The sequence below is a fragment of the Diplotaxodon limnothrissa genome, linkage group LG19, assembly GCF_057381915.1.
Source record: "Diplotaxodon limnothrissa isolate DT_005_m linkage group LG19, D_limnothrissa_male_GT1.1, whole genome shotgun sequence".
Classification (NCBI taxonomy): Eukaryota; Metazoa; Chordata; class Actinopteri; order Cichliformes; family Cichlidae; genus Diplotaxodon; species Diplotaxodon limnothrissa.
This window is the reverse complement of record NC_140614.1, coordinates 15,686,064-15,830,242: the sequence shown is the minus strand read 5'-3', so window position 1 is coordinate 15,830,242 and position 144,179 is coordinate 15,686,064.

The window sequence follows — 144,179 nt, the reverse complement described above, 5'->3', positions numbered from 1 at the left end:
TTAGACGGCTAATCTAATAGTTTTGATTATATTCAATAATTCCGCATGCAGTATTTTACAAACACAATAACCAGGAAAGGAGTAAAAACAAATGTATCAAGCTTCTTCCAACACTCAAAGTCACAATCTCAGTGAAATGCTGCACACTGTCAATGTTATAATACCGTATCATCGACTTATAAACACACTAAGGACAGCCATCACTCTACTTGACTTTGTCCCCATGTGAGGATTTATTGCTGTCTTTACCTAGGGACTGTCAGTGCCTTTATTTATGCACCTTCCCTCATTGCATACCTTATATAACCACATAGTGTGAAAGTCGAGTTTGTTTATCATCAAGAAAAGGTCAAGTTTAAAAGCCCCAGCCCTCCAATTCTTTCCTTTTTTCTGTGCCACCTTCCTTTCTTTTCTTTCTTTTCATCCCCTCTTCTATCAATCTTTGCTGTCAGCAGGAAAAGGGTGTGCCACCTACATCTGCCATAACAGCATTCATGCCTGCAGCAAGAAAAGCGGTAGGGCAGGAATGAGAGGGCAATGTAATGAGAGAGATGGAGGTGATCATGGGAGAAAGAAAGGTGGTTGAAGAGTGAAGCAAGACTTGCATCACACAGGCTCTTGGAAAGCATTGTTTTGGAGACCCTTTTGAAATTACAGTTAATAATCATCAGAACATACACAAAAAAACCATGAAGAGTTTAATGAAAAATGTGTTTATTTTGTTGTGTTGTGTTAAATCAGAACCTGAAAAGGAGATTAATCTGACTAATATAGCCAGATGTATGTGCACCTATCCAGGTGGCTATTCAGAACTTACAGATGGGTATTTAAGGTGGTCAGTATTTATAACAGTGTTTATTTTTTTCTTTCTAATTTTGCCTCTGTACACCACTACAGTAGTAGACAATTTCAAGGTGTGAAATTTGGCGATGTCCATGGCATCTAGACTTCAGCCAGTCATTAGCTCCAAATTCTTTATACTAAGAATTAAAAATGTTCCTTACATTTAAAATTCTGGCAAAATAGCCCCACAAAAATGGGGACTATGCATAAAAATAGCTGCAATTTCTGAATAGTTAATGCAATGATTTTGTAAACCCTTTTATTAAAGATGAAAGTTAGCACAGTCAGATTGTCATCTGGTGGTGGTGGTGTACATAAACCTCTTTGGATTCTATAAGATTCAGGCATAAATATGCTTGTCTGAGTCTTCTTTCAATAGTTACAGCTATCTTTATGAAGCTTTCTTTACAAAAACTCGAAAGTGACTTTAAATGTTTTGATGTGTGGCCCTTTAATACACACTTTCTCAGGCCTTTAGTCTGGTTGGTATCGTTAATATCTTGACACAGTATAATACCCATAAGTACAAAGGTGTCAGTTTGGCTTACGGGCTGAGCCCATGTGTCTTATGGCTGAAATGCACTGGCCCAGGTTCGATTCTAACTTCTCCAGGAAACAGCTAGTTGTACTTTTGAACAGTTCTTGCTATGCATGTAGTGTAATGCTTTATTTTATTAAAGTGTTTGTATATGACAACAAAATCAAGGATATACTGTTACAGACGTCCATTCCTATGAATAGACCTGCATGTTAAAACTAGTGTATGCACCAGTCAGAAGTAGATGTGAAACTGATTCATGGATGTGTCACCAACTTCCACTACCCTCGCCTCCTTTCCATCATTCCCAGCTGTCAACAATGCAATCCTATTGGCTGCAGCTATAATGGCTATAATAAACAATGTATTTTTTCTTAAACACGTACACACGATTAATGAGTTCAGTAATTAGGTGGCTGATAAATGGACACATCACTAGTCTGCTCTGTGTTTGTTTGTTCTTACTGTATGCATGCGTTAATATGGCACTTATAATAGGTAAAGTGATGTGTCCATTCATCATCGCTATCATTATGAAACACTCACTGAGTCCTGCGGGTGTATATGCATTACCTATCAAATACTTTTTTCTTTTTTTTTTTTTTTGGGGGGGGGGGGGGGGGGTGTTTATCAGGGTTTATGCACTTTGTGATTCTTTAGATTTTAGAGGACTACTTCCAAAAAATGATGACTCATCTACCCAAACTTATAAAAGTGACAGTCAAAATAAACCAGGTGTTTTGGTATTAAGCACAACATGACAGAGTTCTATTAAAGTACATTGTGGTTTGTAATGGCTGAATAGATATTTAATTTCCTTAATAACGAATACAAATGAAAATAATCTTTTAGAGTGCGGTTTTATCCCAGCTTGTTATACACAGAGATGCTTTTTGATGTTGCAGTACTAACCTACATGCTAGGGTAAGATGTCCTCATCAAGTTTGAAAGTTAATTGACAAATTGTATAGGTCTACCAAGAATATTTGTTCTCACCAATAAGACAGTTTTACACAAAATATAAGAAAACTGTTATTCTGCTAGAAATGTTTTTATTATTTCTGTTATTTAACAGAAATCATTTCGAATTTGGTGCTATTAAAATAATGTAATGTTACATTTTCCAGTTATGTTTCCCAAAGACAGACACAGGCTTTACTGGACACACAGTTGAAATAATAATCAGTGGTGCAATGTCATTTGTGGTTTCTGTGCACTAAACCTGACAACCACTACATGATGAATATGCAATATGCAGCAAGGAGGTACAGTCAGAATAGCTGCAATGTGTCCACCAACACACCAATCTGTGTTTATGAGTTTCCCTGCACACACCTCTTTCATGTCGTCCCTGCACTCTGTGTTAGTGCTCTTTTTCTCTCAACTGTATTATCTGTTAACCAGATAATTTAGTGTTTACAGATGGTCTGCACTGCTGTTGGTGTCTGTGTCATTGTCTGTGTGCATGAGAAGCTCAAAGTTATTACAGTTGCTTTAAAGTAAAATGCAAGTCATCCTATTTTCTTAAGCTGCTTTCCCCCAGCAGTTACTTCTAGCAGAGATAATAGATTTCTCACCTTTTTGTGTAAAATTGTCTTATTGCTGAGAAATTTTTTTTATAACTAGTCAAACTTAAACCTGTAATAGACTAGTTAAATTGTTCATCAAATGAACCTGCTAGCGGGGCAAAACACTTCCAGTAGGGTGAGGTCACTCATCCTCCTCCTCTGTATTCTGCTTCTTGCTGTTACAATCAAACTGACAGAAATGGCACGGTGAAAAAAAATGCAAAGGGTCAGAAAATCCCATGTGACAGGTAATCTGTGTGCATGCATGCATGCATGCATAGGAAACTCTGTAGAGAGTTAGACTGGAAAAAGGCAAAAATGTAGAGAATGACTGGATTAAAGACACAGATGAGCATAAATAATTATATACAGAGAGCACGAAGAGTCAAACAGGAAACTTCCTGTTTCTGTTCTCATCTCAAGCAGATATTCTATTTTTCCATATGGCAAAAGACTAAATGTAAAAGAATTATTATACCTAGCAAACAGCTTCCCTATGGATGGATTATGCTAGACCTGCAGTACTTTCTCAAATTCTTCATTCAGTATTTTGGAGGGAGTAAAACAAAATTACTATCAGGTTTACTAGCATTAATTTCTTTCCATTAATGTTCAAATATACAGTAACAATTATGCAACAGTGTAACAAAAGAATCGTTGCTATTCACTTCACCTGTCAGAGATTTTGTGGTTGTGGTTGATCAATGCTGCACTGTTTTCATAAGAAGACTAAATGATGTAAACACATCTTCTGTGATCCCTTCAAATTTTGCAGTTTGTACTGGGTCCAAAGCAGCAGGTGGGAGTTTTTTCTCCCATCCATGAGCTTGTAATGAATAGTATTTTGTTTTTCCCTTGCTTGTTACTACAGTGTTAAAAAATGAAAGTGAAATACATTTCATTTACTGGTTTTCCATTTCAGGCAGAGAGGGGGAAAAAAATTCAAAGGGAATGTAGACACATCATATTGCTTTACATACAATACTATACTTTACACAGATGTTTTTTTCCCCAAAATTAAAGAAGTCCAATTTAACCCACTGTGTTTGCTCCCCAAATAATTTTCAGTCTCACATCCTCTTGCATTTTCACATATAAAAACACTTGTAATCATTGTACACCTTCAGATAACAAATACTCAGATGTTGGCTGATGCAACCATCCATGGGCATTTACCTACAATTAAAAACAAAACAGCCAATTTAAAATTAAAGGACAGAACTTGTTCAACTTTGCTCACAAAGAGTAATAGGCAGCTGTGATAGGATTGGTATTGTCTGACCTCACCCACCATCTATAGGGTGGGCTTGACCTATAGACACAGACATGTTGCTTTAAAATATAAGGTATCCTTTTTGCTACACAGAGATCTGTCTTTCATCTTACAACACACTGTCCTTTTGAAATGTGTGACATTTTATGGGAACAAAATCTCATTATGTAGCACAGCAGGGTACTATCATCACCTGCTTTCACTGTGGTAAAAAGAGGGTGATAATTTAAAGATTTTAAAGACCGTAATATATAAATACATTCTAATGATTTTGATTATAGTATTGTGTTATGCATCATTCATATTCTATTATGTATTAAGCATCCTCCGATTTTATAATATTTTTTCAGTATATTCAAGCTCTATTTGAACTTTTAAAAATGTTTAGAGTAATGGATTATTGATTTTCAAGCTAAGTTAGCTGTAACCCATACATTGCATATGGGGAATCGTTAACTATTAGCATTTTCTAATTTATAGCCTGACGATATGCTAAATCTCAAAATCCAATTGAAAGGTGTAAGAAAACTGTCCACTCTTAGTTTTAGTTTTAGTGTGGATAGACAGAATAAACATTGGCATTTCAAATTGAAATAATTCTCATTCTGAAAAACCTAGATTACCCATCAGGCATGGCAAGTCTTTTGTTGGCTTTGCACACAACAGTGGATTTGTTTTACTTTGTATTTTTTTTTCCCATTAAAATGTGTTTTTGAGATGTCTAAGCATTTAATCTGTGATAGGTTTGGTATTTTCTGATCTGTTTGGATGCTTTTCAACAAATTTTCCTAGTAAAATATTAGAAAAAATGTAAGAAATGGGAGGTGGCTCAACACTTTTTCACAACCCTCTAATTACTTGGAAATTGATGTCTTTCTGTCTCTCATACTTTATATTCAAGAGAACTCAAACTGAAAAAGGGTTTTTAACTTTAGAATTAAGCCTTGTTTGTTCTTTGAGGCAAGAAAGAGGCTTACTGCTTTTATTCTTTTTTTTCCCTTTCTTTATTCAAATCAGGCAACAAAGTATATATCTCATTTACATTGACATAGTTTTTTTTTCTTCCCCTTTTCCCTTCCCCTCCCCTCTTTTTCCCCTTCCCTTCCTTCCTCTCCCCATCCTTTTTAGATAAAATATAATTACCATTATATAAACAATCATATCTATGTCTATACATACACATTTATTATCCTAAATAAGTATATTCAAAGGAGGGAGAGAGGGGAAAAAAACAAAAAACAAAAAACAAACGACCCCCCCCCCCCCCCCCCAAAAAAAACCCAAAAAAAACAAAAAAAACCAAAAAAAAAACCAACACCTGCGTAGACCCATATATATAATCTTGGGGCAGATATGGGAGGAGGCCATACCTCCCAGTTTTACTTATTAAAGTCATCTATAAAGGGTTGCCAAATTAGGTAAAACTGTTTAACATTATCTCTTAATGAAAATTAAATTTTCTCCAACTGTAAATGATACATTGTGTCTCTTAATAAAGCAGAATGAGTTGGGGGGGCTTTATTTTTCCAATTTAGAAGTATAAGGCGTCTTGCAAGCAATGTTATAAAACTCAGAGCACGAATTTGTTTATTATTTAAGTTTTTAACTGTAGCTACACCAAATAGTGCCATTACTGGGTCTGGGGGGAGCTGTTTTTTAAAAAAAATATCAGACAAAGTTTTAAATATTTTAGACCAGTAGGTAGCGATATTAGGACATGTCCAAAACATATGTGACAATGAGGCAGAATTCTGGCCACATCGATCACATCTTGAATCAGCCCCTGGAAACATCCTTGAAACCTTCAATTTAGACAGATGGAGCCTATGCAAGACCTTAAATTGTAGTAGTCTGTGCCTGCAGCAGACAGAAGTGGAGTGAACCAGTTCTTGTGCCTTAGACCATTGATCTTTAGTGATGTTAGTAGCCAGTTCTTCACTCCAAGCATTTCTCAAGTGGTCCAATGTACTGTCTATTTGCAAAAGTTGGTTGTAGATCCTAGAAATAGCTCCTTTCTTTAGTGGGTTCATTAAGAATAGATCATCTGAAACTAGCTTTTGTGGTTCATTGGGAAAGGATGGAAATGTTTCTTTAATAAAATGACGTATTTGTAAATACTTAAAAAAAATCTCTGTTTTCTATGGAAAATTTTTGCTGAAGTTATTGAAACGGAGGAAAAAGATTATCAATAAACAGATCCTTGATTGTGTGTATCCCATTGGAAGTCCATAGCTGGAATGTTGATCCTGAGAGCAATGTGTATGCCTAATTATGAATTAATGGTGTAAAGATTGAACATTGACGCCAATGAAAATGCTTTCTAATTTGAGACCAAATTTTTAGTGACCGGATTTTTACATTTATGCTTACCCAGATCTGAGTTTGAATGAACCAACGATTTAAGAGTATTGGAGAAAAAAGTCATACTTTCCATCCGTTCCCAATCAGGTCTATGTTCCCCGCCCCAGAATGACATACAACGTATATTACAGGCCCAATAATAAAACTGAAAACAAGGCAACCCCATTCCTCCTGTAATCTTGGCTCTTTGGAGAAATATATTTTTTATTCTGGGTGTCTTCTTGTTCCAGATAAACTGAGAGATTAACTGGTCTATTTTCTTAAAAAAAGTTTTTGTGATCAATATTTGGATACATTGAAACAAAAATAAAAATTTGGGTAAAGTGCTCATCCTAATGATATTTACTCGGCCAGCAAGCGAGATGGGCAGTTTAGACAGTCTTTCCAAGTTCTGTTCAGTTTGATGGTATAAATTAATAAAATTATGTTTAAAAAGGCCAGAGAATTCACGGGTTACAGTTATTCCAAGATATTTGAAGGTATTTGAGATTGTAAAAGGAAACGAGATCAATGTAGCACCATCTAATTTTTCTAAAGAACTAATCGGAAACAATATGCTTTTTGTTAAGTTGATTTTGTATCCAGAAATTTTCCCAAATTCAGTTAAAACTGTCATAATTTTTGGCAATGATTTAGTAGGGTCAGTGATATATAGCAACAAATCATCTGCATAGAGAGACACCTTATGTTCTACACTAAATCTCCTTATTCCTTTATAATCTTTTGTAGAGCGTAATTGAATGGCAAGAGGTTCTATGACAAGTGCAAATAGCAATGGGGACAAAGGGCACCCTTGTCTTGTAGAGCGGTGGAGGAGGAAAGGACTAGAAGTTATATTATTTGTATTTCTGGGCGTGCAGATATCTGATGACCTCTCCTGGACTGCAAATACTACAGCGGTGGTTAAAAAGGCCCAGCAGCGTCTCCACTTTCTGAGAGTGCTCAGGAGGAACAACCTGGAGGAGAGGCTGCTGGTGACATTTTACAGAGCCACCATAGAGAGCATCCTAACGTACGGCATAACAACATGGTATGCAGGGTGCTCAGCTGCAGACAGGAAAGTACTGCAGAGGGTCATCAACACAGCCCAGAAGATCACTGGCTGCTCTCTGCCCAGCCTGGAGGTCACTGCAAACTCTCGGTACCTCAGCAGAGCTGGCAATATCATCAAGGACCACTCTCACCCCAGCAACCAACTGTTCGAACTATTACCGTCAGGCCAACGGTACAGGTCACATAAAACCAGGACAAACAGATTCAGGGATAGCTTCTTTCCCAGGGGCCTGTTCTTCGTACCGCGCTAAGTGAGTTAGCTGGATTAGATTGTTGACGATTTCGCGTGATCCTGGATCGTTCGGTTCCCCGAAGCCCATCCGGGACTTGCTGTCATAGCAACAGAGCCGTAAGCGTAAACCTGCTGGGGAGCAGGTTTACTTTATGTAAACAGGATTAGATCGCGGCCACGCAGGTATGTCCGCGTCATTCATACGAAAGCAACAGCGATATTCCACCACTGTTTCACCATAAATAAATAACATCAATGTAACTAAAGATAATGCAGCACTTGATCCTTTTATTGATGTCACACAGATACATACAGGTCATTTCCTAAAAAAGGGAAATGTACTATTAACATTCTATTACATGTATGTGATTATTACAGATGTAATTCATATTTTAGAGTAGTAATTGTAAATTACTTCGTGTAATCAAGATGAGAGACCACGGCTATAAAAGCGAAGGTGGATTTGGGAAGTCTGTCGCAGTCATATCCTGTCCGTTTACGCGAGCAACCCATTGCGGAAGGTGCAAGATTGATAAGGAGAGTCCTCAGAATTCAGCGTATATTGCGGGACAGACAGGATCCTTTAGCTCAGCGCGACAGTGTGCTCATAGAGAGATATCGATTTTCCCGTGAGGGTATTATTCACTTAACCAACTTGTTGACGAGGGGGTGCAGGACCACCACCTGTCTTTTTTTTTGCTCTGCCCTTTTCTTGGTTGCTGTTATGAACAAACAAACAGAGTATTCCAGGGTCTCTTTCCAAGAGACGACAAGCAATATAAGTGATAAATATTACCATTCTGTAGAATATTCTTATATTTCACTTTTACTTGTTCCCATGTTCTAGTGGGTCCTGTTGTGGCTCTAATGTGAAAGGGGATATAATATAACATATTATAATATAATATAATGTAATATAATATTGGATAATATGGTGTGATATGATAAATCTACCCTACCGCCTACTGGTGTTGGCCAGAGGGGCCGATGGCGCAATATGGCAGCCTGGCTTCAGTCAGTCTGCCCCAGGGCAGCTGTGGCTACAACCGTAGCTGCCTCCACCAGTGTGTGAATGTGAGAGTGAATGAATAGTGGCATTGTAAAGCGCTTTGGGTGCCTTGAAAAGCGCTATATAAATCCACTCCATTATTATTGTTATTATTGAATTACTTACGAGTTTGATTTGTCAGCAACTTTCTGCCAGCCCTCTCTCCTTGCTTTTGCAGCCTTTGCAGTGTTCCCTTGCGTTTTAATTAAACTCTGAAACTCCTGAAATCCCTCACTCAAGAGTTCTTGCTCTGCTGCTGAAAAATACCGAGCGCGCTCCTTCGACATTTTCGCCGACCAATCAAAGGGTTGCCGATCAATGTTTCTACTATCGATGCGTAGCCCCTGTTGGGCCACCCAGTGATCTCACATTACTTCATCCAGCTATACTAATCGTCAACAACAGGTGTGTTCGGGGAACCGGAATAGCGAGCTCAGAGTTAGCGCGATGATTTGGTCTTGGATGTTTCATTTAATCTTGGATGTAGTAAGCGACGTACGAAGCACAGGGCCCTGAGCTATCACCGTAGTAAACAAGCACAAAAACAATTGAACCTATTCCATACCGTCACTGTCATTATATTATGCTGCTATTCATACTGTCATTATATTAATGCTGCTATCCTGTATATATTGTACATACTATTGTTTGAGTACTTACGATTGTTGTTTTTTTTTGTACTTTTTATATTTTACATTTATATTTATTATTGAAACTTGCACCAAGGGAGTGGCACTCCAATTTCGTTGTACTCTGTACAATGACAATAAAGGCTATTCTATTCTATTCTATTCTATTCTAACCGAGGCCTTAGTTTTTGTGTAAAGCAGCTTAACAAAGGAGATATAATTTGGGCCTATGCCATACTTTGTCAGGGTCAAGAAGAGGAAATCCCACTCAACCCTGTCAAAGGCCTTCTCTGCATCTAATGAGAGTAGTATTTCAGATTGATCAGAAGTATTATGCTTTTATTCTTTTATTCTTAGTATGCTAGATTATGGTGGTTTTATTCATATGGATACGTTTGCACAATGCTTACCTATGCTTAGTGCTGTTGATCATGGAGCTCTAAGATTTATTGCAAAAGTTCTTATGTGCCTTTGTACATTGTAAATGTTAGTTGGAGAATGCAAAATACAATAGTCTGGCATATCTGTGGGATTAAATACAGCTATTCATACCACTGAATTCTACCAAAACAAATGGATTTTTTGAGTCAGTGCTTGGTCTGCATTGTTAAGTATCTGTCATTGGTAATGTTACATTATGGTTCTTGTAACTGGGGATCTTGCCATTGTCTTTGTTATCAACTGCACATGGTGTACGTAGTAAATACTGATGAATATTTATATTAAAATAATGGAAAAATGTTCATAATTAGCAGCCTAAATAGCATTTGCAAGAGTTGTGTGGGATTTTAACAAAGTGATTATATGCATTGGGGCACCACAGCTATGACTGCACACTGAATTTACTTCACTGAATTGAAGAGGGTGCCAAGGTTTAATTGCAGCCTGTGGCAATACATTTGTGTCAGTGTGTGCAACCAGGTGATTTTCTCTCTTCTTTTCTTATCTGTCTCTCTTTCACGCACAAGCACACATAATTACTACAGAGGTCGCCTGTAGTACTGATAGTGTTGTCATAGCAACACAAAGGGAAAGAGTGACTGGACCGATGATGGTTAACTGTACTGGAGGGCACAGTCCATTGGGTACAGATTTTCAGGATGTGGTTTGCCTGAATGAATTTGCAAAAACGACATTTTCAAAGTCACTAAATGTAGCAAATAACATTTGAAAACGAAAGTCACACTGTAACGGATTCATTAAAAGCACAAATCTTCAGTCTTTGGAAGTTACACGGCTACATGTAGAGACTTAATGCACTTGCTGAATATGTTTATCTTTAATTAAACTCACAGTCTACCTCTTGTTTCAGACCTGAGATGCTCTTCAGTAAAGACAAGATTCAAGTATTCTGAAAGGAAATAAAATTAAGAGATTACCCTTGGTGAGGAGTGAAGTCATCTTCAAGTGCTTGGTTACCAGCAGGATATGCATGTTCAAGATTATCAAGATATTAATCCTTAAAAAATCCTTTTTGCAAATCCTTTCAAGGAAAAAAAGCAGCACCCTGCTTTTGGGCCACAAGATCTAAATGACATCACAGACAATGTTCTCACTGGTCAAGCAGCAGGGGAAGTATTGCCTGGCAAGACAAATCCACCCCTGATATGCTTCAGTAGTTGTATCACCGCATGCTTCCTTTGTTGTCTATTGGAGGGGTATGTGGTCTTGGGGCTTTATATATCCTCAAACAACAAGCTGGACAAAACAGCTCAGTAGGGTTGATAAATGGAGTATATGCTCGCAGACAAAGAAGCCTACGATGTGGTCGGTTGAGTTGGTAGACCCCCATATGGAAAAGATATATATAAATCTTATAAAGTTTGTATTTGTCTTGTGTGAAATTTGTATGAAAAGCATACGAGAGTGAAAACAGATATAAGATCCCTTGAAAAATTATATAATGAAACTTGTATGTTTTGGATACTTACTAAAACAATGTATGAAAGTAATGAGAAAGTGGCCACTTTCATGAGTAATCACATATAAGTTTTTACGATTTCTTTTCCATATGGGCCAAGCCGATGAAAAGTTACATTGTCTCAAATGACGGCATACCTGGGCTGGTGGCCATCGATCTGCTCAGCTGGAATGAGGATACCAAGTAGAGTGGCCAGGAAAGTGTTGATATGGACAGCACTGAAGTGACTATGTAGTGATTTAGGATGTCTTGTTGATTTTATAGCTGTGCACATGATGTTCCCCACAGGCAGCTACAAACAATGGCATTGTAGCCAGTGATGTTGCTCCCCTTTGTTGTCTAATTGGAAGGTACAACTTGGAAAGAAGTTTTAAGGAAGATGTTTTAAGGTGTCATAAGGTTTCCTTGAACTTAAAGATTTCACATTGACAGTCTTTAAGTTCTGCTCCAGGTTAATTCATACATTAATCTGTTTTATGTATATTCTCATTGATAAAGCCTTTGGACAACTGGCTAAATTTTGATTAGGCTATTAGCTCCTCATTATCAAATCATGGTTAATCAATTGGGAAACCAAAGTCACAAAATCATCATCAGAGGCAACTGCAGTCACATTCAAAGTCTTGATACTTGCCTTTCTCGTCCTTTTCATTCTGATTCTCATTTGATTTCTATCTTGTGATGGAGGCTAGAAAACATCAGATTGGAATAGATTTGGGCTTTAAAACCAAAACAGGAAGCTAAAAGAATGTAAAAAGAAAAACCCCTGGAACTGCACACTAATGGTTCTACAAGGACTTTATCACTACAATCCTTCCATGACACTTATTGTAGTATGCAGAATATTTCTCTGTTCTGATGTTTGCTTGTATTGATCACTTTTTATTTATGCTGAAAGTAAAACATTTGTTTAATTTGAGATTTGATTGCTGGCCAGAAAAGTACCATATTAAAAAAATCAAACAGACAATAATAAGCACACACAAACTAGCTTTGGTGAATTGCCAAAAATATTAAGCTAGTCAGAACACCATTTAATTTTTGACATAAAGATCCACAGGAGCAAGTCAAGAGACACGAGTCAAGGACATTTATAGAATGCAGCAGCTGAAATGACTTAATGAATTAAAGAAACTCATTAGGTTTGGTTTGTGAGCAACAACAAATGTGGACACTGATGCCACACAAATTTCTCTTTGGGTTAAGCTGTTGTTAAAGCTTGAGAGGGTTTGTGAAATAAGTGAAGAAAAAGAAGACTTGCGGTGCATCACGATATACAATCCAAGAGATAAACAGTGTCTGGGACAGATAGCACTTCATTCATTATTTATGAAGTTCGATAAGTCATGGCTTCAGATCCCATTGACTTTCGACTGACTTTAATGTCTGAATGTTACAATAATCACAGCAGTTTTATTATATTTGAATATTAAGGATGTGAATTACACTTCTAATTTTACCAATGAAAATGTCACACACATGGAAACTATCACATTTTTACCATTTTCCCATAACCCATCAGTATCACCAGATACGTTCAAAATTTTTTTTAATCATTGCTGTCACAGAACTACATCTACAATACCCACTTACATATTTAATTCACTACTCAAACAATTTTTTTAGTGTTATTAATTCTATGACTTTTGGCTGAGTTTCATTTTTTTTTGTTTGTTTGTTTGTTTTTTGTATGTGTTCTTGTCAATAATGTGCATTAGCTATATTACTACAGTATTGAGGAAAACAAGTATTGCTAATATAATCATATTATATTGCTGTTTCTGGACTAATTCTAGTCTTACTATTAAGCAAATAGTTGTTTTCCTGTGAATGTTTCTGTAATTTGGTATCTTGACTAAAATTCTGTGTATTTCTGTTTTGTTTTGTTTTTTTGTTGTTTGTTTGTTTTTTATTTCTTTTGCCACATGATAGTGCCAAGTAGTTTGCGCTATTCTGCTCCACTACACCAACAACTTGAGCTTAGAACAGAGCTGGCTGTGGCCACAAAGCTTGCTGTTTCTCTGTACCCTCTCTCAGTAAACGCATTATTATGCAGCACGTTACAAAATGCGTGGCATCATTATTTCACTGACATTACACCACTGACACACACTACAAGAGCACACATCTTTTTGTATGTGAGCCATAAAGACCCTTTCATCTGCAGCAGTTATAGCAGATGAGGAGTGTTACCATAGTAACTTCCTCCCCCTATATCTTCTGTTCAATGGCAGTGTCGGCTTGCCTGAAATGACACCATTAATTTTACGTTTGTTTTGTGTTTTTTTTTTAAACTTGCAAGGCAAGTGTAACTGATGTCATTGCACTTTTAAATTCATATCAAAGTATCAATAAGAACAGAATAAAAACAGAGAGGATCATGATTCCTGACCTTATATTAGTTTGGGAGGCATATTCCTCAACTCAAGGCTATATATCAGATACAGTTCAGATGCACCTGAGTTGGGATTTAGGTAACAGCATCTAATTTTTTTTTTTTTTAGCTAGTTTATGAGTGAGTGCTATATTAGAGAAGCTGTTGTTACAAGAAAAACTCTCAAAACAAAACAAGACGGGCACATTTCATATTTATTTTTTATGCATCATTCACCTTTTTTGAATAATTTTTTTTTTTTTAACCTGGATAAATAAAGGATTAATAATAAAAAATATTATTTGCTTTTTGTTTTATTTCTGTTTAAGCGTACCAGTAAGATATCTGATTGAATGTGGGGATGCATCACTAATGGAGACATAAACAACATTGCTGCTGTTTTCTTTGTTTGGCTTTATTGGAATAAGTTGTTGATTGCAGATGAGCTTTATGCTTATTGATACAGATCAATAAACAATTACTGGCCTCTTTGCCTGGTGAAGTTTCATCAAGCTTCCCTCTGTGCCCACAGGGAGATAGAGCCATGAAAAGAGAGAGAGAGAGATGTCTTTATAGTTCGTTTGTTTGTTTTTTTCAAGCATGAAAGAATAATGGATGATCCTCTTGTCTAAAATCTCCTTCTATATAGTACATGGGTCGATTTGGTTATTTGAATAGTGCATGATAGTTAGTGAGAACACATGACTTGATAAAGCTTCTATGTTTACCATTGAAATCAAATTAGAGGACCAGGGCCTCTCTTTTGTTAAAATACTACCTTTTTAGACACATGTTTTACTTTCATGTGTCACATTTTCAACAAATGCAGTTGAGAATGTTTAGAACCGGTTAAATGACATTAGTTAATAATAGAGTTATTGTTATAAGTCAGTTATTTGCTCTCCAGACTTAAGTAGGCAGAAAAAATTTTATGTACTTTCTACATTTCACAATTGAATGAAATTTATTCATAAACTGGCGTTCATTTGAAATCATTTTAGGTTAAAATTACCTAAAATGGTCTCATTCATTAACAGTGAAAGGGTGGTATTTGGTTGGATTTTTTAGATACATTCAAACTACCCTCAAAGACATTTTTCTTGCACTTGTTGTACACAATATGAAATATTTCCAGTGTCTCTTGCAATAGTCACTTTTTTCACTTCAGCAAAAATGTCTGACCTAATCTGTAGCAATTCACTACAGAGGCGTGTAGGGGGTCTTTGAGACATTCAGGCAAGCTAATAAGTACTGTTCTTTCTAGAGATGGACCGATCCGATATTACGTATCGGTATCGGTCCGATACTGACCTAAATTACTGGATCGGATATCGGAGAAAAATAAAAAATGTAATCCGATCCATTAAATATCACGAAAGCACCTCACAAAACTTGCAACACGCCTAACTCACCTCAGAACGTTAGCACGTCGGAGCAGTATGCATCACGTGATATAGAGTGGCTGTGGCATGCGGGACCTGTCGGTGGTCTGGATAGCATGTGGAGCTTTGCTAGCAACCCGGCATTTCATCTCCGACAAAGTTATCCCCGAGAGAAGTAAAAAAAGTGTGTAAGTCCATCTCTGAATGTTTGTAAAGCATTCCTGCGTTAAGCTTAACAAGCGACTGCCTCTTCTTGCTGCTACTTCAATCATGAAACTGGTTAATGATCAGCTGATCGGCTTTTCTGTAGCCAGTCCGTCTCTTTTGTTTGTTTTTGGCCCACTTTGCACCAGAAAGAGGAAACCAGCGGCTGAACAACAGCAGCACGTTTAAGCTTGATAAGCTGTTGTTAGAATTTATTTAATATTACTTTCTACTCGAGGATCTTTTTCTACGTAGCTGACGGCTGGTAACTGTGCAGGGGCGGATCTAGCAAAGTTTAGCCAGGGGGCCGATAGGGCATGAACAGGGAAAAGGGGGCACAAAGACATACTTTTCTTTCTTATTCTCATTTAAAATGTCTAGCTTTTAATAATTAATTATCTGACACCCAAAGTTTTAATTTGATGTAAAATGAATAGAAGTCAATTACTGTATATAGTGACTATTAAGTCTAATATATATACCCTAGTAAGCTATAGTACTTTTTCCTTTGGGAAGGTACCATCTGTGCAGTCTGCAATTTTGTTGAAGAAAGATGTTGAATCTATTTAATATTTCTTGAAAAAGAATTGATTTCTGTGCATTTTTTTCACACTGCATCAAATTAAGGTTGATTACGTCGATTAAGCATCATGAGGTGGAGCGTGAGGGGTGGTTCCCTATTTTTTATTTATTTATTTTTGTTGCTGGGAGTTGGAACCCTATTAGTTAGGTTGCTTAATATTTATGCTAAGTACTCTTTAAAATACCAGGATAGGGAGGATGGTGTAGGTTTAAGTTTATTAGATTGATCAGTATTGCTGAACTATGAAATATTTTTTTTTGCATACAGGTATAACAGAATAGCTTTAGTGTAGTTGTTGTTTTAAACTTGAGTATGAACTTATACAAAATGCAGCAAGATATTTAAAAAAACAGTTGTTGATTAAAAAACACTATATCGGCTTCATATCGGTATCGGCAGATATCCAAATTTATGATATCGGTATCGGTATCGGACATAAAGTGGTATCGTGCCATCTCTAGTTCTTTCTAAGAGAGTAAAAATTTGAAATAACTGGAAACTGTTTGAGTGGATGTATCGCAGTGCTTCTGGGAGACTGAGGTAGTGCACAGGAGATGCACTAAAACATATCAAAAGCACAACAGCTACACAAAAAAACATGTGTGAAATTTTAGTGTAGTAATTACCCCTCCTCAACACTGCATCAAAAAAATCCAATGAAAAGTTTGAGTCTCAAAAGTGCAAGCAGATGAATCCATTGCAGGAAAATGAGTATCACATCTGATTTTACTCAGCGTTTGTCAAAGTACATACATTTTTAAAGTGCATAGCAGTGATTTACATTTGTGGATGACACCTAGGTCAAGATCAAGGTCCAGGAACAGCACATCCGCACAGAAAACATGAGTTGATTTGACAGCAGCATAACGTTTATATGAGAAAACTGACAAGGCTGTGCTGCATTCATCAAACAGAATAGGAACCTGTATATTGAAAATGACAGAAAAAGCATTTGCTTTTTCTTTTTTTTTTTAACTCTCAAAACCCACAATAAACTATCATAATATGTTAAGAATAAGTAAAAATTGTGCTGATTTTTTTTCCCCCCCAGATTTTGCATATTGTGTCTGCTCGTTGGTAGGGTTACAATGAAGTATAAGAAGGTAGATTGATGTGAATATAGTCATGATTTTAAGCACTTGAAAATCTAATGTTATGTATAGGAGACACATGTAATTGTAGGATTGGGGGGGGGGAAAGAGAAAAGGAAAGAAATTCCCAAGGACAAATCAACAATAAACTGTAGTTTATATTAGATATATAAGATATAACCATTTTCTTTCTTGGCAACAATGCTAGTCTTTTACAAAAAAAATACACATACAGGGAGTGCAGAATTATTAGGCAAATGAGTATTTTGTCCACATCATCCTCTTCATGCATGTTGTCTTACTCCAAGCTGTATAGGCTCGAAAGCCTACTACCAATTAAGCATATTAGGTGATGTGCATCTCTGTAATGAGAAGGGGTGTGGTCTAATGACATCAACACCCTATATCAGGTGTGCATAATTATTAGGCAACGTCCTTTCCTTTGGCAAAATGGGTCAAAAGAAGGACTTGACAGGCTCAGAAAAGTCAAAAATAGTGAGATATCTTGCAGAGGGATGCAGCAGTCTCAAAATTGCAAAGCTTCTGAAGCGTGATCATCGAACAATCAAAAGAGTCAACATGGTCGCAAGAAGCAAGGCGCCAAATAACTGCCCATGAACTGAGAAAAGTCAAGCGTGCAGCTGCCAAGATGCCACTTGCCACCAGTTTGGCCATATTTCAGAGCTGCAACATCACTGGAGTGCCCAAAAGCACAAGGTGTGCAATACTCAGAGACATGGCCAAGGTAAGAAAGGCTGAAAGACGACCACCACTGAACAAGACACACAAGCTGAAACGTCAAGACTGGGCCAAGAAATATCTCAAGACTGATTTTTCTAAGGTTTTATGGACTGATGAAATGAGAGTGAGTCTTGATGGGCCAGATGGATGGGCCCGTGGCTGGATTGGTAAAGGGCAGAGAGCTCCAGTCCGACTCAGACGCCAGCAAGGTGGAGGTGGAGTACCGGTTTGGGCTGGTATCATCAAAGATGAGCTTGTGGGGCCTTTTCGGGTTGAGGATGGAGTCAAGCTCAACTCCCAGTCCTACTGCCAGTTTCTGGAAGACACCTTCTTCAAGCAGTGGTACAGGAAGAAGTCTGCATCCTTCAAGAAAAACATGATTTCCATGCAGGACAATGCTCCATCACACGCGTCCAAGTACTCCACAGCGTGGCTGGCAAGAAAGGGTATAAAAGAAGAAAAACTAATGACATGGCCTCCTTGTTCACCTGATCTGAACCCCATTGAGAACCTGTGGTCCATCATCAAATGTGAGATTTACAAGGAGGGAAAACAGTACACCTCTCTGAACAGTGTCTGGGAGGCTGTGGTTGCTGCTGCACGCAATGTTGATGGTGAACAGATCAAAACACTGACAGAATCCATGGATGGCAGGCTTTTGAGTGTCCTTGCAAAGAAAGGTGGCTATATTGGTCGCTGATTTGTTTTTGTTTTGTTTTTGAATGTCAGAAATGTATATTTGTGAATGTGGAGATGTTATATTGGTTTCACTGGTAAAAATAAATGATTGAAATGGGTATATATTTGTTTTTTGTTAAGTTGCCTAATAATTATGCACAGTAATAGTCACCTGCACACACAGATATCCCCCTAAAATAGCTAAAACTAAAAACTACTTCCAAAAACATTCAGCTTTGATATTAATGAGTTTTTTGGGTTCATTGAGAACATGGTTGTTGTTCAATAATAAAATTATTCCTCAAAAATACAACTTGCCTAATAATTCTGCACTCCCTGTATGATGTTAAACATACCCTTTTCTTATTAGTGTGCAACTGTTGTGCAGCTGGAAGACCTTTCAGAGAGAGACAGGACATTTAGCTGGGAAGACCCCTCAAAAAACATGTATATGACCTGCTCTGACACTATCAGCAGTATAACCTTACTTTAGTAGAAACACAGAGACAAAATGATGCTTGCAATAGGATCAAGCCTGTACTGTATGTAAAGGGGATTGTAGAAAGTTTCCAGCAACATCACAGATAAAGCATTATTTACTATGACATAGATCTGTAAGCAGAGCATAAAAAAACTGTAGTGTTGTTGCTGCGGATGCCAAATACTGTCCACAATTTACACTTTTAATAGCAGTCTGCCAGGCAAGTTAAACTACAAGCCTAAAGTGATACTGGTGAGTGACATACAACAGCAAGAGCAAAAGGTCCCATTTATATTGAAGGCAGTGCATTTTACAGCAGCAATGAGAAAGCGTAATAACATACACCTGCTGAGAGGGACCATGTGTAAGCTGTAAGGACAGCCAGCTGCTGTGTTAAGTGGGCCTGAGAGAATTAATGTAATAGTGATGTTAGCTACCTGCAATTTTAGGCTGCATTAGTGACAGTACTATTAGCATCCTCTCGCTGCCATTGGTGCTACTTTTAGCTTGGACCTGATTCGGCAGAGTCCAAGTTTATGTCTGCACACAGACGTACTTGAAAAGTCAAAACAAGTCTCTAAATCCAATATCAGACTTTAGGAACATGAGTTGTTTGTCCCATCTTGGTAGATGAGCTGATATATTATGCATAAAAGCTCCCTGTTAGAAGACATTTAGGTGACTGCTAGTCAATATATCATTTCATCTTTATTCTCCTTGGTAGTAAGAAGAATGTAGTTGTAAAAATGAAAATAAAAGTGATATATTCAAAATATACAGTTCTTAACATATGAACACTGAATGACTCATCTTGCTACTGAAATTAGATAGCATGTTAGCATTTATAACTTGAACATGAACTGTTAGGATGCCTGGGTCGTTGACCCAGGGTTGGTGAGTTTATTACATTATTTATAATTTCTAGTCTTTGGTTTCTTTGAGTTCTGTCTTATGGTTTATGTCTCTGTCTTCTCTAGTTGCTCTGCCTCCCCTGTCAGCTGTATCCCCTTGTCTAGTTCGCGTCTCTGTGTATCCTTAGTTGCTATATCCCCGTGTCCAGTCAATGTCTGTGTCTGCGCTGGTCCCACGTCTCTGTTCCCTCTGTTGCAGTGCGTGCGAGTCTGTGTCTTTAGTTCAGTCTGTGTCATGTTTCCTGTTTTATTTTGAAGGTCCTTGTCTGAGGTTAATGTATCTGGTTTCGCTTCCCCTTGTCTCGTTAGGCCTGATTTGCCCCAGCTGTGTTTCCCTCCTGTTACCCATTCCCTGATTGCTCCCTCTGTGTATTTAAGCCCTGTGTTTCTCTGTGTCTGTGTTGTAATCTACTGTTTAGTTTGCTGTGTGTTTTGGCTGCCTGTGTAAGTTATTTGGATTCTTACGTTTGTTCTGTTTGAGTTCACCATTAAAGCTGTTTCAGTTTACGTTTGTCTCTGGAGTCTGCACCTTGGGTCCTTTTCCTGCCTGCACACAGCCGTCCATAACATGAACAGGTCTTTAAAAATGACATTTGACATGTAGTAAAAACATTTATTTATTATTCAATATAACCTGTAACTCCCAGTCTTTAATCAGCTTCTTTTGCAATGACATATTATGCCATTAAAATTAATAGTGTGTCTAAAATTTGTTTTTAATGCAAGTGGGAATATCAGAATAGGAATCACAGTGGGACATGAGAGCCTTAAGTTAATCATGAAAGAGCTTATAAAGTATGAGTGGATGGGATGATTGAATTGGAAGCCTGGGGAGCTGAAGTCATAGAATTCACAGTGTGAAATAGACCGCAGAAATACGGCTCTCAGTCAGTCTTTTAATCTAAGAATCAGTCTCATGAAAAATTAACAAAAATATACATTTTTGTTTTCACTTCATGTTTACAGTAAACAATTAAGAGAGAATATAGTAAAACAGTGACCTTTATATGCTATGACATTTTGAGGTGTTGAAAGTTTCCATCTGATCTGTAGAAAACTGTGTGCTGTCTGAGGTCTGATTGTGTAGCTATCATCAAGAAAATCTGCCTATTTTGGAAAAGTCTATATACTATAAATAAACATTGCTTATATATGAATGTATGTTGCTTGCCTGCTTGGTAAAGTTTTCTTTAAACGGTGGCTTTTAATACACTCTATAATCTCCTGATAGAGCTGCTGACCTCATCGCACTGCACTTTCTAGTACAGCGTGTAGGTGAATCAGTCTTTCTACCAGTTTCTCTTCTTTTTTTAGATTTTCACTCAGTAAATTATAGTATTTGTTTAAGCCTGACAAACTGCAGCTTGCCAGAACATCCCTAACAGGAAACGGCTTGTTCACACATGACATTAATCAAGGGCAAGTGGATTTCATTTCTGGTGTGATTTATTCAAAAGATTTGTGGAATATATTTAGTAGATCAGATCAGGCTGCTAAAGTTTGCTGAAGAAATTAGATTAAAATGGTGTCACCCTGACTGTACCTTGATATCTCTTTTCAACGTACCCAGTTGAACAACAAGCAGAAATCCAATTATAAGGCTGTGATCCATCAAATGGTCTAAGTAAATTAATCAAAGGTTTGAGCCATCTTAACTATTCTTGCATTTGAGCATCATATATCTCAGATGTAATGTTATCTTTTTGAACTGTCTGAACTAGTCAGGATATTTGAATCCCAATCCCACTAGTGTAATTCCTACTGTAGACGATGCTATTCAATTATACCTGACAGCAAATGTCAACTCAGCAGAGTAATGATACACTATCACAGAGGATGGATTGTATTCAAACCGCAATCATAGCCACGTTTCCATTGCTGTACTAATATGTTAGCAAATTTAGAGTGAACCAGAAGAACCAGCCATCCAACAATTGCTTGACTGGAACCCACAAATGAAAGCAAGGAAGAGGATGCCCTGAGCAGACATGGAGCTGTAGTCTCATGGATAAACTGAAAGTGCCAAAATAACCACTAGACCACAGAAAGTGGACAAATTGTCGAAGGCCTATGATCCTCAAGGGGTAAACAGGCTTAAGCTAAGTAGTTGTGCTAGATTTTTCAAATAATACTACAGATTATTTTTAAAAAAAGAAACCAAAAGAAATGAAATGGAAATACACAAAGACAAATTCATATATAGATACCATTCAGGGATAGAGGGAAGTTGCTTTGAATAGTCTCATTAACAGAGTGGCATCTTAATCTACAAATACTATATAGAAGCACACGCACACATAAAAATATGTAAGCATGTCTACATATAGAATCCATTTACAGATTTTGTTTTTAAGAAGTGGAGATTTTCTGGAGCATTTAGGAGGATTTAAAAACCTTCACCATTACCTTCAGGAACTGAGGTGTATGCATGCGTGTGTATGTGTGGGTTTGTGCATGTGTGTGAATGAATCAGAAAGTTTAGGTGTGACAGTATTTTTAGAGGTCTCTGAAGATGCCTTGAGGATATTTCATGGCTTAACTGATGAATTATTTTCTTCAAGCTTATGTTTGCGTACAGTGCAGAGAAAGCAGAAATCTGCGCGAGAGGGAGTGTTCGCCCGGGGCGCCAAACAGTCTAAGACCGCCACTGCATGAACGGCTGCATTTCCAAAGTTGCAGGTGCATTCAATGCACTCCACACATGACAATCTTTAACTTACTTTAATTTACTTTAGTGCCTTTAATGTAAATATAATTCAAAAGCATTCGAATATTTTTTTATAGTTTCTTATGAGTTACCTAATGCCTCTGAGTGCTCTACCCTGTTACGTCTTCTCTATTAGTGCCTTTGAACTTCATATCTAATCCACTTACATAATACTCCAAGTTCTCCATTTTTAGTTGGGTGTGGTAAGCTCATCTTATAAAAATGGTTTAGCCATTAGAGCCCCATCTGCCACCCTGTCTACATGCTACAGAGTCACATTTGAGGACATACTGCCTTACTGCATCATTGTCAGAAGTGCGACCTGCAGCACCTCGTGGGACAAAGGGAAAACAATTTAGAAAGCTCTGCTGGATCTGCAAATCTTTGTCAAAGAGTAATATCATCCCAAATCCATCTATGTTCACATATTTTCCACCAATCCACAATCCCCAAACCTGGCTGCTGGCTTGGAAAATAACAAATGGTCATCCCAAAAACACCACCATAAACCCCCTAGATGTTAAAGGAAATGTGTCTAGTTGTGTTACAGCACAGACAGAACGTTTGGAAAGGGAAAATGATTTGTGTATTTTTTTTTCCTAAAGAAAGTCACAATGAATATAATTTGAACATAAAAGCTGTGCTGCGATTTGCACAGTTATCACTTGAAGAGAAAGCTAAAAGCAGCAGAATGACTTTGTTAGTTTTTCTACTCTGCAGACTCTAACCCTATTCAACATAAAATAGTCCAAAATACGCTTCACCTCAAGTAACTATCACACTTTCACCCTATTGAATGACTAATAGCAAGTAATGATACAATATGTAATAGTTAACAGTCACAGAGGGTAATTTTTTTGTACCCAGTTCTTTTACTTGATACTTTGAGTACATTTCCTTGAGAATAAGAATACTGACATTCATTTACCCAGTATTTCAGAGCAGGGCTACAAATGAATACAAATTAAAAGTTTTAATTGGTAAGTATTTCAACCTAAAGAAACTCCATAAAGAAGTGGAGCTATAAACTACAGTAGGCTGTAGGCTTTACTTACCCTTGTATTGAAAATAAAAAACAGCATGAGCAATTTGAAACCTTTCTGCTGTTGTTGGTAGATGTAGTCACTGGGACATCATCGTGATCGTTTCTCATCTTTTATCTTGATGTGTGTGTCAGTTTTGTGAATCCATTCATCAAACGCAGCTTTCTTAACCCAGTGTAGATAAAGAAAGTTGAAATGAAGTGTAGAAATGATAGAAATTCAGTTTCTATCATTATTAAAACGTCAGCTTTTACCTGTAGTCTCCAATCAACCACCTCCTTGAGAAATGATCCCAGTAGAGGAGCTGCTTAATGCAAGTCACAATGCAGCAATTTTGGCTCGGACTGAAGAAGCTGGTCTGTGAATATGAATCAGCAGGAGACTTTAGCTCTTTAAAACCAAATTTACTGTTGATAGTACTCATTCATTTGTTATCCATCAATAGCCATATAACTCCATCATTAAACCCAAACAGATTTCCCATTAAAAGTTCATTATTAATCTTTGCAATTCTGTTTATATTTTTCGCCAGATCTGTTCTTTTGGTACAGAGAGGAATGATTACTGACTTGTTAAAGCTGCCCATTTTAAATTAAAAGCGCGGCAACTGCTACCAATAAAAATAATGTTCAGAAATATTTTAGCAACTTCTGTTGCTTTACTCTTTGGAATTGATATTAATTCTTTGGAGAAGGATAACAATAACATGAACAAATGTGATTCCAAAATATCAGCGAAACTGTATGCAGTCACATTCACCCTTGGCAAAAGGAACCACACTGTACGATAGTATGTAATTAACCGCTTTCATCTGACTATCCCTGCCTGGACCCCTGCTGAACTTTACTGGCAGAAAAAGGAAAGTCTTTGAGATTGTGTTTTGGCTGAACCCTGCCTACTCCTTTCTTGGCTTTGTCTGCTATTGATTTGCACTGCGGCGGCTTTTTATGAGCTCTGCCAACCTGACAAACCATTTCACATTTTGGAATGCGGTAAATGATTGAAATGTTATACAGTCACTGAGAAAATGCTCTTTCCTATTGTTTCCTGTTGCAAACTAAGTTTTAGGAATCTGTGACTGCAGCTTTACAGAGAAAAAAATTCATCTGAGAATGACGTCTTGTCGTATTTGATCAGGAAATTTACGGCGTGCTGCATATCTGACACAACGTACACTGGCCCATGTTTTCTCTTTTTCACTGCCAAGGTATGTTTTGTTCAGTTAAACGTGGTATAGGTAATCCTTTCTGGGTTATCTTTCCAGGACAGACACTCCATAAATGTGTGTCTGTGTGCGTTTGCAATTACACGTTGGAGTTTGGACTGTTTTCTGCTCCCTTTTTTTTTTTTTTTTTTTTTTTTCTTTGTGTAATTTTTTTTCTGCACAGCCAACATGTTTATGTGTGGCCATATGGGCTCAGATGGTTTGGGTGTGTGTATTCATGAATCCACCCAAGTGTAGGAAAAAAAGTACGTAGGCCAAAAAAAAATGACAGCAGCCAAAGAAAAGCAGAACTAAATAATTTTTAGCTTTCATCAAGCAGCCATTTGCACTCTGCAGCTTGCAAGAATTCTGGTTACACTTCAAGTGGGATGTCATGGATTTTTGTTTGCCATTGGAGCTCAGTATTTCTGAAAAACAGGGATTTTATATGAAGATTTCTTTCAATTTTAAAGCTACCCTTTGGAACATCTCAGTATTTCTCTCTCGCACTCTCACAGCCACAGTCAAATCTACACACACATGCTCACACAAACATTTACAGGCCCAGGATGGAGTATGAAGAACTGATGTGACAGTAGGATTTATTGCATGTTAATTATTTAAAAGTGTGAGCTCAACATAATGAGAAAAAGACAATGAGACTTAGTGTTACAGTAAAGAAGATGATAAAAATATACCATATAGGAAAAGGGCCTATGGCAGGCAAAAAAGGAGAGAAAAGAGACATATGAAATAAAGTTGAGAACTTTATTGGAATTTCTTCTTGTGACAGTTTAAAAAAAAGAAAATACGCCTGTTATTTCTCTAAAAAAAGAATACATCATAACTTGGATCTTGCATTTTTTTGGAAATGGTAAACAATAACACTGGGCTTGAATTTAAGGGGGATGCAAATGTGCTTTGTGTACAAAGTGCATTAGCATTTATTTAAATCCTGAAATGATTTAGAAAAAAAAAACCCTTAAGTTTCTAGATATTATATATTAACCCTATTTGATATGAAGGCATTCAACAATACCCTCAGTGACTTCACCTGTGAAGACTACAATACAATAATTCTACCATTCAATTATAGCCCTAATTTTTAACGTTGCTGTGAAAGTGGCAGTTGGTTACCATGTAGTTATTCATTCTCCGCTGAACATAAACAGAAGCCTGTTGACTGTTGGCAGCTTGATTGGCAGCACAGTCAAAGCTGAAACCAGAATAAAGAAGTCTGGATCAATCACGGTTGAGCACGTTTGGCCTGGACTACCACAGTGACTGATGTCGAGCGTGAAACTTGCATGATTCCCAGTCTGAACTAACTTGTCAGAAGAGAAAATGTTTCGTCTGATGTTTCCTTCCAAAGGTAATAATAGAACAAAGGCATTAAATTCCTCCACCTGGAATTGGCTCAATGTGATTGTCTGTGAAGAATAGATAGGCTTTCCACAGATCTGTGACAACCTGATATTCATGCCTATGGGGTTCTAGTATGTCATCAAAACTTACGTCGGATATACTGTGTGTGTGTGTGTGTGTGTGTGTGTGTGTGTGTGTGTGTGTGTTTTGGCTGGTGGAAGTACGTTCCCTAATAACTCTATAAATCTATATTTGGCTAAAGTTTTCTGAATAAAACGTAAATCTTTTTTTCTCTGAAAAGAAGCAGTACATTATTAATATTGATTTCCAGCTCACAATATTCAATACAGCAGACTGCAGAATGAAGTGAGTTCATGAGAACGAGAATGGTTTGGGCACGCTATGGGTTCATGTGCTGACTGTGATGATAACAGAAAGTGATTTGGAGGTGTGGTGTTGTACTGCTGAGAAGGTTTGATAGAGAGAAGGCTAAAGAACGGGAAGCACGAAACCAACAACTCTGTAGGTCTCGTGGGTAATTCAAAATAGATTATAATTATGAGAAATGTCTTCAGACAAACACGCTCTCGTCTTCCTCGTAGATACACTTACCACAAATGCTTCCTTATAATGTGCTTCTGAAAGCTCAAGTGGTGTAACTGAACTACATGAGGAGAAGAAGCCTTACTTATTCATGGCAGCCAAATATAGAGTTATTGGGGAACATACTTCCACCAGCCAAAACATTGAAACCACATAGCTCCTCTACAAGCAACCAACACAGCTCTGAAGTGCACAGACACAGCTAATCTGTACAAAGCAGCTTCTTTGACATTTTAGGTTAATTGCTTATTCAAGATGGACCATAAGTACATCATACATATTAAGTTGAACCACGTGACATCTTTTAACCTTCTGGCATTTCTAAAGTTGTTATAAAGACAGCATTTCAGCAGTTATGCTGAGATGAGGGGAGTTCATCCTCCTTTTACTTCTCTTTGTTTCTTAGTCATGGTGCAATCAAAATTCAATTTCTTCTTGCTTGTGTCAAGTATGTATGCATGTTTTTTTGGATAATAGTTATTCCAGTGTATTTGCCCATCTGTGTGTGGTTGTGTCTGTGTGTTTACTACTGAACAAAATTCCCTTGCTTACATTGAGGCAACCTGATTAAACAGTGGTGTATGTGAATGCGTGCTCTTGTGTGTCGCTTCAGCAGTGGACTGCACTGGACATTCATCAACATGGGCTCTGAGCCAATAGGGAATAATTTACCATTACTTCTTCCTTGTGTATAAACAAAACAAAAATTAAAAACAAAAAAGCAAACAGTACTGATAATCACAAACAAACAATTATACAACAAAAAGGAAAATGAGGGAAAAACAACAAAAATAATATTTAAAATATATAAATAGTGTAAGATAAATGTGAAATAAACTAGAGGAAGTGGTATAGTGTCTTTTTACACTAAAAGAATTAGTGCTTGAACTCAAAGTAAAGTACTCATTTAATATAATGGGGTGCTGGCAGCGTTAGGGGTGATGCTTGCAATTAGGGACAGGAAGTAGGGGGAACTGGTGTCACCACTTAGGAAGGGTGCGATTGTCCACGGAGTAGATATTTTGCTTTGTTTGCACATTACACAGAATGGCAGGTGATATTAACAAGATACAGTACAAACACAAGATATAGTATTTAATAATATTATAATTATTAATATTTTTAATTGCGAAAACACAATTTCTGATATAGAAAAAATTATACTCAAAGTTAAACTTTTTTTCGTTTATCCTTTTTTTTATTTTATGGCTGTCCCTCCCAATGGTTGTTTGGTGTGTGCAGTCAGATGTCACCACATGTCATGTAGTTGACCAATCATGCACAACGAGAGAGAGAGAGAGAGAGAGAGAGATAGAGATATATCGATCGATCTTTGGCTCCCATCGTTCACTTCAAAGAGCCGGTTCTAAGAGCCATTTTGTTCCAGACTGATACACCACTGTCACGTGCCAGTGACACTCGACTGAGCCATTTGTCTACGTTTGGGTTGAACATCACAAGTATCTTCTTCTTCATAGCCCAGTTGTACACAATGGTGTCTTTTTGCCTCAAGTGTTGAGATTCATTTGTCGTTTCCACCTTTGCTAAACATATATGGAAATTCTTCCAGGTAAAGTACTGTGCTTTGTTGGAGGTTGTTGAGTAGCTCCATTTTTAGGTACGTAATTGCCACTGGAATCTCATGCCTATTGCTCTCAGAAATGCCTAGTTTTCTCATTGATGTGCACACTATGGAGCTTAAAGGCATTGCATTGCTATAGCAGCGATATTGCAATATGAATTTACATCACATAACATTTACACTGGTATTCTTGCATATATGATAGTAGTTCACACAGTTAATCTTTGCTTACTTCTCTTGGTCTTCAGTTTTCGGTGAAAACGTTCAAGTTGGGTAACGATAGTCGGGATTCATTGCACACTCAGAGTAGATGCACACAGTGGAAAGTCATGAAAAGTCTGACCTGTAGATTGGTGGTATGTTGATGTACGTCAGTATGATGATTCCTTTTTTCTTGCTTTTGGCAGCATGAATTCTTCTAACGGACACAGGGTGCTTCTCTTTTTTTTTTCTTTAACTATACCGTTTGGTGTATAAAAATAGTTGTTACACCTAAATAGTTAATGTGATATTTATTATTTAACCCTTTCACCAAAGCTAAAATTCAGCATTACAGTCACTTGAATAAACATCCACTGTGGTGGCACACAGAGAAAATAATGAACAGAAATAAATAAGTAAATAAATAAATGAATAAATACATTTGCAAAAACAAACGTCATTATCCAAAAAACTGAACTGTATATCCGGGTGGAGGAACGATTAGCAGCAGCATCAAAATTAGAGTGCATTTTTGCTTTAAAGCCACATAATAATGTTTTAAAAAGCTGAAGTTTTTGTGAAGATTAATCTGTTCAGAGTGTGAATTTCAGTGTGGTATTTCAAGATTTTCTACTTTGTTCGATTTATTCCGCTGCAGTTTAGTTGTTTTTCTTTATATGACTTTCCTTCAAGTTTATTCATTTGCTTTTTACACAGACAATCCTTTATCAAACTGCTTGCAGTTAAAGGTATGGCCAAGTTTGTGCATGTGCAGTATAAATGCATACACTTAGCCTCATGAAACGATCGCCTTGGCAAACACACTACAGTTTAAGAGGTGTCTCTTTCACCTCATGACGCTACATATTCATAACATGTAGGGCTCAGAAATGTAGCCCTCTTTAAAGTCTGTTTCATTTTTTTTTCCAAGTGCTTGAGTCAGTGAACTAAATCCTATGGCTCAAATAAAGTGTTGGTTTTTAAAAGGAAAAAATCACAGACAAACGACTCTTACTCTAAGTATACCATGCAGTTTCAACAGCCTGTCTGACAATTACAGGGCACCAAAATACAAATTAGCTTCCACTAATATCTGTTATTAACCTCTGTCTCTCTTCCACTGCAGGTCTTTTATCCTGTCTTCCTTCTCTCACCCCAACCGGTCGCAGCAGATGGCCCCGCCCCTCCCTGAGCCTGGTTGTGCCGGAGGTTTCTTCCTGTTAAAAGGGAGTTTTTCCTTCCCACTGTCGCCAAAGTGCTTGCTCATAGGGGGTCATATGATTGTTGGGTTTTTGTCTGTATCTATGAAGCGCCTTGAGGCGACTATTGTTGTGATTTGGCGCTATATAAAAAAAATTGAATTGAATTAAGTTGAAAATTGCTTAAATGTCTGTCTTTCTGGAAACACACTTCTGTCAGCCTCATAACTGAGTGTTAAGTGTGGAGATGGAGCATGTAGGAAATTACCTCAGCTTATCATAAAAAGTTAGTAAAAGAAAACCAGCAGCATTCAATTGCCATGACAGTTTTTTAAAAATTGTATTTAAAGGACCTTGAACCAACAGAAAATACACACAAGGATTTTAGTACCAAACGTCCAGGAAGCCTGATGGCCATCCTGTGCTTTAAATCATAGATTGTAGTGAAACGCTCCCCAGTTCTCTGTCCAGTTATTTCCTCAAGGATGGATTTCTTTAAAAATGTATTAAATCACTTTGAGCTTCATATGCAAATATCTGGCTTTCCAGTTAAATGCAGGCTACAGTAAAGTGCGAGGCATATGGGAGAGAAATTAAGTAGACCAGATGGGAAATGTCTAAGGGCACACATTCCCCTATTCTGCTTTTATAGTAGTAAAAGTGCTGTTTCAACCTCATTTTGTGCTGATAATGAAAAGCTGCTGTGTTTCAGTTTATCTTAGTCAGCAAACAGTAGGCTACTTATGGACTATTCTCAAACCACCAAAACATCACTTTTGCACTACTTCTTTCTCTATTTTCTTTTTGTGGCCTGAACATGATATATCTTTAAAGTTGGTGAATGCCCACCTTCAAGCTGCCCCCTTTTGATTTTAATGCACAAAACGTGGCGCTGGCAATTTCAACCAAATGAAATGGTATTTATTTAGCTATGAGCACACCCCTAAAGCTTGAGTCTGGCAGCATTCGTGGTGAGAAAGCGTTTGATTTGACAGCTTTTGTGGAGTGCAGATCTGCAGGACCAGCATTTAGCTACAGCATGAGCGTCACAACAACAGCTGGTTGTCTAGAAATATTCCACATTTCTTGGAAGCCTGGCTGGGACAGGAATCCCTGTTGTTTAGTCAGTGGTGCTAGAGAAATCATGCAGAAAGAGATTCCCGTCATCTAAGAGAACCTGCTCAGAGTAATCACTGCTGACCCGACTGGGAGTGGGTCAGTGAACAAATAACTGGAGATTTTAGGTATGGAAGTGCCACACACAGCTCTGAAAGTGCAGTCTGATACCAAGAATGGCCAGGCAGAGCATTAACCATAAAATCAGCTGAAGAGAAAGTCACGAGTAGGTTAGTGATAAATTAAAAATGCTTGTTGTGTTCTGTAAGAGACAAAGGAAATCCCTTCTCCCCTCGCTACCAGTGGAATCATCACACAGCCACTCTAAATGTGAAACAGCGCTCTGACACAGCTCCAGTGTTCAATCTCCATCACATGTATCATATTAGGGCCAACATAGTGTTGCAGTTGGTGGATAGTGCAACATAGTAAATTGCCCTCTCCTGCTTCTCCTGCTGATTGAAGCTGCCAGACAGGCCGCCTTTTTCGGGTGATACCCTGCCTTTTTAACGCCACTGTCATCATGAAATCCACGACACAAACAAACTCCCAGTTCTGATTATGACATCCTCCATCTTGTCACAGTGAGTGTGGCTGTCGCTATAGAAACCCCTAACTGGCTATTACATGATGTTATTGTTTCTGTTCTGTGAATGAAAAATGAGAAACGCATTAATGGCGTGCAGTTCTTACAAGATCGCCTCACTGAGCAATTACCTTCACAAAGTCCCTAAAAGTCTTCTTGTCTCAGAGCTGCTCATACTGTGGAAATGTAGCCTAATGGCATTGTATGAGAGTTATTTAATTATGTTGGAAAATATTTAATACATTTTGAGACCGTTCAGATGATCAAATTCAATATTCACAAAGCTGTAATTTACTCTTTCATCTACAGTTTATATTAGATAAAGTGAAAATGTGACATCTTGCACTTTGAAATTTAAGGCAAATTTTTCATTTAAGTACAGTGCAATGGTTCACTAAAGTCAGAGAAACAACTTCTGTGAAAACTCTGTCACTGTCACAAATCACTGTCAAATTTTTTAAAAGTGTGACATAGACAGATAAGACCACCTGTCTGCCTCTCTTTCTGTCTGTCTGTCTAGTCATGAAAGCAAGAATAAGAGTTTGTCAAAAGGCTTAATCGCACAAATAAGACTTTGGAATATAATTTATTGGATGGAAACTTTGATCTTGCAGCTGAAATGAACTCATTTGAGTTTTGCTTTTGTACATCTACTGTCTGTTGTCTGGTGAGCCTCCCTCTGTTGAAATCCTCAGAACTATTTTTTCTTCCATGTACCTTCACCCTTAAAAACTTTATTTTAAAAAGGTTATGCCAGGCTGCATTACAATAACTGAGACAGCACGGCATGGAGACCTCAAGGTTGGATGAGGTTAAAATACAAAACTGAAATCAGGAAAAAAAAGAATGATTCGCTGGGACATGGAGGGTAAAATTTTACTCAACGTGTGTGTGTGTCTGTGTGTGTTTGCACAACTAGTCAAATCAGTAATAATTTTAGCATTGTGGTACTTATTGCACAAAAAGTAAAAATATATCGTTAGCTTCATAGCATAATTGCCTAAGTCATTTGACTAAGTCAATGACTTAGGCAATTATGCTATGAAGCTAACGATATGCAGTTCCTGGCTCACAGGATCATAAGTGACAGCTGCATATCACGTATACTGTATTTCTCTTTAAAGTCTCTTAATTTGTGTGTATTTGTGTAATAAATGTTAATTACCATTCTTATGCTATGCCCATATGACAACTGTGCTAAAAATACATGAGAATACCTTGGTCTCCTGAGAACAAAACACAGATCTGATCACATCTGAATAATTACAGCAATGCTTCGGGTGTATTACCACCAAAGAAGTATACACAAACCTACAATAACACCACTAACAGCTATTTGCTTATTCTTAACAAATCACATTGTTAAGCAGTATTTTTGGCTGAAAGTGCAAAATAGTTCAAAAAACTTTAAGTAAAGTAAACTTGGCGGGTGTGAACAAAACAAAAAGAACAGAATTTGCCGCTTGAAGGTGATTTTCTCTTCATGCTGTTTAGTCACTGTCTGACACAACAGCTCTGGGTGGCAGTGCTGGAGAAGTGTTGTGTCAAAATAGCTTCCAGTTAGATAGACTGGGGACTGTTTTGCAATAACACTGGTCTGATATTTGAACATGAGTTTAGGGTTAAGAGGTTTTGTTGCACTGACTGAAAACACATCGGAGAGGCAAAGAATTTCCTCACATCTTAGTCATTGAATTGAGACTGCATTTGAGGTTTGCTGGAGGTTCACTGTAAATTTAACAAAAACATAAATCTCACATTGGTTTCAAATGTGTAAAATACCCGCTGATTTTTTTTATATCTTAGACTTCAGTTTAGACTTACAGTGTTGGATATGCCTAAGGAGAATATTATACATAATGTGCTGAAAAACAGAAACTAAAGAAAATAGCAGAAAAATCCATTAATATCAGCCAGTTTTGGAAAGCAGAGTTGACAGATAATTTATAATCATGTCTAGTAAGTTATACTCAAAGTTTTGTTGTGTTTTCTTTGTGGGAAATTACTTCTTCTAGTTTGTTTTGCCTACCCTGGAGTTCCCTGCAATGGGACTAGCTTACCATGAATTGCACATCTATGGAAGAGGATACCTCGCACTCACAATGACCTAGAACTAAAGCATAACAGCATTTTAATGCAGTACATTTACATTCACATGAGGTTCAGTGAGACTAATTGTTACCAAGATATGTACTCTATATTTACTGAAAGTGATCAAAATGATGTAAATAGGGTGTTATTTGTACAAAAACCTAGCAAGACTATCTAACAGCAGTCCCAGTGCATAGCTGAAAGTTAAAACGGTGAAAGGAGAAGCTGCAATGTTAACGTCTGTAGGGAATTGTAATGTCAATGATCGGGCATGTGGCTGACATATAGTGGGTAATTTTCCAGGATTTCTTTTTTTTTTTTTTTTTAAGTTTCTTGACTCTGAATCCAGTTCATTTCTCTTTTTATTTAGGTTATTAATGGTAGATTTCTCAATCAAATAGCAGTTTTTGTTTGTTTGAATGGATGATTTTTATTGTGCTATTTTCTAAATCAGCCATCTGGAGATTATTCCTTTTCTGGTCCTTACAATTACACTGTAATCTCAAACATTAATTGAACAGATTTATCTTAACGAGAGTGGGGGGAAAACAAAGACAAGCCAAAAGAAGCAAACAAAAATATATGGGGATGGTTTTAGAGGTATATTGCTATTTAAGAGCAAAGATTAGATGATTCTTTGCATTTATTATGCTTATTGTGCCTGAGTCAGACAAGTCTTTTGAATTTTGGGCATTTCCTGCGTTTTGGTTGCATTATGGATTTAAAAGTTGAAAAAAAAAACATTTATTTATATATGTAGGTATTAACCTTTAAAAAATCTCGTCTCATGAACTGCAATTATAACAGTACTCAATAATTTACATGGTAATCATTTCTAGGATGTTATATAGGACAAGATGACAAAAAAGTCAATAAAACATGGTCTGATTTTGTGTTTTGCAGAGTTGCATGGTGTTGCAATTTCAAAAGGTCATACAAATACACAAAGTGATTTTAATTGAAGCTGAAATAGGTCAACTCAGGTCTCCACGTTGGCACTTTTGATCTGTTTTCTCACGGGACGTTGGAGTGTGCCTCTGCGTGTGTGTGTGTGTTTCTGTGTCCTAGTGTGGCATCTGTTCCTGCTCCGTCTCCAAAGTAACGACAATGAAAAATGGAGGTTGTCATTCTCTGGCCTACTTTTCACGCAGACACACAAAGCCTTGTCAGCAAGAAAGGTAGATTTCGAGTGATCCCTCGATGGCCACACACACACAAAAACACACATGCGCCTCCAGAGTGTGTTGATTGCATTAATTGTTGCCATATGATAATTTGTCTGAGTGCATTTCAGAAATCTTACCTGTTAGTCTGCTGTGTTGGTGACTGTTTCTTAAAATGATACATGCACTCATATGCACATGTCTTACGGGTCATGTGTATATGTGAACATCGAATGCCATATAAACACATACCGGGTGGCCTGTCAGTTCACATAATTCAGAAGCAAATCTGCATTTTTTTCATATCTCAGTGAATCTGTGTTTCTGTATGTCAAGACTGTACATTTAATCCGCAGAATAGCCGCGGTGACCGTGAGATGGCGTGTCTGTGTGTATGTGCCTACTGTTAACATGTCAAGCTGTATCTAGTTCACTGAAAAGCCATTAAACCTGTGTTGGGGCATGGTGACTGTGTGAATGCATGCTGATGTGCAGGTAGGTAGGGGTGTGTGTGCGTGCGCCTCATGGTTTTTTAAAGTGAGTCTTTTTGTACTAGGGTATAGTGAAGTGCATGAATGTACAGTGCAGCAGAGATGTCAGCTAGGCCCTGTGCTTTGTGCAGATGAATGTTGTGGATGATCGGCACTTAAGAGGAAAGTTTTTGTCCCTCTCCTGTGGTTCACAGCTGTCTCATGCTAGTGCTTGGGTAGTTATCTTTATCAAACAGCAGAGGCTGCATACACAGGTGGCAGGAGAGGAGCACAGGAGCAGAGGGTGTCCTTAATAATGACAATCAGTGCCTAACAATTTACTCCTCCTCTTCAAAAGCAATCAACTATGTGAAAAGAAAGTTTACATTTCACCACAACATGCAGTCAAATTTCTAAAAGCGGTCAGATGGTGCATAAAACTTCATAAAGAGGAATACACCAATCAGCCAAATGTTTAAACCTTTGACAGGTTCATTGAATAACATTGCTGATCCTCTTTCAGTTGTTTGTCTATTTTCTGCCTGTTCTTGGCATCTGTTCCATGTGCTTCAAAAACACATTACTTCCCCTGAGGCTTAACCTTGCAACTTTCCAGACTTCAAGGCTGTGCTACTCTTTGTACCTGATACAATGAGACACCTTTAGTGTTCCTATTGATTGATCCTATTGATACTCCAAATAGGGCCACAACTGATCAGTATCAGCTGTGAGTTTCTTCCTTTTCACCCATGGGTGGCAAAGATGATGCACTATAGCATATACCAAACAAGACCCCCAATTTTCACATCACAAACAATTGGTTATTGTTGAGCTGTATTGGCAGCTGGCACTTTAGATGCTCACCTTAGAATAAATGTACAGAAAATAACTCACTGAGTTAACACATATTCATTAGTTTAGAACCTGTGATTATTTTTACAGCGCTAATGAAACTTGCAAAATCATAAAACAAAGGCTCATCTACTCCTTTCTGCTTTGCAGACTCTTGCCTGACTGACACTGAGTGAGTGGCCATCCTCCTCTGGTCCATAATGGTGGGTCACGTCGGAGTGAGAGGTGAGTGATGACTGTCATGTCATGTCAAGCTCATCCTAAGGCATCCATGGGTTGTATCAGATAGTGGTCTTTCCTTCGTTCTTTCTTTGCTCTGTTACACAAGCTATTCCCTATTCAACCGAGCTCCTGTTTAGCTTAAGTGAAACTGATCAGGCAGATACAGATAGCACTTTCATTCCCCTTTTCTCCCCATCTGTCTCACCTCTCTTCTCTTGTATTTTTCTTTTAACCACCCACTCTCCATCACTCTAGAGTTCGCTCCCTGTCTCCCGCTCTGTTTTCCATCTCATGCATTGTATTTAAATTCTCCACCAGTCCTGCTGTAACCCCATGTTCATCTAACTGAAAGTGATAAGGCGGAGCCGCATAGCGTGTGGGAACTGAAATGTTATTCGCCACAAAATGGACCGATGATATATTCATCAGGGCACGCAAAAAAAAAAGGAACCCTGGGCTGAACTAAGAGAGAGTCTAACTCTGCTAAGCTGGTTGGGCGTGATGGTTTGTGTAGGTGGACATATGTGTGAGCTGAATGAGTGTGTGTGCGTGTATGCATCTGTCTGCATGTGTCACGTCATTCAACTGTCCGCTTCAAGTGTGACACCTTCCATAAAAGCCCCACTGCATGCCGGAGGGTAGCAATAAAACACACTGCCACTAATGCCTAACCCTATGTCTTTGAGAATAAAGAGAAAAAGACAGTGTCCTTCATTAAACACACTTTGTCTCATTAGATGTTCTGAGACTCATTATGTGTCATTATAATCACCATCATTGTGATTTTTTAAAAAATTGATATAATGGTAGGTCATTAAAATGTACTATGTATAATAATAATAAGTGACTTGTCAGCCGTGTGCTTCTGTTTTGTTCCGTTTGGCATATTTAAAGTTACATTGAATAAGACTGTGTTCTTGCTACAGGCTATATTTATGTTAGTTATTTATGCTATATTTATGACTGAGCTTCTAACAGCCTTGGCTGGGGGTATACCTGTTGACTTGCATCCACTTTCACAAACGGAGTTGCTCCTAACAACCGCTCTTACCCCTTAACAGCAGTTTGTGACGAGTAGTTGCAGCAGAAGAGCAGCTTGGGGTTCTGTTTTTTGCAAGGCCTATTAATGTGTCATGTGGATCAGTGGGTAACACTGACAAACATAAACTGAATATTGTTCCTGTCATTTTGCCCTTAATGAAGGCAATGTCATGGCTACCCACTGCTCCTCCTCCTCCTTGCAGTTGATCTGTAATTCTTGTTACAGATCACATCAGGTTCAGTGAGACTGTTGGCCTGTTTCAGCAACAGGTCTTTGTAAAGCAAAGTTGCAAACATTTCAAATGAGTATTTTGCAATGTTCAATGTTATTCCACTGAAGTATAATTCAAATGTAGTGTTCAATTTTCCCCAGTTTTCTCATGTTTCACAAATGTGTCTACCTGAACACATCTGCATTCATATGGCAAAGTTTTAATAGGACTCTATGCAGTGAAATTATAAAAATTAAGAAAATCTGCCTGTAGCAAGAATGACTTAAAATAATTTTTTTCTGTATGACTTTATCAGCTTTACATCATAGTGAAGAAATTTTGCCCCACTTTTCTTTACAGTGTTGCACAAGTTCATTAGGATGTGTGGGCATTCATTTATAGGCAGCTCTCTTTAGGCCTGCCATAAGATTTCAATCACATTGAGGTCTAGAGTGCACAGGGTAGCTCCTAATCAAAGCAATAACCGCAAGTTGCCCAGGTGATGTGGCTACAAATTAACACCCCCGCACCACTGCGGCTGATGGTCTCATCAGCCCAAAGGACATTGTTCTAGAAGTTTTGTGGTTTGTTCATATGCAACTTTGCAAATGTAAGCTCTGCGGGCTTTTTTTTTTTTTTTTTTACAAAGAATAGGCGTTCTCTTCACAATCTTTCCAAACCACAATTGTTCAGTCTGTGACAGTCAACATGCTTAGGTCTATAAATTTTTAGGACCATATCCATGGGATTTATTTGCTGGGTCCAGCAAAGATTGCACCATTGTGCTATTGTACACATTTTACTATTTTCATGTCATTGTATATTTACCTTCAATGTGCATTTTAACCTAAAGTGCACTTGTTTCTAAATGCAGTGGTGTGATTGGTCAGATCTGGTTAAAACTCGAGCTTGGTCTAAAAAACTAAATGCCACAAATTTGTTCAGTGAAATTACACAGTTCTGTATTAAGAATTCCAGTAAATATTTTCATTAGATAGGAAATATTAAGACTGCAAGTTTTGCCTTTTATCGTGAATTTTAGAAATTAAGTGATGCCATTAAGTCAGTTCCAGTAGTCAGTGTTTTAGAAGCAGGTAAAATAGTGCTGACCGTTCCTGTGGGGCTCCAAATTGTCATGGCCAACTGGGTTGAAGTATCTCTGAAAATGCGGGTCCTGTGGGGAGCTCTGCTGAGAAGATGAAGGTTGTAGACATTACCTGACTTGACCATGTGCTACACTGATTGTAGGCACCACAGTAATAATCTATGAATGTGTGTGTGTCACACTGCTAGAGAGACATCTTGTTCCCATAGTACAGTGGCAGGTCATAATGATGTTTCCAGGCTCTCTCTATCTCCTCCTCCTCTCCTTCCATGTAACTCCTGTGTGTGTCTGTTTAACTAGGACAAGGACATCCAGAGACAAAGTAGTGCTTATTAGTGTCCTGTCCTGAACACACACATGCGCACACATGCAGTGCCACTGTCTCCTGCCTGAAGGTGACTGTGGGAGATGAGAGGAACCACTCATTTTGTTAGAGTTACCTCCTGTTTTATCAGATAAGTACAGGCCATCCTGATGTCACAGTGGGGAAGGACACTGGCATGGTTACAGTCACATTTTAAAGTAGTGCTAGGGCTTCTGGACAGTTTCCATTTTTTTTTCTTGCAACGTAATTGTTAAAATCAAACATTAATCATTTTTTTTTAAAAAGCACGAGGCATATAAGTTTTAAAATAAATATATATAAAAAAATAAAATTATGACCACTGGACAGACTGAATTTTTCTATTTTTATTGTCTATATGAGGGACTAAATATGATTGATCTCCAATGTGGTGGTGACAACTTTGACTGCAGTCTGGGTTGTCGATGTGTTGCAGCTGTGCTGCAGTGATTTTCTCAGTGGTTTTTAGTACGCCCATACAGAGTTTGTTATATGCCCATGTGAATGTCGCTGACATGTACTGTCAACACACCATTGAGAGCACAGAAGAAGAAATTCACAAGAAATTTCTGAGGCAGATACACTTTTCTTTTTTTAAAAAAAATGTTTTTCAAGTAGAAGAGGTCCTGTTGAGCTTCCCTAATCACTAAGACAGTATTGGTGCTTGAGGACATTTCTTTAGTTAGAGTCAGTGCAGGAACTTGATGAAGGTGATCTTCTCTCTCTGTTCAGTTTGATTATGTTCCAATTTAATCCACTGTTAATATCAAATGTAATTCTCTAGCCTGCCTTTCTTACAACTACCTCAATACGCCATGCCACCACACTGGCCTCCCATCTGCCATCAGCTCACTTTGACACACTCAGATGCAGCCAATCTGGTGCCAGTCCTCAGCTTAATTCCTTAACCATCTACTCATTCTAATTATTGCAAACTGAGTATTTGCGATAACAAACTACAACATTGCCCACCTGTGTTGTTTATCTGCTGCTTTTGGTCAAAAAGAAGAAAATGGATAAGAAAAAAAGATTTTAATCAGCAATCCAGCAACTTTTTTTAAGCTCCATGGGTCAGTCCCATAAATCCTAGAAAAAATGCTTCCCATAATATAACCATAACAGCTTCTATTATTCTATTATCTTTGACTCATACCCAAAGGTTAGGTCAGACTTGGTGAGAAATCACTCAAGAATGGACCACAACAAGCCCTTACTATGTGAATAAAGCTATACTGACTGTCTGACTGATGGCTCACCTCTGAAGCTTAACCAGTCATGAAGTAGTTTTCCATTGCTCCCCTTGGGTACCTCAGTTACCAGCTCTGTCATTAGCAAAGATCACCTGTCACTCACAGCAGGCATTTGTTACCAATTAAACATCACAGTTTTGTTTAATAAAACTGTGTGTGTGTGTGTGTGTGTGTGTGTGTGTGTGTGTGTGTGTGTGTGTGTGTGTGTGTGTGACAAAGAGAGACTATCACTGTCATATCAATTAGTGTACCTGTGCAGCTACCAATAATTCTGTGTGTGTAACCAAGCTGAGTCTGATACCTGACTGTGCATATGTGAGTGGATATCTGTGTTTCTGTCGGCTTTCTTCTCCCTCATTATCTTTACCTGCACACATCATTGCTGTCTTCATTCATCTTCCTATCCTGTCTTTCCATCCGTCAACAAAACTTTTCTTTGTCACACTCTAGACATTTCTCTTTCTTCTTCTTCTCTCCCTTCATTCTGCTTCCCAATCTGTTAAATCTGCATTTATATTTCACTTCATACCTTGCACTCTCTCCCACTCAGTCAAAGTCACACACAATTAACACCTAAAGCTTTAGCTTGGATACGTGGCCATCAACATGTTATTGTCACAAGGCATCCCCATTGTGCTCTCCATTGAGCTCTCTCCCCATTGTGACTTCCTCAAATACTCAAATCAAATCACAACTTGCTCTTATTTTGAACCACAAGTTGTCACATTAAATACAATTTAAAAGTACTAACTACTAAACTTGACAAGTGACTATTAACCTCACTTTAAGTACAAAAAGGAACACTGGCCTGAACCAAAAGCACAAGTGTATTTGCTAGAGGTATAGTTTGGTTAACTTTTCCAAACACGTTCACTGTATCAAGGTAAAAGATAATATATGTTGGTATCTTTTGTCTAAGGAACTTGGGGGAAAAAAACAACTAGACTTCTTTAAGTTGTAACTGTTCTTTAACTTGAACAAAGACACAAAATATTACTGTCTTATATAACTGTTTACATCTGTCTATCTACACCACTACCAAAAAATGCACATTAACATAAGTGACGGCCAACGTTCCTAAATTTTATGCACCATATGGACAGCTCGTGACCATTTGGTACCTGTTTACTAGCGTATATACATAGCACATTGTTACACATTTTGTACATAGCCTCCAGACTTTGCCCGTGTGTAGAATCTTGAGTTACACATCATTCAAGATACTTGAGTAATGTGCATCGTGTGTAAATAGACATTAGGGCAACACTGCTGCTTTAGAATTGCAAGACATCTGTAAAATAATCAACACTAATTTAGGAAAAATAAACACACAAACAATAAATATTGTTAATTCTTCTGAAAACGAATCACACACAGCTGAAAACATGTGGCAACTATGTCAAGTAAATCATCAACTTTAACTGCTGACTAATGACGGCGTTGAGCTGCTTACTGTCCTACCAAAATATCATATCACCACGATATATTTAACATAATTACTTATGCTAATAGGGTCATTAGCCAAAGCAGTAGTTGCTTTGATTAGCAAATCTTTTCTGTGTCACTGTACATGTTGTTAGACTGGCATTATTAAGCTAGCTGTAGTGGTGGGATTCAAAAGAGTATGTTTTGATAGGAGAAGGATTTTGTACATCTGTTCAGGATTTTTTTTTAAAAAGTAGAATGATGACAGAGAAAAATTATGCTTTTTCAAATAATCACATTTCCATAAAACAACTGTTAGGGTCCAGAAAACACTGTTTAAAATTCTTAAAGTTTGGGCTCCCAAGGAGATAAACAAAGAAAATTCACCTTTGTGTTTCATCACAAATATTTTCCTGTCTTTTGTAGCAAAATCAACAAATGTCTTTAAAGCTACAAATGCTGTAAAGTGCAACTCATGTTGTTCAAAGGGGTGAGACGTTTAAGCTTTTCTTCTTGACAAAACTAAAGCTTCATTCTTGTGCAATGGGAATATCAGCCACAACAGCTTGACAGCTCAAAGCAGAAAGTTGGTGTTAATGTATTTTTAACCCGCATGAGGCAATCAGAACCCTGAATTGTGTTCCATGAATTTGTTCACTGAATAAATTGCATTAACGTGGTAAACCGACAAGTGGGAAGCAAACAGGTCATCTTTACTATCTTCTAACTGCTAAGTATCCTCATTTTTTTATTCATTTCCCTCAGGCCTGATTTGCCCTTTCAAAATATAACTTAGAAGCTACTCAAACCTTTATGTCTCCAAATTAAAATACTGAGACATGCTGAAAATTAACCTGCCACGATAACAGTATACTATACTATACAGTAATTTACTGCAATCACTCTTTTAACTTTTTTTTTTTTTTTTTTTTAAATGGAGGCATAAATAATGTCATCATCATGACGTTACCGTTTATAACCCAAAACATTCACAGCTATGCACAACAGAGTATGTTTTGTGATTTCTTATGCAGGTTTGTTTACACCTAAAATTAAAGAATATGAAAAGCAAGCTCAGAACGATCGTGCGGTTTAATTACACAGCCTCCTAATATGAAAACATGTCTTATTTGATACGTAAAAAAAAAAAAAAAATCCTCTCTGTCCCAACAGTTAAGACATAGACACTTGCATATGTGTGTGTTTGTGTGTATCTGTTTTTGTTTTCCTCCTCTAGAGCACATTACTTGCCGGAGGCTTCTTTATAAACAGGTTTTAGATTAGAATTACTGACACACACATCCATCCAGAAACTTACGCACATGAACACGCATGCCCAAATAACAGCAAAAAGTTATAGAGGTTCTATCCTTTGGTAAATACATAATTCATTTTACTTTGTACTTTGAAAGAATAGTTGTACACGTGCACTGTTGGTCTAATAAGAAACTAAATGTAATGTGGAAATTGGGAATGGACACATCTTAGGCTAATAAAATAAACCTTTGAAATGAAAAATTAAAAAAAGAAAGAAGAAGAATTCTAGTGGTGATGTCATTTTAACCACGTGGAGAAACTTTATATAACATAAGCATAAATTAGTATCAATCAATCTTGATTTAGTAATGGAGATGTTTTAATACATTACAACAGAATCATTGTGATTTTAATTTATTTTTAACAGAGTAATGCATCATTATATCTTTGTGTACTGAACAGTAGTTTGAGGTGGTGAGGCAGACAGGGAACAAGTCTTATGTTTTATTAGAGTAAACAAAATCCAATACACACTGCTAGTTTCGCTGGCCTCTAATGAGCATACCCATGTTTGGGTGTTAGTCCTTTATGTGTAGGTGTGTTTGAGATTTGCAAACATTGTTAACATGTGATGTAAATGAAGCTGCAATTAAGACCATTGCTAAAACAGTAATGGTGTACATGTTGCAGACACTACTCAGGGAAAATAGGAGGCTTACAGAGCCAAACTTTTAACACTGTGCTGTGTGACCAGAGAGAGCTGCTTTGCACTGAAGCGTATGAGTAAAAGTCTGTGCACGCTTCATTGTGATAGATAATTCCTATTAAGAGATCAAGGGACGGATCAAGCAACAAAGAGAACGGTGAAAGGAGGAATGAAATTAAAGCACAAGATATTTCCTTTGATGTTGAGGAAAAGCATACAAATTCTCTATTTATTAGGTGAGTGTTACATCACAATCAGAACAATCTCAATGAAGCCACACTCAGAAAAGTAGCTACAAAACTAACGGGCCGTGTTTGTCTGTTATATGAACTCTGTTTAGCATGCTCGTTTACCTTTCCCTTATTGTGCTTCATTAAGCAACAGCATGAACAGGCTACAGTGGAACGATGAATTGCATTTACCAAATTAACTCAGGTCAATCATTTACTTTACTTTTGACTTAAAGTAAAGTACTTTCATCACTATACTGTGTACTGCCTGTTTCATTGTTTGCTTAATTACAATAACCAATCGTAGTATATCTACTGTGCATCAAATTTTAAAAGTAACTTTAAAAATTATTTTACTGTCATGTCCTTTTAACATCTTAGATATAAATGTTTAAGGGGTGCAGTCCGGGTCAAAAAATGAATTTATGTTAGCATTGCTTTTAAAAAAGTTATTCAGAACTGATAATTGGTACTTGGATATTGATCAACAGACTGATACCCATTTAAAATATATAAAAAAGAAAAATCTAAAGAATAAATCAGTAAAGTGTGCAGGAATTTCTTAAACTGTATAGGCTGAGCCATCTCAACAAACTTTCTACTAAAGCGGAGATATTGATTTCTTTTTGTTAGTCATTTATGGTTGAGATCTTTTAAATATTTATAAGATGTTGATTGAGTCAATGCACAAAATCTGTCATTGAGCAAGATCTTCAAAAGCAACTGAGGTAGGACGAAAAAGTTTGACCTAGAAATCTAAATTACTGAGAACAAAAGTTGTCCTACACTGAGGGTTAAAAACAACCCTCAGAGTGGATCTGTTTGGGACCTCGTGAGGACCGACATCTGATATACGTCACGGATCTTCTTAGAATACAAACCAAGACTGACTAAACCATTGAAAGTTATCTTTTTTTAGATATAAAGAGTAACTCACAGTTCAGGCTGGAAAAGGGAAATAAAGTTTTAATTAATTAATTAGCTACATATTCTATAGCTACTGATAAAACTAGCACAGCAATAAGGAGGAAGTCTGGACGGTCCCATCTACATCTACTGAACAGCTCTCTTCAGAATACGACTCTTGAAGAGAGATGGCCTTTATACTTTTCAACCATTCTGCTAATGACTTACTTCTGTGCTTTGAGTCATTGTCTGGTTCCATCATCCAGCCTTTCCTGAATCGTCATACCTACAGGCTCTGAGGTGTAAAAGTGCCCCCACAATACACAGCTGCTCTATGCTTCTCCGTTGGGATTTGTGTGTGTGTGTGTGTGTGTGTGTGTGTGTGTGTGTGTGTGTGTGTGTGTGTGTGTGTGTGTGTGTGTGTGTGTGTGTGTGTGTGTGTGTGTCTATTATTCATTTCTAGCTGACACGTGAATAAAGATTTTATGTGGTTTCATATTTGCACAGTATTTGCTCTCAGTGTGATCCTTGATGCCCCCTTGCAGCAAGAGCAGCAGTTCGGAATTTCTGAGTAGTACACCGAATTTAAAGACAGTTTGTCTTATGCTGGATAAACGGTTTAGAAATGTACTGTAGCTGTAACCTTTTCCAACATCTCTACGTTGCTTCTTATTAGTCTAACTTGTTATGATTTAGTCATGACTTGGATTGGACTAGTATTGCTATGTTTTTTTATAGGGAGGATTTACATGTGACTTACATGAAATCACATCGCTTTTTATGAATAAAAAAAGCGCTTCTACACCTGTATTTCTGTATTTGCTCATATTATTTGAACACTCTGTTACCTCACAATATTGCTATCTGCTTTTACTCAGTATGACAGGGCTGTAGTTGAATGCAAAGACTACAACGCAAGCTACCAAAATGTCCGGGAAATGTCAAGAAGAGTGAGGGCTACAGAGGCAGATGTTCCCAACTCACCTTTCCTGTTGACTGCTCTCCTGTTATCTTCCTCTCCTATTCCCCTTACACTATTACTCAGTGAGTGTCAATTCAATTCAGTTCAAGATGTTAGTCATCTGTTTTTCCTGTCTACCCCTCTCCATTATCGCTTGCTGTCTAAGATTACCTTAGATCCCTTACCAAGTGGTTCACTTCATTCCCATTTCCTGTCAGACGGCCAGGCTGTGTTGTGTGTGTTTAAATGTGACATAAAAGCTGAAAAACACCATGTACTCGTTTTTCACCTAACAATTGTGACTGTTGCCAGAGGCAGACCTGATAATGCAGTATCTGTGTGACCACTGACCATTATATTGAGGATAGTTTTCTATTATAAGAAAATTGTTTTCTGCAGAATTATCACGGCTCACTGTCAAAACCCGCTTACGTGGCCGCTTTCTCGACAAACAAGCAACTATTGTTGTACAGTCGAGCTTTCTCTAACTGAAGAGCATCTCAAAGATAAGTGCTACCTGGTCTGCATGCAAGGTATTTCTTGACTATTGTGATTCATTGTATCGAGAGTTGGGGCAAAAATAACAGCTAATTTTTTTTGTTTTTTAATATGAACTTTATTTAGAACAATAACAATGACAATCTCAAAGAGACAAGCGACATATTAAATCAATCAGAACAGAATCACATCTCCTATACACCACAATGAAATCGACAGTAACTGAAAGTAAACATACATATATATACATATATATGCATATACATATGCATACATACACATCCATATTCACACATCTACATAATAATAATATAAAAAGATGAATAACCAATACAAACATAAATAAGAATAAAAAAAAAGAATGAAAAACAAGGAACAGAAATAAAGAAGACAAGGGGGATCATAAAATCTCTAAAAGTGAGGTTCCATAAACAAGACTCATAACTTAAATAAGGGGCTAAGAAAAATCAAACTCTTCTAAAAATCTATACAATTTGATTGCTTGGGGCTTATTTATTAGCTTAAGAGATTTATGGAACAGGGAGAGGTCGTTTTTAAGAGCAGGCCATGAAGGGGGGGATTTAGCATATCGGCATTTATGTATGTAATACTTTGTTATAATAATGAGATTGTTAATTAAAAACTCACTATTTTTGTCCTTAAGGATTACTCCAATTTGAATATTTTGAAAAGACCAAAAATCAATATATCCATACTGGGACAATATTAGGACATGGAGAGATTTCCATAAATTCTGGATTGTCACACATCCATAGAACATGTGCTCTGTTGTTTCCGAAGTTATTTTACAAATATAACAGTTGTCTAACACAAATTTTAATCTTTCTCTCATAAATTCATTGGAGGGGTAAATATTTTTTGTAGTTCTAAAATGGACTTCTTTAAATTTGGGGGGAATTGGAAATGTTAAATATTTGGTTCTGATCAACGAGATCTCAGATTTGTTATAATCTTTAAAGACGAGTGAAAAAATAACAGCTAATTAATACCTTGAATGTTAGATTCTCACCAAATAAAAAACGCCTGAAATATTTTTCCTAGAGTTGATTTTAAGATTTTACTTGCTTCTCATATAGACTGACTGAGCTGTATCCATTGATACCTTGCCCCATTTAGATTCTGGTGGAATCTGACTTAAGAGTTGAGTCTGCTTCCAGAGAAAATAGTCAACTGTGACCACAAGATGGCAGTATTTTTAAGGCTGGATATCAACCCGTAAGAAGCTTTCTGACAGGGCACTGTTTTAGACCTCCTTTCAATTTGATTTTAATTAATGTCCCTTTTGATTTTATGGGTCAAACAACACTTGTTTTGCTTGCTGTGATGGATTGGCACACATGCTCCTGTATAAACAAAAGCGTGTGTGTTGGTGACAGAAAGCGAGGGACATGTTATGTGTACAAAAAATACTCTGCATTTATGTGATCAAGAATACTTCTTCTCCCTGAAAATTCAACACTCCCTCCAAATCTTCGCACCTTGCATCACAACTTCTTTTGTTCTTCTAACCTTCCATATTTAGATTGACCCTTCCTTACCTTTCTTCAGCCTTGTTAGCAGAGTGTGATTACATATTTTTATGTGTTTTTATGTTCAGCCCTTTTGTATCTATCGATCTGCCAGTAACACTGACGTTACTGCTATTAATTACTGCTTTTGACAATTTGTAGGTATAAGACCAAAGGACATTAAATCTTGTAATACACTAGAATGCAAAAAGTAACACACCACAAGCTGGAGTAGGGCAATATGCTGAATGTTGTTCACAGCTGTTTAAATACAGAAAATTTCAATAAGCCTTCTTATAGATCTCATAAAGCTGTGGTCAGGCAAGACAATTAAGCCAGAGTTTGACTAAGGGAGGCGATAAAGAGGATTCATTCTGAGGAAGAATAATGTAAACCTAAAATGCAATGTGTAGCTGTTTTGGAGCTTAGCTTGCAGAAGGTACATTAATAGCATTTACAGTTAAAGAGGTGTGATATATTTTAATCCTAGTTAGTGGGTAAGAAGTTATGGATGATTTTCTCAGCTTCAAGCAGTGACTGGAAATGGGGGGTAGGGCTTGCCTGCACTGTGGCAATTCAGTGACTAACATCCTATCATTTGGCTAAAATGCAAAAAATATATTTATGTGGCATATTAATGATATGCTGAGCACAGAAACTCCTCAGAAACTCCTCAGGTGGCTGCTATGTGATGCCATCAAGAGAAAACAAAATTGTATTTTTAATCAGTGTAGCAAAGTTGAGAGTTTTGGGGACAATATTCATTCACGGTTGCTACCTTCATCCATATGTTAGTAACAAATGCTAAAACTCTAAATGTTAAACTGTAGCTATTCTAGCGTCTTAGCTGCTTTCTTATTCCAGGGAATTGTTTACACTACAAATGTACCAACCAACGAGGACTTGGGCACTTGGTGGCTCCAGAGTGAGTTGCAAGGTGCTTTGGTGTGGTGGCTGGCCTCTCGTTCTCTGGGGCTCTTTCCCTATGGCTGTGGGGACTTGGGCTCCTCTTCCCTCTCCTATGTTGGGCACAATCTAATCAAGATGTGTGACCTCAGGTCTTCAGTACTGTTGAGGGTCTCTGGACAGACCTGTCTCTGACTTCTGGAGGGTGTTGCTTTTTTGCTTTTCTCTTTTTATTTATTTATGTATTTTTTGGTGATATTTGCTTTTTGAGTGTGTTTTATTACAGACACAGCAGTTGGAAAACAAGTCATTTTCACATGTGGTCTATTCTACAAAAGGTTTGAAGGTTAGTCCAGTCCACTCACGGTTGCTACCTTTAGTTGTGAGAACCCTATATAGACTGAAATTCAAACACTAAGTTGTGTTTTATCAAAATTTGCAGAAGAAGAATGAGCTCCCTGTCATCATTACAGAGCGGAATACCTTTCAGATGCAGAGTGGAAGCTTTTATTGTTGGATGTGACAGTTCAGGCACAGTAGGAGGAAATGAACCCAGAAATCGAGTCTGATGGTCCTGTTGGTGAAGTTGGCAAGGTGCCTCCTGTAATCCATACAGCTCTGACATGCTGCTCCCTTTCAAGCAGCTCGGCCTGTGCAAGCATTCCAGACAGTCCAATCAGGCCAAATGACCCAAACACAAAAAGACAAATCCAGGCTAATGAGACGATGCCTTTGGACAACAGATGTTTGGGGAATTTTAACACATTCAAAGCATAGAGTATGACGAAATATGTCTGAAACAGCAATACACAGTTTATCCAGAATAGTATAAGTGGCTAAATTCAACAGCGGCCTCATCACATCATTTGTCCTTCACACCTTCAGATGGAGTCGACTCATTTCTATCTTCTCTTGTTGTCATGTGAAGTAGTTGGGCTCTTCTGTTATGTCTCTTAGGTCTGGTCAAAACTATTACTAATAACGTCAATTATTTCCATCACATAAATTAATGAAAAATGTAAAAATGACATACAGCAGTCAAGTGATATTTTTACCTGCATAAATGACAGTTTGCTATGAGTTACAGAAAGAACAGCAGGCCATGAAGCTGCTAGTCAGTCCATTGTCCAATTACTTTTGAGCCTCTGAAGATGGCTGTAATTCCCACACATGAAGCAGCAATATATTTGAAAAATCCCTTAAATTAAAGCTGAAAGTCTGCACTTCAATCACATCTGATTGTGTAATTTAAAATCCACTTTGGTGGTGCATGCCACAAAAAAAAAAAATTCAGTGGACCTAACTGTATGCTTACATCACCCTTCAAATGGTACTTGGCAGTGACTTGAGATGATGAAATTTAGAAATGAGGAAATGTCAAGCAAAAGTCAATCCAGTTTAAAAAATGAGAGTTAAATAGAATTAACCTGAGACATGCACATAGGGTCCTGTGTACTCATTATTAAATAATTAGATGCATTGCAGTACTCTGCAAAGGTTGTAGGCAATACAAATAAAGCTAAAAACTGATGCCATTGCTAGTATAAAGATTTGAATCTTTATTGATCAGACCTGTTAATTTCTAGGCTAGTCCTAAAAAAATCCATTTTCCGCTTCATGATATGAACACAGGGTTACACGAGTGCTGCAAATTAAGCTCTTTCAGCACACATATATACATACAAATATTCACATTTAAAAAAATGTATATAATTTGCTATGTATTCAGTGTTGCACCAAAGAAGATTCATAGATACATAAGCTGACTTATTCTTAAATGCTTCTGTAATTGAATATTAGATTGTGAGTGTGAAACTGAAAATTATATGTATTTAAGTATGTTTAACATCATTTGTATTCCAAAGTTATCAATATCAGAAATGCAAAATACCGTCTCAGAAACACTAGATACTAAGCCAAAGCACTTGGCTGTTTAAGTATCTTCTGTCTCTTTGTGTGATGATGTTGGATCGAGGCTCTGTGAGGTCTGGTCCATCTGTCCTCATTCTTCTGGTGGGTTAAGATAGTCCCGTATGAATTAATTTAGGAATGATCAGACATAAATATGGTTTTGCTTAATAGGTAAAAAGTTTAAAGAGTAAAAATAACAACTTCAACAACCAGGGCTATTCACTTCCAGGCAAGGATTACAACATCATAGACAAATACAGCCCTTGCCCTCTGTCAGGCTCAATAAATACTATATCTTTGACGATGGGCATGCATTTGTATGCGATTAGTTATCCTGACAAATCATAGGTACATCATCTTGATGACTGAATAGCAGATGGCTACAGTTCACAACCTTCTTTTACCTCCCACTTGGTTCTAAAATAAGAACAAACCAGAAAGGAAAGAACAAGTTGTCCTACTTTATACTCAACAACACTTTGTGCAGTCTGTAAATTAACAGAAAAATGCCATATAGGATGAATTCTTGAAAGCTTAACTGTGTTTGGCAGTTGTCAAATGGTGGTGGCAAAGAATGCAGAGAATTTTCCGTAGGAGGAAGCAGAAGAATTAAAACAGGGATACACTTAACATAGCCATTATTCATCATCGGTGAACTGTAATGCAATAGCTGGATTGTTTCCGAATGCTATGTTGGGCCAAGAGATTCTCAACATATTTTTTAAGCACTTATGTGAAATCTTTCACAAGGTATTAAACAATGTGTTCTGCACTTCTGTGTGGTGAGGTCAGATCAGGATCCATCCATTTTCTTCCACTTATCCTTATCAGGGTCCCAGTGGAGCTGGAGCCTATCCCAGCTACGATAGGGCTAGAGGCGAGGTACACCCTGGATAGGTCTAGAGTCTGTCACAGGGTTCAGATCTGTGTAAGCAGTCCTAGTTGTCAACCAAATCTATTCATGACAAAAGGAACAGTCCTAAGAGAATAAATCCAAAACCTGTTGTATTTACTGCACTTCTCACACCATCCATCCACGTGTATTTTTCTTTTGTATTTTTTTGAGGAGTTTGCCTTCTCACATATACTAATGTACCACAAACAGGACTTTAATATCACCAACCATTCCCATTTTATTACGGAGTATCCATATAAATGGCCCACCCTGTAGATTGAAGCAACAGTTGATTTGGAATAAATTGATGTCCTTGAAAATTCCACTGCTGGTGACTGACAGATCAAATTAAATATTAATTGCAGTGAAAAGGGAACATTTTCCAGAGACATTGAATACAAGGTACTGGGCCTCCAGCTCCTGTGAATCAAGAAAATAATCAAATGATTTGAAGTTACAGTAAAGAGAGCATTGTATATGCAAAATATTGGAAAGTAATTTTTGCTTCAGTTTAATTTGCTGTCAACTAAAATGGGACACATTTCCCGCTTTTCCCCAACAGTTCAAATTTTTGCTTAAGAAATGTTAGCAAATTCACTCATAATCAAAAGTTAGGAAACCCTAAAACTTCAAAAGTCCTCTGTAGAGATGAGAAAAACATCTCAGCAAACCTAATGTAGAAAAAGGCTTGAAGGAAAAAGGCCATTCCAAATAAAAGGCTTTCTCATATGAGGAGAATGAGGGCATAAAAGAAAAAAAACCTTTTAATTACATTTTTAGTTCATGAGACAAAAATTGAACACCAAGGACAAAACTCCAAGCAGTATTTGAGCCCACACAAATAACTGCTCATCACCTAGAAAATACGATCCGTAGAGTGAACCACGTTGGTAGCAATCAATGTGCTATGGAGCACTTCAAAGAGAGATCAGGTTCAACAATTTGATATTGGTGCTTGCTTAATGATATCTTCAATCAGAAGACCACATTAGCAATGTTGCTTACTTTCTCCCACGAGATGGGTGAAGCTATGCTTAGAATTCAAAGAGAAAATGTGCAGTGATATGGTGCGTGTTCAAATAAAGGGTTACATGTACTCTTGGTAGGTAACTGGATGCATGCACTGGAGTAAAGTAGGCAAAGGAAAACAGAGCAGGTGAAAACTTTTATTTAGAAGCTGAGGAAAAAAACAAAATTAACCCTGATTTTATTTAGCTATCTCTCAGCTAAGTGCACTTGGTGTTATCTATAATAAAACTGCAAAATAGGCCCAACTGCAAAGAGCCACTGTAGGATGGCTGTGGAAAACCACAGGAAAACTATGCAGTCACCCTGAGATGAAGTGCTGTTGAGATGAAGTCCTGGCCTTTCTAAAAAAAAAAAATAGTTCTCCTACCAAGGCAGACACCAAGGCAGACACTCAGTCAGTCTCAAGAATGTTAAATGTGTTACAAAAAGGGGACAGCCAATAACCCATACAAACAGAAATATAATTTTAAACTAAAAATATACAATGTTCTCACTCGGCACTATTGTAAACACAAACTCAGTGTGATAGAAATTAGATGTAATTTGTGGAGCTGAGAATCTGCAGGTCTCTTTCTCTCAAACGTACATACTGCAGTAGAAAATTTTAAGACTTTGCTACCTGTCTGTATTGAGTGACCTCAGTGGAATGAAACGATATATATATATATATATATATATATACTACCGACCAATAACCTGCCTCAGTACTACATGGAAGCTCCTGTCAGGCATCATATCGGCTAAGATGAACAGGCACATGGGTCAATACATGAGCGGGACACAGAAAGGAATTGGCAAGAATACCAGAGGCGCAAAACACCAGCTACTGGTAGACAGAACAATCAGCCGAGACTGCAAGACCAGACTGACCAACCTGTGCACTGCCTGGATTGATTACAAGAAGGCCTATGACTCAATGCCCCACAGCTGGATACTGGAATGCCTAGAATTGTACAAGATCAATGGGACCCTAAGAGCCTTCATCAGGAACTCAATGGGGATGTGGCGTACAACACTAGAGGCCAACTCCAAGCCCATAGCACAAGTCACCATTAAGTGCGGGATCTACCAAGGAGATGCTCTGTCCCCACTGCTGTTCTGCATAGGCCTGAACCCCCTCAGTGAGATCATTAACAAGACTGGCTACGGATACCGACTACGGAACGGAGCAGTTGTCAGCCACCTCCTGTACATGGATGACATCAAGCTGTATGCCAAGAGTGAACGAGACATCGATTCACTGATCCACACTACCAGGCTATACAGCAATGACATTGGAATGTCGTTCGGACTGGAGAAGTGTAGTCGGATGGTAACAAAGAGAGGGAAGATAGTCAGAACTGAGGGGATTGAACTACCAGAAGGCAACATTGCGGACATAGAGGACAGTTACAAGTACTTGGGGATCCCGCAGGCGAATGGGAACCATGAAGAGGCCGCTAGAAAAGCTGCAACCACCAAGTACCTGCAGAGGGTCAGGCAAGTCCTGAGGAGTCAGATGAATGGTAAGAACAAGATCCGGGCCATCAACACGTACGCCCTGCCCATGATCAGGTACCCTGCTGGGGTAATAGGCTGGCCAAAGGAGGAGATAGAAGCCACTGACATAAAGACAAGAAAGCTCCTTACCATGCATGGAGGGTTTCACCCCAAGTCCAGCACCCTGAGGCTGTACGCTAAGCGGAAGGAAGGGGGCCGGGGACTGGTGAGTGTCAGCACCACAGTCCAGGATGAGACAACGAACATCCAAGAATACATTGGGAAGATGGCCCCAACTGACCGAGTGCTCAGTGAATACCTCAGGCAGCAGAAACCCAAGAAAGAGGAGGGAGACGAGGAACCATCATGGAAGGACAGGCCCCTGCACGGTATGTACCACCGGCAGATAGAGGAGGTGGCTGATATCCAGAAATCCTACCAGTGGCTGGACAAAGCTGGACTGAAAGACAGCACAGAGGCACTAATCATGGCAGCACAAGAACAAGCTCTGAGCACAAGATCCATAGAGGCTGGGGTCTATCACACCAGGCAAGACCCCAGGTGCAGGCTGTGTAAAGATGCCCCAGAGACAATCCAGCACATAACAGCAGGGTGCAAGATGCTAGCAGGCAAGGCATACATGGAACGCCATAACCAAGTGGCCGGCATAGTGTACAGGAACATCTGTGCCGAGTATAACCTGGAAGTCCCGAGGTCAAAATGGGAGATGCCCCCAAGGGTGGTGGAGAATGACCGAGCTAAGATCCTGTGGGACGGACGGACAAAATGGTGGTGGCTAACCAACCGGACATAGTGGTGGTAGACAAACAGAAGAAGACGGCCGTAGTGATCGATGTAGCGGTTCCGAATGACAGCAATATCAGGAAGAAGGAACACGAGAAGCTGGAGAAATACCAAGGGCTCAGAGAAGAGCTTGAGAAGATATGAAGGGTGAAGGTAACGGTGGTGTCAATTCTAGTACATCTAGTACATCATCCTGTGTACCAAATACTCATTTGGTACACAGGTACACAGCCTGAACTCTCTTAGCAAGCTTCGCTGCAATTTCTTGCAGTGTTCTTCCGTAATAGTTCTCCAGACTTCTTGAGGGACATTACAAAGCTGTTGATGTTGGGTCCAAAGGTGTTCTTACGATGTCGACCACCTTTTGTTCTCTCTCAAAGTGATCCCACACTGCTATATTGTAGAGTGGATCAAATGGTACAGTCCAGCTCTAGGGTTCAAGAACTGGATGGAAAATGAGTGAAAAAAGCAGCTGATGTCCCCCCAAAACTATTGAGAACTGTTGTTCTAGACCACATGCAAAAATGGCAAGAATCTCTGGCACCTTAAAAGCAAGATATAAAGAAATATGAAATAGGTCAGGTACTGTAGAATGTAGAATATAGTTCACTCAAACGGTGAGATCAGTGCATTTTACAGCTAAGACACATAGTGGCTTCATGATTCAAATATTCTCAGCAGGGTGGTGGGCAAATGTTAATGGTACAACATAATTATACTGCTTTAATGTCTGTATTTCAATCAGGAGGTTTCTGCAGTTTCACACATAGTCACACACAAATACAAACAGACATAGCTTCATATTTTAAATGGGAGGCGGTTAAGCTGTTTTGTAGGATCTACAATAAATTACTGTATATCAGTGAGATAACCTTGCAATAAACAATCATAGTGTTCATGTGAAACAGACATGTTCCTCATATTCATATAGTTCCAGTTCAGCAAGGGCCTCATAAAACACCCCAGTCACACAGCAGAAATGTCATGCTGTGAGTCCACCAAAGTCAAGTCACTGCATAACTTTTATTCTTTTCACGGTTTGGCTGGATTCTGTTGCAATACAGTGTAATCGGGTGCAATACATGCCTACAGCTATTATACTGTAGTCAAGGTAACATGAGTAGCAGTGTTACATCCCCCAGGAGGATATTTTGTTTCTTTGGAGTTAGGTAAGTTTCTTTTATTTCTACGTCAGGGATGTTTTGTTTGTTATGTTGGCCTTGGCTCTCCCTGACGTTACACCTCGGTCTGAACCCACGTCCCATCACCAGTATTAAATAAACCTTTTAAATTTACCATCTTGGCTCCTCCTTCTCTATCCACATTTATGTTCGTCCCTTCAACCCCCTAGACTAGCCAGGGGACGTAACATAAATTGGGGGCTCATCCGGGAGAAAAGTCCTGGTTAATCCATTTGTGGATGGTGAAGGTTTGGAGTTGTTTGTTTCTGCTGGTGTATTTGGCAGAGGTAGTTAGTATGGCAACTGGTGTTTTTGCTTTGAGTGCATTTTTGAGTAATCCTTCTTGGGAGGAGCTAAATGCGTGTAGAAAACGTGATTTGTTTGCTATAGCAGCACACTTTGAGTTAAATGTATCAAGGCAAATGGTGAAAGAGGACTTGAAAACTGCTGTTTCAAACAAACTTGTGGAAGAAGGCCTGCTTCCTGTTTCTAAATCACCTCGTTTGCCAGTTCCTCTTGACAGGACCCCTAATGAAGGACTGAAGTCTGCTGTGTTAAAGGACCAAGGGCAAAACCCTGCTGCTGTGGAGCAACAAATGGTGGAAAATTTAAGCACTAATGGCTCACCTTCTTTTGCTACTCCATCTTCTCCTCGTTCAAGACAAGAAGTATTACTCAAGGTACGTTTGGCTAAATTACAATTTGAGGCTCAGGATAAAGCCCAAGCTCGTCAGGCAGAGTTGGAACTTCGCAGGTTGGAAGCAGAGACAGAAAAGGTGTTAAAGCTGAAAAAGTTGGAGCTGGAGTTGCAGATTGAAAGGGAGGTCAGACTGCGTCAGTTGGAGTTACAGGCACAGACTTCAAGAAGTACTACTACTCAACCTAGTTCTGCAAATTCATCTGTTGGTGAAACAACCTCCTCCCCTGTAAACCCAGGTGGTTTCAATGTGAGTAAAAACATTGTGTTGGTACCTCCATTTCGTGAATCAGAAGTTGATACATATTTCAATTTGTTTGAACGTGTGGCTGCCTCATTGCACTGGCCGAGAGAAGTTTGGCCATTGCTTCTTCAGTGCAAATTGGTAGGCAAAGCACAAGAAGTCTGTTCTGCTTTGTCTTTGGAAGAAAGTTTGAAATATGATGTAGTGAAGTCTGCTATCCTTGCTGCTTATGAACTTGTTCCCGAAGCGTATAGGCAACGCTTTCGCAATCACAAAAGAACAGCAAATCAGACTTTTGTAGAGTTTGCTCGTGAAAAAGCTACTCTTTTTGATAGATGGATAACAGCAAGTAAAGTTCCTGACTACAACTCCTTACGTGAACTGATACTGCTGGAAGAGTTCAAAAATGGCCTGCCAGAACGCATTGTTGTACACCTTAATGAACAGAAGGTTTCCACTTTGAAAGAAGCAGCTGTGATAGCTGATGAATTTGTGCTGACTCATAAAACTGTTTTTGTGCAGAAACGTGAAGTTACCACCAGAGAACCTCCCCCACGAAAGGATCCTTCAAGCCCACGACAGACTTTTGCTCCAAGGACTGAAAGGGAATGTTTCTATTGTCATAAACTTGGTCATGTTGTTGTTGAATGTCCCGCTTTGAAGCGCAAGAACCAGTCACCAAAAGGAGTAGGCTTAATTAAAACCATCCGTGCTGAGAGAAGGGACCAAAGTGAAGGAGTTGATCCCTGCTTCAAACCCTTCCTCTTAGATGGCACTGTGTCATTGACTGGGAAGCCTGAGGATGAAAAACCCATTCGAATACTCAGAGATACGGGAGGGTCAAGATCTGTGATTTTATCTGATGTATTACCCCTGAGTGACCATTCCTCTTGTCATGGTAGTATTCTGATTCAAGGAGTTGAAATGGGCTATGTCGAAGCTCCTTTGCATTATGTACACATCAAGTCAAAGTTGGTTAATGGCATCTTCTCTGTGGCAGTACGCCCCTCACTTCCCATAAAAGGGGTGCAGTTCATTTTGGGAAATGATATTGCTGGTGGAAAAGTGCAACCTGTTCCCGAAGTAATAAATGATCCAGAATCAAACTTGAAGAGCAACGACCTAGCAACATGTTTCCCATCTGTTTTTCCTGCTTGTGTTCTCACCAGGGCTCAAGCAAGACGTAAAGCTGCAGAAATTGATTTGTCAGACTCTTCGTTGGCTCAGGCTCTGGCTACAGATGATTTGCAAACCCTGATTGATCTTAAAAGTGGTTCAAAGGATACTACTGAGAAGTGGAAGGATCTACATCTTCCACAGTTAGACTTGCCAGTCACACGTGAAAGCCTTGTTGCTGCTCAGAAGTCTGATCCCTCATTGACTAAATGCTTTACTTCTCTTTCTGAAACAGGAAATAAAAAGGCTTCTTATTTCTTGGAAGATGGGGTCTTGATGCGCAAGTGGACTGCCCACCCAAGTCTAACAGCAGACGTAGAGGAAAGCTGTTCTGATGACTGTGACTGGAGCACTACTTATCAGATTGTTGTGCCTCTTGAGTATCGTCACTACGTAGTCTCCCTTGCACATGAGCACCCTCTGTCTGGTCATTTGGGAGTTACAAAAACGTACAACAAGATACTCAACCATTTCTTTTGGCCAGGATTGAAGGCTGATATAGTTGAGTTTTGCCACACTTGTAAAACATGTCAGATTGCAGGAAAGCCAAACCAGACAGTTCCTATAGCTCCTCTTCATCCTATACCAGTACTTGGTGAACCTTTTGAACGTGTCATTGTGGACTGTGTTGGTCCATTGCCCAAGACAAAGAATGGTAATCAGTTTTTACTGACTGCAATGTGTACTTCGACTCGTTTTCCAGAAGCTGTCCCACTCAGAAGAATAACTGCACCTTTGGTGATTAAAGTTTTGACAAAGTTCTTCACTACTTTTGGTTTACCAAAAGTAGTCCAGACAGACCAAGGAACTAACTTTCTGTCTAAACTTTTCAAGCAGGTCATGCAGACTCTGGGGATTAAGCATGTTGTGTCAAGTGCATACCATCCTGAGTCTCAAGGAGCATTGGAGCGCTGGCATCAGACACTCAAGGCAACATTGCAGAAATACTGCTTGGATACTGCAAAAGAGTGGGATGAGGGAGTACCTCTGATGGTGTTTGCCATGCGCGAAGCTAAGCAAGAGTCCCTTGGGTTTAGCCCAAATGAACTAGTGTTTGGTCATTCTGTCCGGGGACCTTTGAAGTTGTTGAAAGAACAGTTCTTGTCAACAGACCATGTTGTGAAAACTAATGTTCTGGATTATGTTTCACAGTTCAGAGAGCGCCTCCATAAGGCCAGGTTGGCAGCTGCAGAAGCCCTCTCCTCTGCTCAGGGGAAGATGAAGAGTTGGTATGATAAGAAAGCCGTTCCTCGATCTTTCAATCCAGGTGACAAGGTTTTGGTTCTTCTACCAACTGCTAGCTCTGCATTGTCTGCCCGCTTCTGTGGACCATACCAGGTGGATAAGAAAGTAAATGACACTGACTATGTGATTAAAACCCCAGACAGGAAGCGTAAAACACGCTTGTGCCATCTCAATATGCTCAAATCTTTTCATTCTAGAGCTGACTCTCTCTGTGGTCCTGCAGATAAGTCTGTGGCATCTCCGTCCGAGCCAATCTCATCTCCAGAACCTCTCTTGTTGAACTCTTCCTCAGGATTGAGGTCAAGTTTAGATGAAGACGGGCTCAAACTTTGTGATGCCAGCTACCAGAATGCCAGAATGCTTAATTCTGAGGTACTGTCCCAGTTGTCTATATATCTGTCTCACTTGACCCGTGAGCAACAGTTGGACATTGAAAGGCTCGTCACCATTCATTTAACACTCTTTGGGGACATGCCTTCCCGTACTACTGTAATAGAGCACGACATTGATGTTGGGAATGCCGTGCCTATTAAGCAGCATGCTTACCGTGTGAATATGGCAAAAAGGGAAATGATGAACACAGAAGTAGACTACCTTCTGAAGCATGGATTGGCTATCCCAAGCTATAGTCCATGGAGTTCTCCATGCCTGGTTACGCCAAAATCAGATGGAACACCTCGCTTTTGCACAGATTTCCGCAAGGTAAATGCAGTAACAGTACCTGATTCCTTCCCACTGCCCCGTGTTGAGGACTGTATTGACAGCGTCGGATCTGCTGCTTATGTGAGTAAGCTTGACCTTCTTAAAGGTTATTGGCAAGTACCTCTGACAGAAAGAGCATCAGAAATCTCAGCTTTCGTAACACCTGATCACTTTTTACAATATACAGTTATGGCATTTGGAATGAGAAATGCTCCTGCTACCTTTCAGAGGTTAATGTCAACTGTATTATCTGGTGTGGCAAACTGTAATGTTTATCTTGATGATGTGGTCATCTATTCTTCCAGCTGGTCAGAGCATGTTGACACCTTAACCACTGTGTTCAAGCGTTTAGCTGATGCTTCCTTGACCCTCAACTTGGCTAAATGCGAGTTTGGTAAGGCTACAGTGACCTACCTTGGAAAGGAAGTTGGGCAGGGCAAGGTTCGCCCAATCAGTGCAAAGGTTAATGCCATTCTTAACTTTCCTGTGCCAACAACACGCCGTGAGCTGCGCAGATTTCTGGGGATGGTTGGTTACTACAGGTGTTTCTGTAGGAATTTTTCTGAAGTCGTAACACCACTGACAAACCTGTGCAGCCCGAAGGTACCATTCATTTGGAGTCCTGAATGTCAACATGCTTTTGAATGTGCAAAAGGTCTTCTGTCGAGTTCACCTGTCCTTGTCGCTCCAGACTTTTCTAAACCTTTCAAGCTTGAAGTGGATGCCAGTGAGGTGGGGGCTGGAGCTGTTCTTCTTCAGGATGATGGACAAGGAGTGAGTCATCCTGTCTGCTTCTTTGGCAAGAAGTTCGATACTCATCAAAGGCAGTACTCGACAATTGAAAAGGAGACTCTGGCCATGCTTCTGGCTCTTCAGCATTTTGACGTGTATGTGGGATCTACTTCCCAACCTGTAGAGGTCTTCACTGATCACAATCCTCTCGTGTTCCTCTCTCGTATGTATAACAACAATCAGCGACTGATGAGGTGGGCTTTAATTTCACAAAACTACAACATTGAAATAAAGCATAAAAGAGGATGTGAAAATATTGTGGCCGATGCCCTCTCAAGAATGTGATGGTGTAAGGTTAACAAACTTATACGTTTGTTTTTCTGGGTGGGGGTGTTACATCCCCCAGGAGGATGTCTCTTCTCCCTATTAACCCTTTGTTTTGTCCAGGCTCCACCTCCTCTGTCCTGATTGGATGCTGTGCAGAGTCCGGCTGATTGGTAATCAGCAGAGCACTATTTAAGGCCTGTGGAGCTGTGCTTCTGGGCCCTCCGGCCATTTTGGTTGCCATACTGGTGCAGGCTTGCATGCCTTTGTATTTTGTGTGAGCATTATTGTTTCATGTTCAGACTGCTTGTAGGGGAGAGCTGCCTTTTGTTTTGACACCCTGTTTTCTCCTGTTTATGTGTTGTTAGGTAGGTTATGGTTATAGGTTGTATATTTTGTTTCTTTGGAGTTAGGTAAGTTTCTTTTATTTCTACGTCAGGGATGTTTTGTTTGTTATGTTGGCCTTGGCTCTCCCTGACGTTACACCTCGGTCTGAACCCACGTCCCATCACCAGTATTAAATAAAACTTTTAAATTTACCATCTTGGCTCCTCCTTCTCTATCCACATTTATGTTCGTCCCTTCAACCCCCTAGACTAGCCAGGGGACGTAACAAGCAGAGATATAATTGCTCCACAGCAGGGAACTTAAGAGCTGTCACCCAATGAGAGCTTTTTATTGACTATAAATGTCATCTATTTTTGTCATTGCCTCGTTCTTCATTGTGAAAATGAGCACTTCTGAGTTGTTTTTGTGAATCCCTTTAATTTCCTGTTATAAGGCAGGAAAGAAGGCAAAAATTTCTATGAATAATTTTACTAGAGCTGTAGACCGAGTAAGTTTAGATAACTAAATAATAATTTGAGAAGTGGAGTCAGTATTTTTTTTAAAGACAAGGTTTTACTGGAAAATGCTTATAGGTTTGCCAAAACGATAGATAGCTTAATTCTTAACTTGTTTAAGTTGAAACTTTACTACACCAAATTTGAAAAGTTTCTGGATTTAATGACACTAATGATATTAACATTAGCCAAATGCGACTTAAAACTTAAATTATTCTTTTCACAAGTTAGTTTAGCCATTCAATTCCATTAAAAACCATTAAAATCCTCCTCCTGCTGACTTCTCTTGAGAATCAGATTAACCTGGAATCAGTTTCTTCCTTTTCTTGTTAAGAAAAATCAGTGCAAGCTCATCATTGCTAGATAATGAATTCATTTGTTCCACAAAGTGTTTTTTGAGGACAAACTTTCTGCAAAATCACAATAATTTTGGTGTGTATATACTTCACGCTACACATCTTCTGAAAAATTCAGAACGTGTTTTTTTTTTTTGCAACGTGCATGTGTGCTTGACACCTTTTTAGGTGTCAAGCCATAAATTACAAAAATGGATAAATCAAGACAAATTCATGAAATTCATATTTTCTGACAGTGTCAGTTTTCAGTGGGTTTTTTGTCATTTTTAAAAAACGTAAATATTTATAAATATTAGGCAATAGTCACAGGTTATGTAAAGATCATTTCCTCCTTCTTCTCTGCTATCCAACACCTCCCTGAGGTATTTGTCATTAAAAATGGCTGAGTGGAGACTATCAATGTTTCACATCTCCCCTGTCAGGAAGCACAGAGGCAAGAGTCATTATCTGGCCAGACTTCTAGATTGCTCTACTGTAAAACATGACAGCTGTAGAGTGAGTACAGGAACTCCAAATCAGAATCAGAATCAGAATCAGAATGGGGTTTATTGCCAAATGTTGAGCAGGTTTACAACATTAGGAAATTGCTGCGGTGCTTCAGTGCAAACATAGTGTCATAAATAGCACTTAAATAGACATGGAAAAAAATAAAAGTAGGGATAAGAATTAAAAGTGCTACGTGGAAAGATATGTGCATGAGATATACATGAGATATATACATGAGAATAAGAATTAAGAGTGCTACGTTGAAAGATATATACATGAGTGCAGGTGGTGATCAGTGCCAAACATGGAATGATGCAGTGACACAGCGTAGGGTCATGTGTTAGTGGCGGGTACAGTCATATGGTTATTGTTCATGTGTCCAACAGCAGAGGGGAAGAAACTGTTCTTATGGCGAGAGGTTCTGGTGCGAATGGACCGGAGCCTCCTGCCTGAGGGGAGCAGGTCAAACAGACTGTGTCCAGGGTGAGAAGGGTCAGCTGAGATCCGAGCTGCACGCCGCAATGTCCTGGAGGTGTACAGGTCCTGCAAAGATGGGAGTCTGCAGCCAATCACCTTCTCAGCAGAGCGCACAACACGCTGCAGTCTCTGTTTGTCCCTGATAGTGGCTCCAGCGTACCACACGGTGATGGAGGAGGTGAGGATGGACTCGATGATTGCAGTGTAGAACTGCATCATCGTCCGTGTTGGCAGGTTGAATTTCTTCAGCTGCCTCAGGAAGTACATCCTCTGCTGGGCTTTCTTGATGACGGAGGTGATGGTGGGCTCCCACTTCAGGTCCTGGGTGATGGTGGTACCCAGGAAGCGGAATGAGTCCACAGAGGTGATGGGGGTGTCAGTCAGGATGATGGGGGGGAGTGGGGCTGTGTGCTTCCTGAAGTCCACAATAATCTCCACTGTCTTCTGGGCATTCAGCACCAGGTTGTTGTGGCTGCACCAGGACACCAGACGTTCAACCTCCCTCCTGTAGGCAGACTCGTCCCCGTCCGAGATGAGTCCAATAACGGTGGTGTCATCTGCAAACTTGATTAGCTTGACAGACTGGTGGGTGGAGGTGCAGCAGTTGGTGTACAGGGAGAAGAGCAGAGGAGAAAGAACACAGCCCTGAGGGGAGCCGGTGCTGATGGTCCGGGAGTCCGAGACATTCTTTCCCAGCCTCACATGCTGCTTCCTGTCCGTCAGGAAGTCAGTGATCCACCGGCAGATGGGATCAGGCACATTCATCTGGGAAAGCTTGTCTCGGAGATGGTCTGGAAGGATGGTGTTGAAGGCAGAGCTGAAGTCCACAAACAGGATCCTGGCGTAGGTTCCTGGGGAGTCCAGATGCTGCAGGATGAAGTGTAGGGCCATGTTGATGGCGTCGTCTACAGACCTGTTGGCTCTATATGCAAACTGCAGGGGGTCCAGGAGGGGGGCCGTGAGGGTCCTGAGATGGGAGAGAACTAGGCGCTCAAAAGACTTCATGACCACAGATGTCAGAGCCACGGGTCTGTAGTCATTTAGTCCAGTGATCCTAGGTTTCTTGGGGACAGGGATTATGGTGGAGGACTTGAAGCAGGCAGGCACATGACATGCCTGCAGTGAGGAGTTGAAAATGCCAGAAAACACTGGGGCCAGCTCGTTTGCACAGTGTCTGAGGGTGGCAGGAGACACACCGTCTGGGCCGGGAGCTTTCCGAGCATTCAGGTTCTTAAACTGCTTCCTCACATCTGCTTCATGAATATGAAGAGTTGTGGTGGGAGGAGGTGGTGTGAAATCCTCTTTTGTGTGGGGTGAGGAGGGGGGTGTTGTAGGTGAACGGTTTGAAGGTGGTGATGGCTCTATGGAGGGGGGAGAGGTGGGGGAATTAGTGTCCAAAGTGTCTCTATTGTTGGGGCCGTTGGAGGTGTGAAGGCTGCCTGATGGCTCGTCAAAACGGCAGTAGAAGTCGTTAAGGGTGTTGGCTAAGAGCAAGTCATCAGTGGAGTGGGGGGTTTTAGGCTTGTAGTTTGTGATATTCCTAAAACCTTTCCACACAGAGGCCGAGTCATTCTCTGAGATCTGCTGCTGCATCTTCTCAGAGTGCTGATGTTTAGCAATGTCCACTTCTTTAGTGAACCTGTACTTGGCCTCTCTGTAGCAGTCCAGTCCAGTCCAGTCCAAATCGATCCAGTGTTGAACTTAAAAAGGAAAAAAAAAGTCTGCTTTAACACTTCCAGCACTAAGAGGGAGAAATAAACTGATCTAAGATCAAACTGAAAATTAAGGGGAAAAAATGAAAATTAAGAAGACAAATGCATACAGAGTTAAAGATGCTTACAGTCACACTGAAAACAATAAAAGAGAGAATACTGTACAAGAACTAAATTCTAATTACTATGAAAATCGATAGACTTTAACACGTGCTGATCTCCATTTGGAGATCTGTGTCATATATGTCATGTGTTTTACTTGGTTTGTTTCCTGTTTGGGAGCAACAGGGAGCAACACTCACTTTTAGGCCCTTTTCAATTTTTCCATTTTTGCTCTTATTTGTTTCTTAGTTGGGTTTATTCACCAAATGCACTTGGTTCGGTTAAGACATTCAAAACTTGGTGGTTATATTTGGAAAAGATCTTAATTTAATTTTACAACAAAATCTGTGCCTGTGGGGGGAAAAAAGAAAATACACACTAACCCAATGTATTTAGATGTTACACCAGGGGGTCATTTTCAAATGTCCATTTGTGACAAAGAATACTGATCTGTCATATATCAAACGATTTTGTAAAATTAAAGTATTGTTTTAACACTGAAAAAGCTGCGTGAACTCCAGGGGAACCAAAATGCGTCACTACAAATTATGTGATAATGTTCAGTCTGTTTATTATGGTAAATGGCCTGTATTTATATAGCGCTTTACTAGTCCCTAAGGACCCCAAAGCGCTTTACATATCCAGTCATCCACCCATTCACACACACATTCACACACTGGTGATGGCAAGCTACATTGTAGCCACAGCCACCCTGGGGTGCACTGACAGAGGCGAGGCTGCCGGACACTGGCGCCACCGGGCCCTCTGACCACCACCAGTAGGCAACGGGTGAAGTGTCTTGCCCAAGGACACAACGACTGAGACTGTCCAAGCCGGGGCTCGAACCGGCAACCTTCCGATTACAAGGAAAACTTCCAACTCTTGAGCCACGATCGATTATTACCCAGATGTGTCTGGGATGAGAACAACAAAACTCAATACAGGGAGAAAGTGCTGTGTTCTGCACTATTGGAGAACATGGAGAAACCATGTTTATTTTACAGCTAGTTGCTAGCCCGTACAGACCGTTCCAGCATCCCATAAAGCATACGCCACACCGAGAACACCTCCAAAGTGTCTTATTTGCTTCTCACAACAGTGACCAAATGAACAGACTAAACACCACAGGTGTGAAAATACTCTAGGAAAATGGGATGCAAAAATATTTTGTTAAAGTTAAAAAGAAGACAAAATACAGAAATAATTTGATTTCCTGACCTGCATTACATAAAATGTGGCAACTGGACAAACAGTTGTTAGACTTTCAACTAGGAGACTTGGGTTTGTGTGAAAACTAGACTACTAAGCATTTGTCCATTTTGTTTATTTATTTATTTACTTATTGAGTCAGTGAGTGTAAGTGGATGTAAAATGAACGGCCCCTTTACAAAGGCAGGGACAATGTTTTGCTGTCAGAGGTGGGACACATTTTTTTTTTAAGTAATAAATAAATAGTTGGGGTTTTTTGTTTTGTTTTATGTTTTTTTTAACAAACAGAAATGACAAGTAATAAGACAATACAATAAATAAATAATACTATAAGTAGAGCGCAACAACCTGTTTTTGTTTACCATGGCACTTTTTTTGCTCAATTTTGTTAACAAGAATCTTAATTGTTGCTGAACTCCAGAGAAATTAATTCCTAATTATTATCATCATTCATACTGTTCACCCAACACAAGCTTCTTATTGCAAGTTCAACACTCCCTGCATGTTTGCCTCCATTTCTCTTTCCCTCCACATCCACTGCACTGTGCTCATTACCACCAATACTGGCCACTGGTGCTCAAAAAGCAGAAAACATACAGCCACATCATTATACCAGTGATTTTTACACATGTGGCAGCATCTGCCTGAAGGACTTATTTCTGCTTTTGCTCCTCCCGAGGTGAGATGAACCAGCTCCCTATGTTGATCTATTACAAAACTGAGTCACAGGACTTCACTACAGATTTTCACAAACACAATATGTTCAGCTTGACTAACAGAACATTACAAAGAACTATCCTTTCTATACCTTAATTACAGAGTGAACAGACCTGTATGTTTGCTGAGCTGCTCACTAAGAGTACATACATTTTTTCCCCTTCCTTCTACAAAATGGTTGTAGATGAAAGATGATTAAAATTACACATCCTATCCATGCCTGTTTGGAGTTTTTCTGCTACTGATTTGGAACTCATACTTTTTTTTGTCATCTTTGTAGTGGAACTGTTCTGTCAGGACCACAGATCAATAAAAACAGCTTGTAAAGCACTCTAAAAACAGGCCTACACCTTGATTAAGAAAGTATATTTAAATCAATTTTTGTAACAAGAAAAAAAACAGTAACTTGCTCCTTTAATTGCAGCTACTGCCTCCGTTTCCACTAGCATTTGCAAACTCGTACCTCAGAGCAGTGAATGCTGAGCCGGGGCAGGGGCTGCTTGATTGCGTAGTAGTTTCCTGTTAGTGTCACATATGTCAGGGAGCACAGGTTTACAATCGATATACAAAAACATCCAGCCTGCTCCTGTTTCTGTTAACGGGACATGAACACACTCACAAATCTCAAATTTCAAACAAATGTAAACTTTTTTGTGTTTTTACATCCAATGTCACTTTTACAGGTCCCAGGTTTGAATGCATTACTTATTTCCGTCAACATTATGCTCATTCAGGGAGACACAAATCCCTGGGGACTGCTTAAGCAAGGACATCTAGTATAAAATAAAAACAAATCAATCTACTAAATCAAATATGTGTAAATACCCACTGTGTTAACCCCTAAGAACAAAGGGGCATCCGAGAGTAATATTAAAAGCAGGTTTTGACTGCAACATTAATTGTAAGAAATAAGTTTACTTTGATGTTAGAAATTATAAACTTAAATAGTTAAATAGCTAAATGTAATGGATTCATGGCTCCAAATGGTAGTAGGACAAAAGTAGATTCTGTCTATATAAAATAACATGCATTCATGTTGACTAGATTAGGTAAGATAAGTACCTAGTCGGAATACTGTAGCTTATTTGACAGGTCTGGATGGTATTATGTGTAATGTTGTAGTTACACTATATTTATGGATCATTCGTTGAGCAAGCAGTACAAAAGCAAAGCGTTTCTTTCCCTCTCTCAGGATTTAGCTGCCACAACTTAATTTTAACTTTGTAGCAGTGAATCCTCATCAGGCAGTCACTCTGATTTCCCCGAATGCCGCCACAGCTTAAATTGGTGAATGCTAACTACTAAATTCCTTCATTTAAAAAGAAGACCCCCCGCTTCCTGTTTAAGTCTTAAACAAGACAATTTAATCCAATTTGACATCAAAGCATTTCACTTTGATTTATGTATTAAATGGAAAATATCTGTACAACTAGATTTGTGAAACTATGAGTGAGCAGATAACTGACTGGCAGATGAGCAGCTGAAGAATCAAATGTATGTTAAGTCAGTCTGTCTCTTCCTCTCTTGTGCACATGCACACGCACACACAGGCATACTTTGTCCCCACATTATGTTTCAGGCTTGCAACTAATGGGGTAAATCCTACCCTGCCTCTTTGGGCTTGACACACTTTCAGAAACTTATCAGTGAAATAAAAATACACACAAGCAGTGGGGAAAATTGCTTTACCAGTAAAAATCAAATATTGTTTTAATTCTCTGTGTTGTGTGGTAATTTTATCATTGCTGGCATCTAGGCTGAAGTGAGTTCATCCCTTTAATATTTAAGCCTGCCTTCAGGCTTATTAACCTCAGTGTGGCTGAGAACTTTCTCTGGCTAAACCTGAAACGTTGATCTTAGGGATTGACGTTTGCAGAACAGGTGAAAGGAATAACATCAAATGAGCTTTAACATAACCTATTTAAGGTATTCCAACAACAACTTCTCCTGACCATAACTTTCAGTCAAGTAGAAAATGTAAAGTATATTGCAGATTCCATATGCTGCCAGGTGCATGCAGCTTGACTGTAAAAAGCTACTAGCTATTTTACAGTGTGTGTGTATGTGTTTGTGTGTGTGTGTGTTTACATGTGACGGTGTGATTGAGCAAGGATACATGAGGTTAATTCTACAAAGGCGGATTGTAGGGTTACTGAGGTTAGAAAATAAATTAACTCTAGTAACTTCTCTCACAGGCCTCTCTCACTTTGTCTCTGTTGTTGCTCATATATATATATATATATATATATATATATATATATATATATATATATATATATATATATATATATATATATACAATTTTTGTTGAATACATTTTTTTTGTACCTAACTGGGTTCCGGAGGCAGTTTATAACTTTCGCGAATATCGGGAGATTATTCCATGATGCTGCATTACTGACGACTGCAGTCGGGTGCTCTCGTGTTTGTTCTGTTTACGTAGCTCTGTTAGCTCAGTATTTTAAAAATAGGCTGTTGACAGAGTAACCTTAACATTCGGTGTAAAAGGTTAAAACAATGCTTGTGTAGTTGTGTCGAATTTCATGCACTTGTGGGAGTTATATCATCATCATCATCGTTTATTTGTATAGCACTTTGGTCTGCCTAGTGTGTTCTTAAAGTGCTGAACAACACAGATCAAAAAACAACTAGCAAAATTAAAAATACAACAAAATTATTAAAAATACAATAAATTAATAAGAAAGGTGTCAGTTTCCTACGGAGTTAAAAGCCAGGGAATAAAAATAGGTTTTTAAACTGGACTTAAAGACCTGCACTGATGACGCTTGTCTAATATGGAGGAGAAGGTTATTCCAAAGCATTGGAGCCGCAATGGAGAACGCTCGGTCTCCTCTGCATTTCAGCCGTGACTTAGGAACCGACAGCAACAGCTGCTCAGCTGAACGGAGCGGGCGAGGAGGAACATTTGGCTTTAGCAAATCAGATAATCAGATATATGGTACATTTAAGTTAGTTTTGCAGACAGCAAGATGTAGGCTATGGACTAATTAACTTTAGCATAGCTTCCCGTCACTCACTTAGCTGAAACTCCCCACATGGATTTGGGCAATCAAATAGAAAAGAGTGTTGCTGTGTGGTAGCATTTTACAGTCAGTACTGCAGATGAAACCAAAGTGATTTTTAATGTGTGCAAAAGTCAAATCAGCAGAGGCAGATATATCAAACATCTGTTAACGTCTGCTATGCATAATCACATGCACTTAAAGCATCCTCTCCTGGTATTGTCTGCCAACTCCCCCACAAGCACCAATTCATCATCACAGCCTTGTTCTGCACCTGCAAGTCAGTTTCGCTGTCTGTTCAGTGTCCACCAACAAGGACGGGTGGTAGTGGGGTTCATGATGTTCGCAATGGTATTTTATCAGTTGCTGGTTTAACCATGGATGTTCCTCTTGTATTGTTTATTTAGGATTTGTAGTATTATTTGAAGTACATTGTAGTCCATCAGTCAGGCTGATGTAAGAATGCATAAATCAGACTTCTTTCTGTCAAAGAAAAGAAGACAACAAGGTCAAACTTGGTTGACCCTAAACAAGGATTTAAGGTATCTGTCATAAAGTGCTTTGATTGGTCAGTTAGACCAAGAGAAAAATAAGTGTTTATTTATCAACAGAGTTCTTAAATTTCTGGAATGCAAAATTAGATTAGCATAAAGACTGGTACTGGGAAGAAAAAGGTTGTTTTTATCAGCACTTAACAAATTAGCACATTAACCCACCACAACTCTTTTGGTTATCTCTGCACTATTCAATGATTTTATAGGTATTAGTGATTCTGAAAAAGAAAATGACAATAGCTCTGTTAAGAAGTTTTTTTGGAAAGATGAAACAAATGTGCAGAAGTGATAATTTATTATCCCGCACAGTGTATAGAAGTGTAATATTTAATATACTACTCTCTCTCTCACACACACACACACACACACACACACACACACACACACACACACACATGAAGTATCAGGTGGGTGGAACCTGTTGCTATTTAGATTTGACCTTGGTTGAATCAACTGAGAAAGCTTCATCCAGGAGGACTTAAAAGTATTACAAGTCATAGTGAGGACATGTGGTGCCGCATGTCAGGGAACTGGTCTCATACTGTTTGTGTCTATGTGTGTCTGTTCTTTACATTCCTCAGCTCCTTAAAGGGTCAACTCTGTCTAAACCGCCTTGTCTCAGGATTTTAAGACACCTCACTGTGTCTGTGTGTGTGTGTGTTCGGTGTGTTTGTGCGTGTGTGTTTGTGCGTGTTTGTGTTGAAGGATAAACTTGGTAGTAGGGCTGGGCGATATGACCCAAAATTCATATCTCGATATTTTTTAGCTGGATGGCGATATAAGATATATATCTCGATATTTTTTTTTAAAGCCATAAGTTAAGAACAAAAAGAGAGTTCTTAGTCACACTGTGTCCCAGATGTCACACGGGCACTTTTATTTACATACAGCGTAGATGTACATGAAGAAATTACTTAAAAATAAATTATCAGCATTTATTAAATAATCATGGTCCATAAATAAAAGAAAATGTTGTTTTTGTGCATAACAAAAAGCTCACAATTGTGCAGTCAAAATGTAAACTAATAGACGCTGAGCATAATAACAAAGAGACAGATTTCACAGCTGCACCACGTCTCTGAACAGGTGCCATTTATGGTCCTTATACACACACAGTACGGTAATATTACGTTGAAGCACAGTACGTATCACTCCGCGAGGCTCCTCCCCGGTAGCCGTAATCCTCCAACAATCCATCAAGCGGTGCAGCTCCGTAGCTTAGCAAAGTCATATTAAAACATTTTTTGACAGATTGCTGAGCGCTGTGTACCACATAAAATCGGTTCGCGGTCAGTAAGCACAACCAGAATTAATACATAAGGCGCACTGTCCAGTTTTGAGAAAATGAAAGGATTTTAGGCCGTGCAGCTCCTCCGGGCTGCATGTCGTTAGCGCGGTTAGCTCGTTAGCGTGGTTAGCTAGCTAACACGTTGACGCCGTCCAGCCCCACGCACGGGACGATCCGCGGTAACTCGCTAACGGAGATTTTCCGCTTTCATCTTGTCATTGCCTGCAGGTGAAGCTATGGGGGAGGCGGAGTTGTGTTCAGTGAAGGAGAGGCGAGGCAGAGTAACGTTGCGTAGAGACAAAAGTGGACGAAAGAGAGGCAAACCTGCGGCTCCACAAGTATAATTATAACGTAACATAGGCTATATCGATATAAACGATATTGTCACATCTTATATCTCGTATGAAAATATATCGATATTTTTAAAAAACTCGATATATCGCCCAGCCCTACTTGGTAGGCTCTCGGCAGGCACAGGGTGGTGGGGTTATGCTTACTGTTCTTAGACTGAGTGGCGTTTCGAAGTGGTAAACAACTCTGTGGGCTTAAAGGGAGCAAACTGTAGCACCCATGGGTGAATACAAGGTCAGAATAGAATGTCTCTGTAAAACTGTTGCTGCTTAACTCACAGAATAACCACAAACACATAACCAAAATGGAAAATAGTGTCCAAATACTGTCTTATGTGAAAACTCATCCATAACAATATTTTATTTACAATGCTAAGTTGTTAATATCTCACAAGTTTCTGGCACCTTTCTTTTTATGGAATTAATTACATTTTTCACATGTATAAACTTCCAGCTAAATAAGGTCCTCCTTGTGGGCTCCTTGTGTTTTAAAATGTCTAATACCCTATGGAAAAAATATTATTCCTACCATGAAATTGCATATGCTACTGTATTACGTTGTTGCAGACATGGTGTGTTAGGTGTGATAAAATACCTGATATATTCAGTTTGAAAACACCTACATTTGTCTCACAGATGCTTGCAACATTTTTGGTGGTTTGACATAGTGAGCAGCAGCAATAGATCAGTAGATACCATTGTTATTACATCACCAATTTCATGCTGTCAGGTACACCTGTGTGGCAGGAAAAGATGAACCCTAATGTAGAACTTGGGAAAAGAGAATATGAAAATCAAAAACAGATTTATTGCTAAAAAACGTGATTGATTATTCACAATTTCTATGTAAGGAGAAGGATTTTGAATTTAATTCTGGATTTAACAGGGAGCCAGTGAAGAAAAGCCAGTATGGGTGAAATATGAAATCTTTTTAGTCCCTGTCAGTGCTCTCACTGCAGTGTTTTGGATCAACTGAAGGTTTTACACTGAGTTTTTAGGACATCCTGATAATAATAAATTGCAGTGGTCCAGGCATGAAAGCCATGCATCAATTGTTTTACTCAGCATCACTCAGAGACAGGATATTTATCATTTTAAAGATATTGTGCATTTGAGTGAAGGTTCATATGTATCTGTTTATTATGCACACTAAATGACATATGCTGGACTCCAGAAATCTCAGTGTTACTGGAGGTCAAGACCCCATGGTTAGACCCCATGTTTCTTAGATATTTAGGACTGTATTCAATAACCTCAATTTTTGTCTGACTTTATAAGTATGAAATTGGAGATAATCCATGCGTTTAAGATTGATCGGTAGGCCTTCTCACACATATCATTTAGCTGACTGGTTTTTGTAAATGATAAATTGACTGGTTTTGATATACAGTCAGGTTCATAAATATTTGCATACAGACACATTTTCTAATGTTGCTTCTGTACATTACCAGAATGAATTAAAAATGAAATGACTCCAATGCAGTTGAAGTGCAGACTTTCAGTTTTAATTCAATGGGTTGGATGAAATGAATGCATAAAAATGTGAGGGGGGAAAAAAAGTATTTTGTAAACACAATCCTATCATTTCAGAGGCTCTAAAGTAATTAGACAAATTAAATAACTGAAAATAAAATGATCATTTCTATTACTTTATTCAAAACCCTTTGCTATGACAGCCTGAAGTCTTGAAGTCATGGACATCACCAGATGCTGGCATTCCTCCTTATTAAGGCTCTGCCAGGCCTTTACTGCATTGGCTTTCAGTTGCTGTTTGTTTGTGGGCCTTTCTGTCCTAAATTTAGTCTTCAACAACTGAAATGTATGCTCAATTGGGTTAAAATCCAGTGACTGACTTGGCCGTTCAAGAATATTCTATTTCTTTACTTTAATAAAGTCGTGGGGTGCTTTGACTGTATGTTTTGGGTCATCGTCCATCTGTATTATTCAATGCCACCCAATCAATGTGACTACTTTTAGCTGGATTTGAGCAGACAGTATTTCTCTGATCACATTCGGCTGCTTCAGTCCTGTGTCACATATTCAGTAAACACAACCAGTGCCACTGGCAGCCATGCATGCCCAAACCATCACACTGCCTCTGCCATGTTTTACACATGATGTGGTATGCTTTGGATCATGAGCCGTTCCATACCTTCTCAATACTTTTTTCTTGCCATCATTCTGGTAGAGGTTGATCTTGGTTTTATCTGTCCAAAGAATGTTTTTCCAAAATTTTGCTGTCTTTTACTAGATGTTTTTTTTTTTTTATTATTATTTTAAGTCTATTCTAGCCTTTCTATTCTTGAGGCTTATGAGTGGCTTGCACCTTGCAGTGAACCCTCTGTATTAGGGCTGTTCAATGTGACGATATATATCAGATGACGATATGAAAACATCTATTGTTTCATATTATACACTATCATTTGTTCTGTGGTGTTGCAAAATATTTAAAAAACTTTACTGAAATGTAATTAACTGAAATGATATACGTTTATTCTCAAACATCAAATTTAAGAATATACATCAAACAAATCACCTCAAATAAAAACATGAAGTTACTATAACTGGTGCTTACAGTCACCATGTGGATGCAGGCACAGAGAACACCAGCATGGCCAGTGAAGATGAGGCAGAACCAGGTAGCTCCAAACAGAAGGACCAGTCAAAACAAATCAAAAATGACTCGAACAAACATGTTTTAGAGCTTAATGTGGAAAAATGTTGTCGTTAATTTCAGCATGTTTCAGTTTTACAAACGGCGCCCCATAGACTTAAATATCAGAGTGCAAACAAGCAAACAAACAAACAAAAAAAAAACCACTCAGCAAATAATAAGTTGACACTTTGCACTTATTGCCCAGTATACAAAAATGCTTGAGAAATGTCACAATTTAAATACACTTTGCAGGGACCAGGTCAAATAAACAGTGTCCTCTCTCACTCTCTCTTTGTCTCACACGTACACACACAATATCTCAGAAATGTCGCTACATGAAACAAAAAGACAAAGTTAATGTAGGAGGCAGCACAAAAGTCTTGAGGGGCTGAAGAATAAATGTGTGCTGCCTTCTCTCAGAGGATCACACACACCCTTCCATGGCTCATCAGTTTACAGAATGCTGAGTGCTGCACTCTGCACAGTAATAAAAAATCATTTATTATCATTTATTATCACTCACTCTTACTTTTTTGCTCTTTGGACCAGCATGTCTGTCTATTCATCTCTCTACCACCCTTACTGTTCTTTCCAATCCCCTCTATGGTCTGTCAACATCACTGGCCAATTACATCTCTGCTCACTGCTTTTTGACTTTTTTTTTTCTGATGACCTTACCTCCACTAATGTCTTCATACTTTTTTCTTAAAGTCTGCCATATTTTGGCCTACATTATGTTATATTTCAGTTATATTTCTGAGTGGTAGACTGGTTTAGTGGAATGACGCTTCTATGAAGACTTCCTATATTTATACAGACACAAATTACATTACAGTACATTTTAAACAAATCAAGGTAGCTTTCTAAGGTAAATTGATGTAAGAACAGTATAAGCTAATTAAATTCCTATATTAATGCCCTTATTTACACTGCTCAAACAGACATCTGTCTTTTGTTTGTAATGTTCCATGAAATAAGGCATTCTACACAGTTTCTCTTGTGCAAGCTAAATTAGGATAATGAATGTAAAACACACTTAGAAATAAAAAAAGATGAAAAGATGAAATATAAGGCTAAATAAGTAATGGTTTCATTTGTTAAATGATAGTATGGATTATACAGCATACATCGGTGCTATTTTTTGGCGCTTTGCAAATAAAAAATAAAGCTGAACTGAAAAAATCAAATACATGTTTTCAGGATTCAGTTATTCAGATATACATAGTTTTGTAAGTTTATCTTGTTGAAAATTATTTTATGTACATGCTTCACAACAAATAGCCTTAGCCTTGTGAATGTTCTATGTAGATGTGAAAGGTTTTGTGAAATTGTAGGAAGTAACATCTTTTTTTGAAAGGCACATTGTGGGCTTTTAAGAGCTTTTTCTTTTCTTTTCTTTTTTTAAAGCCTGTAATAAGAATAACACTGCCATCATATTATATTAGTTTGCTTTGGAGTTATTGTGCAGCTCAAGTAAAGATTCAAATAAATGTCCATGTAAACCTTATTATTTTTTCCACAAAAAAGACGAGCTAGATATTTAGGTTTTTAAGGAAGGAAAAAGATTCACAGTAAATAATCAATGGAACAAAATTAGTTTAGCCAAACAATGGAAACTGTCCAGTTCTGTCATGATCCTGGGCCATGTTGGCCCAGCATTCTTAGTTTTCGTGTATTTTTGTATTTTGTTCTTTATTTGGGCCATGGTTCCTGGGTTGCTCTGTTAAGTTGTTCCTTATTTTGATTTCCCCTTGTGACTTTTCCCCCGTGTGTCCCTCTGTGTATCTGTGAGCCCTCGTCTCCCCTCCTTGTGTTTTATTCCATGTTTCGCCCGCTATGCCTGTGCTCTCTCTCCCCCTGCCTGCACCTCTGTATTTCCTGTTTTACTTTGACAGTCTCCCGTCAGTGTTGTGTTTACTACTGCCGTGTCTCGTTATGATTATCTGTGTCAGCTGTGTTCCCCGTGTGCTCCCACTTCCCTGGTTAACCCTCTGTGTATTTATGTGCATGTCTCCCTCAGTTTGGTGTCGCGCCGTCAATGTCTCCTCCCCGAACCTGTGTGCCTTTCTGTGTTCCCTCGGTCCTCAGTTAGCATTCCCAGTTTAGTTCTGTTTCTCTGCAATAAAGCAGTGATTTTGAGTTCAGCTTTTTGTCTCCGTGAGTTTTGCGTTTGGGTCCTCATCTGCCTCCACACAGCCAGTTCATGACAAATTCTACAAATGAATACAATGAAAAATGTTCATTTTGTGACCTTCTATGTATTTTATTATTCATGCCTATGACGTAATATTAATTAATTTTACTGCCTATAACCTTGTGTTTTAGTCTTCTTTCTGTCCTATTAATGGCATATATTCTAAGTAAACTGTCCCTTTACGTTATTCGATAACACAAAATTTGTCATCCTCCTTGCTTCAATTTTAATACACCTGAACCTTATTTACCACATCAGAGTAATACTAGACCATTTCAATTTCTAGTGTGGTATTTGACTCTCACAGTTGTCTTTATGACTTTATATAAGAAATTCACTTCCTTTAACTTATCAGATAAACTGAATATTGAGCCCTCTCTCACTAAGCCAGGTTTTGATTTAAATTATTCCTTATTGTGTGGGCGTAATGGCCAGTGAGATGGACTGAGGTTCACCAGAGTACAGTGCTCAATTCACCTTAATGGTAGGAGCCATGCATATTAAATACAGAGATGGGGAGGGTAAGAATTGGGGAAGAGAGATGACTGAGTATACGCTCCATTCCACTTTAATCGCCTTCATGGACAGAGAGGCTTTTAAACACTGAAATGATGGGAGGCTCAAATAGGACTGGAATATGAGATGGAAAGATGCAAACAATTAGGCTAGAGAGGCACGTGAAGAGGGAAAAAGAGGGAAGCAAAAAGAGATTGTAATCTTCTCCAGTGACCCCGGGTGGTGTATTGCTGATGACAAACTTAATGGAGCCTCATTTCCCCAGGGCTGTTCACCTCACTGCACCTGTCTGGACCTTTCCCCCTCTCCTTCTCCGCTCTTTATCTCCCTCTTTCTCTGGGAACCACTCTAATTGTGTATGCTTGAAGGAGACTGATCACTCTGCCCAGTCACCGTGTTAACATTAATAAAACAGGGCTCTTTGGAAACTATCTTCTCCTCTCTTTTCCTCTTCTCTGCTAGAGCATCTGTTAATACACTGTCATTACAACTAAACAATCTAAATGGAGAATATGTATCTACTGCAGTTAATTTAACTTGTGATGAATGTGAATTTAAAGCAATGAGGGTTGAACGCTCAGCCACCACCGAGGTCTTCAAAATCCATTTCAAAACATGCAAATGAATAGAGTCAGTGACTTGAGGGAAAATTCATCCGTAACTTCTGGATAGTACCTGGCATAAACTGGTTCTTTCATAATGCTTGAGCACCAAAAATAGGGTTTAATCAATAAGGCTTTTTTTAAGGAAAATAATGAAGTGGTATGGATGGGACGGGGTCAGTTTTAACCTCTAGAAGTTAATTATCTCAACCAAGATGTAGTCTACTTCATGAATATTGTAAGTAAGGACTACTTACAGTACTAGGTTTATGCTGTAAGTTTATACTGATATTTTTTATTGTAATATAGCTTTTACTACCTTAACGTGCTTCTTGCTTTCAATTGCAGGTTAGGTTAAGTTAAAGCAAAGCAATAGACAAAGCTCCCAAAACTGTTATTATATCATACAGCCTTGAACTGCCGTCTTCTGCTTGACACATGAGACCCCGACTCATCAAAAATTAAATTAGCAACTGTCCGGGAAGTTTAAAATCTCAGTTTGGAATAATTATTGACTGCTTTTTGACTCAGGCTCAGGCTCTTGATCATATCCTTGACTTGACGTTTAGTCCTTTTGGATTTGGTTTGGACTTTTTGTCTTGACATGTGTCTCCATTCTTGTAGGTCTTTGAACTTGGACTTGATTTAAGCAGCATTGAGTAGAGCCACATATAACCCATACACATAAAATCAGGATCCAACTGTCCCCAACTTCTTGCAACTTAATCATTGCTCTTCCCAGTCACTTCAGGGTCAGGAGCTCAGACTTTATGTCACGCTGCCATTGACTAGTCATTGTATTTTGAATAATTCTTGGTATGCTACTAAATTAGACAATGCTTTAAAACAAGCTTGCACGTTTAGTTCTTTAGCAGGACTCGACAGTGACAAATGCTTTTGTCTTTTTTTATTCAACAATGTTAATCTTATAGCTTGCTGGAAGCTTATCTATTGCTGCTCAGCAACGATGCATTAAAAATGATCTATCACCACCTGTTTGTGTGTTGTAAATACATGTCTCCACATGGAATTCAAATGTGACCATACCTTTACATAGCCTATAAGCACAGGTATGCACTGTAGAATAAATACTGCTTATAGCCTTGGATTAACTCACAAGCTGTTCATGGAGCAGACCTACTAACAGCCACTATTTGTAAGTCATGCTGTAGTGTCTTAATCAACAGAGCTATATGAGGAGTGAACGTCACAGGGGAGGGGTTCACTGAAAAAGGCGGATTATTCCAGAACATGTGAACTGGATGTGGGGGTGATTATTTTGGGAGTGTGACTCAAGTGCAATGACAACGGTGTCCTTGTCACCAACATTTGGCCATTCTATGTTCTTAAACGAAGCAAATCAATACTATTAAATAACACCATCAGGTACTTTTCATAATGGGTTGAATAAGAAAAGTTACAACTTGCTTCTTGTATCTTGAGGCTGGAAAGGGGTAAGTGTTTTAACCCCCATTGTTTTCTTTGTGAAAGAAATTGTCAATTTTTCTACTCAGTTAATTACATCATCAATTGCGTTTTCATTTCAACATGTTTAATTCCCTCAAATATATAGTGTTAAAAACTGACACCCTTGATATGAAAAATGCAGAAGCTTGCAGCAAGACTAGAACTCGGCAGATAATAAGTGTTGGCATGTAGCATCCACAGAGAGCGCTATAGCCTCCAGCCATACAGCACCAGGATGTCTAAGGAAGGCTCTTTAACCTCTCAGCAGGACCAAACGTTCCAATCAAAGAGCCATCAGTCTACTGAGGAGCTGCAGTGTGTACACCCTGGGAACCAAATGTCAACTATTACATGAAAACATATGAGTGAAGCTACAGAAAAGGTCAAACCAACAACATTACAATCCACAAGAGGTCCTGGCTTCCTTGAGGGATGTTAACGCATTGCCATTTACTCTTTCTTTTTAAAGTATAAACGGGTCAAACCTAAGAGACAGAGATGACTGTCATAATGAAGAGAAGTGCACACAGAAAGAAACGTGGTTCACCTGGCTTCTTGAACCACCACTGGGGCTCTTGTTGATGACTTCTTTATGGGAAAAACATGTATTTTGTTACTTTCCAGATTACTTTCTTCACTTGTTTCCATTTTATTTATTCTTTTACATTTACATTTATTTTTATTATTTATTGTTTGAAATCTAGTGATTACGCCACAGTATAACAGCAACTCTTCAACCTGTGGGAACGTATACTTCTTTAATGTTTCACAAAAGGTGCAATGTTTTATTTCGTATATCTACCTATTCAAGCTTTTCAATAGGTACCCCCATGATGGGCCACCATCAGTGTCGGTCAAGTTACTTGAAAAAAGTAATCAGTAACTAATTACTGATTACTTCCCGTGGCAGCGTACTGTTGGTGCTTGCTCAGAAGTTTAGGGGTTTCGGATCGGTAATCGGATTACAGTAACACGTTACTGCCCATCTCTGGTCACATTCCCTTAATTGGTGTAAGAAATGTAGAATCTTGCGGTAGAACTAGACTAGAACTCGCACTAGAACTCACGGAAACAGACACCGATTCACATTCAGACCTATTGCAAAACATGCATATCCTTGGAATGTGGCAGGAATCCCTGCTGTTACTAGGATCAGCCATGGAGAACTGCAGGAAGAGGCTGTCCCAGCAACAAAGTGAGCAGAAGATGGAGGAAGGTGAAATAGTAAGAAAATAGATTGAGGGACTTAATTAAGAAGGGAGAAATTCAATGATTCAAGTAAAATGGATGGCTACTTTGATCGTGACTGTTAAAAGCTAAATTAAAGCTTTTTACTGTCACATGTTGCAAACTAGTGCAATCAAGAAGTCCCAACCTAACAACTCTACTAATCTTACAAAAAAGAAAGAAAAAAAAACAAACGTTTAAATATCGATAATTAAACAAATTGAAATAAACAGAAACATATATTAGCTTAATTAATTTGTGTACAGCCTAAATATCCAATTACTTGCAGTTTCTTTAGTATGCGACAATTAAAAGCTACAGTTTAGCTGGTACCAACTCAAGTGTCCCAGCCCAACAACAACTGTTTGGTTAGTGAGACTGCTCTTTACTTTTTTTATTCATCAGCGTGTGCTGCTCATCACACGGTACTGTTTATTAAATAAAATGAAAATCCAAACAGGGGAGCATTTGATATAGCATAACCAAGCACTTTCAACACATTCTTTGCTCTACATCTATATTAATCCTTTTAATCATATGGTGTCCTTTGGTGTCCCATAATACTATGACCATGTCAATATTGGCTGCCAAGAGCTTGTTGATCTGCTAAGAGACCTGTAGACTGCATTAGAAGGCATTGGGGTGCAAACGTTGCAGGTTTGTCAGCCAGGAGCTGGTAGTTTGTGCCTACTGTGTTTTTTAAATTTGGTTTTCACTTTTTGTATGATTCTGTGTTTAGGTTTACGCACTGAAAACGACTTGGTTTGTGTGAAAAATATACTCCTTCACAATAGTAACCTGCACATTAAAAAATGCCAAGTTGGAAGTGACAACCCTGCTTCACAAAAACCGTAATGTCATAGGATAACTTCTGCCTTAGTTGCACCTTAAACTCAACAGACACTGACATTTGCTCCTGAGTATTTTCCTCAACAGCAAAGATAGTTGACCTGCTTTGTACATGGTGACCTGACATACAGTATTTGGTTTACTAAAACAGGACCGAAAGAGGATGAGAAGGGAACAAGGTCAAAGACAAACAAAAGCGTTGGAGAACAAAACAGAGAAAAGCCATTGGGAATTAGAAGACAACTGAAACTGAGAGAATGGCAGACTTATATGAAACTAGAGCGGTGCTCAGTAGAGCAAAACTAACACAAAGCACACTGACAGATATACACATTCCCACACAATTTCCGTGTCTCGCTGTGCTTCGCTGTGTGAACACAGGCGAAAGCTTTAGAAGCTGACAGCATCACACACCCTACTAGACACACAGTTATTCTTTTGACTGCTAAGCACTACCCGACTGACTCTGCTCTGGTTGTCAAACACTTTGTTGGGGGCCAAAGGTGGGGCACACGGACGCCAGAATGTCTCCGATGGTATTTATTTATTTTTATACATTCTAATGCATTTGCAGAGTTTGAAACAAGACAAAGTTGTGTTTTTTCAGTGTTTTGAGAAAGAGTGAACTGAAGGAGGGTCACGGAACGAAGAAATAATTGAAAATGAACAGACTTCTTATCACAGTAATCACTGATAAAAACAACACAATTTTGACCTGGGCCCCTAACCCTTATAATAAGTGTCTGTACTGAAGTTAAACTGCAGATCAAACTGCCATGCTGCCCTGTTTCAGATCTCGTATCTGTGTTAAGGTATCATCTTTCATTATTTTAACATTCCTCTCTGTGGAAAGCTGAGCAAATGTGGTGGAAATATAGAGAGTTCTCGAGACAGTGTCAAGGTCCCCCTTGACTTCTGTCACCACTATCCCATAAAAATACACACAGGCATGACATGTACAGTTTTAAAGTTTCAAGACTCTCCAAAACCCACCGTTTTACTTGATTTGACCCTTACTGGTTGATTTACAATCTGGATGGATATGGGTCAAATTTGAAACCAAACAGCCTCAATGTAAAGTAACCCTAACCCTCCTAACCCAACAAGCTAAAAGAATAAAATTTGAATGTGCTTTTACTTTTTTCAAATGTCAAAGTTGTTCTAATTTGACCCACACAGTGTGTAAGGATTAACACATTGTTTGGACCTTGTTAAGATATCCACTGGTGTAAACTTTACAGTGCTTTGACAATATGAATCAAACTTTGGCAGATAACAGATAACATGTTATTATATTTAAACCAGGCTGTGCAATTGTATAAAGTCTATTTCATTGTTTCTCTTCTGATAAGATTTTTTTGAAAGTTTTGAGATTGCCCAGGGGAATGCAGGGGAGGAGGGGGGGGAGTCTAATAGAGATAAGAACACAACTGAAAATGCACTGATGTAAGTGGGGCAATCAAAGCATGTGCAATATAATACAGCCATTAGATTTTTATTTCAGATAAAATTACAGATACTGTGGATACAGCGATAGCTTGCTAAACTGAACTCATTTTGGGTCTGTTTTTTCTGTTATTACTTTCCACTGATGACTTTGAAGTACCCACAAAAGATGTCTGCAAGTGCAAGTGTAGTAATTCACTGCAGTCAAAGAAAGTGTGATTTTCTGTATTCTGGGTCACAAATGTAGCTCCCAATAGTCTCAACCTAGGATTTTAAGTTACACAGTTTTCTAAGTGGAAACTGATCTGATTCTCTGAAATATCGATGTGAAGTGGCTCAAGCATGTAACGCTCGCCATGTATTTTAAGCTCTAAACTCATTATGCTTTGGGTTAGAATGTATAATGGACTGTGGACTCAACTGAGTTTCCCAAATGATTATAACGGTAATATATTTTAATGAGCTTGGGAGACTTTGTGAAACATTTCAGCAGCACTGTGCTGCTGAATGACAAAGTGGCATACACCAGCCACATATTATATAGTGGATAATAAATACAAGCATATGCAAAGAACACTATACTATCCTTTAGATGATCTTGGGGACATTTTGTGCCATTTCATTTTTTATTTTCATGATATTTTGGCTGTGCTGAATAAATATAGCTCATATTTGCCAAAGGATATTTTTTATTTTATTTTATTTTGAAATTGTTGTCTCAGTTCTTTAAATTAGTGTCAAATAGCTAAGCTACATTTCATCCTCAGGCCAAAAAATGCAGCATTATAAATATTTTTGATCTCACATTTATCTTGACATAAACTAATGCATTCTTTTATGTTAGGATTTTATTTTGGATTACTCACCTTCAATTTCTTATTTTTATATTTGTCCAGCAGTTCAATGATAAAAGGTAGAGCTACTTTTTATCATTCAAAGTAGGCAGCAAAATTTCACACTTTGTAGGGTTTTCTGCAAGAGTGCCTTACTACTGAAATGGTAAGTGCGTGCTTCTATTGATTTTGGATAATGGTATACGAGTGTGTGTTTATGTGTGATGTTCACATTCAGGTCTTTTCTTAGAAGGTCATGCTCTGTGTTATAAAATGATTCAATGATAATAAACTATGAGTAACCTTTCAGAGCTTCAAAGATATCATCATCAGCATCAATAAGCAAAACTAAAATCTAAATTTGTTATTGTTGTTTGTAAACAAACTGGCCTTTAAACTGTTCAAATATTAATGGTATTTTTTGGATTTTATGTCTATACTTCAGGCTGAAGTAGTTTAAAAGGATTAGTAGTAGTTATACACTGTAATATTTTTACAGCAGTTTTTGGCATGATGTCATTTTGTGTTCTTGGATAAAAAGTTTTTTTTAAGGATCATGTAAGGACTATACAAGTAAGCCAATATATTTTACAGGCATTACACAAGGAAAGCATGTGATGTACACTCATACACATAATAATGATAATGGTGTCTCTGTAGCAGCCAGGATGGTCAAGCACCCATCTGGACACAAGGAGAGTGTGCAATGCAGCTTTTCTTGTAATTCTGACAAATGATGTATTGAGCTTTAGAGTCCTTTTGAGTCCTCTTCTTTAACACCATTCTTATTCTCTCTTTCAAAAACATCCCATCTCTCTCTGTCTCACAAATAAGAATTAAATTTATAGCATTTACAATTTAAAAATGATCAATAAAAATGCAAAAGACACGTGAAATGTGTTTGAAAGTCAAACTTAACTTGAATTATCCCCAATTTATCAGACAAAGGATGAACCGTGTAAGGTTCACACCGTCTGAAGGTCCTTTATGAATATGCTTTTTATGAATAAAACCCCTTGAATTAAAGCTCAAAGTCCCTTTAATCACATTTTGATTCTTTGATTAAAATCCACTATTGTAATGTACAAAGTCAGAATTACCAAAAACTGTGTCAATATCCAAATACTCATGACTCCAACTACAGATGATTTGAAAGAAAAGGAACTACACAGAGATGCAGAACGACAAGAAATAGTTGCAAAACTACTAAGAAATGAAACATAACTATGAAAATAATCACAATAATTCAAAATTGATTCAAAATAGCACAGAAGCAAAACAAAGGCGTGCATTCCATTTCCTCCATGGCCCATGGACTCATCTAAAAGTTTACTTTAGGCAAGTAAAACATCTATAGTACATGAGTCATCTTTTGCTTTGCCTCATTTCCATTCTTTATTAGTCAAACATCAGTAAATGACTTCATGTCTTTTAAGATCGTCTTTGGTGTGTATTACTGCATATTACTGCGGGCCTCGTTAGCAAAAATGTCACAGTTTTTATGTTCTCTATTTAAGCAGATGCCACTTTTACGGGAGTAAGTGTGGCAGCCATTTATTTCATACAATTAAGAAAATCAATTCATCATGCTTTGATTGTATTTGAAAAAGCTGGTATGTGAAAAATTTTGATGCATCATGATTTTAATGAGTAAACAATCGCAATTGTAGTTCTTCTTCAAGTGCAACATCATTACCAGCAATAAAAATATACATTTTTTTGTATTAGTATGAGAATAACATTTGCATGTAAAGCATGGATTTTATTAAAGTGATTTTAGCAGAGCTGGTGTCTTACATTATCATATGTGCTATAAATGCATTGGGTGACATATGCTGCTGTAACATTCACATATGGAGTTAGACTTGTTTCCCTGCTTGTTCTTGAAGTATGTTGTTGCACACTGAACACGGCTTTATTAACAAGTCTACCAGTAAAGACATGTAGAAATATTATTTTTACAACATCATATTCATACTGACAGTTTAACAGTACTGGATGTGCTTAATGTCATATAGACTATCAGTGGGCATCTTTATAAGCATGGCGTTCAGTTACCACACTTGAATCATAAAGGGACATCAGTCTGTCACATCAAGTGCCCATCAGGTTGTTTGGACCAACTGGCTGCTTAATAAAGGCCCCTTTACCTAAGCTCCAAAGTCAAATTAAAATGTTAATTAAAAGCTAGACTGCTCAATTACCAGGTTATCTTATCAACAGGAAACATATTTGGCACTGTCAGATTAATCAGTTTGGCAAAGAAGGTGGTAAAAAAAAGAAAGATTGTGAAAAGACTGCGGTTGTGAAATCTGTTGCACTTGCAGTCTGGGTCCTATTACTGTCTAATACAATTTGGTAGATGGCAACAGTAATAATTACAAACTACTGAAAAAATACAAAATAATGTTCAGTCTTGTCAGTGGGTAAGAAGCACACACATTAACACAGACACATACAGTGGGGCAAAAAAGTATTTAGTCAGCCACCAATTGTGCAAGTTCCCCCACTTAAAATGATGACCGAGGTCAGTAATTTGCACCAGAGGTAAATTTCAACTGTGAGAGACAGAATGTGAAAAAAAAATAAATCCATGAATCCACATGGTAGGATTTGTAAAGAATTTATTCGTAAATTAGGGTGGAAAATAAGTATTTGGTCACCTCAAACAAGGAAAATCTCTGGCTCTCACAGACCTGTAACGTCTTCTGTAAGAAGCTTTTCTGTCCCCCACTCGTTACCTGTATGAATGGCACCTGTTTGAACTCATCATCTGTATAAAAGACACCTGTCCACAGCCTCAAACAGTCAGACTCCAAACTCCGCCATGGCCAAGACCAAAGAGCTTTCGAAGGACACCAGGAAAAGTATTGTAGACCTGCACCAGACTGGGAAGAGTGAATCTACAATAGGCAAGCAGCTTGGTGTGAAAAAAATCAACTGTGGGAGCAATCATCAGAAAATGGAAGACATACAAGACCACTGATAATCTCCCTCGATCTGGGGCTCCACGCAAGATCTCATCCCGTGGGGTCAAAATGATCATGAGAACGGTGAGCAAAGATCCCAGAACCACACGGGGGGACCTGGTGAATGACCTGCAGAGAGCTGTGACCAAAGTAACAAAGGTCACCATCAGTAACACACTACAACGGCAGGGAATCAAATCCCGCAGTGCCAGACGTGTTCCGCTGCTGAAGCCAGTGCATGTCCAGGCCCGTCTGAAGTTTGCCAGAGAGCACATGGATGATACAGCAGAGGATTGGGAGAATGTCATGTGGTCAGATGAAACCAAAGTAGAACTTTTTGGTATAAACTCAACTCGTCGTGTTTGGAGGAAGAAGAATACTGAGTTGCATCCCAAGAACACCATACCTACTGTGAAGCATGGGGGTGGAAACATCATGCTATGGGGCTGTTTTTCTGCCAAGGGGACAGGACGACTGATCCGTGTTAAGGACAGAATGAATGGGGCCATGTATCGTGAGATTTTGAGCCAAAACCTCCTTCCATCAGTGAGAACTTTGAAGATGAAACGAGGCTGGGTCTTCCAACATGACAATGATCCAAAACACACCGCCCGGGCAACAAAGGAGTGGCTCTGTAAGAAGCATTTGAAAGTCCTGGAGTGGCCTAGCCAGTCTCCAGACCTCAACCCCATAGAAAATCTGTGGCGGGAGTTGAAAGTCCATGTTGCTCGGCGACAGCCCCAAAACATCACTGCTCTCGAGAAGATCTGCATGGAGGAATGGGCCAAAATACCAGCTACTGTGTGTGCAAACCTGGTAAAGACCTATAGTAAACGTTTGACCTCTGTTATTGCCAACAAAGGTTAAGTTACAAAGTATTGAGTTGTATTTTTGTTATTGACCAAATACTTATTTGCCTATTGTAGATTCACTCTTCCCAGTCTGGTGCAGATCTACAATACTTTTTCTGGTGTCCTTCGAAAGCTCTTTGGTCTTGGCCATGGCGGAGTTTGGAGTCTGACTGTTTGAGGCTGTGGACAGGTGTCTTTGATACAGATGAGTTCAAACAGGTGCCATTCAGTAATTTATAAATAAATATCATTCGAGAAAAATCTGCTTTTTACAAACTTCACGCCCTTTTACTGAACTCAGATGCTTTAATCTCTGTAAAGTTAAACATACAATGAACTGAATAAAATAAAGACAGCCTGTTGACTGAAGGATGAATACACAAATCAGTGCATGCAGTTGGTTTGGTGGTTTGAGCTCATAACATTCCTTTTTCCAACAACATTTTACACAAAGGCATGTGCCGGTTTAAAATGCTTAAATGAAATATGAATAAAAAACCACAGTAAATTTGTCACTTGGAAAGCAGATGACTATGTATGCATTCCACAAGATGTGAGTAGGAATTATTACAACAGGTCCATAAAAATTTAAAACACTGGCTTATTTAGACGTCACACATTGCCAGTTAGCTTTTAATGCAGCTGCTATTTTATGATCTCACAGTCCACTCTCTGATTTCACCATGATAGTTTCCAGTCTCTAAACATTAAAGTAGTTTTCCAGTATCATTGGGTTGTGAATTGTGACTTCATCCCCCAGGATGAGAACATCGATAAGCATGCTAAGGTTCCTGAGAGAACACTGAAAGGAAACACTCCGAGGGTGCATGCCAGTGTGCCATCTTGTGCCAGTTCAGAGCACAGTGAAAAGATGGATTATTTTTTTTGGCCACACCAAAATATTTTTCAGTTTAAGTTATTCTGGACAAAACCACAGTGGATTATTAATAAAAAAAAAAATCAAGCTGTGATTACTTTTTTATATAACATCAAATCATAGATTTGGTGATTACAGTGATTAATTTAAAGTTTTTAATTCTACGTTTATAATCTTGTGATATCATGTATACTGACCTATGAAAGGCTGTCCAGGATAGCTTAGTTATGCTTCAGTCACCCCGCAACCTTGAAAAGGATAAGTAGAGGAGACTCAATGGATGCAAAACTGTGCGTGTGTGTGGGGGGGGGGGGGGGTCCTCTATCAGAGGTCTGGGAGCTTGAGGGTCCTGCTTAGTGTCTTTACTGTTCCTAGGACTGCACTATCGTGGACAAAGATCTCGGATGTTGGATCTGCTGGAGCCACTTGCCTAGCTTGGGAGTCACTGCACAGAGCACTCCAGTTGCCACTGACACCACCGTTACCTTCACCCTTCATATCTTCTCAAGCTCTTCTCTGAGCCCTTGGTACTTCTCCAGCTTCTCGTGTTCCTTCTTTCTGATGTTACTGTCATTTGTTATAGCTACGTCTATCGCTATGGCCGTCTTCCTCTGCTTGTCCACCACTACTTTGTCGGATGGTCAGCCACCACCATTTTGTCCTGTATCTGGAAGTCCCACAGGATCCTAGCTAGGTCATTCTCCACCACCCTAGGGGGTGTCTCCCATTTTGACCTTGGGACTTCCAGGCCATACTCGGTACTGATGTTTCTGTATACTATGCCAACCACTTCATTATGGCGCTCCATCCCCTGCCTGCTAGCATCTTGCACCCTGCTGTTATGCCCCGCATTTTCTCAGGGGCATCTTTACACAGCCTGCACATGGGATCTCGCCTGGTGTGGTAGACCCCAGCCTCTATGGATTTCGTGCTCAGAGGTTGTTCCTGTGCTGCCATGATTAGTGCCTCTGTGCTGTCTTTCAGTCCAGCTTTGTCCAGCTACTGGTAGGGTTTTTCTCTCACTCATATCCGAGGTATATCTTTAAACCTATGCCCATACTAGGATACAGGAAAAATCAGTCAGGTAATCAGATCCATCACTTACTTCCCTTTCACACCCCTCCCCCACCCAGTGTACATGACACGTCCTGTACTGGTGAGTTTAAATGTCATGTTCTTTAAATTGATCTACAATCAATATTCAGGCTCTGAAGCAGTCCCACAGTGGCTAATCAGACAACTGAGGCCAGCATGGGTCAAAATATGCAGGATGAGTTGTCACGTTCTCTTACTAAAAGCACATTTTGGTGTAATAGAAATGGGAATTGATTTTCACAAAAATTTGTATGGCATGCATGCAAGTATGATGGCTTATAAAACGAGTTCTGATCCAAATGAAGTGCCTTAAAATCTTTCTCACACTGATATTATTCCTGGCAACACTTTATAACAACTACACACTGGTAAGCATTAGTTTGGTATTAGTAAACATTAAATAATCATTTATAAAATATTCCTTAGTAGTGGTTGGTATGTAATTTATAAATACAGATGTAAATGCTTTATTTTTGACTAATAAGTTCCTATAAAACTTTGTTATATTTATTATATAAGGAATATGTACTAAACATCAAATACAAATCATATTAGCATTCAAAGTGATGTATTAAAGTAAAATAAAGTTTGGGATGGTAACTCTTTAGCACACAACATGGCAAGTTTGTTTGTTTTTAGCTACTAAACAGGGTGCAACCCAAAATTATGTCAACTAATCAAAAACACAACTATAGTAGGGTTATTTAAATATGTTTATCTGAAGATAGCCAACTGAACTAAAAAATACTAACAATGAAAAGAGGATGGTGTAAGTGCTGCAAGCGCTTCCAGCACAGTTAATCCTGGCATGCAATCCAGTTCATTTCAGTTTATTTATATAGTGCCAAGTCACAACAACAGTTGCCTCAAGGCACTTTACATTGTAAGGTAAAGACCCTGCAATAATAGAAAGAAAATTCCAACAATGGCAACTAGGCTCAGGGAGAGACAGTCATCTGCTGAGGCAGGACAAAAGACACATGGACATAAACATGACTTGTGTTTTTTTGGTTTTTTTGGGGGTTTTTTGTCATTTAAAATCTAGGTAATGTGTATCCTCTGTTAGTGTTACACTATGCACAGCTGCAGCAGCTGCCTTGCAATGCAAACTCTGTTTTATATTTAATAATACATAACACATTTAATATGACAACTGCACATGTGCATTTGTTGTTTGATTTGCTCATTAAATTAAGCTACAAAGAAGTCACAACTAATACAAAGAGGCAGAATTCTTTGTGCAAGAATTGCTGTAATACTGTTACATTTATTAGGTTACTGTTGCTTTGCTTATGTTTTATGGTAGTGTTACGTATTTACTAATATCTTACTAATGCTTAAGAGTGTGCAGTTAATATGAAGTGTTATCTGATTTGGAATTACTTTAATCTAACGGGTGCTTTCACAATGAGTGCTCATGTGTGAAATGTGATCCTGCTCTATTAAACTGAGGCAAGATATACAAAATCATTTGGAGTGTTTGTTTATTGCTTATATCGTGAGTGTGACTTCTCTTTTTTTTTTTTCAGAAGCTCCAAGTTCAATTTGCAGCAAATGTCAAATGTGAATAGATTTTATAGAATCAGCACCTCAGCGTGTTAATATTAAGACTTTGTAGCTCGCTTATAGATAAATGAAATTCTCAGTCACTGATTTCAGTGGCTTCTTTTCACCTTCATATCATTATTTTTAGCCTATTTTATGGGGTCTCTAGTTTTTCAACCATTTGCCCATGAATTTATTCGTTCACCTTCATATGGTATTCAGAAGGTGACTGTTCACATCTTCTTCTAGCTGTATTTTTACAGCTACAGGATAATCTCTCACAGACAAGAAGAGCAGTAACTACAATAATAAAGAGGTAGCTATTACTATTCTCTAAAAGAGTAACACGTGGCAAATTTAATAAATACACATATTTCAGCTTAAAATTAAACCTGTTCTTTTATTATGTGAGCCCTAAAACGTATAATCTGTCATTAAAGTGCGATTGATGTTCCTGCTGACAGTGAGAAAGCCTTATTTGTGGAATACTCCTGGCAAATAACCCGTACACAACTATCAGAAGATAAACAATGTATTACTTTGTTATTATAACAATTTTGTACAAAGCTCTTCATAATTTGCCTCTTATTTTTCTGACACTGAGTTACACGCCCATGGCAGAACTCTTCTATGCATCTCACTTATTTGGAGAGACATTTGGACACAGTGTGTTGCGTCTCGTTTGACATGTTTTCATTGGATAAAAATTATGCTTGGCTGATCAACTAAACACCATTTCATCTTTCAAATCAAATCAAATCAAATCACTTTTTATTGTCACATCACATGTGCAGGCACACTGGCACAGCACATGCGAGTGAAATTCTTGTGTGCGAGCCCCACAAGCAACAGAGATGTGCAAACACAACAACACAAACGAGCAAAATACAAGAATGGCCAACCTGAAACTAATAAATATATGTACAATATATAATAGTGTATGCATTTCTGGATGTGTATACTAAATATTTTCCTACGTGTGTGTGTGTGTGTGTGTGTGTGTGTGTGTGTGTATACACATTTTTACAAATTAAATAGTAAAAAAATAAAATAAAATAATAATAATAATAATAATAATAATAAAACATATAAAATATACAGAGTTGAATATGTGCAAAACAAGTGGCATTTATATACAGTGTGGAGTGCATAATGTTGAAGTTCCAGTAGTGAAGCTGAGGTGTCTATGACGTGTTCAGCAGTCTGATGGCCTGATGGAAAAAGCTGTCTCTCAGTCTGCTGGTACGGGACCGGATGCTGCAGAACCTCCTTCCTGATGGAAGCAGTCTGAACAGTTTATGGCTGGGGTGACTGGAGTCCTTGATGATCCTCCCCGCTTTCCTCAGGCACCGCTTCCTGTAGATGTCTTGGAGGGAGGGAAGCTCACCTCCAATTATCCGTTCAGAGCACCGCACTACTCGCTGGAGAGCTTTGCAGTTGTAGGCGGTGCTGTTGCCATACCAGGTGGTGATGCATCCAGTGAGGATGCTCTCAATGGCACAGCGATAGAAGGTCCTGAGGATGCGGGGGCTCATGCCGAATCTTTTCAGTCTCCTGAGAAAGAAGAGGCGCTGTTTCAAGATTTAGCCTACACTTTTCCATCAATAATGTGTGTTTTCCAATTTAAATGGATTCTTTGTCTTCACTGATTTATTTTAGGGTTGTTTTTCTGTTGCTTTCATTTTCAAAAATGTTTTAATAATGGGAGACAAACAAATATTTTTTTACTGTTTCTTTTCTAGTATTTAGATCCAGCATTTTTGAAGACAGTGTGCTATTATATAATGGTGGAAATTAAAAGGAAAAATGCTGCAATTTACAAAAACAACATTTCACAGGGGTGGCAAAATAATATTTCAAAAGGGATTAAAAAAATAAAAACAAATTATTTAAAGTAATCATCACTAATTCTTCCAACTGTACAAAGCTTTATAAATATAGTATTATAGCTATATTGTGGAACCTCAGAGTTCTATTCCTGTATTTCAAAGTATGTCCACTGAGTTACAACTATGTGTATTTAATAGGTTTATAAACTGAACAAAGGGAGCGTGTGCACATAAGGAAAAAAAATGAAGGAATTGTTTGTCTTGCCAAGCACATGAAACTTTCAATTATCATTTACATTCCACAGAAAACAGGTCAGTGATCTGTTCGATCTTGAGAGCTCCGTAAAAGTGTGAGCAGGTGAAGCTTTTCCCTGCTGACTTTGATTTGACAGAACTTGCAGAGGTGCAAATTATTTTTATCATTTTCCTTAGTTGTTAAAAATGATGGACAAATGATAGCTGAGATGAATAAAATACATTGCACTCATGAAAACTAATCATAGATCACTAAAATCTTGTTCAGCTTGAGGAATAAACAAACAACTTCCATTAATTCTCAATAACATACCAAAACATAATCATGCAAAAGTTAAAATACTTCACAAAACTAGTGAATACCTGCAAAAATCCCCATTTCATTAGTCTCATAGAAGCAGGTGTTTGCAGAGCTGCAAAGTTATACAGTCATAGTGGAGCATTTTTAATCTGTAAATCTATTTTCCTTCTTAGATCTTCACTAAGTACCTTGGATTTTCCTATTGTTTTGCATATTTGTCAATCTAATGAGTGCTGTCAAAAATCCTTTTTATACTGGCAAAGAGAAACGACCGCCTACAGTTAATCATGATCACTAACGAGAAGTTAATTGGCCTTGGCCTTGTCAAGTTAGAATATACCGTAGAACCTTAAGGAGAGTTCAATGAAATCATTAAAAGCCCTTCCATGACATTCACACCCACAATGATATGTATGAAAACTTCTAACCACAACTGTGCAGGACAGTTACAAGTACCTGAGTATCCAATTGCTCAACAGCAACCATTATAAGGATACAGAAAGTTCAGCCACAGCCAAATATCAATAGTATGACAAGCAGAGATGGGCAGTAACGCGTTAACGCGTTACTGCCCATCTGGAATTAAGTGCCTTGACGGCTGCCTCTGTCATTTTCCCCTCAGGAGGAGCGTGGAACATCGGAGGGCAGCAGGCACGGGGTGTGTGTGGACACACGGCAGTGGAGAACACGGAGCACGGACTTTTTGGGAAGACACGACACGGGGATTTACTGTTATTGTTTCCATCACTGTAAATAAACGCACTGTTTATACACAGAGCACCGCGCGCCTGGGTCCTCATTCCCCATATCCCCACAGTCTGCCATGCCGCACTGTGACATTCCCGTAGGAACGCTGCGTTACTGCGTTACTAAAACCGTGGTTTTTTGCAAGAATGTCTCACGACAGTGACGTAAACAAGTGCGCCGTTGGTGACAACAGCTGTGTGCAGATCAACAATGGATCATATATGGATTGTGGGAGAGAGTATGAGCGTGCAGTGTTTAAAGCGTGGAAGTACTGACCTTACTTCGGGTTTGATTCCATAAAAAGTGACAAAAACATTAGCGTCCATCGTGCGTGGGAAGAAAACTTCTTTTTACAGCGAAAAAAACCGCTAAACTTCCGAGCAAGCACCGAGTGTGCAACGACTTCACAGAGAAACTCGCGGATTCTTCAACTGACCGCGGCACACCTGCACCAGGGTAAACCTCCGCCTACCCCACTCCTGCTTTACAGGTGAAAATAGAGCAACAGGACCGCTGAGTCTTTGACTTTATTTATTTCCTGCTGTGTTTTACTTGCATCTATTTGAAAGAGTGAGTGTAAACACAAAAAATATTTTATTTTATGTGCTGGAATGTGTAGAAAATAGGTTTAAATGTTAAACGTATTTATTCAAGTCAGAGAATGTTGCATATAATTAAATTTTTGCTTGATGCATAAAGTTGAAAGATTAAAACTGATAAAACAAGTTAAAAAAAGAGACTTTTCCATTTGATTACATTTTGTATGATGGATTATGTAGAAAAAGTAGAATTGGGCTAAAAGATCTATCGCTTTATCACCTCTTCAGGTTGTAAATCGTGTTTTTAAAAAGTAACTAAGTAACTAAGCAATTAATTACTTTTGAAAATAAGTAATCAGTAAAGTAACGGGATTACTTTTTTGTGGAAGTAATCAGTAATTAGTTACTGATTACTTTTTTCAAGTAACTTGACCAACACTGATGACAAGTACTGAGAAGCCATCTGACTGATCCGAGCCATCAATACATACGTCCTACCGGCCATCAGATACCCAACTGGAATGATACACTGGCCAGCAGAGGAGATAGATGCAGCTGATGTGATGAGGAAATACTCCTGAAAAGCTGTTTGCTGTGTGCAGACTGTACAAATATGTCCTAGAGACTGAAGAAGTCACTTGGATGAGTGACAAAACATTTCTCTCACTGAAAATACTACATCCAGATGAACAGAATCAACCTTTTGGGTTTCCGAGAGAACATCCAGGATGTAAGATCCAAGCTGGAATGGCATATACTGATAGACACAACCAAGTGGCTGGGATAGCGTATGGCAGTGTTTCCCAACCTTTTGGACCCACGGCACATATTTCACACTAGAAAAATCATAGCGGCATAGTGGAATTGCCTCGGTTTGTCCCCAGTATATCTTTTTTGCTTTTTTCTGATCACTACTCATGATATGGCCTTGATCTGGGTCTGAGTTTTCTCCGGGACCCAGGTCAGACTGACTACTTGTTCTTTTCAAATATTTATCTGTTGCTATTACGCACTGCATGGTCTCACTCGCAGCATGACTATTATGTAATTTCTTCTTCGTCTTGTTCTGTTTTACTGGCAGTTGGCAACCCATTTAATTAGAGCAGGCAGTTGTACTGCCCTCTAGTGGAAGAGAATGTAATTGGTCTCCCGTTACTCAAGCCAGTCATTCAGAGTACTAATCAGGTGGAACCAGATGATCTTCCATGGCACACCTGATCATTTCTCACGGCACACCTATGTGCTGCGGCACAGTGGTTGGGAAACACGGGTGTACATGAACACTAGAATCCCAAAGTCAGCAGATTTCTGCTGTTTGGTGAATCTTTGTCCATCTGTACTTCTGAGAAACACCTAATACTAGGGGTGCAACGATATTCGTATCGATATTGAACCGTTCGATACAGTGCTTTCGGTTCGGTGCGCATATGTATCGAACAATACAACATTTGTAATTTATTTCATCAACTTTCCTTCTGACGATGCTGTCTGTGTTGAGCGCTCAGTGAATCTGCGTTCGACTACTCCGCCTAGGCTGCACTGTCGAGCGCAGATCCACTGAGCGCTCAACACAGATAGCATAGTCAGAAGGAAGAGCGCAGGGCAAGCTAGCAAGACAGAAGTTAAGCTTTCCTTGCAACATGGACCTCCCCCACCCTCATTCAGATCTGGCGTTTGGAATTATTTTGGTTTTCATGTGACATATGACCCTGAAGGTAAGCGAGTCATGGACTAAAGTAAAACAGTATGTTGGATGTGCCACGCAATGCTCAATTACATGGGTGGGAACTAGTGTGTTAGCGCAGTTAGCTCGTTAACGTGTTGGCCGTCTAGCCCCATGCACGGGGCGATCGGCGGTAGCTCGTTAACAGAGATTTGCCGTGTTGTGGCGTTAAGGTCATTTCAATGAGATTAACCTGAAAGCACTAGTGGGAACACAACGAATATGACTGCACATTTACGCCGACATCATCCTAGTGCAAAGACAAAAACAACAAGCATGCTACTAACTTTAGCCGAGTCATTTAGACAGCTGTTAGCACATGATTCTCCTTATGCTGCTGAGAATATAGCCCAGAAGAAGCGGATAGTATAGCTTTTATTTTGGAAAGAGACATTTCTCTGTAATAAACTCTCTTTTCCAAAGATGAGTGATTCCTCAAACAGATACAGGGCTCGCAATATCGCTAGCCCGACGTCCCGGGGCTAGCGATTTTTTCAGTCGGGGTACCAAAATCTATCTCTGCCCTGCCCGTCGGGCTATTGTAGGAAGGAAAAATATATGTCAATGCTTTTGCATTCTTTCAGAAATGTAGCTGGGTAATTATGTCATTGGCATCGGTGAGCCACTGTCAATATGTGACATATTGAAATCGCGTTTGAATTTGCGCTTGTTTTTTTGCTTTCACTTTGCAATCGTGCGAACTGTGTATAGAGAGCGACAGCACTGATCTGTGAGTGATGATAATTTGTGCACCAATTCCTCTGACATCGTCTTATTAATCGTTAGCTTACTATGCAAACATGACAAGTGAAATCTCCCGCAGCAAGCTTAAACATGTGAGAGGTTGATCGCGCAGAGAATCGCTGACCGTTATGTGAGTGCGTGTGTAAAAGCAGCAGGATTTATATTTTAGTTCTGCTGAGCCAAATAAGACAGGTCAGGGTGAAGAAGTGACAGCCAAAGAAAAGCTTACCACAAAACGGAGAAGTTATGACAAATCAGACTATAAGGCAAAAAGAAAGTGCAGCTTTATGGTTTCATGGACAAAATAATTTCTGTGGCTGCAATATGACAAGCTAAATAACCAGGGCTGCACATAAGTGGTCCGCAGGTGCGCATTCGCTGTCAAAATAAAAAACATGCACAAGGGTTAGGGTTAAATTTAAAAACTGTACTTTTGAGTTCAAATATATATTTATAATTTTAATAAATGACAAATTAAAAAGGCATGAACATTTTTTTTGTATCGAAAAAATATCGAACCGTGACACCAAAGTATCGAACCGAACCGAACCGTGAATTTTGTGTATCGGTTTTTTGTGTAATTTTGTGTAACCTAATACGTAATTATCCACTTGTTGCCAATGAATCTACTTTGTTGCAAATATGTTTCTCCCCTGTGTCCATCACACCATTTTGTTCCTTCACTTGCTTTATAACAGAGATAAGTAAAAGCAAAAGGAAAACGATTAGTGTATTTGTCAAAAAGTAAAAATCTCACTGAACAACAGCAGTCAGTATTTCAACAAGCACAAGTGCTTTGAGAGGAATTATGTATTCAGCAGCATTGTCTTAAAAGTCATTTGCATTTGTCTGTGAAGTTTATAAAAAAAATGTATTGTAGGGGAGGCATAATTTTTCTGAATATGCTTTTTCTGCCCTGATGGATTTCCATCAAACTGGGTTATTTTTCACCGTGGCAGAAGTGAATTAAACTGTCGATGTTAAGCAAGTTGTGTCATCATGACCTTTCATTCTACTGCCACTGTTATTGTATGTTCAGCAAAGCTCTTTACTGAGGTTCAAAGATATATATTTTTTTAGAAACAAAACTGTAATCTTCAAATATTTGTGTTGATCCAATGAACATGGAAATCAATCTTACACTACTCTTGTCAGTCTTCTGTCCTTGAACCATATATTGATTCCCTGCCATATCCCAGTAGTCTTCTCCAGCTCATTCTACATAATATCATCTGTAGAAAGCAAAAGCCACCACAGAGAAATAGAAGAAATGGCTGAAATGGAGAAGTCCTACCAATGGCTGGACAAAACTGGACTGAAAGACAGCACAGATGCATGAATCATGGCAGCACAGAAACAACCTCTAAGCAAAAGATCAATAGAGGCAGGGGTTTACCACAGTAGATAAGACTCCATGTTCATGCTGTGTAAAGACGCCCCTGAGACTATCCAGAAGAGTGCTAGGTTCTAGCAGGCAGGGCATACATGGTACGCCAAAACCAAGTGGTTGGCACAGTATACAGGAACATCTGTGCCGAGTATGACCTGGTGGTCCCAAGGTCAAAATGAGATATGCGCCCTAGGGTGGTCGAGAATGAGCAGGCTAAGATCCTGTGGGACTTCAAGATAAAAACAGACAAACTGGTGATAGCTACCAATCAGAGATAGTAGTGGTGGACAAGCAGAGAAAGACAGCCATAGTAATAGATGTACTTCATTTCTAAACATTTCTAATCCTATTTATTCTGGTCACTCCCAAAGAAAATAGTAACATCTTCAACTCTGCCACCTTCTGCTCTTCCTCCTGTCTTTTTTTTCAGTGCCATCATTCCAAATCGCACATAGCATAGCAGGTCTCACTGCCATTTTGTAAACCTCCCTTGCCACCATCCTTCTGTCCCAAATCACCCCAGAGACTCCTCTCCACCCACTCCACCCTGCCTGCACTCTGTTCTGTTCTTCCCCTCTCTTTTAGACTGTCCATTGCTTTGGACAGTTGACCCCTAAGTATTAAAAATAATACATTTTCATTCCCTTTACTCCTTGTAGATTCAGTGTTACACCTGTTTCCCTCACACACAAATGCATTCTGTCTTGCTTCTCCTTACTTTCAATCTTCTTCTTTCCAATGCAGACCTCCAGCTCTGCAGGCTCTCTTCCACCTGCTCCCTACTCTCACTGGAGATTACAATGTCATCTGCACAGATCAATGCTTTCTTTAGACATAGTGCAGTTCCTTAGGATCTTCAGTATTCTTACTTATTAACGCTGTCAAAGCAAATTTTGTATCTATAGTGCTGTTTCTCAGTATGAAACCAAACTCCTGCTTGCTCATCATAACCTCTCTTGCTAATGTAGCTTTAACAGCTCTTTCCTGTATCCTATATATTGATTGTTAAAGCCATCATACAGACTACTATCCCCTTAGGAGGGGCCTATGGGTACATCTTTAACCATCTTACAGTGCAGTGATTGCAGCCATTGCCCAGCTCCCTGAATGGTACTCATGACCATTGATCAATGGTCATGACAATTTGCATATTAATGATCACCAAATGACCTCTGGGGGTGGCTGTAGCTCAGGAGTTAGAGCAGGTCATCTAGTAATTGGAAGGTTGGCAGTTTGATCCCTGGCTCCTCCAGTCTCCATGCCAAAGCATGCCTGGGCAAGATACTGAAGCCCAAGTTGTTCTTTGATGCATTTATCAGAGTGTGACTGTATGACTGTGGGACTGTTAAATGGAAAACCCTTACGCGTAGAAAAGTGCTTGTAGGTCAGTGTGAGAGGTTTTGAGTGCTCAAGTAGAATAGAAAAGCGCTATATAATGACGAGTCAATTTAGAATTTCAACCTGCTGAGACTGAAGAAGTCACTTGACAAGTAATGAAACGCTTCTCCCATTGAAAACCCAATATCAGGATGAAGAAAATAAACTTTCTGGGATTTCCTTACCTGGATGACTGAGCACCCATCACACATGTCAACAACTCTTGAATTGGTGTCCATGGATATCCAGAGGGAAAAGTATAGGATCATACAGGGAGTGCAGAATTATTAGGCAAGTTGTATTTTTGAGGAATAATTTTATTATTGAACAACAACCATGTTCTCAATGAACCCAAAAAACTCATTAATATCAAAACTGAATGTTTTTGGAAGTAGTTTTTAGTTTGTTTTTAGTTTTAGCTATTTTAGGGGGATATCTGTGTGTGCAGGTGACTATTACTGTGCATAATTATTAGGCAACTTAACAAAAAACAAATATATACCCATTTCAATTATTTATTTTTTACCAGTGAAACCAATATAACATCTCCACATTCATAAATATACATTTCTGACATTCAAAAACAAAACAAAAACAAATCAGCGACCAATATAGCCACCTTTCTTTGCAAGGACACTCAAAAGCCTGCCATCCATGGATTCTGTCAGTGTTTTGATCTGTTCACCATCAACATTGCGTGCAGCAGCAACCACAGCCTCCCAGACACTGTTCAGAGAGGTGTACTGTTTTCCCTCCTTGTAAATCTCACATTTGATGATGGACCACAGGTTCTCAATGGGGTTCAGATCAGGTGAACGAGGTGGCCATGTCATTAGTTTTTCTTCTTTTATACCCTGTCTTGCTAGCCACGCTGTGGAGTACTTGGACGCGTGTGATGGAGCATTGTCCTGCATGGAAATCATGTTTTTCTTGAAGGATGCAGACTTCTTCCTGTACCACTGCTTGAAGAAGGTGTCTTCCAGAAACTGGCAGTAGGACTGGGAGTTGAGCTTGACTCCATCCTCGACCCGAAAAGGCCCCACAAGCTCATCTTTGATGATACCAGCCCAAACCAGTACTCCACCTCCACCTTGCTGGCGTCTGAGTCGGACTGGAGCTCTCTGCCCTTTACCAATCCAGCCACGGGCCCATCCATCTGGCCCATCAAGACTCACTCTCATTTCATCAGTCCATAAAACCTTAGAAAAATCAGTCTTGAGATATTTCTTGGCCCAGTCTTGACGTTTCAGCTTGTGTGTCTTGTTCAGTGGTGGTCGTCTTTCAGCTTTCTTACCTTGGCCATGTCTCTGAGTATTGCACACCTTGTGCTTTTGGGCACTCCAGTGATGTTGCAGCTCTGCAATATGGCCAAACTGGTGGCAAGTGGCATCTTGGCAGCTGCACGCTTGACTTTTCTCAGTTCATGGGCAGTTATTTTGCCCTTTGGTTTTTCCACACGCTTCTTGCGACCCTGTTGACTATTTTGAATGAAACGCTTGATTGTTCGATGATCACGCTTCAGAAGCTTTGCAATTTTGAGACTGCTGCATCCCTCTGCAAGATATCTCACAATTTTTGACTTTTCTGAGCCTGTCAAGTCCTTCTTTTGACCCATTTTGCCAAAGGAAAGGACGTTGCCTAATAATTATGCACACCTGATATAGGGTGTTGATGTCATTAGACCACACCCCTTCTCATTACAGAGATGCACATCACCTAATATGCTTAATTGGTAGTAGGCTTTCGAGCCTATACAGCTTAGAGTAAGACAACATGCATGAAGAGGATGATGTGGACAAAATACTCATTTGCCTAATAATTCTGCACTCCCTGTAGTCAGCAAGTCAGCATCAATCGCAGAGTCCAATTCTTTCTATGTGAGCACACCAGTGGAGGTAGAGTGAATGGGGTTATAGCACTGGGAAAAGAGCGAGACAGAACCTACATCACCTGAAAACCTTCATGCAAATCAATAAAAGATCAGAGTTCTGGCTTTGATTCAGCTGTTGACAGGATTCTTATGGGGAGCAGGTGGGGCTGGTAGTAACCTTAGTTTTCTGAGAGATATTCTGTCTTACCTTTTGAATGATCAAATGGCTCCAGGGCTGGATGAGGTACAGAGTATATTTAATTCAATCTACAACAAGAACAGAATTGTTCTACATTAAATCATTTACCCCAAATTATAGTGCATATTGTGCATAAAAACAACCTTTATTTAGTATATTTGTTAGTATGCACAGTTTGCCCTTAGGCCTATGTCACTTGCATAAAATGTATGTATATGTGTGTGTGTGTGTGACTCACTTTAAATGTCACATAGTCCACAAATGCTAATGCATGTCAGATTTAATTAAATTTATTACTGCCCTTAAGACCACTCATTGGAGTGCTTGACTGGAAATCAGAACATCTACTCAAAACAAGTTTCTGTTATAGGTTGCAGGTGCGTGTTACTTTGCAAATATATTATGTATATGTTCACAGTTTAAATCAATAATAATTGATTTCTGATTTATTAAAAATATTTCTTACCGTTTGCTGCCATGGTAAAAAGGTTTCCACAGAATGCAGTCCAGTAAAAAACAAACATTGCTTCAGTTCAGTTTATTTTGCAAGCAATTTTTCTTATGCATAGCATCTTAAAGTCCTGCCACAACATCTAAATATGATGTACTCGTGGATCTTTGATGGTTCATCTTGGAAAGTGGTTCTGACTCTCACTAGTCCACAGCCTCCTTCATTCTACTCAGCGTTTAATCTCAGGGTGCTGGATTTGGGGTGAAAGCCTTCATGTTTGGTAAGGAGCTTTCTTTTCTTGATGTCTCCTTTAGAAATCTGATTATCCCATCAGTGTATCCAATGACTGGGTGTAGGTGTTGATTGTCTGGACCATCTTCTTCCCATTCTGCTGACTACTCAGTACTTGCCTTATTCTCTGCAGGTATTTGGCGGTTGGAGCTTTTGCAGTAGCCTCTTTGTAGTTCCAATTTGCCTGTGGTATTCAAAGGTACTTATAGCTGTCCTCAGTGTCTACAATGTTAGCGTCTAAATAATGTTAGGGCCTGTTGCTGTCAAACTGTTCATATCTGAGACTCTTTATTGGACATCTGCCACGGTGGTGGATACTCGATCCTTCTCAGTGAGGTCGTTGTGGTCTGTTCTTAGGAGAACAACCCCACCAAGAGTCCATACCTCAGAGGCCTCAGGTATGAACAGCTTGTTGTACTACTTTCTTCATCACACCTTTCTGTGCTTTTGGATATCTAACTTCCCTCTGTTTTACCTTGGTCTTGGCCTCATCATCAGTCCCGGGTTGTCAACATCTGACGTGCACCTGACCTCACACTTTAATTAGTCAATTAATCAAGTGCATTTGGATAGCCGCACCTTGTTGTTTCATACCCTTTTCATTTCAAAAAGGGTATCATTAATTGGAGTCTGGTAAAAGGTTTATTTTCCCACAACTACATCTATTTTCTGCAGGGATCAGGTTTTGGAATAAGTAGACAAAATAGACATTCAGAACGTACATCATGCCAGCAATGTTTCCAACATCACAGCTCCCAGCTGGCATTGCTGAGGTGGCAGCAGCTGTTTTACACTTGGGCTTTTATAAAATTGCAGTGACCAGGTTACATCTCAGCTGTGTCCGCTTCTTCTTCTTCTTCTTCTTCTTCTTCTTTTTTCTGTCTTTATCAGATTTGCAGGTTTGTTTGATGGCCGGTACACATAGAATACAATCACAGCTGATAGGATGAAACCTGCTCATAGAGGCATTATATTCCTTTAGGTCTGTCTGGATGTTTGTCCAAGTGTATTAATGCTTTGGCATAATTATTTCTCTGATCCACTGATTTGTTTTTATTAACACCACATCATCTTTTCATTCACTTTCCTGTTTGACTGACTACCAGAGATGGGCAGTAACACGTTACTGTAATCCGATTACTTTTGTAATGAGTACAGTAAGGGATTACTATTGCAAAAAAGGTAATTAGATTAACGTTACTTTCCCGTTAGCACGCTGCGTTACTGCGTTACTAAAACCATGATTCTTTTGTGAGCGTCTCATGACAATGACATAAGTGAGTGCGACGTTCGTGGCAACAGCTGTGTGCAGATCAAGAATGGATAATATATTGAGTGCGGGGGAGAGTATGAGCGTGCAGCGTTTAAAGCGCGGAAGTACCGACCTTACTTTGAGTTTCATTCAGTAAAAAGTAACAAAAACATTAGCGAAGAAAACTTCTTTTTACAGCGGAAAAAACCCCTTAACTTCCGAGCAAGAACCGAGTGCGCTACCACATAATGGGAAATTCACAGAGAAACTCGCGGATTCTTCCACTGACCGCTGCGGCACACCTGCACCAGGGTAAACCTCTGCCTACCCCACTCCTTCTATACAGGTGAAAATAGAGCAACAGGGCTGCTAGTCTTTGATTTTATTTATTTTCTGCTGTGTTTTACTTGCACCTATTTGAAAGAGTGAATGTAAACACAAAAACCTATTTTATTTTATGTGCAGGAATGCGCAGAAAATAGATTTAAATGTTAAACAAATTTCTTCCAGTCAGTGAATGTTGCATATAATTTTATTTTTTCTTGATGCATAAAGTTAAAAGATTAAAACTAATAAAACACATTATAAAAAGAGACTTTTTCCATTTGATTACATTTTATATGATGGATTAGGCACAAAGTAGAATTGGGCTGAAAGATCTATTTCTTTATTACCTATTCAGTTTGTAAATCATGTTTTTAAAAAGTAACTAAGTAACTAATTACTCTTGAAAATAAGTAATCAATAAAGTTACCTTTTTGGGAAGTAATCAGTAATTAGTTACTGATTACTTTTTTCAAGTAACTTGACCAACACTGCTGACTACTGCTGCTTATGCACATTCTGTTTTTCCTTCTACTTTTTTGCTTCTCTCTCTCTCTCGCTCTCTCTCTCGCTCTCTCTCTCTCTCTCTCTCTCTCTCTCTCTCTCTCTCTCTCTCTCACACACACACACACACACACTCTCTTTGAAGGAAAAAGAAACACTCTCTATGAATTTAATCTGTTGGGTAAAAGCCTTAACCATTTCTAACTTTCATTTTTCATTTGTTCCACTGTTTAATGTTCCTTCTGATTGGTAGTTGGTTTCTAGTGTTTCTAGCCTCTAAATTTGATCAACATAATGAGCCTTGAGCACCACCCACTCATTTTCACAAGCTCAGAAGTACCTGGCCCTGAACAGGCACTTCTTTCTTCCTCAAAACAGCCCTGAAAGATAAGATAAGATAAGATAACCTTTATTAGTCCCACACGTGGGAAATTTGTTTTCCCACGTGTGGGACTAATAAAGGTCCTTCAAATTAGTGAGTTTCCCACTATATGAACACACATGGACCACTGTTCACTGTTTGCTTCAATAGCATGTCAAAAGTTTAATCCATCCTGATAGATATTTCATTTATTGAAGATAGTAGTACATGCATTCTTGGTTCCCATAGAGTTAATCCTATTGAACATGGTGATCACTCAACTTTATTTCTTTAAAAACATATATTTGCACATTAAAACTATATATTTACCTGCAGATCTGTCTGCCACTGACTGATGTTCCCCTGGTCCCAGCTCCTATATTTGTTCCACTTTTAACAGTAATACACAAAACTCTGGACTCGGACCTCTCTTTCCCACAGTCAACACAATACCCGTCATAATCACAAACAGAGAGCAACAGAATTATCACAAATCCAGTAACTCCAAAAACATTAATAACCTCCGGCCTCTTCAAAAATATCAACATCCATTCAACTCTATTGTCAAAAATCCACCAGTCTCAATCAGTATGGCACTTTTAAATGTCCGCTCTCTGTTGAACAAGTCTTTTATTATTAATGATTTAATTTTAGATAATAAACTTGACTGTTTATTTTTAACTGAAACATGGCTGGGTTCGGATGCACCAGTTGTTCTCACTGAGGCCTCCCCCACCAAATTTTAATTTCTCTTTTTCTATTAGAAGTGGTAAGAGAGGTGGTGGGACTGCATCTTTAGCCAACAACACACTCACCTCCAAACAAATTTTATTTGATCATTTTACCACTTTTGAATTCCACGCTATTGTTTTCAGCAGCCCTCCAGTTTTATCTGTCACAATTTATAGACCACCTAAAGACAGCGCTGCTTTTATCAAGGAATTCTCAGAATTTTTAACAAACATACATTCAAAATATAATATGATAATTTTAACCGGTGATTTTAACCTGCACATAGATAATCCTTCTGACCCTGCATCAAAAGAATTCTTAAACATTCTTCACTGTTTGGATTTTACCCAGCACGTCACACAGCCGACTCACAACAGAGGACACACTCTGGACCTGGTCATCACCCATGGGCTGTCCACCAGCGTGTCCTCTGTTGTTGACTTGGCTGTCTCTGACCACTACTGTGTGTTTTTTAACATCACCGGTTTTATTCAGCGGGAGACCTCGGTGCGAACTATGAGGAGGCGCTATCTAACCTCTGAAGTGGCTGCAAATTTTACCAGGGTTTTAGACGAATGCCCCCCTGTGATTTTACCTGCACCCTGCGATTAGATTTTTAATCATTTCAACAGCAAACTGAAGAAAAGCCTTGACTCCGTTGCTCCACTCACCACCAAAAAGATTAACGTAAAACACGTATCACCCTGGAGAAACGAAGAAGTCAAAAAACTCAAAAGAAATTGCAGGGCAGCAGAAAGGAGGTGGAGGAAAAATAAAATTACTATCAACCATCAAATATTTTGCAAGCAACTTAAAGTGTACAATAATACATTAAGGAATTCAAGAAATTCATACTTCGCCAAAATAATCAGTAATAACTTAAATAATCCCAAGGTCCTCTTTTCCACCATAGATCACTTATTTAACCCTGATTTTAACAGCTCCCAAAGAACCCCCACAGACTCACTCTTTGAGCAGTTTGCAGACCACTTCAGGGGAAAAATCAGCGCCATCAGATCTGATATTTTATCTAATCGCGATATGTTTGTAAACACATCTGCGGGCTCGATTGTACCTGAGGAGACACTGGACAGCTTTGTCCTGGTTAATGCTGAGAACCTTCAGAAAGTTTTCTCCACAGTGAGACCCACCACATGTCTTTTAGATCCAATCCCTTCTTCACTCTTTAAAACACTTTATGGATTTTTTGAGGCTGAGCTTTTATACATGATGAATTGTTCTCTTCAGTTGGGTGTCTTCCCTGCTGCCTTTAAAACGGCGGTGGTGAGGCCCCTTCTGAAGAAGAGCAATTTGGATTGTAATGATTTTAATAACTACAGACCTGTATCCAACTTACCATTTTTAAGTAAAATCTTAGAAAAACTTGTTTTTACTCAGATTAATGATTTTCTAAATGATAGACAGATCCTGGAGATATTCCAGTCTGGATTTAGGGTGAACCACAGCACAGAGACGGCTCTCCTAAAGGTTTTAAATGATCTTAGATATAACTGGGACTCCCAAAAGCTCTCAGTCCTGGTGCTACTGGATCTAAGCGCAGCCTTTGATACAGTAGACCACGCTATTCTTTTAAACAGACTGAAACACATGGTAGGCCTCTTGGTGCTGTACACAACTGGTTCACTTCCTATCTCTCTGACAGAACTTTTATGGTGAGTATGGATACATGCTCCTCTAAGATCCATAAAATGACATGTGGTGTGCCTCAAGGGTCGGTTTTAGGCCCTGTACTTTTTAATTTGTATATGCTCCCTCTCGGCAGTGTCATCAGGAGGCATGGAGTGAACTTCCACAGTTACGCTGATGACACGCAGCTGTACATCTCTGTGTCTCCTGATGACACCAGACCAATGGATGCCCTTTTTAACTGTATTTTAGATATAAGATCTTGGATGGCAGAAAACTTTTTACAGCTTAACCAGGACAAAACTGAAGTTTTAATCGTCAGTCCTGAGGCTCAGAGAGAGAAACTCTTGTCTAAATTACAGGCAGTTTCACTATGTCCTTCGCTACAAGTGAAAAACCTGGGTGTTATTTTTGACTCTGAGCTTGGTTTTATCCCACATATTAAATATGTAACCAAAATTGGATTTTATCATCTAAAAAATATAGCCAGAGTCCGCCCAATTCTCTCTCGGGCCAACACGGAGATGCTGATGCATGCTTTTATTAACAGTCGCATTGATTACTGTAATGCCCTGCTCTCTGGTCTTCCTAAGAAGAATATTTCAACTTTACAACTTTTGCAAAACTCGGCAGCTCGTGTGCTGATGAAGACCAGAGGGCGGGCCCACATTACACCGGTTTTAGAATCGCTGCATTGGCTCCCCGTGTGTTTCAGGATCGATTTTAAAGTTCTTTTATTGGTTTTTAAATGTCTTAATGGTCTTGGGCCTTCTTATCTCTCAGATCTGCTTTTACCATATGAACCCTCGTGGACCCTGAGGTCCTCTGGTACTGGCCTTTTGATTGTCCCTAAAGTCAGGACACATACTCACGGAGAGGCAGCTTTTCAGTGGTATGGTCCTCGTCTGTGGAACAGCCTGCCGGAGGAGCTCAGGGCCGCAGAGAACGTACATGTTTTTAAGAACAGGCTCAAGACCCACCTTTTTAATTTAGCTTTTACTTAGCGTTTATTTATTTTATGCTTATTTATTCTATCCTGTTATTTTATTATTAATTTAGGCTTTACCTAATATTTATTGATTTTATTCTTATCCATTTTTTAATCTTCTTACTCTATTTATATTTATATTTATATTTATATTTATATTGTATCCTGTTCTTATTTATTTGATCATTTTACCCTGTATATAGCCTATTGTGGCATATCTCCAGTGTTTCCTCGGAGGGGGCTCTCTGCACCGGGCTGTGGTCGACCGTGGCTGCTGGGTCTATGGGGGTCCTCTCAGCCTGGCTGGGGGGCTCCTTTGCCTCCCTCCTGCTGTGTGCCCAGCCTGGAGGCTGCGGTCTGTGACTGGCTCTCGGTGCAGACGGCTCCCTGTTATAGTGTTTCCTCACTTTTACTCTTTAAGTGTGCGAGTGTGTGTGTGTGTGTGTGTGTGTGTGTGTGTGTGTGTGTGGGGGGGGGGGGGGGGGGGGATATGTGTGTATTCACATCATTTATGTTAATGAGAGTGTGGGGAGTGAGTTGGAGGGTGGGGTGGGCTGCTTTTAACTATGTAAAGCACTTTGTGCTACATTTTTTGTATGAAAAGTGCTTTATAAATAAAGGTTGATTGATTGATTGATTGATTGATATATACCTATAATTACTGACCATTGTATGAGCCTGTTAAGAAATATACTCTAAAACACTTCTTCAGTAAAGACTCAGAGAAGAGAAACACACAGAACTTCTTGCTAGCAAGGGCAGCCTCCAGAACTGAGACTCGCACTGAGAAACTGCCCCGATCTTTATTTATACTTCAGTGAGCGTTTGTTCCTTACATTGGAGTGTGTGTGTGTGTGTGTGTGTGTGTGCATGTGCGTGGGTCAGAGTGTGGCCCCATAAACGACTTCCCTTAACCTGCTGGTCTGGAAAATTCAACAGTTCATCTATATGTAAAGAAGCACTTAAACTAAACCTGACTGTGGCGTGGGTGTGGTCCTTGGCCAGCTGCAGAGGAGGCGTGACGCAGTGAGCTCCCGGGGCGGCGCAGGGGCGGGGTGAACAGGTGTGCTGGGATCTGACAGTGATTGTGTCTCTTTATATGTTGGCAGTGACAGACGGAGACGGAGGTGACAGCCGAGAAAGAGAGCGCGGAGTATATGTGTCCACGTACAACCCCGAGTTTAATAAAAGGTTTCTGCATTGTCAAAGTCGCTCCGGCTGGTATTTCTTGGGTCCACCGTTACACTGACATAGCTACGTTAATCCTACCGTAAAACAATAAGACAAGGTACGACCTCTCCCATGCTCCTAGGATGTGGGGGTGAACACCGTGGAATGTTACAGACCTCCTAGGATGAGACATTCTTTCAATATGCCACCAACTATATACTTCTACACACAAATGATTACATGCAGTATTCTACCATATGCAAACTTATATCATTAAAAGATTATACTGACTACTAAGTATAATTTTCCATTGACATTCCCTCCTGTTGTAAGTAAAAACTTTAAATGAGGTTAATCAGGAGTTTTAGACATGGCAGTATACACGTTACAAAGACACAAAATAAAAGTAAAAATATTTCAACTCGATGAGTAGTCCTTTTAGCACCTGTAACCAGGAGCCAGTGTAAATCCAAGAAAACCAGTCACTTGTATCACTTACATAGTCCTGATTTTGGGCCTGCTGGATCTGTCTCAAAACATTTTAATGAGTGTACATTGTCTTTATGTAAGTGCAGCATGTGTTATTGAAGAGGACGCAAAGTCCCCCTTTCTCTGCTAGTATCATGGAGTAATTCTTCCCTGGGAGTTGGTCCAGGAACACATATAGTGTGGGGTGTGTTGACGTACTGGGTATATGGGAACAGACATAATAGTCTGTATTTGCGATTCTGCTTTTGTTCTGTCGTGGATATAACGGTACCAGGCATTGTTCATCCACGGATGGATGTGGTCTTGCGTCATGTCTCTTAGGTGAGAGTTGTCATGTGTCCATCGTTTCTGCCTGCCTCCTGGTTCAGCTGTTGTTGGCGTCAGCTGGGGTCCTGTAAGGGTGAGCGTCGTAGTCAAGGTAACCAAGAGGGTCCACCTTCCCATGGTTGCACACAGGTCCGTCACGCCTCGCACTTGGTTGCCCTAGAGTTGATCAGAGGCTGGAGGTTGAAGTGCGAGCTTACCCTACGGGGGCTCAATCAGCACTCCCCCCTCACCACTGAAACAACCAAGTGTGAGATTTCCCTAATGTGCTGTCTTGGGGGTGCCGGGGTTTCCTGGGACCTCAACCTTTTTGCAGTGGCTCTGATGTATCCAGGAGGGTCTCTCCGCTATTTTGCAGGCAGTTGGAGTGGTCAGAAGCACTTGAATTGGTCTCTATCAACCCCCATCACCTCACTTTAGGCCTTCATCCTGCGATAGGAATACTTATGACTCTTCTACTGTCCATCCTCTGCAGAAAAACCCCTCTGTGGAAAGGGTGCTGGGTCCAGTTATCTTACTGCCGTTATGATCCCAGCAGTCTTCAGTGTGCCAGCGTATGCACAGTATAGTGACACAGCATTAGGTGATGTTCATAGGAAACTGCTGTCATCACCACCATAGCTTCTGGTTCCTGTGCTCTCACAGAATCATGATGACATCCTTAGACTCCCTCTGTCATGGTCCGGAGTCTGCGACTCCGTGTTTATGTTTAGTTTATTAGTATTCTGTGGTTTTGGTTACCTTGGGTGTTTGTACTCTTCTGTTTCATGGTTCATGTTCCTATGTTCTGTGTCCCCCAGTCTGTGTTAAGTTGGTGTGTTATGTCATTGCATGTATGTGTTTCCTGTTTTATTGTGAAGGTCTGCGTCTTATGTGAGTGTTTTCAGTTTGCCTCCCTAGTCTCGTCACGTTAATCACTCCCAGCTGTGTTCCCTACCTGTGTGTAATCTCCCTGTGTTCTCTGACTGTATTTAAGTTGTGTCTTCTGTCATGGTAGTTGCTGGTTCGTCTGTGTTGTTTCCCCGCGTCTCCCCGTATGGATTTCCTCGGACCTCCCTGCATCTTCGTTTCTGGTTTGTGTTGTTAGTTTCCTCAGTTTAGGTTTCCGGTTTCATGTTCACCCACCATTGCTGCTTGTACCCACTCCTGTAAATAAATGCTCACCTGCACCAGAACTGCCGCCTTTTGGGTCCTTTCTCCAACTCCACACAGCTTGCCCCGCAAACGGTGACAGAACGAACCAGCCACCATGGACCCAGCGGCAGTCAATCCGTCCGAGGAGCTCCAGGATGACATCGGCTACAATGTGGAGATCCTCCTCGGGCTGTGGCTGGAGAATCCTCCGTACGAGCTTCGCCGCGCCGTGGAAGGTCGGCTACAACGTCTCTTTTCCGGCCTGCCATGGCTACTGAATTCACTTCCTCCGACCATACAGGCTTTTCTCCGGCACACACCTCACCTTCTCTCAGCCACTCCTGCCTCGCTGCCCGACTCGCCGGATGTGATCTTGCCCGGCCCGTCGGAGCCGTCTGCGGGGAGGAAACGCCGATCGCGCCGCAAGCGCGCCACCCCACAGCCGGACGTTCGGGCTTCTAAATCGCCGGCTGTGGTGAGTGAGGACTCTTTTTCATTTTCAGACTGCATGACTGTTCATTCAGGGGCTGCGTTTTGTGTGGCGGATGTCAACGCGAGCTGCTTATCGCCTGTGCAGCCACTCTCAGCTCGGTTAGCTCCCCCGCAGCATTGTCGATGGAGCTTGGCACGCTCCCCTCATCCTTCAGGTGCCCATCCGTTGTCCACAATCTCCTCTATTGGCCTCTGGAAATCCCCCTTGGCACAGCTCTCATTCCAACGCAGTTTCATGGTCCTTGCTGTGGCTCCAAAGTCTGATCTCATGATGGGCTCCAACCAGCTCGACCTTTGACCTCTGAAGATTTCTCAGGAGATCCCTTTCAGCAGACTGCTGCACCTGTATTTCCTTGCTAGGAGGAAAACCTTCTATTTGGAGAGCATGTCAACAATCATCAAACCACATTCTGTAGTTCAGTGAACTTCACTTATAGGCCATCAAAGCCTCATCTGAACATGGATGCCCCACTTGCATAGGTTTAATACCCGTAAATGAACTGTTAATCACACAAAAGTCATAAAAACAAAATTTAATATTAATTCATTGTTTCATGTTAATCCTGGACCCCTCCTCTTGACACATGGACACTCCCATGAGTCAACTCATCAAAACCAGATTCCTGTCTTAAAGAAAAAGGTTAGCTAGATCATGTCCCAGGTAACATCAGGGCATCTTCTCCTCTGGAGCAGCACCACCCTGGACCTATAATCCTGCAATAAAAATGTTAGCGTGTTTTGCATATTAAGTTTGCTTAACACCTGGCTCTCCCAGGAGCCTGCATACACACCACCATGGCCTGGAAAACAAGATCTGGAAGTGAAATCAAACTTCACACCTATAAACAATTATATCATAAGAGTAATAAGCATTCAGCATCAGCAAGACAAGTGTCATGTGCAGGTTTTCTCAGTAAACTACAATTATTTCCATAATTTGCCTCAGACATGGATCATCCCATGTACTCAGTCAACATTAATGTAATCGGTGACTTCTCTTAAGCAAAGTTACTCCACTCATCAATCACTATGAGCTCAAAAGTGGTCAGGTAATGAGCACCATATTAAACTATTCCATAAACACTGCATCTCTTATTTGTTTTTCTCATGTCACTTGTCCGCTTCTGCTGAATCCTCTACATGTGTCAGAGGTTGTGTGTGGAGGCGTGGAAGAGATGACCCAAACGCAGGACTCACGGAGCAGAAATGAAGAGGATTTATTGGAGCGGGTGAATGAACAAAGCAGGAACGATGGAGTGGCTGGCTGACTAACTGAACATACAGACGGAGAGACGACATTAACATCAATGACACGACAAAGAACTGGTGAAACTGAGGAACTTAAATACACAGGTTGAATGATGACAATGATTGGAAACAGGTGAGTACAGGGCTGAACATAATCTGACTAATGACACGAGAGACAAGCTGACACGGGGAAAAAACAGGAAGTGAAACATTAATGTGGCGAACTAAACTGAACATGAACAAACTGAAATCACTGAGTCAACGACCCAGGAACCCTGACAACATGTACTCTTAGAAAAACAAGCATTAGCAATACACATTGACCGTGGTCAGACGGTGGTCAGACGGTGGTCAGACGCAGGTCGACAGGTTCCAGAGGTGCCATAAAAAGACCATAAAGTTAGCCATCCATAGCTGTGGAAAGAATGTTATTCACATCATCAAAGTAACCTTCACATTTTCCCAACAACACAGTGTAACAGCATCACCAACTCATAACCTGTAAACACCGTTTTCTTCACACATAAACCCAGAAATCCTGTAGTAGAGAAACATTAACTAGTCCTCTTATGAATCACATGAAGAACTGCAATGCTGTAGAAAAGAAAATGCAAATGTTAGCGCTGCGCAGGCGTATGCTTACTTTATCACAGTTACCTCTGTAAGCAACACAAGATAGTGAATAACACCCCTGGTAGATGCACAGACACAGAAAGTGGCATTTAAAAGGTTAAATCATCACGCAACCTCGAATGTTGCTGTCATCCTTCTGCTCCTGTAAAAAGAAACACACATAGATTCATCCACCCCTTTGTCCTGTCTAGGCAGAGGTTAACCTCGAGTAGTGGTCAAACCTCGTCAGCTTTTGTCAGCTTTTACCAGTCAGTTTTTTTTTCTCTTTCACTCATTCGTTCATACATTCTTTCTTTCTTTGCTGATAGTGGAACCTATCGTCGCATTTAGTTTCCACTCTCAGCAAAATGATGTCATTTCAAAAAGAAAAAGACGAACTTTAGATCGGATTACCTCGCTGAATCCTTCTTAGGGAGGGACTCTCATTTTCTAATTGTCCCAAATAAGTGGCTTTCTCCTGAGTCCATTTTAATGTGGAGAAACTCACTTGTAACGGTTTTCTCGACATGTCGTATAGCACTTTTAATTCCCGACGTGCGGATCTGCTTAAAGAAAAGAAATTGACAAACAGAAATCAGTGCCTGTTCAAAAAATAAAAATAAAATTAAAAATAACAGAGATTATCAAACAAAACTTTCAGTGCACTGTGAAAGTATCAAAATAAAAAGGCCTTGTTAAATCATGACACAAGCTCCTCATCTCAGGAGGGTAAATCATACCATTAGCATGATTTATCATACCATCATACTAATTGGCAGGCTCAACTTCACAACAAAAAAAAATCATCAGCTAGATTCACTCCAAACCAACCATCAGCTGCACAACACACAACATAATCCTAAGGTCGCCGGTTCGATCCCCGGGCTCTCTGTCCTGGCCGTTGTGTCCCTGGGCAAGACACTTTACCCTACTTGCCTACTGGTGTTGGCCAGAGGGGCCGATGGCGCGATATGGCAGCCTCGCTTCTGTCAGTCTGCCCCAGGGCAGCTGTGGCTACAACTGTAGCTGCCTCCACCAGTGTGTGAATGTGAGAGTGAATGAATAGTGGCATTGTAAAGCGCTTTGGGTGCCTTGAAAAGCGCTATATAAATGCAATCCATTATTATTATTATTATATGTCTTATTAGCTATGAGTTTAATCCCCAGGTCTGTGCTTTTCACTCATTTAGTCCACAGATCTATTTTATCCAGTTTTTCTTTTTTCCCTTCATCATAAAACATGAGACATGTTGTCATGCACTTCACAAAAGAAGTTTGTTCTTATGCATTCAGAGTTGTGTATCTAGGTACAGGATTCACTCGCACATCAAAACAGGAAACTCAGTGTTTTAGAGTCTCCACTCTAACAAACTCCAAACATCCCATTCACTCGTGCTAGAATTCAGTCACCTTTCATTAATCTAAGAACGATCAACTAATTTGTATATCAGCTATTAACCAACTAAGATGACAGGACAATAGAAATGCATGTTCAAAATGTTATCACAAAAATAGAATTTCCCTCATACAGTAAATTACTTGTGCTGCATCAATCAAGCAGGAAGCATCTCCCAATTTACTATATTAACAACTAAATTTATTGTCTGATCACTGGTTGGTCAAACCAGAATCTTTTTTCCCGCGAAAGTTAAAACTGTTGTCCTGCAACCTAGAGAGTCAATTTTTTGCACTGGATAAATTCAGCATTTGATAACAAGTGTCTGCTAAATTTAGACTTTTATCACTGATGAGAGATAACAAGCTAATTTCCATTGCATGTGCGTTTGTGTTATTAGGCAGATTGGAGCTGCATATCCAGCAGAGCATGTTCTTAAATCTGCCTTTCCTACACATTTCTCTGCTATTATTTAATCATTTTGTAACTGATGTGCTATGAGTCCACTGATCTTTGCATCACTTCTCATCACACTAAGTGACTTGGACAAGATGATAAACAGACTCACATGCTTAAGATGTTGTCTAATCTTCATAAGCTCTCTTGTGTTTGGAAGTGTTAGTAGGGTTAGTAGTAATGCATGTTCTGCTTGTGTGTGTGATTTTGTATATGTTTCTTTTTGCAGTGTTTCAGACTCCTTCACAATTTTGCCACTTAAACAGTCAGTTTTGTTTTTCCCAGGTTTGCTAACCCAAATTTTGATTTCCCACATTTAACACCAGCACTCTGTGTTCTACTTACTCTCACTCTGTGTTCTCTCCCACTTCAACAGTCCAATAGCCGGCAGTTCTCTTTCAGCTTTGTCCTGTGTTTCACTGTCTCTTCTTGCCATTTTCTCCAAAGGTGGCAAATGTCAAACTCCAACAGTGTCCTCAGTTCTCCTCAAAAGTTTTCTTCACATGCATAGTGAAGTTTCAGCTTGTTGTAAACACGGTGCCATTCATCCAATCAGGCAGGATGATGGGTTTGCTCTTCTTCTCTGATGCTGTTTGTCCACACTGCTGCTGCTTGCTGGGACTCTTTTCTCAGGACTTTGCTGCTGTCTCTTTATCTGCCATGTTATTGCTCCTTGGAGCTGCATTCCTTGTCTTCCTTGGGAGGAGTGAGAGCTCGCTTGTGAGTTTGAGAAACACATGGTGCTGTAAATAAGTTAGCCAGAAACTTGGCCTGAATGTTTCCAATGATGTTAAACTATAACTTTCTTCCGACTGCTGCATGTGGAAAATTGATTCAGGTCTGCTTTTCACCTGAAAGTGACAAACTAAGAGGTTTTCATTATTATTATCACTGCTTAATCAACACACATCTCTCTCTCTCTGTTTTTGTGAACAGTCCTTGCTTAAAAGCAGAAAATGAGATTGTAGTTGTTCTTGGCTGATCAACACAAAACCTTTTTCTTATTATTATTTTTTATCTACAATGTGAATTTTTTCTCTTTTTCACTCTTTTTCACTCTTTTTTTATTTTTAATTTTTTTTAAATAGCTGGTGACCTGCAGAATCACCGCTCTCACAATCAGAGGCAATTACTTTTTACACAGCGCACAAAGACACCGTGACGTCAAACACATTCACACTCACTTTTTCATCTGCGTAAATAAATCACATGGCTGATGTTATGTGCCATGGTGATCCATAAATATGATCACAAGTTTATTTAACTATTTTTCAACCCAACAAAACAAATAAACAGAAACATGATGCTGATGCTATAAACACTCCACACACATGAGTCAAGATGCAGAAAAACTGCTCACGGAAACTCTGTACACTCCAGTTATCACAGTTATCATAGTTCTGTTTCCCTCTCTTTTATGAGTTCTCAGCCAGATCTCGATCTGATAATGTGTAGCTTGCTCATCAGCTCAGAAGAGACCGCAACGCAACCTCACAGTGGTTGCGTGCTTTGCCCCACACAGTGGCAAAGACTTGCACTTTCATATTCAATTCAGCTTCTCCAGTAGTTTTCAGCTGTTTCATACAGGGTTCAGCATATTAGTCGTTTTCATAGGTGTGCTCTATATGTGAACCAAGACGACAGTCTTTCAAACAGGTCAAGTGCCTCTATGCACGTCATTAGTTTAAATATTTACCTATTTTACTTCATATGTCATTGTACTGAATTTGAGCAACCCTGAGCTTAATGCAGATTACTATTAACAACTGGTTAAATTAATGGTCTGGAGCACCGGCTGTTGTTGATCAGGGCAATCTAAAGAATCTGCGTTTTTTTTTTTTTTTTTTGGCTTCTTGTGGATTTCTCCACCTATTTGCACTTATTTTACCTGCTCCGGTTTGTTGTTTTTCTAACTATTCCTCATCAGGTGTTAATTTTACTTGTTTATTCCCCATTTTCAACGATTTTGCTGGGCCGTCGCTGGCACGCTTGACTTCAGAGTGGTTTACTGATACGGCCTTCGACTTCACCCTAACGGTGAAACGGTATCAGTTTTATGAGATGAAACTCAACCGTTCTCCTTTGTCACCAGTATGTGAGCCTCAGCAAAGAAAACAAAAATAGAAGTAGTTCAGCAGCGTATTGTGCTGTAAAATCAACTTACTTCCAGACACATACACACATATAGACATTTGCGCGCTAATTTGTCACGAAGTAATTTCAGCTACCTCTAAAACTAGTCAAAACACAGTTCCTTTTGGCGAACTTAAACCTATTTTATCACATTTCTTTAAACCTTTGTGGCCGTTTTATATACCAAAATAGTGTTTCTCCCCCTCCGACTTCTCACTGGTGGTTCAGATCATCGGACTGAATCCCACCGCCGTGGACCAGATTAAAAACACCGGCCCAGACCCGAATGCACGTCCTGGGGCTCTCTCCTCATCTAAGAGGGCTGTCGACAGACTTCGGTGCTGGCTTCCCACGGCGTCAGGAATCAGTGCTGGATCTTGGAACAGAGTCACAGATAACAGTTCTGATGTTTTCTGCTCCGGCTATGAAGGACCAAATAATGTTAAGAAATATACTCTAAAACACTTCTTCAGTAAAGACTCAGAGAAGAGAAACACACAGAACTTCTTGCTAGCAAGGGCAGCCTCCAGAACTGAGACTCGCACTGAGAAACTGCCCCGATCTTTATTTATACTTCAGTGAGCGTTTGTTCCTTACATTGGAATGTGGAGGTGTACGTGTGTGTGTGTGCGTGTGTGTGTGTGTGTGCGTGTGCGTGCGTGCCTGCGTGCGTGTGTGTGTGTGCGTGTGTGTGGGTCTGAGTGTGGCCCCATAAACGACTTCCCTTAACCTGCTGGTCTGGAAAATCCAACAGTTCATCTACACTCAACAAAAATATAAACGCAACACCTTTGTTACTGCTCCCATTCCCCATGGGATGGATGTAGAGACCTAAAATTCATTCCAGATACACAATATAACCATCCCTCCCAAACAGTGGTCACAAATCAGTCCAAATGTGTGGTAGTGGGCACATCTGCCATATTGAGATAATCCATCCCACCTCACAGGTGTGCCACATCAGGATGCTGATCTGACATCATGAGTAGTGCACAGGTGTACCTCAGACTGCCCACAACAAAAGGCCACCCTGGAATGTGCAGTTTTGTCTCACAGCAAAATGCCACAGATGCCACAAGCAATGAGGGAGCGTGCAATTGGCATGCTGACAGCAGGAATGTCAACCAGATCTGTCGTAAAGAAGCACTTAAACCAAAACTGACATAGCTACGTTAATCCTACCATAAAACAATAAGACAAGGTACGACCTCCCTAGGATGTGGGGGTGAACACCCTGGAATGTTACAGACCTCCAAGGATGAGACATTCTTTCAATATGCCACCAACTATATACTTCTACACACAAATGATTACATGCAGTATTCTACCATATGCAAACTTCCATCCATCCATCCATCCATCCATCCATCCATCTTCATCCGCTTTATCCGAGGCCGGGTCGCGGGGGCAGCAGCCTAAGCAAAGAGGCCCAGACCTCCCTCTCCCCAGCCACCTCCTCCAGCTTATCCAGGGGAATACCAAGGCGTTCCCAGGCCAGCCGAGAGATATAATCTCTCCAGCATGTCCTGGGTCTGCCCCGGGGCCTCCTCCCGTGGGACATGCCTGGAAGACCTCACCCAGGAGGCACCCAGGGGGCATCCTTGTCAGATGCCCGAACCACCTCAGCTGGCTCCTTTCGATGTGGAGCAGCAGCTGCTCTACTCTGAGCCCCTCCCGGATGGCCGAACTTCTCACCCTATCTCTAAGGGAGAGGCCAGCCACCCTTCGGAGGAAGCTCATTTCTGCCGCTTGTATCCGCGATCTCGTTCTTTCGGTCACTACCCACAGCTCGTGGCCATAGGTGAGGGTAGGGACGTAGATCGACCGGTAAATTGAGAGCTTCGCTTTTACACTCAGCTCCCTCTTCACCACGACGGACCGGTGCAGCGTCTGCATTACTGCAGCTGCAGCCCCAATCCGTCTGTCGATCTCCGGCTCCCATCTCCCATCACTCGCGAACAAGACCCCGAGATACTTGAACTCCTCCACTTGGGGCAGGAACTCATCCCCGACCTGGAGTGGGCACTCCACCCTTTTCCGGCTGAGAACCATGGCCTCAGATTTGGAGGTGCTGGTCCTCATTCCCGCTGCTTCACACTCGGCTGCGAACCGTTCCAGTGCGAGCTGGAGGCCCTCACCCGATGAAGCCAACAGAACCACATCATCCGCAAAAATCAGAGATGAGATTCTGAGGCCACCAAAGCCATAAAAATTATGAACAGAACCGGAGACAAAGGGCAGCCCTGGCGGAGCCCATCACCCACCGGGAACGAGTCCGACTTATTGCCGGCAATGCGAACCAAGCTCTTGCAACGGTTGTATAGGGATCAAATGGCCCGTAGCAATGGGCCAGACACCCCATACTCCCGCAACACCTCCCACAGGACACCCCGAGGGACACGGTCGAAGGCCTTCTCCAAGTCCACAAAACACATGTAGACTGGTTGGGCAAACTCCCATGCACCCTCAAGTATCCTGGAGAGGATAAAGAGCTGGTCCAGTGTTCCGCGACCAGGACGAAAACCGCATTGTTCCTCCTGTATCCGAGGTTCGACTAGCGGACGAACTCTCCTTTCCAGCACCCTGGCATAGACTTTCCCAGGGAGGCTGAGGAGTGTGATCCCCCTGTAGTTGGAACACACCCTCCGGTCCCCCTTCTTAAAGATGGGGACCACCACCCCGGTCTGCCAGTCCACAGGTACTGCCCCTGATCTCCACACAACATTGCACGCAAACTTATATCATTAAAAGATTATACTGACTACTAAGTACAATTTTCCATTGACAGAGCCCTTTGTGTTTGTGTTTAGTGCAAAACAAAAAATGTTAGCATGGCCATGCTAAACCGAGACAAGTAAATAATTAGCTCAAAGCTCCTGTGTGCCTCTGGTGTAATTTTATACTTTGTAGTTTAAACCAAAAACCACATAAACTAGACCATATTCTTATTTTTATCCTTTTACCTGGTAGTTTGAAACACATTTTTACATATTTTTATGTAACTCTCTAACCTTATATTTCTATATTTTATTCAGCAGAATAATAATTATAATAATAGGTTATAATAATAGATTGGGCTGTTGGCCAGATCTCCTTAAGAGGACAGCATATGTGATGTCAGTGAGAGTAAAAAAGCCTTACAAAAAGCCTTACAAAAAACAATTAGATTAAAAAGAAAATGGCATTAAAAAGGAGGCAGGACAGAAACACAAAAATGAAGGTAATGACTGAGTGGGTAAGGAGAAGTGTAGCCTATGCGCGTGTGTATCCCATATTCTACAAGCAGTGATATTAACTCTTGTATTAAGATGATAATTCCTCATTTTATTCCACTAGAGATTTCTTAATGACCCGCCTCCCTCTCTCTTCTCATGCTGTCACTCTCTCTGCTTTAATCCCATTTTGTTTCCTCCCTTATTGCCTACTTATTCCCTCTCATTTAGCTCTGATTAAAATGTGTTCACTGATCCTCCTCTACCCCTATTCCTACCCTCATTTTCCCTTTCTTCATCTCTACACAACATTATCTCAGATAATTTATTGTTTCAAGCCCTGCTGTCCCTCAAAACATTCAAAGCAACATCCAAAATTTTACCAAAGTTCAATTAGAGAGTTGACATAGCACCAAGACTTTAGTTTTCTTTACTGATACAATTTTATATATTTATTTATTTTTGCAGAACAGAGACCAAGGCCTTATTACACAGACTGAGTTTAACAAACACAAGTTATCTTTCTGTTATCTGGTTTCACCCAAACATTGACAATCAGGCTTAGCAATCGCGAAAAGCTGGTTATCAAATCATAAAGTGAACCCAAGACTTTCCTTACATGTTAACATGAAAGGGATGGTGCTGTATGTGTCAGCTTTATGCACTTTGGTCAGAAAGACTCAAAAATAATGACTACAGGGAGTGAAGAGTTATTAGGCAAGTTGTATTTTTGAGGAATAATTTTATTATTGAACAACAACCATGTTCTCAATGAACCCAAAAACTCATTAATATCAAAGCTGAATGTTTTTGGAAGTAGTTTTTAGTTTGTTTTTAGTTTTAGCTATTTTAGGGGGATATCTGTGTGTGCAGGTGACTATTACTGTGCATAATTATTAGGCAACCTAACAAAAAACAAATATATACCCATTTCAATTATTTATTTTTACCAGTGAAACCAATATAACATCTCCACATTCACAAATATACATTTCTGACATTCAAAAACAAAACAAAAACAAATCAGCGACCAATATAGCCACCTTTCTTTGCAAGGACACTCAAAAGCCTGCCATCCATGGATTCTGTCAGTGTTTTGATCTGTTCACCATCAACATTGCGTGCAGCAGCAACCACAGCCTCCCAGACACTGTTCAGAGAGGTGTACTGTTTTCCCTCCTGTAAATCTCACATTTGATGATGGACCACAGGTTCTCAATGGGGTTCAGATCAGGTGAACAAGGAGGCCATGTCATTAGTTTTTCTTCTTTTATACCCTTTCTTGCCAGCCTCGCTGTGGAGTACTTGGATGCGTGTGATGGAGCATTGTCCTGCATGAAAATCATGTTTTTCTTGAAGGATGCAGACTTCTTCCTGTACCACTGCTTAAAGAAGGTGTCTTCCAGAAACTGGCAGTAGGACTGGGAGTTGAGCTTGACTCCATCCTCAACCCGAAAAGGCCCCACAAGTTCATCTTTGATGATACCAGCCCAAACCAGTACTCCACCTCCACCTTGCTGGCGTCTGAGTCGGACTGGAGCTCTCTGCCCTTTACCAATCCAGCCACGGGCCCATCCATCTGGCCCATCAAGACTCACTCTCATTTCATCAGTCCATAAAACCTTAGAAAAACCAGTCTTGAGATATTTCTTGGCCCAGTCTTGACGTTTCAGCTTGTGTGTCTTGTTCAGTGGTGGTCGTCTTTCAGCCTTTCTTACCTTGGCCATGTCTCTGAGTATTGCACACCTTGTGCTTTTGGGCACTCCAGTGATGTTGCAGCTCTGAAATATGGCCAAACTGGTGGCAAGTGGCATCTTGGCAGCTGCACGCTTGACTTTTCTCAGTTCATGGGCAGTTATTTTGCGCCTTGGTTTTTCCACACGCTTCTTACGACCCTGTTGACTATTTTGAATGAAACGCTTGATTGTTCGATGATCACGCTTCAGAAGCTTTGCAATTTTGAGACTGCTGCATCCCTCTGCAAGATATCTCACTATTTTTGACTTTTCTGAGCCTGTCAAGTCCTTCTTTTGACCCATTTTGCCAAAGGAAAGGACGTTGCCTAATAATTATGCACACCTGATATAGGGTGTTGATGTCATTAGACCACACCCCTTCTCATTACAGAGATGCACATCACCTAATATGCTTAATTGGTAGTAGGCTTTCAAGCCTATACAGCTTGGAGTAAGACAACATGCATGAAGAGGATGATGTGGACAAAATACTCATTTGCCTAATAATTCTGCACTCCCTGTATATTGACAAAGTTTTAGCTTACCTGAAGAAAGTAAGAAAGCTGACAAAAACTCATACTGTATAAGTTAACAAACTTATCAGTTTTGCAGCTCCTTCTTCAGGACAAAAAATAGAATGAATCACAACTGAGTATTTCAGTATATTAATGTTTAAAGGATAGTTTTAGTAGGGTTTAAAAATCTGAAAGTGAGTAAAGAATCTGCCCGTCCATCTAGATCATGGGGGAAGCCTAAGCAGAGAAAGCCAAAGTTCTCTTACACTAGCCACTTCCTCCAGCTCATCTTGGGGAACACATGGGGCGTGCCTAGGCCAGCCGAAATATATTATTTTTCCAGCATGTCCTGGGTCTACCCTGGGGCCTCCTCCCAGTAACACTTCAGCCAGGAGGTGCCCAGGAGACATCCTAGGCAGATGACTAAACCACCTCCTTTTGATTTGAAAGAGCAGTGGATTTGCTCTGAGTCCTTCCAGAATGACTGAACTTCTCTATCTCGAAGGGAGAGGCAAGCCACCCTTTGAGAAAAGCTCATTTCCATGACTTGTATATGTGATCTCATTCTCTTGGTCCCTGCTCAGAGCTCATGATCATAGGTGAGGGTAGATAGACGGGTAAATTGATAGCTTCACTTTTATGGTCAGCTCTGTCTTCACCACAACAGACAAGTACCCCAGTCCATTTGACAACCTCCCGCTCCACTCTTCATTTGTGAAGAAGACCGAAGATGCTTAATTTTCTCATTCCATAGTCTCAGACTTGGAGGCACTAAATCTCATTCATGCTGCTTTACAGTTGGCTGCAAATCATTCCAGTGCAAGCTGTAGGCAACCCTCTGATGAATTGAACAGCATCCCATCCTCTACAAAATGCAGACACATGATACTGGGCCACCAAAGCCATCTGCCACTTGGCTCCTTTCTTTCCTCAAAAATTATAAACAGAATCAGTGATAAAGGGCTTTCCTGGCAAGGTCCAACATCCACTGGCAACGAGTCCCAAACTCTCATTATGGTTGTTTGTGAAACGAATGGCAATAGCAACAGGCCAAATACCCCATACTCCTGAAGCACCTTCCACTAGATCCCCCGAGGGCTGCAGTCAAATGATTTCCCTCTGTCCACAAAACACATGTAGACTGATTGGGCAAACTCCCAAATCACCGTGACATATCCTCAAGAGAATAAAGAGCTGGTCCAGCATTCCACAACCAGGACAAAAGCCACATTGTTCCTACTGAATCCACGGCTTGACTAACAGATGGACTCGCCTCTCCAGTACAGTAGTGTGATTGCTATATAATTGGAGCACATCCTCTGGCCCCCTTCTTAACCGTCTGTAATACTTAATGGCGGGCTGGCATGTTTCTACTACTGTTTGTATATAAAAACATTTTTGTAAACACTATATTTTAACATATTTAAATAATATCAACAAAAAAAGGATATATGACAAATATTTTGCAATATTTTACCCCTGAGTCACCTCAAATGCTCTGGCCAGTGTTCATAAAGAGCGTGCAGGCTGCCTGCTGTTCACCTCGTAATGCCAGTCCGTTTTCTTTGCTTTCAGTGTATTTTTCTGTTCATAATGTTAAGCTGTCTGTTAAGCTGCTGTTATTGTTATCATATTTGCTTACTGCTGGTGCCATTTACAGCTTCAGTCAGAGTCAGAAGGTTTTGTTTGAGATTTGTTTTTTGTTCTTCTTTTATTCGGTTGTTGTTTTGGTCGTGCTCCAAACCAGCATTGACCTTTGTAAAGGGATAATCCACTAAATCGCCCAGCCGGCCATAAAGAGCTTTTTATTTACCACACACTGTCTCCTGGCATTTTAAACCCACTCTTAAGTCTCCAACTTAGCCACGATCCTCCCACTCACTCGCTTTCTCAGCTGTCTCTTTTTCCATTTTCATATCACTCATTAGCTTGAACTCTTGATCACTAGCTCTCAGCTCTATTGCTTACACATCCTTTGCACCTTCCTCAATGTACACCTTTTACTTCCTATCGTTAACCCTCTTTCGTTTACTCCTTTTCTATCTCGCGCATCTGTGCTTCTTCTGTTTATCCATATACTTTTCATAGTACCTTTCTCACCTTCTTGTGCTTTTTCCAATCAAACAGCGTGTGTCCCTGTAACCCTTTTGAGGAATGTACACAGGAGGGGAATGTAGACAGAGATAAACAGCCACACAATAAATGTCAGGAGCACAGAAACACTACATGCCATAAGCAGTAAGTTAACAGTGTTTTGGAGTTTTGTGTCATATGAGCAGATGCTTTAATCTATGCTCAATATGCCCTTGAGTAGAAATGCCAAAAATCAAAAACATATAAATCAGAAAAATCTTCATATTTAATTGCCAAAAGTGACTTAAAATGTCAAATTACAGTTTTTAATTTTTAAATTAAATTACTCATCATCCTTTATGTTTCACCGTTGAGTTTGAATGGTTTGGATGGGGCACTTTTGTCTTTGTTTACCAGTAAATGTTCTAAAATCTTTACACCTGATCGGGAACACTTTACCTTCACACTGAATTGAGCCAGCTCTGCCTCTTATGATCCTGATTATGATGCCTTGTGTGCATCTCCTAGATTAGGTGTTTCAGGCATGTCCGGCCAGCAGGGGAGAAGGGCAGAGCCAGGATATAAGGTTCTGTCTCAGCTTGTGAATGCCTTGGTTTGTATATGAAAGAGCTGAAGATTTTGTCCACAAGGGAAGTCTGGATATTGCCGCTTAAAATGCTAAGTGATAGGAAATGATGTGTGTGGAAGTTCAAGAGGGTATTAGATGTCTACTAGGTGGTGTTGAGTGTCAAGTAAACACATCTATGGATCAACAAAGAGAGGATATATTGCGCTGAAAATTAAATTAAGGGTAGGTCTTTCAGTTATTACCTTCATAGCATATATAAACATGGCAGAAATTCATTACTTTTTTTTATTAATCCTTTATTTATCCAGGTAAAAAATCTCATTGAGATTAAAAATCTCATTTCCAAGAGAGACCTGGCATCATGGCAACAAAAGTCACATACCGCATAGGTATATAACATTTAAAACAAATACAGTATCCCATACAAACATGTGTAAAATATACAATAACAGATCAAATTAAGAGTACATTAAAAACAATCACACTGAGTAAAAGAGCTGTTCTCTCCTTCCTTCATTAGTGGGCTATGGCTTAAGTTTGTATATTAGTATAATATATTACATAGTTATATTATACTAAAGTTATTTCTTTTTTTTAATGTTTATCCCTGGGATCTAAACAATCACAGGCAGAACAGCACAACTTCTCTAACTCTGTAAATCTGCAGAAAACACATGCATACTTGTAAAATAAGTGAAATGCTGTTCACTTTGTCAAGCCATACTACAAACATTTAAACCTTATGAAAACATTATCTTCTGATGTAGGAAAACTGCATTCATGCTCAGTGGGAGATAATTTGGAAAGCACCTTTGTTCATTTCCCCTAATAATGTAAGGGAATGTAATGTTTTAATGTAATGTTTTGTAGCAGAAGCCTGATACCTTTTTGCATATAACTTTATTTTTAATGGGATTCAAATACCACATAAAACCTGAAAAAGGTGAAAAATATAACATGCATTAGTGAAATTTAATAACGTATTCTACTTTTCTTCATTAAAAAATGTAGTTTTGGTCAAAATTGCCTCAAGGTCTAATATTTCACTATCCTTCCTTTTGCAAATGAAATTCATAGCAATTTGCCTCAAAAACTGATACATGAATGATTAAGATTCAGAGACACTTTAGATTAAAGATATCACCTTATAAATGCAATTACCTTTGACTCAGTGTGCCGAAAAACATATGATACTTTCAAAAGGCAAAAAAATAAATCTATTCTCACATTTTCATGAAGTTCCTGAAAACAGTTGTGGTCTTGTATGTGCACTCCACAGAGCTCGGTGTGTGTAAATGTGAGCATCCAAGAATCCGTCTTAACAGCACAAGCCAACCTACAAATCTCATGAAAGACTCACACGTCACACACACCTATCCAAAGAGGCTATTTAAAAGGGCTTTGATTCCATATAGACCTGTCTCACACCCTTATACACCCTCCACAGAGAAAAGCTGTGATAGTAAAATATTGTTCAGCAGCGTACTGGGGTCCGTTCTTCGTACCTCGCTTACGACATCCAAGATCAAATCATCGCGCTAACTTTGAGCTCGCTATCCCGGTTCTCCGAACACACCTGTTGTTGACGATTAGTATAGCTGGATGAAGTAATGTGAGATCACTGGGTGGCTTAACAGGGGCTACGCATCGATAGTAGAAACATTGATCGGCAACCCTTTGATTGGTCGGCGAAAATGTCGAAGGAGCGCGCTCGGTATTTTTTGGCAGCAGAGTAAGAACTCTTGATTGAGGGATTTCAGGAGTTTCAGAGTTTAATTAAAACGCAAGGGAACACTGCAAAGGCTGCAAAAGCAAGGAGAGAGGGCTGGCAGAAAGTTGCTGACAAATTAAACTAGTAAGTAATTTAATAATAATAATAATAATAATAATAATAATAATAATGGCTTGGATTTATATAGCGCTTTTCAAGGCACCCAAAGCGCTTTACAATGCCACTATTCATTCACTCTCACATTCACACACTGGTGGAAGCAGCTACGGTTGTAGCCACAGCTGCCCTGGGGCAGACTGACAGAAGCCAGGCTGCCATATCGCGCCATCGGCCCCTCTGGCCAACACCAGTAGACGGTAGGGTAAATTTATTATATTATATTACATTATATCCTCTTTCACATTAGAGCCACGACAGGACCCACTAGAACATGGGAACAAGTAAAAGTGAAATATAAGAATATCCTACAGAATGGTAATATTTATCACTTATATTGCTTTTAGTCTCTTGAAAAGAGACCCTGGAATAATCTGTTTGTTTGTTTATAACAGCAACCAAGAAAAGGGCAGAGCAAAAAAAGACAGGTGGTGGTCCTGCACCCCCTCGTCAACATGTTGGTTAAGTAAATAATACCCTCACGGGAATATCGATATCTCTCTATGAGCACACTGTCGCGCTGAGCTAAAGGATCCTGTCTGTCCCGCAATATACGCGGAATTCTGGAAACTCTCCTTATCAATCTTGCACCTTCCGCAATGGGTTGCTCGCGTATACGGACGGGACATGGCTGCGACAGACTTCCCAAATCCACCTTCGCTTTTATAGCCGTGGTCTCTCATCTTGCTTACATGAAGTAATTTACTATTACTACTCTAAAATATGAATTACATCTGAAATAATCAAATACATGAAATAGAATGATCAATAGTACATTTCCTTTTTTTAGGAAATGACCTGTATGTATCTGTATGGAATCAATAAAAGAATCAAATACTGCATTAACTTTAGTTACATTGATAATATTTATTTATGGTAAAACAGTGGAAAATATTGCTGTTGCTTTCGTATACATGAAGCGGACATACCTGAGTGGCTGCAATCTAATCCTGTTTACATAAAGTGAGCCTGCTCCCGAGCAGGTTTACACTTACGGATCTGTTGCTATGACAGCAAGTCCCGGATGAGCTTCGGAGAACCGAATGATCCAAGATCACGCGAAATCGTCAACAATCAAATCCAGCTAACTTACTTAGCGAGGTACGAAGAACGGACCCCTGGTGAGATTTTGGTATTGTGTGTAAGGAAGAGACGAAAGAATAGAATTGAAGTAAAGGAGAGAGTGTGTTTACTGCATGCACACTGATCAGAAACACACATTTTAATGGACAAGAATAAAAAGACTTTTAGAAAATGATGATATAAATAATCAAAGCTGTGAAGCGGCAAAGTTAAAAAAGGTGATGCTGTTACAAAAATACTTTTATAGCTAAAACTGTCATGATCCTGGGTCCTTTTGACCCAGCATTTTGTGTTTTCTCTTCGCGATTTTGGTTCTGTTCTTCCTCTGGTTAGTGTTTACTCTGTTCTGCCCGTGTGTTCCTGTATCTAGTCCGCGTTTCTTAGTTTGTGTCCTTTCATGTGTAAGTTCCTGTTTTATTGTGAAGGTCTGTGTCTTATGTGAGTGTTTTCAGTTTGCCTCCCTAGTCTCGTCATGTTAATTACTCCCAGCTGTGTTCCCACCTGTATGTAATCCCCCTGTGTTCTCTGAGTGTATTTAAGTTGTGTCTTCTGTCATAGTAGTTGCTGGTTCGTCTGTGTTGTTTCCCCTCGGTCTCCCTGTATGTATTTCCCCGGACCTCCCTGCACCGTCATTCCTGGTTTGTGTTGTTAGTTTACCCAGTTTAGGTTTCGGTTTCATGTTCACACCCCGTTGCTGTTTGTACCCACTGCTGTAAATAAACACTCACCTGCACCAGAGCTGCCGCCTTTTGGGTCCTTACTACAAATCCACACGGCTTGCCCCGCAAACCGTGACAGAACGAACCAGCCACCATGGACCCAGCGGCAGTCAATCCGTCCGAGGAGCTCCAGGATGACATCGGCTACAATGTGGAGATCCTCCTCGGGCTGTGGCTGGAGAATCCTCCGTACGAGCTTCGCCGCGCCGTGGAAGGTCGGCTACAACGTCTCTTTTCCGGCCTGCCATGGCTACTGAATTCACTTCCTCCGACCATACAGGCTTTTCTCCGGCACACACCTCACCTTCTCTCAGCCACTCCTGCCTCGCTGCCCGACTCGCCGGATGTGATCTTGCCCGGCCCGTCGGAGCCGTCTGCGGGGAGGAAACGCCGATCGCGCCGCAAGCGCGCCACCCCACAGCCGGACGTTCGGGCTTCTAAATCGCCGGCTGTGGTGAGTGAGGACTCTTTTTCATTTTCAGACTGCATGACTGTTCATTCAGGGGCTGCGTTTTGTGTGGCGGATGTCAACGCGAGCTGCTTATCGCCTGTGCAGCCACTCTCAGCTCGGTTAGCTCCCCCGCAGCCACTCTCAGCTCAGTTAGCTCCCCCGCAGCCAGTGCTCCTCTCAGCTTAGTCTCCTGTGCCTCCTTCAGCTCAGTCTCCTGTGCCTCCTTCAGCTCAGTCTCCTGTGCCTCCTTCAGCTCAGTCTCCAGTGTCCCCTTCAGCTCAGTCTCCAGTGTCCCCCTTCAGCTCAGTCTCCAGTGTCCCCCTCAGTTCAGTCTCCAGTGTCCCCCGTAGCGCAGGCCCCAGTAGCTCCAGTGCCGCCTGTAGCGCAGGCCCCAGTAGCTCCAGTGCCCCCGCTACCCGTAGCTCTGGCTCCAGCAGTACCGGTTCCACTCATTCACTCCATGCAGGGAGAAGATTTAAGGTCCAGTCAGGGAGTTTCTCGCGCTTTAGCTGCTTCAGGCACCGTTCTGCACTCCAGGGCTTCCCCAGAGGCTAGGTCTCAGTCCCCAGCTGATTCTGGACCCCTGAAGATTAAGCAGCCCTCAGAGAACAACTCCGTGTCAGTGCTGTCTGGGCAGGGCCAGTGCTCAGCACAGCACCCATTGCCTTCATGTCTGCCAGAGGACTCCATGCCTGCTGGCTTTGTGATGGCTTCTGCTGGAGGGTCCAAGGGGCCCGTCCAGCCTTCGTCTCGTGTCTCCGCTGGAGGGTCCGAGGGACCGCTCCGGCCTTCGTCCCGTGTCTCTGCTGGAGGGTCCGAGGGACCGCTCCGGCCTTTGTTTCCTGTTTCCGCTGGAGGGTCCGAGGGACCGCTCCGGCTGTTGTCTCCAGTCTCCGCTGGGGGGCCCGAGGAGCCCGTTCAGCCACCTGTCTCAGCTGGAGGGCCCGAGAAGCCCGTCCAGCCACCTGCTGCAGCATCATCATCATCCTCGCCGGCTGCAGCAGCATCATCATCCTCGCCGGCTGCAGCAGCATCATCAGCCTCGTCTGGTCCAGCCTCAGAGCCTTCAGCCTCGTCTGGTCCAGCCTCATCCGAGTCTTCATCCTCGCCTGGTCCAGCCTCATCCGAGTCTGCAGCCTCGCCTGGTCCGGATCACCATCGCCTGAGTGGCCGCCGTTGCCTTCCGCACGGCCGGCCCCCGGACCGCCATCGCCTGAGTGGCCGCCGTTGCCTTCCGCACGGCCGGCCCCCGAACTGTGTCCACGTCGCCGCCGTTGCCGTCCGCACGGTCGGCCCCCCGAACTGTTTGGACTCCTGTGCTGTCGGCCCCCTGGCCGGCCCCCTGAACTGTTTGGATTCCTGTGCTCCTGTGCTGTCGGCCCCCTGGCCGGCCCCCTGAACTGTTTTGGACTCCTGTGCTGTCGGCCCCCTGAACTCTTCTGTTTTGGACTCTGTTTTTTCCTGTGTTCTGGTGTGCTTCGTTTCTTTTGGTTTTGGGCTCGTTTTTTGTTTTTGTCTTTTGGCCTTCTGGTGCTCCGGTATTGTTTTGCTTCGTGCCCTCCTTCCTGGGCCCCCGCCGCCCGCCCTGGTCGGGTTGTTTTCTGTTTTTTCTGGCTGTTTTTTGTTGGGCTGTCTGGAGCCAGCCTTTGAGGGGGGGGGGGGGGGGTACTGTCATGATCCTGGGTCCTTTTGACCCAGCGTTTTGTGTTTTCTCTTCGCGATTTTGGTTCTGTTCTTCCTCTGGTTAGTGTTTACTCTGTTCTGCCTGTGTGTTCCTGTATCTAGTCCGCGTTTCTTAGTTTGTGTCCTTTCATGTGTAAGTTCCTGTTTTATTGTGAAGGTCTGTGTCTTATGTGAGTGTTTTCAGTTTGCCTCCCTAGTCTCGTCATGTTAATTACTCCCAGCTGTGTTCCCACCTGTATGTAATCCCCCTGTGTTCTCTGAGTGTATTTAAGTTGTGTCTTCTGTCATAGTAGTTGCTGGTTCGTCTGTGTTGTTTCCCCTCGGTCTCCCTGTATGTATTTCCCTGGACCTCCCTGCACCGTCATTCCTGGTTTGTGTTGTTAGTTTACCCAGTTTAAGTTTCGGTTTCATGTTCACACCCCGTTGCTGTTTGTACCCACTGCTGTAAATAAACACTCACCTGCACCAGAGCTGCCGCCTTTTGGGTCCTTACTACAAATCCACACGGCTTGCCCCGCAAACCGTGACAAAAACTATTTTTGTAATGTGAAAGAAATTACCAGTAATGTTAGGTTAGGCCTGCCACAGGCTGGCAACCCTTGCACTATGGCACCTCGAATAGCCTCCCATGATGGAGGGACAGAACTGAGATAAAAAACCCAAAAAAGAAAAAAGAAATGAAACATAAAACAAAGTTTGGTTGGAAAAAAAAAGAAAAATTATTCCATTCTTTTTTGAGCTTTAAGGAACATCCCGACAGAGTAAAACTAGGATATACAGAAGGGTCTGATCATCATGGGAAAAGTGCAGAAAGGACTGGGATTAATATATTCACTCTTGTTTGAAATTGTAAAAATCTTGCAAACATCCTTTTGAATTACTTCAACATAACCTAAGACTGAGAAAGTTCAAGCAGATATGACATTCATTTCTCCAACTCAGAGCTCTGCAGAATAGATCTAATTATTTGCTTTAGGTTTCTTGAAAGCTCTTAAATTGAATGGAATTCTAATCACTTAATTCCCTTGTTATAACTGATGACACAATATAGATGTATCATCAAACTGTATGAATTTGGACTGTGTCATGTGACAGTATAATACTGCTTGCGGTATGGAAACTGTCATGAGAACTGAGGATAATGCCAGATGGGGCCACAGTTCTGAAAATATGACTTGTTGAATTGTGCTTGTAAAGTGTAAACAGACTAAGAATGACAAACTAATACAGGAAATTACATCATAGAAACTCAACATCATGAAACACTATGAGATGTTCCACAATTTTGTCTGCCTACCAAAAGATGTGGATCAGACTTCCCTGCTGTTTTAGTGTAGAGGAAGACTTCTGCAAAAGTACCTGCTAGTGCCTGTAGACTCATCATTCATGCACAAACAGTATTTACAGATTTAACTGGCTTTGAGGGGTCATATGGGAGTGAGGTAAAGAGAGGACAAAAAAGGGCACACGCAGGAGGACAAAGAAGATTGAGCAGGGGGGAAGAGGATTAGCGTGAGAATAAGGATGCATTCAAAAGCTTGGCTGAGAGGGGGAACATGAGGAAGCAGGAGAGTGGGAGAAGAAGAGAAGAGAAAGAAAGAATGTAAGGGAGAGAGCACATAGACTGAAGGAGTTGAACGCACTTCAAAGCAAATGTTAGAGAGTCAGAGAAAGACAGAGTAGGAAAGCAAGGTAGACAGAGGAAAAGCGAAGGAGAGATAGAAGGAACGTCTTCCATCCTGTTAAACACTGTGGAGTGGGAAATGGGATTTTGTGTCACATTGCTTTGGCAAATTGCTGCATGGTGCTGGCTTATAGAGGATAGCCAGTGCTTCTTCTTGACATATACAGCTTTTCAGAGACTACTGTGGAACCCAAAGGTGCCCTGCCGCAAAGTTAGAATGGGTGTCCACATCATTCCAGATAAATTGGTTCCTGAGGCCATTGTTCATGGATGCTGGTAATACCTTGGCTGGCCTCTTGTGGAAGGGACCGAAGAACAGTCAGGTTAACTCTGATAGGTCAGAAGGGACTTCAGTATTATTCTTAAACTAAATGTATAAAATTAGGGACAAAAATAGCTAGTTAGCTTTTATAGTTGGCATTTCAGAAAACAGAAAGCAGAACCATGATGTCCACAGTACATCCCTAAAAAGCAATGGCCTTAAATGCATGTTATTACCTCGTGTTACAAGTCTGTCCCACAAATGCTTCATTAGTACTATGTAATAATATAATAATATTATAATAATGTAATATAAAAACAAAGAGTGTAAGTGAAAATGTGTTTTTACAATGTTTATTATTATTTATTTATTCATTATAAAGATTCCCTTTGTTTGCTTGCTTCCACATTCCATGTTTATGACGATGATCTGGTTATGTTGAGCAGCCTCCCGGGGTGTGTGGGCGGGATATCTCTGACTCACTGTTTCTCAAACCTATCAATGGTGCTTTGTTCCCATCTCTGTCTTCTTTCTGGTGGCGTCTTGTGTGCTGCGTCCTATGTTTCTCAAACAAGTAATGCGGTTTAATAATTTATACCATTGAAAGGCGATGTTGTTTCTTTTTAATAAGGCGACACACAAACACATCACAAACATAGATAATGGGCCACACCATGACTAAAGTCAAAATCAATACTTTCTGAAGGATAGTATCACTTCCAGCCTTTTACTGTAAAATATTTTTCAAATGTCAAGGCTGAGTAGGTTTTAAAAATCCCAGAGTGGTATTATTGTTTCAGTTCAGAGCATAGATAATTAGCAAACATTAATATAAAAGGTCTTTGTTTTATCTCTTATTTAACTTTGATAAATGGACAATTACCTATATAGCGGTATTTACCCTACCTGAGCACTCAGCAATAGGTTTCACATTTTAGATTATCTATTGTTTTTCTTGATGATCGCAATGCATTTATTATGATTTGACTGATAGTTTGTGATACTTTATTTTGATAGATTTTGACACACTAATGGCCTTTCTGAAGTAGTCAGTTGGAGTAGTTTTCCATTAAGTAGAATTCCTTGCTTATTTAAGACAGTCTTGTGTTGTGTCCTTCATTTTGCTGCTGGTAATTTTGTAGGGTGCAGTTTTTTGAGACATTACCATAAGTGAAGAGATAAAGGTTTCTTTAGATCACTCGTTCAGAAGTGATCTGAAAGAATATATACATTTTTAGTGATAATATTTTACCCTGGAGCGTATTTAAAGGCCTGGTGCTAACACACACACACACACACACACACACACACACACACACACACACACACACACACTATAGGTGAAGCATAAATATGAAGAGAATAAAATGTAATTATTATACCAATATTATATCATACAGTACTTAGCAATTTCATTATTGCAGGTATGGCTGGTGAGAGCTGAAACCACACATGCTTACCCTTTGTGCCTCTTGCTATTGATCAAAACATTAGCAACGTAGCTCAGTAATGAATTGGAAAATCAAGGCAGGCTTTCCATTGTCTCTCCATTCTTTTGACATTTTAAACAAGCCAGCATAGAACCACTGCAAACGAATTCTTGATTTATAAAGCAACATGATCCTGAGTTCCCTTCAATATATGGTACAGTTTTTTGATTAGCTTTGAGGCTGGTGGAAACATTTTATTTATTTATTTATTATAAATGAGTTTTAGTTTAAGTGACTTTTGATATAGTGTAAGAACAGAAAGGACAAGCAACCTTTGGTGTTTCTGCAACTGGAGGATTTGCAATGTCGATGATTTCAGGGAATGTGACTCTCAGATTCATAACTCTGTGACTTTTATGTTTTAATGCCTTACTGAAATTCAGTCAAAACCCTAAAGCGAACAGTAACAGCCTCCTCCGGTTCTTTATCCTATACTTAAACATTAAATAAAGTATTAGCATTATTTACTCAGGCTATCATAAAACAGCTTAGAAGCCGAGACATTTCTAAAAGAAAAGGGTGCAAAAATCCAGACATTACATTTTTTTATGTATACATTTTTTGCTTGTATATTTTTTCAACATATGCTGTTGTTTTCTTTAACAATGCCTATCTTGTTATATAAAATTATTTCCACTTTTTAACCATTTCTGCGTCTTTTTAGCCCATTGTTTATATTCAACATTCAGTGCTGACTTGGAGCTAAAAGTACATTCACTGTATATATGTATATATATATTCAACATTATGCACTCCACACTGTATATAAATGCCACTTGTTTTGCACATATTCAACTCTGTATATTTTATATATTTTATTATTATTATTATTATTTTATTTTATTTTTTTACTATTTAATTTGTAAAAATGTGTATACACACACACACACACACACACACACACACACACACACACACACGTAGGAAAATATTTAGTATACACATCCAGAAATGCATACACTATTATATATTGTACATATATTTATTAGTTTCAGGTTGGCCATTCTTGTATTTTGCTCGTTTGTGTTGTTGTGTTTGCACATCTCTGTTGCTTGTGGGGCTCGCACACAAGAATTTCACTCGCATGTGCTGTGCCAGTGTGCCTGCACATGTGATGTGACAATAAAAAGTGATTTGATTTGATTTGATTTGATATTGTTTCCAAATTTGAATGTCTCAAGTAGTTTTATTTATTTATTTAGGTCAGTGCATGTTAATGAACATAAATGTAAAGAAAAAATTACATGAATGTAAACATACCAGATTATAGCCAAGGGCTAATTTCCATCTGTTGTCCTTAAGCATAAAAATAGACATAATAATTCATAAAAATTCATCATTCATTCATAATAAAAACTCCATCACCAAACTTACACATACACACCATTCTGTTCCCAAATAAAACATTAAAACTATACAACTCATACATGATCACACACTTGATTTGTCCATAACCAGTTTTTAACCTTTGCCTTAAACAAATTGAATGTCGAGCATTCTCTAATGGGTTGAGGAAGACTGTTCCACAGATGGCCACCCTGGACAGAAAGGCCGTTCTGCCCAAATGCTGTCCGTCTGTGGGGTATGAACAAGTCTCCTCGGATTGAAGCTCGAGTGGTCCTGTCTGAGCTTTCTTTATGCCTAATGAACTGCTTTAGTGGTGGTGGAGCAAGGGAGTGTAAGACTTTATATAATAAACTCACTCTTTTCAGTTTCACTAAGTTATTGAAGTTCAGTAATTTATGTTTTTTTAACACATGACAGTGGTGGTGGGAAGTCGGTTTTTTGTCAAGTAGTTTTAAACTTCTTTTATAAATGTTTTCAATAGTTTTAAGTGTTGTTGGACAAGCAAGTGACCAGGACGTCAAACAATAGTCCATATGAGAGATGGTCATTGAGTAAAAATAAGTTTTTGCAACATTCATATTTAAATTATTACGTATATGATTAAAGTGGTGTTAAATAGTCAGATGCTGGAGAATTTGCTCTTCATAAGAGCTCTGTAGTAATTAGAACTTGGGCACTTGAAGTGTAATAACATCAAGTAAAATATTTGACATTGGTCATCAACAGCAACATATATGTCAAGAGCATCTCATAGTATAATAAGCAAATATAGTGACTTAAAAAATTGTGACATGTTGGGCAGTGACCCCAGAAAAGGGCAAATGGCTCCAGCAGATACCAGCAATGACATCCGAGATCTGTCTCCAGAAGAGCACTTGTCCTTTAATAACTCTTGTTATTAAACTGGCTCTAATGACTGGGCTATGACATGCTGTTCCAAAATTAAATTAGATCCTTTTTATTTTGTACACACCCCCTACTATACTACCACCAAAGCATCCTCAGACTGCCGCAGTTTTTCCACAGTTCTTAAAATCTAAATTTGTTATTCCAAAAGGTTTTCTCCCAGTTTTTTTCTGACCACTTTGTTCTTTTTGCCCTTATTAATCTTTTACTTTTTTGGGTACTTTGCAAGGGCATAGATTTGGCATGGACGGAAGGGACATGTCCCCACCAATATCCAGCTATTACTGAATTGTCCCCACCAATAATTTGATCTCTTCGAGTAAAGAAAAACAAACCCGATAGAAAAAAACGATCTGTCAACGTCTCTTTCACCTAGCGGTGCAGAAAGAGTTAAATTACATTCTCTACTGGAGTCCTACCGCATGTGACAAATATGGCCAATATGATTGGCTGTGCCTTTCAGGGAGCTCTGTTTAGTTTTGGCAGCGGCAAGCCTGCGCTGCGAGGACCTGCAAGGAGGAGGATGGCAGCAAAAAGGAAGAACCTGGATATAAGAAAGTATTTTTCAAAGAAACCTGTAAGTCACTTAAAGTCAAGTTCACTCATAAAATGTGTCCGTCACAATAACGTTACAGGCTATGCTAGGCTTTGGCCCACATCAGCCTAAAATTGTATGTAACCATGAATAACGTGTTTTGGTAACTAACTGCACAACAGGCAGCACCCTTAGTTATCTCAGTAAAACAAAGTAGCATTTCTAATTTTGATTGAAACTGTCAGAGAAAACGGCAGCCTCGAGCAAGCCAGGATATTAGTTTACAGAGGCTGTTAAAATTATATGTCTAACATGGCTAAGGTCAACAATGACTCATATGAGATTAAACAATGCTGCTGTGTGCCATGTCCACCAAGAGAGACTGGACAGTGTAGATGTAAAACAAATATGCCAGCAGTTTATCTCAGTTAACGAGAGGAGAAGGCATGTGTTTGGCTCCTTCACATAGTGGACATTGAGTTGTTGTGTGGGGCACCAATAGTCCATGTCTGTTGCTGTAACAGTAGTTCATGTTTAGAATAAAAAAATCCCACCTCACTGATTTGATAGGGGCAACAGTGTGCCTAAAATGTTGCATAATTTTGCTGAGAGATCTTGTACTTTGTAGTCATCTTAGATGAGTAGTTTTATGGACAAAAACCACCAGGTCATTCAGTGTTCCCTTAGTGCTAATGTATAAGATATGTTGGTGTATTATAACTGAAGTAATGTTGTTAAGTCCTTAAAGTCATATTGTTTTATTGTCATGACTGTATTTGAAGCTATTTTTATTTTTGTATGACACCTGATTTATATGGAATATGGCTGAAGTAAACGAAAGTCTAAAATACTTAGTCATTTGTTAATAGTAATTTAACATTATATAATTCACATATAAAACTATGAATTGTAATTTTAAATGGTTTAAAAGCATGTAGAATAGCATATGTAGGCAAGTATATTTCTCCTTTTTTTGTTTTTTGTTTTTAAATCAAGAAGCAAAGACAAAAAGGAAAAAAAAAATAAAAAGGGGAAGGGTTCGGTGGTTGAATCATCTGTCCCCACCAATGCCAAAACCAAATCTACGCCCTTGGTAGTTTGAGATATCATTTTTCCTTTACAGACCTATAAGGCCAACATGCTGGCACAATGACATTGCCATAGTGTGGTTGTGTAGTCACTGGCATGGCAGACTCACAGTGGTTACAGAAACAATGGATTGAACCTATCACCTTCCTTCTGCCAAAGACGACATCCAGTTAAAATCTGGGCGTACAATTTAATCACATACTGACAAGCACACTGGATATTTTATTTAAGTTTTCTTACCTTGTGTCCCAGCAATGACCTGTCTGATTCAGAAATACATCAAGTGTGTGCTCTGATGATTCTGCCTGAAGAGGAATGTAGCTCCACCACAAGTTTATCTGATTAGCTGTCTGTGGCTTGTTGTTGAATTATTTTCACACAGAGTAAGTAAGCTCCACAGAAGTCACTCCATCGCATACGTCACTGTGTGAATCAGAGGAAACAGCTTTGTGTTCCTCTGTCCTTCAGATATTAATTTCTCTCATCAAATTTGTCACTGGGGTGATAACTTTTAAGTGATTTTTTGCATGACCAAGAAAGGAAGTTAGAGTGAACCGAAACAATGAGAATCCCATTGAAAAATTTTTCTTCTGATGAAGCAAACTGCAGAATCAGGCTGACTTTAACCTGGCATGCTGTTATGGCCCATACACAAACAATTCAGCCTGTTCTCATCCATGAGGTGTCAGTTAGTGCAGCTTTCTCAAATGCATGTCTCATTTATGGTGAAGGTTTTTTGGGTTATGTGAGAGATATATCACCTCCAATCCATCATTTGTTATTTAGCAGAGTTACCACTGTCACAGGCTGCGTTTTTAAATCCAAACCAAGCTCTTTTCTTAAACCTGAGTAGTTCTTACTACGTAAATGTAAAAGTAAAAAATAAAAAGAAAAGGGAAACAGACATTAAACCATAACCCAGTAAAAGTCTAAAACACATCATTCCCAGGATGTATGCAGGACAGGAACACCTGACTGATAAGCATGCAACTTAAGCCACCATCTCTTTTCCAAACTTCTACTGTGGACTCTAAAATGGGGTTTTGATAGCTCAGAAGAGGATATTGCTGTGGGAGGTGCATTAGAGCACAGAGACCAAAGAACACCTTGCACATGATTAAGAGACACATGGAGTGTGTAGTAACAGGCTACAAGCAGTGTTTTTGTAAAAGCATAGCTGGACAATTGAGGTATCTCAGGTGCTTCACAATTAGATTAATGCAATGATAACTAAAACAACACTATTCTGCATCACTGAGTCTGGGTAGAATTAAAATAAAGCATGCTGGACTCAGAAGATTTAAACTGAGCAAAAATAAAATGTAACAATTGATGGAGCAAAGCGAAATACAAAATAGGGGAAGAAAGTTAAAGTCATTATTGTACATTGAGCCAATTAACAGGCTAAACAGAGCAGAAAGGGTCAGAAAGAACAGTTTGCATTTCTGCCAGCAATCATTTCTACTAATGAACCATCCTTCATAGAATCTAATTGACTGCAATGTCATTCCTCAGAACACACAACCACAGCTACATGTTTAGTCAAGTAACAAATATGCATCCACATTCACAGAGTGAAAGTACTAATGAAAAATTAAATGCAAAAAGGTGGATAGCTTATGTGTCATTATGTCTGACGTAATTCTCCCTGTTTCACTTAAGGAGCCTTATGCCTTTTTACACATGAGGTTATCCTGTTATTCCTCTTTAGAGAGGGCTTTAATACTCTTAATTACACTTTCAGCATTGATTCTTCATCACTATCTTGAACCTGTAGCTTAGATTGTCCACTGTTTTGCCCATCTGAATCTAGTGTGATTGGTGTAAAGCAAGAAATTAGCTTCCTTTTACATGTGTGAATCTGCAGATAGCCTTCCACTGTTCAGTCTGTCTCGGTCTTTTCTGCATCTCAATAATACCAATGTTGATGTTATGTCAGTGACATAAATTCATTAGTTTCAGTTTCACAGGTTAAACTCATTCATGCACACATTTCTAAGTCCAAGGACATTGTCCAAGTGTGGCATCAAAATATCCCATCAAACAGACATGACTTGCAGCTATCTCTAGGGTAATTGAATTTAGCTGTTGAGTTTCTCTAAATTCAGATAAGAGAGTGTTTAAAATGATTTATATATATCTTGCTTTTCAAGAAGCTGCAGGGCCAGCCATCCCTTACACTTAGCTTTGTGCAGCTTGCTCATTTATCTCTATCGCTAAAGTAAAGACGATAAGATAAGATAAGATAAGATAAGATAAGATAACCTTTATTAGTCCCACACGTGGGAAATTTGTTTTGTCACAGCAGGAAGTGGACAGTGCAAAAGTTATGAGGCAAAAATTAGAATACAATAAGAATAAATACAGTACACAGCTGTACAGAATAGAATAAAATAATATATACAGTAGAATACAATAAAATAAATATACAATAAGATAAAAATAGAATACAAATACAAATACTATATACAACTGAGTAAAAATACAACGATGACAGAAAGGATTATTGCACTTAGTATTATTGCATATGTATGGATGTGTGTGCTTGATCAGTTAAAGTCTTTATTATGGAGTCTGACAGCAGTGGGGAGGAAAGACCTGCGAAATCTCTCCGTCCCACACCGTGGGTGCCGCAGTCTCCCACTGAAGGAGCTGCTCAGTGCTGTCACAGTCTGCTGCATGGGGTGGGAGATGTTGTCCAACAGGGATGACAGCTTAGCCGCCGTTCTCCTGTCACTCACCACCTCCACTGGGTCCAGAGGGCATCCTAGAACAGAGCTGGCCCTTCGGATCACCCTGTTCAGTCTCTTCCTGTCCCCAGCAGAGATGCTGCCGCCCCAGCAGACCACGCCATAAAAGATAGCAGAAGCCACAACAGAGTCATAGAATTTCTTCAGGAGTGGGCCCTCCACTCCAAACGACCTGAGTCTCCGCAGCAGGTACAGCCTGCTCTGCCCTTTCCTGTAGAGGGCGTCTGAGTTATGAGTCCAGTCCAGTCTATTGTTCAGATGAACACCAAGGTACCTGTAGCTGTCCACAGCCTCAATGTCCATACCTTGGATGTTCAGTGGTTGCAGTGGAGAATGCTTGTGCCTGCGGAAGTCTACCACCAGTTCCTTGGTTTTACTGGTGTTGATCTGGAGGTAGTTCAGCTGGCACCAGTCCACAAAGTCTTGGGTCAGACCTCTGTACTCCTTGTCGTCCCCATCAGTGATGAGGCCGACTATTGCAGAGTCATCAGAGAACTTCTGCAGGAAGCACTGGGTGGAATTGTGGGAGAAGTCTGCAGTGTAGATGGTGAAGAGGAACGGAGCCAGAACCGTTCCCTGTGGGGCCCCCGTACTGCAGACGACCCTGTCCGACACACAGCCCTGAGTCCTCACATACTGTGGTCGGTCGGTGAGGTAGTCCAGGATCCAGGTAGTGAGGTGATGGTCCACTCCAGAGTTCACCAGCTTGTCCTTTAGAACCGAGGGAAGAATGGTGTTGAAGGCACTGGAGAAATCAAAGAACATGATTCTCACAGTGCTTCCAGCGGTCTCCAGGTGAGCGAGGGAACGATGTAGGAGGTGAATGACGGCATCATCCGCTCCAATGCCAGGCTGGTAGGCAAACTGAAGTGGGTCCAGTGATGAGCTAAGCACAAAGCTACAGATCTCATAGATCCACTCTAACCAAAATTAAAAGGGAAACTTGTGAAACCCAAGTTGTCACTATTTGTACTTAATTACCTCTCTGAGATCAACTGTACTGTTTCAATTGTGTGAAATTTATTGCAAACATGTTTTCATTCACATTTTTTCTTTTTTAGTGATTATCAGTTTGACCCAGCATGATATATGATCACTGCTCATTAATAAGCAGCACTCTTACAGGTAGTACAGATCTTTCAGTTATTGTCACTGTACTGACTGCAGGTTAATGAGAACAGCTGCATTGTGAGATTGGTTATATTGGCATTAACATTAGTGGGAGACAGATGAACAGCGAACTGTCATATTCAGTACAGCTACAAGTCTCACTTGCTGCAGTCATGCATTCACATATCATGTATTCACTAAACATTCCTGAAACAGTGACAAAGTAGCTATTTAACAATTACACCCACTGATATAATTAACAATACAAATAATTGTATTGTTTACTAGTTACATCTCTTCACCTTTGGCATGTAAAGTGAAACAACACTTCAGCAAAACACCACATTTTGTTTTGGTAGCTGATGCTCCAGGGTTTTGCAGTTGCTTTGGTTTGCAGAACACTGGGACACAGATGTCACTCCTACCTGGGTCCTGTTAACCACAATTGAGTTAAACAATTGGCAGCAGAGTGAATAAAGTTGGAAAACCTATGTGTTCGTCTGTTCATTTGGGCGCACATATTCATAGTGTTCATCTATTCCTGCATGTGTTTTTACTTGCAGACTTGTGTGACGTTTTGATAAAATGAGAAGAAGACCCTGGTGTCTTCTTCCCAACATGCAGTGATTGCGAGTGTGTGGTTGTGTTTGAGAGAGACAGAACTGTTAATATGCTGCATGTTAGCCCGCTTTTGATATGCTGTACAGCAGCGGTCCCCAACCTTTTTGGCGCC